The sequence below is a fragment of the Parasteatoda tepidariorum genome, chromosome 3 (assembly GCF_043381705.1).
Source record: "Parasteatoda tepidariorum isolate YZ-2023 chromosome 3, CAS_Ptep_4.0, whole genome shotgun sequence".
Classification (NCBI taxonomy): Eukaryota; Metazoa; Arthropoda; class Arachnida; order Araneae; family Theridiidae; genus Parasteatoda; species Parasteatoda tepidariorum.
In genome coordinates, this window is record NC_092206.1 from 44,230,435 (window position 1) to 44,374,613 (window position 144,179).

Here is a 144,179-nt window from a genome sequence, read left to right on the forward strand (position 1 = left end):
TAGCGAATATAAAATAATTAAATATTTAAATGCACACAATAAACTAGTTTTTGATCAAATAAAGCTACAAGCTAGCAATTATTTAATTATAACTGAATCGTTAAATTTAAAACAATGTCTAGCACTTAACTAATCAGATCCACTCAGATCAGATTAACCAATCAATTCCACTTCATTTTTTGCTCATCCCGCTCGATCGGTTTGTTGTAGAATGTTTTTAAGTCGACAGTGACCTTCCCCGTGCTTTGAACTATATGTATGCCAAATTTCATAGCTTTCGCTCGGATGGTTTAGGAATCTATAAAGATCACACGCACAGACATTCCTTTTAAATCATTAAGTCTATTATTTCGAGAAGCATTTTCCTAATTTGTTTTTCTTAAATGTAAAGAGCATTTAAACTTCAAAGATGATCTCCTAAGACTTTATTACTGAATTTATTCTAAAATCATCTTCATTTTCTTCTTGAAATACTTTCTGTATAAATTATTAAAACATTAAATTTCATAATAAACATAAAGTAATAGATTTAAAGTTTCAGTGTCCTTAGTACTCTGATGGATGGCTAAAACTGTTGCCCCTTCAACCTAACTTTCTAAACGTGACTGGTTCGCCCTCACGAAAACACGTACTTTATCCTTAGTTCTCTATTCTCATTGATTTCTCCCTCATTTGTGATGCAAAAGAACTAATACCATTTGAATTTTATTTCCCTTTGAATTCATAAGTGTTAAAAATTCTTCTAAGAAAGGATTAGTAAAATTTACCTACAATCGATAACTAGACTCTGTGTAGAGTAAAAGTTACTCAATATTATTAGTAAACATCGTATTGATTTTAAAAGCGTGTTAGTAGTAAAAAAACTATTTAAAAAAAACATTAAAAAATGTAAACATTTATAAAAATAGCATATGAAGCATGGTCCTGGTCGCTCAGTCAATGTGATAAATTAAATCCTTATTTTTTTTAAAATTTTTTGTAGAAGATTCATTATAGAAAAATAAACCCAATAATTGAAATAATATGAATTTTCAAAATTTGCACGAATTCACAAAACTAGGATGCATGCTTGACGCATGGCTGTCAGGAAAAAAAATCATTTTTCTAGTATTTATTTTTCTTGTTTTTAATGTTATCTTTTTACATTTGGAAAAGGACCAAGATTGAGAGAAAAAAATTGTTTATATTTCTTATCCCTCTACTTTCTAAATGTTTTCCTTGTTTAGAAAGCAAGAATAAAAAAGCAATATTTTTCTTTCACACATGGGTGTGGTTATCTCATATTCGTAATTGCTGGACACTTATGAAGCGCCAGACGGTGAGTTATCCATAAATCCTGGTCACCATGTTCTTAAAGCCTAATAAGGATGTCTACACATATATTAATAATTCTTGACGACAAATTTCAATTAACATGACGAGTGCACAGAATGTAACATAAATTAAACGACCGACTTTCTTAAAAGGAGCCGCAGTATATTTTTGTAATCTGGGCTGCGTAATTTATTTTCCACTCGTTAAATTAATTTGCCCCTCATTCTGCCTTTTTATTTATGGAATGAAATTTATAACTCTTTATTTTGCGCAATTAGAAAGTCGTTGTAAGCGCTCTGATGCTGGATAGTCTATTAAATTTCCCCCGTGAGTTCATCTTTCGCAGAGTTAAATAATGGGATGTTCATTACGATTCGAAACGTATCTTGTTACGGATGGTTCCCAGAAAATGCGCCATGATTTAAATATGAAAATCCATACCTTGTTAAAAAAATTTTAAATGAAAAGTGTTTATGTGTGTATTTGTAATAACTACAGACGAAAAAAGAGAAAAATATTTTCCTGATTTCAGATTTACATATTTGAACTTTAAAACTCTCATTCATTTCATGAAATAGAGTCAGATTGGACATTTTGTGAATTTTTTTTTTTAATTTACTGTTTTTTTATTTAGTTTAAATTATTATTATTTATTTGCTTCATTTTTTTTTTTCAAATTTATATTTTTATGCTACGAAATTTAATTATGGTTGTAGTGAGTGAAAGGAATGAGTATCATTAAGTGCTTTTGTATTCCTAAAAATGTACATAAAACATTAAAAGAAATATATTTTTGTCCTAAACAAGGAAAATAAATAATATTGATTTGAGAGAATTGGAAAATGCTAAGTAGCCTTCCTTTTCCTCAGATCTATACACAGAAAATTATTAACATACATTTCATGCTAAGTTTGCTTTAATTTATAAATGTTTCACAGGTCTGAAGTGAATTTTTTTTAAATACTTTTTGCACCTCGGGGTTCGTTTATAACTGGTTACAAATATAAAAAAAAAGAAAGAAAAGCTGTCATATGCCTAAAAATATGAGAAACAATATTTTTGAAAAACATTTCATTCTGTTTAAATCAGGCAAAATCAAAAGCATAGGTGGCACCAAGTTTTGAATATTCTCAAACTTTAATATGACGGGCCTTATATAATAGTCTACAAAATACACGCCCAAGCGAAAATTCTATATATTCAAACATCTTAGTAAAAAAGTATTAACAGAGATAAATAAACATGGAAGAAAACCAAATTGTTTTCTTTTCAATTCTATAAAATACGATTAACTAGTCACACATTGCCTCGTAAACGTAACCTAAGCGGAGAAATACAACGGAAGTTTTCTATATTTCTTCCCAGTGGCGTACATAAACTTAAGTGCATACCCTGCAAGATTTTTAAATGCGCCCTATCTTAGACTTCATTCAAATTTTAAAAAAATTATAATATGAAACAGAAACATTAGAAAGATATATTCGGATATTTATAATCATTCATTTTATTTTAATGTATATTAATTTACATATTTCACTTTAAATTATTTTAACATTATTTAATAAGGTTGCGGTGCAAGCGAAGGCGGAATTTAGAAAAGTATTAAATTGGAACATGGTATACATCTACTAACTTACCACATGTAAATAAAATTCATCTTAATAATACAAGAAAATTACTCACAATCTTAAAGTTATTATGTTTAAAGTTTAGTTAAGGGTTATTATTATCTGTAAAGTGAACTAAAAAAATCTTTAGAAAAATATTTTTATTGTAATACATATAGTAGAGGTACGCAACTCATTCTTGAATGAAGGGCCGCATGGCCAAGTACTTAGACATGTTGATGGTAGTTATGATAATTTTAATATAAACGTCAGTGTTTCAGAGAGAAAAAATTTACCAGTCAACTTCGTAATATAGTTGCATAAAATTAAATTCTTTTAATAATAAAAATTCGTTCAAAATTATAAAGTACGAAGCTGATACTTTAAAAAAAATTCCTTCTTATCAAAAAAACAGATTTGTTTAAAAAAAAAATATACAATCTATATAACAATGGGACGTAAGTAATGTTTTTTTTTTATCACATCTCCGTAACACAGAATATTATTTTAAATTAAGTTAACTCTAATGCTCTTGAATAAAAATAATAAATTAAAAATAAATAAATATTTTTTGAGCAACATAAATGCAAATTAAATGCTTTGATTAAAGAAATTGCATTAAGTCCAAAATGATTTAAAATAAAACCAACGTATTATAGCTCAAAAAAAGATTCATCATTCAGTTAGGATTCAGTTTAGTATATTTTAAGCTTTAGGACATTTATATTTACAGGGTGGCTACAAAATACTGTGATAATACAAAAAATAGGAATTAGTTTTAATCATTTAGAAAAACAATTTGTGTATCACTATTTCTGTGAGAGGGGCTTCCTGTAAGTGCAGACGATTTTTGCTTAAAGCAAAACATTTAGAATAAATTTAAAGATGGAATCAAAAAGTTTGATGGTTAAACAGCTTTTCGATTGCGAATTTTCTACAGGTAGAAACTTGAAGTAATTAAGATCTCTTGGGTTTAATAGAACATTTATATATAGAACTATAAATCGATTATTGGATACTAATAGCTGTAACAATCGTCCCAGGTCTGCTCGTCCACGTGCACGTTCAGTTCAAATATAAGAGGGCGTTAAAGGAATTCGTGAAAAGATACACTCCACAATGCTCAGTTAATAAAATGGCTGCTGAAGAGAACGTAAGTCGGAGAGCTATGCAAGAATGCAAGTTATATTAAATGAAGACCTGGGTTTTTACCCTTACCACAAAGGATAAGTTCAAGGTTTGACAGCTGCACAAAAATTAAAAGGTTTCAAAAATGTAAGAAATTGCTAAACCGGCAAGGTATCAAAAATGTTGGCGGAATAATTTTTTTCTGATGAGAAAATATTTTGTACAGAGCAAAGTTATGATGCTAAGAATAATGTTGTATAAGCAGCAACCTTTAATGATGTGCCTGAAAGTGTACGAACTGTGCTACTCTTTCGGAACAAAAATTCTGTAATGGTTTGGGCTACAGTGTCAAATAACGGAATTTATTGTTACCCGCTGACAGATCGTATCCAAATATCGATTGGATATTGCAGCAAGATCTGCACAGTAACACCGAGACAAAACAACACAGGCTTGGCTCCATGTCAATTGTTCGATATTTATTAAGCCATAAGAGTGGCCCCCTTCTTCACTGGATCTGGGGATTCTAGAGTCTATAGTTAATTCTAAGCAGCACTGAAGTTCGGTATGGTACAAATTACCTCTTAAAATGATTCGTGCCAGCATCGGACAGTGCCGTAAGAAATTATCTTTAGTAATCGATGAAGATGGTGGTCGATTCGAATAAAAGTTTTTTAAAGGTAAACTTCTATTTATAGTGTTCATCATAGTTATGTATTTATCATTTTCTGTTTAATATCTGTACAATAAAATGATTCGATATTTGTAACAGTATTTTGTAGCCATCCTGTAGTGAATTATAAGAGATTTGTGAATGTTTATTACAACGGTTTTTTAAGCTACAAAAAATTAGAAACATAGCTCCAAGGACAGTAAACATTTTTTAAAAAAAAACCTAAGTTCGGATTTCGCGTGTTGTAATAATATTATCTTGAAAATATCGAGATTTTCTTTCAAAAATAAATGTGGAAATAAGTAATAGCAACCAGAAAAGAAAAAAAAACTCAGGCTGACGATGAAACCGGCCCAAATAAAGTAAGTGAAAAGGGATGATTAAAATTCCTGATTCAAAAAAATCGCCCCCCCCCCCTGTGAAATAGTGTAGTAATAACTACTAAAAGAACGACAATAATAATAATAATTAAAACTGTTTGATTTGCGATGTAATCTGCGCAAATAAAGCGCACATTTAAATTAACAATTCATGTGTCGTATTAATACATATTAAAAATATCGGGATTTTCAAAACCATGGGGAAATGCGTAGCATTAAGTGACGTAAAAACAATAGGGAAAAAATACGATACTTAGAAAAATGAATAATGTCCGACCTTCACCTTGGTTACGAGTTAAACTTAGATTAACGTATTAGAGAAATGATAGAGAATTAGTACTTAGAGATAGAGATTATTTAGAAAATAGTATGATAATATTAGCTCAAATAAAGCACGTAAAATGTGATTACCATTTGCACAATTTGAAACGTGCTCGTCGCTATATTTTATTAAAAAGATTAATATTTAAAAAAACACGTAATAATCCGATATTAACCTCTGAAAATGAGATCAAAATATCAATTGAATTAATTACGAACTGGACTCAAACAAAGCTTCAAAAGTGATTACTTAAACTCGAAATTCATGCATCATGATTTTGTCAATTTAAAAATATTTGATTTTTAAAGCTTTGAAAATACGTAGAAAAATAATCGGAATAAAAAATTTGATTCGGGACGCCAAAAACTTAAAAGCATAATTCAACATCTCTGATATTTTTTATTTTCAAATATATCGTATATATTTGAAGTATATATATATCGAATATATATATCGTATATATTGAAGTATCGTATATATATATCGTATATATTGAAGTATCGTATATATATATCGTATATATTGTATATATTGATTACAAGTAATAGTTTTATTTTCTTATTATGGTCAGGTGCTGCAGTGGACGACACATAAAAAGCTGGCGAGCCGCAAATTGTACATCCCTTTCACAGTGTATTATTTCTGATTCATGTACCCTCAAACCTAGAGTGCCCACCGTTGTGGAGGCACTCTAGGTTTTTTTACGCCACTGTCCAGTTTTAAAAAGCTTGTTATTATTTACATTCAGTCTCCTATCCATCCTGTGTAACAAAGAGAAATAGAATACGTATTTATCTCTCCAGATTTTTACTTTATATAAGCTCACTCTTCCTAGTTAAAATTGAAAGTGAAATTTTTTTTAATAAAAAATAAAAATAAAAAAAATGAAAAGTTAGCCTTAAAATGGACAAGGCTTACCAAAATTGTTATTTTTCAACTCATTTAATAAAAAAAAATTATTCGGAAGGTATTTACCATACAAATTCTATTGCGAAGCAAAAATAACTTAAATATTTGCTTTCAAAATAATAATATAGAAAACAAAAATTCAAAAATAGCTAAATATTTAAAAATATTTGGCAAAAACCGCATTTTAAGTAGGACATGATTGTTTTAAAAAATATTTATGCTTTTATAGATCAGTGATCAATGGAGGCATAAATTAAAACTTTCGAACAATTCATTGCGATTGCAAAACTAGAGGGGAAAAGCATTCTGTTCATTTCTACCAAAACTGTCAATTAACGAAAATGAGTTGAGTATGTTACAAACATGTTTTTACGAAATAAAATGAAGAAATTTGAACACTAACAAGTACAGTAAGTACGTAGATTATGCACGATACTTAAGATCATAGCAAATCGTTGTAATAAAGAATGCATCTGTACTTTTTTTTAGAGAAGACATTTGCGTTACTAAACATGAAAAATTATTTTGCAGAAAACCACACTGCGTTAAAAGTGATCTTCGGTGATATGGTAGTTAAACACAGAATAAAGTCTTGTTAACGTTGTTTTATAGTTTGCCACTGTACTCCTTGTAAAGGGATGCTGCCTTATTGTTCAAATGTTGTGGAAGAAGATGTGTTTATTTTAAATGTTTGCCATTATAGATGGATTTAAAGTTACATAAAATATATATTGAATATAAAATTTAACTGCATAAAATTATGAATAAAAGTTAAAAGCAGATTAACTTTGATTCATAATCTTAGGTATATAATTTTTTATTAACAATCAGATTCTTAATATTCATCGACGGTGATCGGACGAGCGCTATCCGCATGCAAGAGTATCAAACGAAAAAAGGACTTGAGCTCCATGGAACGTTAACATATGTAAACCTAAGTTTAACTTTCTTGGTAACTAGTTGCAGTTAACAACTCTAAGCGAACATCCCTAAGCATGATCCGAAGACATAATGTCATTACAATTTTGATCCTCAACAGAAGGGATGACTCCCCCACTTTGGTAGTCCGATGACCTACGTGCGACGTCGAGCAGTCGAGGACTTAAGTCTGAAAGGAATTTCATTATAATTTACTCAATGCTCGGTTGTCCCATTCACTACTCTATGTCAATTTTTTAAAGTTAAATGCTATTTTTCGGCATTTCGTACTCTACATTCAACCCTATTTGTGTATTTTTATAATAATTTACTTCCATTTGTTGACAATAAGCAAAAAAGTTGAATAAACTGAAATTTTGTTTTACAAAAATTTTTTAATTTTCTAAAAAAAAAAAGAAAAAAAAAATGTGCATACATGCATGAAGAAATGTTAAATTTAAATAAAGCAGCACCTCATCCATAATGTTCTGGGATGTATTGCAGCTATTGTCGTAAAACCGAGAACATATAAAATATCATTGAGTATGAAATATTTTAAAATAAAATCAAAAAAGTAATTCCATTTCTCAAAAGTGTTAAAAAAGAAGATTCTTTTTTTGAGAGAAATACCAATTCGCGATCAGAACGCTCAAATACGCCATCTAGGCAGAAGACCAGCTCCATGGTTTGGCCCTTTCCTCCTCTCAGTTGTATGGGAATGTCAATATTTTATGACCGTCGCCAATAGCCCATTGTGCAGCTTTAGTGCAACGTAAATGAACAAGCGCAATGTTTTATGATATTTTCACCTTCGGTAGTATTTTTTTTTCGAATTTAAATGTCAAAAATATTTCTCTAAAATTTCTACGAAGCCCTCTTTTAGAACTATGTTTAATTCAGCTTTCAGTACCATACAGTTTCCTAACTTAAAAGTTTTTAATCTATGTGAAAATCCTGACAGAAACTAACGTACTTCTTTTCGTGCTAAGTTTGCCATATAGGTAGAGAATTCTGCTCTGCGCTACCTCTAGTCCATTTCAGTTGCCAATACCTTTCTTGAAACTTCATTTTATCGCCAGAAGAGAGCGGATTGATATCTGTTTTTGTAACTAGTAACCGTCACATTGAATGTTTATTTACATTTTATTGCATAAGCCAAATGTGAAATTTTGAAATATGATAGCGTTTTATATATCTTCTTTCAATTAGTAAGGCATGATCAGTTTATAAATATTAACATAAATAATATACATAATATAATTTACCCTAAAAACATTTATTTTTATGAAAAGTTGATTAATTTGAATGTAAACCAAAGATTGCAAACATGGTGAGTCAACTTTTTCATAACCAAATTTGTTTTGTATGTCTTTACGAAAAGTTTTATATCATCTATATTTTTGGTCAGTTTTATGCCTTTTCTAAATAAACTACTGTGTGTTATTAGATCTGGTTTCTCAGAGAGAGATCTTACCTTATCTTTATCTGTTGGAAAAAAAAAAAAAATGTGGTTTTCCCAGGGGAAGACTGCAAGTTATACCTGATATTTACCCTTTCTGTGCTTTTTTTTTTTTAAATTTCTCACTCGCAACTGCCTTGAAGTCTTTAAAACTGGGCGATTATTTCAGCGTACATACTGGTGCGGAAATCTTCCTGTATCAATCGATATGAAGTCAATTAGATAGATTTATTTTTAAAACAGAACCCTTTGTGGATATCGTGCCTAGCCACTCTTGGGCAAACCTCTAAATGTTTTTTTTATTTTTAAAAATTGCAAGTTTAAAAGCCATTTGGTGGTTGTAGTTGGCGCAATGTACTATCTTCATTTGGAAATATCCCCGACATTAGATTCTGTTATGGGTGTTTTAGTTTCCCTTGTGTCGCTGCCCGTAAGTAATGAAAACTTGGCGATTATTCTACTGCAGATCAAAATGTGAAAAGTTTCCTTGTTAATAAAAAATTATGTGTGTAAAAATTATTGTATTGTGTGTGATGTATGTTTTGTATTAATTGTGGCTATGACAGATTATATTGGATCTAGGACATTGACAGTTTCACATTGGAAAACCTATGTTTATTGTCCTTGTAACATTGTTGACAGTTGCAATAATTAATATTATTTTTAATTAATTATATATTTTGATAATTTAAAGGAATATTTCTGTATAGTGATCTACATTAATGTAATTGTCAAGTCTCGGTCACTTTCAGACAGGGGCCCATAAAAAAAATCATGACAGAAGAGAATCGACTCAAAGGATGTAATGCCTAGCTACCACTGGACTAATGTCTATTTTTTAAAAATACATTTGGCACCTTGGCAATTATAGTTGGCACAACAAATAACAATACAGAAGTAGCTCCTGACTGAACATCCTTCCATTATTATTGTAGCTTTGCATCATGCATAAACTCTTACTTAAAATTTTTTTTTTCTCTCACTTTTTCATTTTGTCAACTTTTCAGTTTATGTTTACTGCCTTAATTTTCTACTGTTCACCTTTTCCGTTCTTTGTGCTGCAACATTTAAGCAACTTTTAATTTATCAGTAGTTGGAAAAATTGATTATTTTTTGTTGTTAGCTACAATTACAACTACCTAATTGCAAATTTAGTAGCAACAAATACAACTATTTTGTTTGTAATATAGTTATAACAAGCTATTTTTGAAATGCAGCCTTTGCTTAACTAGTTTTGGGCCGCAAATTTTAAACGAGGAATCTGTAGTTCAGTGTAACATCAATTTCAATATCAAAATGTTCAATTAATATTTTTCATTTGGTTATTGTATATGATTGACTATATAATTTTACTTGCAATTATTGTTATATGACAACTTTTTTCTATTAATGCTTCTGTTTCTTATCATACAATTGAAATAAAGATGTGTTACTCTTTTTTATGATATTTCTACTTTTTTTATTTTAGTCCTCTGGTGTAATAATTGCTGGAGTTGCTTTAGCAGCTGCTGGTTATACTGGTAATTCTTTTATATAAAATATGTTTTTTAATAAATTATGATTATACAGTTAACTTTTTCCAAATTTGAAGATTATAGTATTATTTAATCAATTTATATAAGTAAAATTTAAGTAAATCCAACCAAATCTATTTCATAGATAAACTTTCAGATTTTAAAGGTTTATTTTTCTGGTTGGTCCCTTTTAATATAAATTCTAAAAAACCGGATGCATATAGTATAAGAAATCAAGTACTATGTAAACCATATCATCAACAGAACATTAATTCATATTTAGTTCAAGTTCTGAGAATTGGAATTATCCTCTAACATTCCTATGAAGTTCAACTCTCTATATTAAATATGAACAATCAATGAAGGCATATTGCTTAGAAATGATCAGGAATGCAATAATGGAAATCTTCAAATGACTTCTTCCATTGTCGATAAACAGTTGTCAGTCATCCAGAGAGCAAATTTCCCACATTCCATAAGAAAAGAAAATACTAATGCGCCTGGAAAGATTTACTGTGAAAAATACAGCAACATTTCAGCTACTTCCCAACATAGTAACCACCTAAATCGTATAAGTTGTCATACTGTTTAATAAGTTTTTTGTAGTCTATCAGCGTGAAGTCTGCCACTTGATAATGCTTGCACAATTTTGTTTATGTGTCAGTGATGCTCGAATTGGAATTTCTTCAGGGGGAAAAAGTAGAAATCACTGAGAACAAGATCAGGACCAAAGGGTGAAAATCAAAATCATCCCAGAGATACTTCTACTGTAGATTTTTGTCAAATTCCTTGCATTGAGCAACACAACACCAGATCTGGCAATCACTGGTTTCTTTTTTTGAGTAGTGTGGCAAAAATTCTTAGTGTTTTGCAGTAAAATTCTGTGTTTACTATGGCTCCCCTTGGCTTGTAAATTGTCTTTTCTGTTCAAGAAGATTATGCACATCAATTTTTGTTTAGATATAATCTTCCTGAATGTGATCTGGAAGAGAGCTTCTCTGTGACTGCAATACATCAACTGTTGCTTACTTCCTGGGGTGGAGCAATTCATACCTCATCACTGTTCAGACAGCTGTGAAATGCTGGCTCCATTCATAAGTGTTATGATTCCCGTGGTTCTTAGGATGGGAAGTAGCATAAATATTGCTGTATGTTTTGCAGTAAAACGTTCTGGGTAATTATGTTTCATTTCTTTTTACTGGCTATAAAATATATAGTTTCCAGATGATCCTCCTCTATTTTGGTTTGTGGGGCGCTTTTTTCATTTAGGAAGTTAAATTATTGGTTAATTATAGAGGAAAAGTTGTTCTATGTGTTTATGAAGGGAGAGGGAGCAGATAAAATCGAGCTTGTTTTAGCTAGTTGAAGTGAGACTTGTTATAACCATACTCAACTGAATTCCTTCTACTAATGAAAATCATTAATACTAGACTAGATAATATATGCTATTTATGCTTGTGATGTCATAATTGTTACCATGCTCTTTTAAGAAAATTGTTCAGATTTATTTTTATTTTGGTTGATGTGAATATGAACCTATCAAAATTTCTCTAACAATAAACACTAGATAAATTTTTTTCTAAATATTTCAGATCATAATGTATTAATCAATTTAATGCAAACTTTTTTTGATGAATTGTCAATACACTTATTCTAGTATTACTAATCTGATTTTATAACAGGTAGATATATTGCCAGGAATTCCAAACTATGGGCTGAAGCTTTAGAAAAACAAATGAAAGCATTTCCAACATCATCTGTAAGTATAAATAAATATATAATTTTGTCTTTGCCATAGTCAATAAGCTTGAATACATAAATTGTGTCTAAAATGATCTTTTAAAATTTTAGTTTTTTCATATTTGAATATTCAGTTTGTTTATTGTTAAGTTGCATTTTCAAGGGTGGGTAGAAGTATTAATAGAAATATTTTATTTTGATTAATTCATTTAAATATTTTTTGTTAAATTATTTAATCAAAATATTTTTAGTGATCTTTCTTTTTGAGGACTTAGGAAATTAAATATTTAGACTATTTAGATTAGAAATAAAGGTAACTTTGGTTAGTTGAAAATTTTATATTTCATTATCTACATCTAATTATCTTTTATCATTATTATCTATCCACATATACGTTATTTCTTTTTATCATTATTTTAGACATTTGCAAATAGTAAATACTATAAAGGAGGATTTGATCCAAAGATGTCGCGCAGGGAAGCAGGTTTAATTTTAGGTGTAAGGTGAGTTAGTCAAATGTTTTAAAATTTATTTTTAAACGGTTGTATCTTGATAAGTATTGTATTTAAACTTTATTCAAATATTTTTTAGAGTTAGTGAGTCTTTATTTTTTTAGTTATTGTATTTATTTTTCAACGGTAGAAATATCGCACCCTGGCAAGAAAAGTGACACAAGTCAAAAAACAGCAATTTTTAGGTTATGTCAAAAAAAATAAAAAAACAATTACATAAAATATGTACGAAGTGCCCCATCAAGCTCAAAAAGTATCTCCTCACTAGATTGTGTTATTTCAGAATAAGTTGATTTTTCTCAAATGCTGTTATTTGACTTGTGTCACTTTTCTTGTCGAGGTGCAATATCTTAGATAAAAAAATTAATTAAATGTGCTACTTTTTCGTGTAAAGTTAAAATTATTTAATGTTGACTTTTAAATACATATTGAAACGGCAAAACAATTTTTAAAAAGATTCTCTGTAATGAAGGATAATTTTAATATTTGACATTATGATTTATAAATTAAATTTTAATTTTCCTTCACCTACATTATAATTTATTTTAGAATCTATTGACTTATAGCTCATGGTTTATGAAATGATGTGTGCAAAAAATATACAAGTAAAAAAAAGTAAAAAAGTATAGGAAACTCTCTGTGAGGTTCAATATAGAAGTAATTTTTGCTTGGCAAACAAGATTAAATACAATCTCTCCTATGCCAGTATAGGATTTAGTTACACTTCATATGGTTTAAAAATACTCTTCTACTGACAAGAATAATAATTAATAAATAATTCTATGTATAATGAAAATCCATTTTTCTTTAAATTAAGCATGCAATCAGCATTTTTATTAAAATAACCTTTATAATAAGTCAAAAATATAAATTATAATTCAAAAAGTATAAAATTTTCAACTTGAACTAAAAATGAACAATAAAAAACCTTCTGTGTGGTATTTCATTTAAGTGCACTCTGTAATGTGTTTATACAATTATTATTTCAGAGGATTACTTTCCCTAGGAATAAAAAAGAGTAGGGTGCTTCCTTACTGAAGGGGCACTCACTTACCACCGTTAACATTTAACAAATTGTCTAATATTAAATAATTTTTAAATTACCCTCTTATACTATTTTATGTGTATGTTTACCATAGAAATTCTCATTCATTATCAAAATAACAGAAAAATTTGAAACTTTTGAAAAATAATTAAAGACAATCTCAGTGTATAAATTTGTTTTCAAAAAATGCAAACTAGAAAAAAAAAGGATTAATTGATGATCAAGTTGAAAGATTTTTTTTATGTTTTAAACTGAAAATTATGAGAAAATAAACATTTAAAGTTGCTGTTAATTAAATGAAAGGTATTTATTAAAAAAAAAAAAATAACGGTAAAATTTAAAATCAATAAAAAACTCATAAGCAACACTCCCCCCCCCCCAAATTAAAATTGTGAATATCTCTGGCGAATTTTAACTATATAGCTGGATAGCATAATAAGAATGCCACTAAAATTAAGGAATGAAAATAAAAATATAATAGAAATGTTACAAAATTAAGGAACGGAAATAAAAATTAAATAATTATCGATAACTAAATAAATCTGAAATGGACTTATGATTAAAATAGGTGGTTAAAAAGACAACCTTTTCATGAAAAAATAAAATAAAAAGGCAGTGTTCTTAAAGGATAGCAACATATTTTTACAAAAAGGGTGCATTTATAGGAATCAAAGGTCAGGCGGTAATTTTAAAAAAAAAATGGTTTCATTTACTTGATAGTATGCATTATTGGTTGCAGATTGTGGCATTATTTTTAATAGTTTATTGTCACTGACATAACATTTATCTTGTATCATACAATCATTTGTTTCATTAACTTTTTACTATACGACAGTCATTACAATAAAAATTTTATTATAGCCCTGCTGCAAGTAAAGTTAAAATAAAAGAAGCTCATAAGAGAATCATGTTATTGAATCATCCTGATAGAGGTATGTTTAGTTTTTTTAATTTATACATTCCCTCTTTTTTTGATAAGAAAATGGGAAACTATATTATCGAACCTGTTTCTAGTTAGCATTCAATTTTTACATATTATAAAAGTTTCGTTATGAATATTTCAATTTCACTACACCAATTTATCAATATTTTTAACTTGGGATTCCACATTTTCCATGTTACTCAAATTAGGAAAGGTGTATAACAGTTAAGATTTAAACAAGTTTTTCATATATCTCTACACATAAATAATTTAATATTACAATTGTTATATAAAGTATTAAGAAGTTTCTTTTTTTAATAATGTGGTTCAAAATTTTTTTGATAAACATATTCTGAAGCTTGATTCTGGTTAAATTTTAAACAATAATAGATGTTTTATTAAAAGCTTTTTTTTATCTTATTAATTCATTGCTCTAATATTCAATGTCAATTGTTGTCCAAATAAAAATATTTGTCTTTTATATTAACAAAAATAAATAATCATGATCTTTTTTGCTTATTAGATAAGAATTTTTTACAGTTAACTTTAATATGCCAGGTATAGCAGCAGCAACAAAAAAAAAAATTTTTTTTTTTTCTTCACCATCATGTCTTCATTCTTTCACATCATTTTATTTTGATCTGAGCATTAATTTTATTTCGTCAAATTTTTTTTCTAATAGGAAGTTAAAAGTGTTTTATAATGTACTTTATTTGTATGAACAATTAAGAATGAAACAAACCTGCAAAATCAGTAGTAAAATTAGAAGAAATTGGAGAGTTCTGAGTATTTTAAACCATCTTGCAGAATTAATATTAACAAAACACGTTATGAAATAAAAATTTTCACACATATTAAACATCACTTAGTGTAATTACTGTAAAAATTTCATGAATTTTAATAAAAAGAACAGTTCTATCAATAAAGATGTATGAATCTCTGTGAATAAAGTTGTGTTAATTGGTGAGCACTTCTTTTTTACTAAAGCTTTTATGAGGCCATACTACTTCGTGTAAGAAAATTAAAAATTTTAATTTAAATATCGTAGTTATACAATCCCACAAAAAATTTAAAAAAATAAATTATTAGTAAAATTTTAATTGTTATTATTTGCAAGGAAATCCCCATTTTAAAAGAACTTACAAAAAATTTTACAACTGCCTTAAGTGGGTCATATGGAAAGATCTCCTATTTTTACAATCTTCTTTTTTTGTAAGAGTATTTATTTTTTAAAAGCTGCAGCCTTTAGAATTTATTTTTTAGCTATGTATTTATAAAAATTATATAATAAGAATTTTGTATTTATGAACATTATAGGACAATAGAGGACAATGAAATTTAATTTAAAATTTGAGCATTTTATTATTATTGTATTATATCCTTCCTATCCTATGCATATTCAGATATTATGTCCTTCCTAAATAATTCTTAAAATCATGCAATTATTTGTATTTGTGGATACAATAAAAGTTGAACTAATGTCTTAGTCTTATTTATTTGAGAATATCTTAAATTTTTATCACCTTGAGTTGATCATAATACAGAATTAAAAATCATTATAAATTTCAAATATAAATAAATGCATGCATTCAATTATTTTAATGAAGGTAAGTAAAATAGTTTATATTTTAATTACAGTTAGGAATATTTATTTTTAACTCTTCATAATTCTATTATTTATTTCTTTGCAGGTGGTTCACCTTATTTAGCTGCTAAAATAAATGAAGCAAAAGATTTATTAGATAAAAACACATAATATTTTATGTGCCCATGTAGTTTTATTCAATTAAATGTTATGTTTTGATTTATTTTCGTGTTTATATTTTAAGTATCAATTACACTTTGTTGGTTTAAATATTTCTATTTTATTTTAGTCTAAATAACCATGATTTACTGATTATGAGCATCAAGTTAATAAAAAAGTAATAAATTCCGTAACAGTTTAATGAAGCAACAGGGTTTTTATGGTGAACATTAATTCTTTACATTTGTCATAATTCATTTAACTCACACACATGAATAAAATAAATTTAAAGTTCTTTTTTTTAAAAGTTTACAAGGTCTGTTTATATACAATCAAGATCATCAAGCTATAGTACCTCAAGTTTTATTAATCTTTCTTTTACCAATTCAATTTAGAACTTGCACTCATAGGTATTCGCTTCGCTTGACTGGGATTCCTCTATGTGTTGAATTTTAACTATGAAATTCAGTATAATGAAATCACTGATTATTCGGTTCTGCCTGAGAAAATCTCCAGCACCATTCTATTTGATTCTTATATAAAATGCCTTCATGATTCCTAACATGATTTTCACTTCTGCCATCACCTACTGTTTTCTGGGGAAGTCAATCCTTTTGTTTTATCATGTTTTGATTACTTTATGGCCATTAATTTGGAAGGAGAAAGGATTATATAAACAGTTAGGAGATGGAGAGATTGAACAGAGCAAAAAGGGAGATTCTAGTGTATCTTCCTTTTTAAATTGTGAAAAAATCATTAAAATAAATCATTTTTGTCCTCGGGATTATTTTGTTCATGTTAACTTATTTCCTATAGATTCTAGCTGCCCTTTTCCTTCCAAAAAAAAAAGAAAAAAACAACTCCTAATTATAAATTTTTTTAGAGACAACATATTCAGATACTAAAATAAGTTTAATATTATCAATCAAACTAACTTTAGTCCCCATGAATCTACAAAGAAAATTTAATAAGAAAAAAGAACTTAACAAGCAAATATGATTTTTATTAAGAAAATATATAATTTTCATAAGTATTTACAAGAAGCTAGATCTATAATTAAATAATGAGACATTCATAAAGATACTTAAACAGGATGATGAAAATCTTTTGTTTGTAATATTCTCTAAAAAAAAAGAGAGAGATTTGAATTTTGAAGATTGAATAATTTTGATTTATCATAGGACCACTAGATATATAAGTCAACAATATTAATATAAAATAGATCTAGGGTTTTATATATTTTTAGATAATTATTAATTGAATTTCTTTTTCAAAACTAAAAAGTATGTGTGAAGCCTAAACTATAGAGCATTTAGGATTTTTTTGTTATAGTAAAAAAATCAGCAAAAATTAGATCTCATTGCAGGACCTAAAAATAAAATGAAAGTTTTTCTTTAGCATACTCAGTGCCATTAATACAAATATATTATCACCCAAATTAAACTATTTTTTATCTCTAATTTGACATAGATAAATACACATCTTACCATATTGACTTAGATGTGGGTTACATACAAAAGTATAATAAATATTATCCCATAAATTAAACGATTAAGTTCTGTAGAATTTAGAATAATGTTAATGATAGTTAATGTGATTCATAAATATTGATTGTTAGACAAGAACTAATTTTTGATTTCATAAAGCTGGAAAAGTTATAAAATCTTTATCTGTTTGCAATGTTTTTTTTAAATTTTTTTATTCAGTGTCTAGTAGTAAATTTTAAAACTAAATTTTTAATATCTTAATGGATTCACATATTCTAAAAAATAAGTTTGTTTATTAATAAAAATCATGAATAAACTTTAATACTAACACACCAATATTATTCTTTCAATATTATTGAAAGGGGATTTAAGAATAAGAAATAAATGAGCAAAATATAGCATAAATAATTATTTTAATAAAATATAAAAGATCAGCTTTACACATCAAACACAATAAAAGTTTAATAAAAGCATCAGCCAAATGTAAAATAAATACTAATTTGAAACTATGTATTTGAATAAGCAATGTATAATAATAAAAATAACTCCATTATCCATAACAATATGTATATATACATAATGCATTATTAACTATACAAAGAGCATGTTAACCTCATTTATATATTAAGCATAAATTTTGTACTTTAACAAATGCACTTAAGTATTGCAACAGATATAATTACATGAGTGAAACATGAACACTTTTTGAGGCAGTGGAAACATTTTCACACTTTAACTATCTTAGGATAATGAAATAACATTTAATAACAAACAGTAGTATATATTTATATGTTGGTATCACATACTGGACAATGAGTTTTTCGAGTTTTGAAGTAAAACTTCAATATCAATCTAAAAAAGAACAATAAAATAAAATTAAATACTAAAATATGTAATAAGAGTATACAGTTCGCATTAAAAAAGTAATTCAGAATCTGATAAACAATGTAATACAGTTTTAAATTTTTTTACATAGTAAAAAGCTATTTTTATAATTTATAAAGATAGGAAAATTAAAGTATTATTCTTCTTAAATTTAGGTGGCAAATTTCACTTGAATTCAGAAGGGGAAAAAAAAACAGACCTTTTTATTTTGCTTTTTAAGCAAAACCTAATGATTTTGTTCAATAAATTTTGAAAAAGCCCACCTTGGAAAGAAGTGAGTTTCTTTAAGTGGGCCAACTCGAAAAAACCCCTCTTGGGTTTGCAAAATTTGCCCGAGCCCACTTTGGCAAACGCTGATAATAAATACAATTATATCAGTACTTGCATTATGATGAAATTATCTTCTTATTATCATATTTATTTATTTGAAAAAGTTAAATAATTGGCACTGTCACTGGGGGTACAAATATACTTGAGGATAAGCAATTATTATAGTACCATTTTTAAAGTCCTTAATTTGCTAAAAAAATTCTTAATTTTTTTCAAAAAAAGTCCGTAAGAGTCCTTAATTTTTGCTTTCTTGAAAGAGTGAGAACCTTGTAGAATGAACTTAGAAGCTTTGTAAGAATTAAAATAAGATAAGACTTTCAAAATAATAAAATTAAAATAAGACTTTCTTTACTGACTTATTTGAAAAGAAATACCACAAAATATTCTTTCGAAAAGTTTTTTTGATACCTTTCTGAATTAAAAAAAGTATATATTTACAATGGATTATTGAAAGAAAAAAATCTCCCAACAAAAACAACTTGCAAAATTATTCATTTTTACCTTAGCAATAGATACCTTTTATTTAAGTAAAAGGTATCAACTGGTAAGATAACATATAGCAACCATACAGTTTTTTTTCCAATTTCAATTTTCAAATAGTATGCAGTAAGTTATTCAACTTATATTTAAAAACAGTTTATAAACTAAACAATTCTGTTTCTAAGCTATGTTAGCTAAATAAAATATTACTTTTATAATTAACAAAGAACCCTTAAAGCAATACTGATAATACAAAATTAGTACCAAAGCTTTACCAGCTTAGCATCAGCGCACCATCACAGTTTTTAAATTTTGGGAGCATTCTGACAACAAATTCGTTGAGCCACTGCAAACCAACACACTTTATATCATTTCAACTTTTCACTGCCAACTTTTTGAACAATTGAGTTCATAATTCCTTATACAGTAGAGCGCCGATTATCCGAACTGCTCGGGACCGAACGTGGTTCGGATAATGAAATGTTCGGATAATTGGAAAGTTGCTTAAAACCTAGTTTAAATGATTATTATTTATGCACCAACTTTCCTTCACACTTTTTCTAGGCTTAGGACTGGCAGTACTATCTAAAATAGCTCTGGCGAGTTTAAGACTTTTTTTTTTCAATTTTTAAATATATTTTTTTAAACTTTTTTTTCCAATTTGAATCATTTTTATCATATTTCGGCTTTTTGTATAATTTTTTTTTGTCAATTACTAATTTTGCCACATTTTTATTTATTTTCCATTGCAAAAGATATCCAGCAAAGACTTTTGTTTCAAAGAACATGTTCTTTTTTGTGCAGCCATATCCTTTGTTCTTTTTATATAAATCAACTGAATTGGATCAACATCATTTTGACGTTCTAGGCAATTCATTGCAATATCTAATGAATTGCATGCTTTTTATGAGAAGGTCCACGATCTTGAACTTGATCACGTACTTCTTCCTCTTAATCTGAGGAGTTCCGATTTTCATGCAAAATTTCAGAAACAATTTCATGATCATTTAAAATTTGAAATCCTGAGTCGTTTTCAGTGTCTCGACACCAGTCTTCTATTTCTTCTGCTGTATAACATGGCATATTTTCACCTGAAAGATCTACCGATTCACAAACTGCAGTTTCGTTTGCTTTTCTGATAAGAATTTTATTCCAAGATTTAAGATTCCAAGCACTGTAATCACTAATCATTAACCATGAGTGACAACTACCCATCCCCCAATTGTAGAATTTCGGCACTTATCTATTCATAAACACATTCTGCTTTCCAACAATTGTAGATTGTCAAAATGAAGCTCGCATTCTTTGATGATAATTTTCAGTTGAAGAGGGCTAAAGGGGTATGTAGGTTTAACTGTATAACAATACATGTATGTATGGCTACTATAAGAAAACTGCTGAAAAAGGTTGTAAATTAAATATGGTCTTCAGATGTAGTGGATATTATCTATTCCTCTAAATTTAGAAAAATTGTCGATAAGTAAAAAAAAAAATTCTAAACTTAAAAAAAGAGAAGAAGAAAAAAAAAGCGAATTCGGACATAGTTCGGATAATTGGACGTTCGGATAACCGGTGCTCTACTGTACTTTTTTTTTTTCATTCATTATTTTCAATAATCTTTTTAAAATAATTGTTATTGAAATTCGAACTTGATCAGTACAAAGCAAAATAATACAAAATATTTATTTCTAAATTGACAAAACTATCTTTGAAAGAAACATGCTTAAAAGCAGCAGAATTTTCAAAAGAAAGAATAAATATAGTAATAAAGAAAACGAAGGAAATAAAAATATGACCACTGAAGCCGATGTCTCCAGGGGGTACCGGCCCCTTTGCATTTAGTTTGCTTGTGAAATCGCTGTTTGACCGGTTTAATGTGAGTTTTTATTTTCTCAAGTTTTTGTTTGAATTTCTTTTTTGAATTGGTTTCATATATTTTATGTATTTTTTCCTGGACTTATACAAAACCTTCAGGGTACTGAGAGAGTTAATTTCGCTTCTCTCTCCATAGAAAAGGTTTTGTTTTATGGCTTCCGAGGCCGGTACCCCCTGAAGACGTCGGCTTTGGTGGTCATATTTTTATTTTCTTCGTTTTCTTTATTGCTATATTAATCAGTACATATTAATATTCATAAATTACAAATAAACATTCACAAATATTCAATTAAACATTTCCAAAAACTTAAGTATAATTTTCGATGCATTGAATTCGAATCATTCACACTAAATGCACAATTTAAATTCTTAGTTCCTTAATGTACATTTGATTTAAATTTTTACTACAATAAATAAAAGCTTTAAAAAAAAGCCACTATTGCTATACAATTTCTGTCACAAAAAAAAATCTATTGAGAAAAAAGATATGTTCAGTTGTAAGTACTCGTTTATAAAAATGAACAGGTAAACGGAACTACTAGCTCCAGTTTTTAGAAAATACCTATAGCAAAACTAGTTGTTTTTTTTCTTTAACGTTTTCTTTTGAAAAAGCTTAACATTACAAATAGAACACATGATATTTTTAAAACCACATTTAAGAAAATCATTCTAAAATTCAGTTGCCATATCTATTTTATTAGATAACTCTAAATCTTTGATCTGTTTTATTATTAAATTCATAAATTAAAAGTTAAATGCTAAGAAAGTTACTGAAAAAAAATTAATGTTATCTTACTTCTCCACTGGAATAATCAGATTCTTCATCATCAGATTCATCACGATAATCTGGAGGAATTTTAAGTATCCGCATAATATCGTCTCTTATATGGATATGATTTCTCTTCCGTAATGCCCATGCCACACAAAAAGCTGTTTTCCCAGCATAATTCTGGACATGAGGATCAGCACGGCACTTCTTAAGTAATAACTCGACTAGTCTGTAATTACCATTTTCAATAGCATAATGAAGTGCTGTTCGTCCAGTTTTTCCGTCCTTTAATAGAAAATTCCATTGAAAATACATTCAAACGAATAACATATATAATAAATATTGCTACATTGAGGCAATATTATGAGGACCTGTATTTAATTAATTATTTAATAGCTATAAAAAATTAATACTCAACCTGATCATCAATGTTGGCATGATGATTATTAAGGCATTCCATAACTTTCAAAAAACCTCCAGCAGCAGCAAGATGGACACATGATTGACCTGTGTAACATATAAATGAATGTAACTAAATTGTAAAAATACTACAGGTAATACAGTCCAGCAGTATAAAGAAGAGCTATAGTATAAGTTTGTTATTATTTTACAAAAGATGTCTTCTTTTAGAAAGTAAATATTGCTCTTTATATAATAAAGTTAGTCAATGCAAAAATTTAATAATTTCTCCAATTAATAAAAAATGTAAGTGAGGAATGAATAAAATATTATCTATCTTAACATAAATATAAATGTTTTGAGCTTAAATTCATATTTCATTACAGTCGGACCTCGATAATTTGACACTCGCTTAATTCGTCACTCTGGTTATTTCTACGCTTTTTTTCAAGTCTCAATTGATTTGCATTGGATTCAGTGTTAAACTCCGTTTAATACGTCATGGGGGAAATTATGAACTCCGGATAAAATGACACTTTAAAGAACGTTTTCACTGGAAAATTGCTTTTCTCCAGTCAACTTTTGCGGAAATTTTCACTTGGCTAATTTTGCTATTCGCACTAGGCAACTGGTTCTTGGAATTCGGACACTGGAAGCGTTTTCCCCTGTCTCTTTGTCTCACCCCTCCTTCCACCACCTCTTGCAGAAAGAGTTGCAATAATGCTTCTTATCTCTGATCTTATGAGGGGGTAACGGCGGGGGGAAGAGGTGGCAGAAAATGAACATCTTGGCGTGCCTTTTCTTCTCTCTCTAGCAAAACTTAGTATGGCGTACCCGTGCGGTGGTGTCTCGAGTCTCTCTAGTCTTTTGTTTAGTGCCATGGTGAGTAAACTTGGATACAAATCTTGGACATAAGAGGAAAAGCTCCAAATGAAAAGAGAATTTGAGCAATCTGGGATGTCTAAGGCTGCTTTTGCAAAACGGAAAGGAGTCCCTCGCGCAACGTTCATTGCCATTTGGTCCTTAATAGATAAAATTTAAAGTTCTTTGCGTGTTCAGGGTGGTGAGAAGAGAATGCGTGTTTCGACCTTCGAAGACGTTGAAAATGCCCTTGTTAAATGGTTTAGAATGGCCCAGGCCGAAAACATTCCAATTTCAGGACTTATCTTGAAAGAGAAAGTTTTGCAACTTGCAAACGAACTGGGTGTTTCGGAGTTCTTGGCGAGCAACAGCTGGTTTGAACAGTTCAAAGAGAGACATGGACTTTCCTTCAAAAAGATGTGCGGAGAAGCAGTGGCCGTTGATATGCGTCCAGTTGAAGAATGGAAAAATGATCTCTTAAAAGATGTTTTCTAGAGTTATAACCCTTGTGATGTATTCAACCTTGATGAGACAGGTCTCTTTTTTCGACTTTGACTTTTCAATCAGAGGACTGCTCAGGTGGGAAGAAAGGCAAACAACGAGTTACCGTTCTATTAGGAGCAAACATGGATGGTTCCGAAAAAAACTTAAGCCTCTGGTCATAGGCAAAAGTGCAAAACCAAGGTGCTTCAAAAATGTGAAGTCTTTGAGTGTATCATATGAAGCAAACTCAAAGTCTTGGATGACCTCCAATGTTAGGGAAAAAACTCTGAAAGAGTTTGACAAAAAATTCCATGCAACAAATCGTAAAGTGGTGTTTGTTGTGGACGATTGTACAGCACATACTGAGGTAAGAAATCTTCAATCAGTGGAGTTAGTTTACATGCCGCCCAATGCCACTTCAGTTTTACAGCCCCTTGATCAAGGAATCATTTCCAGCTTCAAGAGACAGTATCGGAAACATCTTGTAAGAGACTGGATTAAAGCCATTGATGAAGGCAGAGAATGGAAACTAAAACTTAGATGGCATAAATTACTTCCACAGGAGTTGGGCTGATGTGACCGATAAAACCATCGAAAACTGCTTCAGGCATGCTGGATTTGTTGAAAGTCCAAACTCGCCAGAAGATGTTGATGATGACGTCCCTTTGTCTGAATTGTGCAGGCAACTTAAAGAACACAACAAAGATGTGATGGATGAAGAAACATACCTTGGAATTGACCAAAATCTCGTGACATCTCCAGAACTGTCTCGGAAATCGCGAACGAAATTCGTGAAAGACATGTTCCAGCATCTCAAGAGACTGAAAGTGAGGATGAAGTGGAAGTTCCTCCTTCCAAAAATGAAGCTCTGCAGTGCATTGAAGTTCTAAGAAAATATTTTTCTTCAATATCTGGTACCGAGGAAGATTTGAACTCTGTGTACAAACTCGAAAAAAAGAATTATGCTAAGTAATCCCCATACCAAACAAACCCGTATTGATGGTTTTTTCATTCCTAAATAAATAAAAGTAAGTATGTAAACGATACTGTTTGTCTTTCTACTGATGCTATGTTTTAATTGAATTGTTTTAATGCAAATTCTTTAAAAAAATTTTTATTTTAAGAAATTGAAATTTCTCTGCTGTATGTAATAATTGTTAATTTATGGGTATTTTCCAAATTTTTTGAAAAACACTGCAACTCCGGTTTATTTGTCACTACGCTTAATTCATCAGTTTTTCAGAGGTCCCGAGAGTGTCAAATTAATGAGGTTTGACTGTATAATGTAATGTAATCTTAACTAAACGTCATTGTTAAATAAAAATCATAAATATTTCATCAAAAGAGGTTTCAATCATTAGACATATTAAATATTATTTTAATTATATATCTAAAGCTATGGTCTTGCTTTATTCATATATTTTCATGCTTTATTCATAAAAATGTATTTATTAGATTACATGCTTTTAATCTTGAGTATTACTTTAATCAACATAGTTTACTCAAAAATTTAAATAAATCAATCAATAGAATAGTTATAAATTTTTTTTTTTTTTAAACAAAATAACTGATCCAGCAAAAACAATTTATATTATCTAGTGCAAAAATAAAACAAAAATTTTAAAAAATCATTGGTCAATCAAAATACAAATTATTTTTTAAATATTACAATAAATCCTCAGCAAAAAATATTAATTTAATTTTTGAAAACCTAATAAACTTCCTTTTCTATTTATAGTAAAACATTCAAATAACTTACTTAATATCAAAATAATATAAAAAGTTACCATCAAAATTTTTCATGTTAATGAGATATGACAAATCTTGATTTTGCAAAAACATCTGATATGAACATTGTGCAACACTGATTTCAGCTTCTATAACTGGTGTAAGCATTGCTCGGACACAGTCCAAATCCCCACTTCTACAAGCAATGTGCAGTGGAATATTCCCACCATGATCTTGAACATCAAGTGTTGCACCAGCAACTACAAGCCTGCGGACAATGTTTGATTTCCCAGTTAAAACAGCAAGATGTAGCATAGTCTAAAAAATAATTTGAAAATTTTAAATGTTAAAAAGATGTAAAATACTACAGGTAAGATTTTGGAAGAAAAAAGTGTAGACAAAGCATTTTGCAATGAGTATTTGCTGTGATATTAAATGAAGAACAAGAAGTTTTTTTGTTTGTTTTGTTTTCTACAGCATGAGATTTTTTGAACAGATCTCAGATACTTCCGTATCGCTGATTTCTAATATTTCACTCTCCAAGCTACAGTTTTTTAAAATGATACTTTTGGTCTATTTTTGTTGAAATGTACAAGTTTAAAAACTTTATCTAGGGGAGCTAAGGCATATCATTAGGATTAAAATTGCATAAGAAACCATGCTCAGAAATTTTATCGGACGTGGCTAGGTGCACTACCCTATAGTGAAGTGCCCCTAGTCGTGTTAAATGTCACTTTTTAAAAAAACTAACTTTAAAGCAAAATTTATTTCACATTTGAAATCTCCACACTCAAATTAAGATAAAGTTTATTTATATGTAATATATTTTTTTATTTATTTGTAACTATAATAAAAATAGCTACTTTTTTAAAACATAGAGTAATTTTGATTGTAACAGCCAGTATTTGATTTAATTTCTAAAGCTCCTTTAAAACGTATATTTTACGCTTTTTTAAATCAAATCTTGCTATAATCTAGAGATCAATAAAAAGATGGTTGGATGATGTAACAAAAGATTTAACCACAATGGAAATTAGGAGCAGGAAATCCAAGGCTCAGAACAGGAAAGTTTGAAACAACATTGTTTTCTATTCATTAAGTATAAAGATATTATTACAGTTTAGATAAAATATCTATAATAGTCATATACAGGGGTGTAGTTAGGCGATAGTCTTAAACAATAAACCTAGGGAAAACAAGATATCTCAGGGTATCTGCTACATTTTAGATTTTCAAATCCATAACTTTCCATGACTAATTCCAAGAATTTTTCATGACTTAACGAAGTTACTATTTTCTCTAACAAAAACGCAACAATAAATTTAAGCAATATAATAACATTGATTGAAATGATAGGTATAACCAAAACTGTTATACTTTGGATCTTTATATTTGTAGATTTTAAATTTAAAAAAACAGAGTAAAGAAAGATTTGAAGCAATAAAAAAGTTGAAAAAAATACAAAAGCAAATATATTTTTTTCTGCAGAATTATACTCTAAAGATACTTTTCTTGTTCATCCGAAAGGAAAGTATTACTCCAGATTTTTCTGTTCTCATTTCGAGAAAAAAAAAATTGCCAACGACAGGATTGCTTCAGCATTTTTTTGAAAGAGCACCAAAATTTTTTAACTCTATGAAATTTTTTAAATATTATAATTAAATATAACTGTGAGTGGGAGTTTTGTTTTAGAACTCAGATATTCGGAACACTGTGGTACTTGGGGGGGGGGGGTAATTTAATTTTAAAAATTAGATTTTTCGGCGACCAAAATCCATGACTTTCCATGATTTTTTTTAAAAAAAATAGTTAAAATCATGACAAAGTTTGTTCAATATCGAAATCCATGACTTTCCAGATGCGCAGATACCCTGTATTTTTAAATGAGTATGTTAAATGAGCAATTAAAATGTAAATACCTGATATAAATCATTGCTAATGTCCAAGAAATCTGGATGAGGAGCTAAGCGTATTAATGGAAATATAATATCAGAACGAGCTTCAACAATTGCAAGGTGAAGTATGCTGTTAAAAATATAAAACAATGTAATTATTAGAAGAAAGTTCATGGTTTAAAAAAAAAGCATAAAATATTAATTAAAAATATTCCTCATTAACATAAATTATTGATTACATTTAAAGTGTTGGCTAATTGTAATTATAGTACACGTGTTGAACCTTATTGTTGTAGTATGGACAGGACATGTGATTGCCAGAAGAAATTATCTACATTTTTTTCTCAATGTGTAGTTTTTTTTAGTACATAACAGTAACGTTTATAATTTATAAAGAGACAAAAGAAATTTTTTAAATTTAATAAATTTTTTTCTTATCAACACATGGAAGAAAATTGAAAAAATTGCCTATTCCTCCTTTGCTCTTTGCAAGTTGTTGTCCCATGAGTGATTTGAGTTTTTCATATCATAATAACAGGATAAAAAAAAATATATATATAAACAAAACATTAAAATCAATGATTCAAACAAAAATGATCGAGAAGCTGCTTATTTAGTGCTAATCAAACGAGTCAAAAAGTAATTACTCAAAGAAGCAATTCCAATATCTCGTTTCTAAATAATATCGTACGGAAATATTGGGATTTAAAAAACCAGGAGAAAAACAATTGCAGGGGTCTGTTCAGACATTTTGTGAAAGGTCCAGTTTTTGTAAAATTGTGGAAAAATTACTCATAATTTGTGAATATAAAATAAACATTAAGTCACTTTCTTTCAACTAGGGTCCTACTTTTGTGAATCTGTGCAAATAGGGTCCTGTTATTGCAAAAAACATTTTTAAATTGTAAATAGATACAAGCTCAACACTGTAAAACTAACATGTAATACTAAAAAAAATTCAATTTTCAAAAATAAACAGCAATTGCTACTACTAAATTAGAGATGCAACATACAAATATTAGGTATTTAGCCTATACTACTGAATGCAGAATATTAATTTCAGACGAATAAAGGAAGAAGCGTCCGCTGAAGAAAAAACTTAGTTCGTTTACATCTATCTGTCTTTCTCCTCCCCCTGGGAAGGGTTTATTCGGTTAACAAAACAATAATGAAGATAAACAAATATGTGAAGGGTCCGATTAAAAGATAAATTATTTTGTGAAGGATTTGTTAACGGACCCAAATTTTTTCTAAACAGACCCCTGAGTTGCATTTAGTAGTTAAGTCATGAAAATATACTATTCCTGTCAAAACAACACAACCAGATGTGAAAATGTTTGCCAGGTGCCATAAGCGTTGTTACTAAGTTATGTTATTGGTGCTTGTTCGTGAAAACTATAATTTCTTAAGTTTCACAGTAAACTTCTTATTTACAATAAATGTAAAAAAAAAAAATTATATATATACAGACTCTTTACAAGCTAGGCATTATTATGACAAGAATTTATCTCATAAAGCATCATCTATAAAGAATTTTTTTGTTGGACAGATAATTAGTAAATTTTTTTATAATACTTAGTCAATATCGTATTTATGGTTAAATTCAAGATTTAATTCAAAAGAGATATTTAATGATATACTGACATAAAGTATATACATACAGTAAGTTTAAGATACTAAAATTAAATTAAAGGCTGAATTATGATGTGCAAATAATAACTCTTACGTGTCTCCATCTTTATCTTGAGAGAATATATCATGCCAGAGATATTTTTCTTTTATGTTGAGAGGTTTAGGTGGTTGCAGGTTGTCTAGCTTTTCAGACGAATAACTTTCTGATATTATAGATGAAGAACTGTCAGTTACAAGACCACTGTCATAACTAACATTTTGATCACTTTTTGTGAGTTGTGATGAGGAATCTGTCAAGGACAAATTAGAGATCTGTTCACTAGTAGATAATACAGAACTTATTTCACCAGATTTGTAGCCACAATCAGATTCTGAATCAAATGTCAAAGATATAGAACTGTCAGTCTCCTTGTTTTTCTGTTTAGTTCTGGGAGACAGATCTTGGTATTGTTTATGTTGAGATTCCATATCTTGAATTAATTTATCTTCAAATAGAACTGAAAAAGAAACATGTATGATAGAAACTATTTTATGAAGTTTAAGAAAGATACAAATATTGTATATATAGTGATGAAAAATTAAAAAGCATAATCAATTTAGAACAAGATGAATAATTAAAAAGCATAATCGATTTAAAACTAACTAAGTTTACATCAGAACGAATGACATTTAAAATTGTTTGAATACAAATTACATACACATTAATGCATTAAAAACTCATTATTAAGTAAGTTATAATTTCGATATAGTGATCTCATGTCAATTCTCATACATCAAATAACTAAGATTCATTAATAATTATCTCGTTGATTGAATTTCAATTCACCAATAATCACCTTTATAGATTTATTTTAATTCAATGAGGCATAAAAATACCACTCTTTAGGAAATAAATATTAAGATTAATAAAAACAGGGAAAAATAAATTAGATTTTACCTTGAAAAACTAACTTTCATCAGTTCATTTCTAAACTGTTTTTAATAAAAGAAAGACTACTAGGAGAATCGTTAGGTAAAAATCGACTAAATTAGCAAATAAAAAGTACTAAATAAATAATAGAAACGAAAAAAAATATCAGTTAAATTACATTACAAATGAAAAACTGAAACGGAAGATAACGATAACGTTCGCTTGGAAAAACCCAAACATTGGAAATTTCAGAAATTTTTGTTTTAACAGTCATGGTCACGAGTAATTATATTTTTATGACCTTGTAAACTAAGTTTTATATCTTTGATCAACTCAATTAATAAAATCACTAAAATATGTTAATTCATTCACAAATAATAGTTAAGAAATTTGTTTACTGAATTTCTCATTTATGAAATTAAGAAAAGACAATTTAGATAAAACACTGTAGCCGTAGCTCATTTGCTTACGCGCTGAATTTGTTTTGTTTGGATTGGATCGTGAAGTCTGCTATGAAATTATTTTTGGTTTGTTGGTAATTCAATATGAAATTTTGCTATCTAAGGGAATTAAAGTAGCTTTTATTTTATACACGTTTTTGTCATAACATTGTTCTTAAGATAATTTTTTTATCGTCATTTTTTTATTTCAAGAGTTTTTTTCAACTTTGAAAAATTAACATTACGAAATGGATGACTTGTCTATGAGATTTGCTCATTCTAATGGCTTTACAGATGTTTGTTTCGAAGACACTGGAAAGTATGTAGAGCTTCATATTTTTAACTGTGTTTAAATTTGTTTGTACTTACGATAATTTTTTTCCGCAGTTACATTATCTCATGTGGGAATGATGGAGATATACGAGTGTATAATGGTTTTGAAGATGGTGATCCTGAAACCTATGCTTTAGGCAAAAATGTTTCTTCTGTGGCATTTTCAGTTAGTATCATTTGTTAACTCTTCATATCATACCCTTCTTCAGTCTATGAAAAAGCAATTTTTAATATCCTGCAATAAATTTTGCAATTGATTTCTTGTCAAACAAAATCTAAGTACTTAGTCTCTGGAGTTTTTCATATTAAATATTCGCCTATATATTTATTTGTGATTAAGTAAAAGTGTTCCAATTATATAAAATTACTTTAAAAAATTTAATTGGTTCTGAAATATCCAAACATTTCTTGTTATTTTGAAGTTAAAGAATTTTTTTTGAATGGCGCACAATTTAATAAACTTGTAAAATCGTTGACATGCTGGTGAAACCTCTCTGAGTTGATAATAGTTTTAGTTATTTGATAATGAAATTTTATATATATTGTTATAGAAATAAAGAATGCAAAAATAAATTTGTAATTAAGAAATGTGTGACTTATTCTGTTCCACATCAGACTTAGTTTCTTTCACAACAGTCTCAAAACTAAAAAATATGGATATAACTTGTAAGCTTACAAAATAGTTAGTATTCTAGGGGATTTGCAGATGAAAAAATTTTGTTCTTATAAATGTAAAGTTACAATTAATTTTGAAGCTCTTTAATTATTTATTTATTTTTTGTTTTTAAATAAAGTCAATGTTTTTGTAGAATGATGTTCTTTATGCAGCAATCAATGGAAAATTTACAGTATCAGCATATTCTTTTCCTTCCATAGAGTTTGAACAAATCATAGCTCAGTTTAATACTATAGTGTATCATGTGGTGTGCAGCAAGAATGGCAATTTAGTAGCATCTGGTGGAGGGTAAATATTTAAATTGAACTACCTTTTTTCAATTTAATTTGTTTAAAAGTTGATGTTTTAATTTTAAAATTGTGATATGAATTTTTTTTTAAAATTTCGAAGTGTTATTGTGTAACATTATTCTAAAACTATTAATTTTGTTGTTTCTAACTTATGTTTGACTAGTTCAAATCTGTAATACAATCTGTAATACCTTTCATAATGTTAGTGTATATTTATTGTTTATTTTTACAGCATCAAATGTTAAATAGTTTTAAGTATAAAAGTAGGGAAATGTTTCAAGAATGCAAAAATAAACTATAATAAAAATAAACTATAAGTAGATAATTATTAGGCAAATTGATGTACCTTGGACATTGAAATTATTTGCACCATCCAATAAAGCAATTTTGCATTCAAAATATAAAATGGATATCTGTAACAACAGGTACAGTTGTATTGGTGACCATTTCACATTTTTTAGGCATGTACTAGGAAACATTTTTTTGATTTTTTTAGTTGCTCAATATTATTTTTTAATCAGGTTGATCTACTGAAAGTTTATGCACTCCTGTTTTGTCTCATACCTTTAAATTTCGAAATTATAAGAGAGAGACATTGAAAAATTTATAAAAAGAGACAATCAGAAGATTACTGTATAAACAAAATGGTTTAATTTTTTTCATGTTCCTTTTGGAAACTGCAATTATTTTTTCTTCTCTTATATTTCCAGAGATTTTATTGTAAAGGTATATGATACATCTAACAAGACATTAACTGCATTTAGAGATCATACTGGTCCTATTTTGAGTTTAGCTGTTGATCCCAGGGAAACATTTTTGGTATGATTCTTTTTTTCTTATCAAATTATCCAAATGTTTTTATATTTTTACACAATCAAAAACACTTTTAATATTGAATCTTTTGTTTTTTTGTAAAAATGAATAATAAAAAGTTGTATGGTAGTATGGTACCTAATACATCAAAATTTATTTTGACAAAGTTTTGATTGAGTTTCTTTTTTTTTTTTAACAGTGTAAGCTATTTTTGAGATATCAACTTATGTATTTTTACATTCATTTTGTTTTTAAATTTTTTTTTTTCTGTTAATAAACATATAGGCAACAAACAACATTAATTATAGGTTAATATTTAAATTAACTTTTAGTTACCAATATGTAAGCAGTACAGAACATTTAACATATTTATCAGCTTATGAATATATGAAGAATCCATTTTTTTTAACAATATAATCGAATTAACAGTTCAAAACTTATCTTGTTTTTATAAATTTTCTCTTGATAGGAGTAATAATTTTCTGGTTGCCTAATATATATTACTTGTTCCAACGTTATCCTGTTCCTCTTAGTTCTAGTTGTGTGCTGATTTATGGTAAAACTGCACTAAAAATCTTGTAATATAGTGTAAATAATAATAATAACAAAGAATACCTGGCATGCAATTTCTAAAGTATATTTTTTTAAACTTTTTTTGTATAAATTTTTTTAATTGATTTTATTAAAATTAGTGTAAAGGAAATAATTCTAATATACTATTCAGATTCATATAATTTATCTTTAATGAAGTTATTTCGTGTAAATTTTGTTGAGCTTAGTTAGAAAATTAATTTGTGATTCTTTTTGCATTAATTTCATATTTAGGGATCTTCTAGTTGTGACGGCACTGTTAGAATATGGCACGTAGCTGAACAAAAATGCTTAAAAATCTTAAACATACTAAAAAAAAGTAATGATTTGTGGTAAGTTTGTAATTCACTTTCTTATTTTTTAACATCTTATTAAGCAATGAAAAGTTTCAGTTTTGATAATATGTATATAATTGACGTTTATTTTTATTTGCTACTGATGTTTTTGTGGGTTGTAATTTAAATGGGTGGATCTTATTGAAACTTTTTCAGAATATAAATTGTTTAAGATTTCAAGTATTTTCCTGATTGAAATTTTGTATTCAGAAATGTTAATATGATTTTGAAAATTATTTTGTTTATATGTTAGATATATAGATATTTGATGTTTGGTTTTTATATTCTGATTTTTTCAATGTCTAATAAAACATTGCCGCCTTTTCCTATCCTTGTTGTTTCTGAAGTAGAAAGAGAAATAAAAAAAAAATGCAGTTATATTTAGTTTGTTGAATTCTTTTGTTTAATTATTTTATATTCTAATATTTGCACAGTAATATTTGTGATTATTTTACAACTTTCTCATTGAAACTTCTAAATCTTAAATTTAGATTTTTTGAAACTGTTTTGAGTACTCTTTGATTGGTTAGAAGTTTTTTCTATGTTTGGTTATATTTTTTCAAAAAAATGTCAAATAACCTGTCTTAATTTATTGTTATTTGTACTTTATACTATATTGTAACATTTTCTATATTTTTAGCACCACATCTAGTTTATATCGAATGGATTGGAGTCCAGATGGACAGGTAAGAAAATTTTTATAAAATGCTTTAAGGCCTCTTAATTCAGCATGTATAGCATTTTTAAAAGTGCTTCTTTTTAAAAGCCCTTAAAGATGCTTTTTTCATTGGTATTAAATGCTTAATTTTCTTTTTTCCACAATGAGATTTTTTCTTTATTGTGTTGATTTTCGCCACAAATTATGCAAAAAACGTGTTTTTCACATTGTTTCACAATTCCTTCTACCACAATTCATTTCAGTGTACTGTCGGCTCATAACATATTAATGTGCCAATGATTTTACATATTTGATGAAATACATACGGGTCCACATGTGCTTTTACTGAACTGGACTCAGTGGTAAGAATTCTTGTACTCTCATGTGAAACTGCTGCATTTGGCAAGATATTCTCTATTTCAGGCTTCATTTTCCGTGCTTTGAAATCGACCGAAAAATCTTTCGAATTTTTGCTGATAACGTGGACTAACTAAAAATTGCAAATTTTTTTTCCGCATGTTAATTTTATTTTTGGGAAAGCGCCATCTTCTTCGTCAATGGCAAGCTAATGACCTTCTCATGTTATTATATTTATAGATCTGTATCACAATCCTTGAACTTCATTTTGGGATCGTTCACTTAATATGTATTTTTATGTAGGGATCCTCAGAGCAGTCAACAATCACGAAGATTCATCACCTCAAAATTTCCAATTTATTAATTTAATTAAATAAAGATGTATAATTAAGATTAATAGAGATTTTTTCTTACCTAAGGGACCAATTCTACCAATTGCCTATAATTTCCTCAATCTACCTATTGCCTGTAATTTGGTTAAACTTTTAATGTACTTTAATACTTTCTTTTCTTGTGACTTTTTATTGTAAGATTACTTATAAAATTTTTAGTGTTCTTAATTTATTTTGTGAAAAAACTTAATATCTAGAGGCAATATTTTGAAAAAGTACGAAAAAATCTTATGTTATCTAGATTTGTGATTCCAAAAACTTTTATTTCATCTCTTAATTATTTGATTTAGAAAAAAGTGAATTAAAAAAATTTAATTTCCTCAGATTTGTTAAATATTATAAGTATATGAACCATATAAAGATTTACACTTCTGACAAAAATGTTACTCTTCAATACTAATTGTATTTACATTTCAAAATTATTAAATTTTTTTAAATAATTTCATTAAAAAAATACTAAACTAAGTGGCACAAATTTTTAACAAGTGACAAAAAGTTATTAGGGGCCATCCTCTAATTTACTTAAAAACTTTAATAATGTGAATTTACTAAAGTTTTAATTGCTATATTTTTATGTTTGCTATATTTACATATCTTGATAAATTTCTATTAATCTTAATGTTTTATTGAATTTGCTTTTATAAATAACTTTAATTTAAATCTAAAAAATACATTTAATATCTATTTTTTATTATAGTTAAGTTAAATATAATTTTTAATATTTTTTTTTTTTACATAAAGTAATAATTATTATTTTAATAAATAGATTGAGCTACTAAGTATCGAATATATTTAAAATTGTGTATATAAATTGTTTCTTTGGAGGCAAATATAATAAAAAAAAGAGTTCTTTGTCAGAAACTAGTTATTTTATCATAATAATGTTAAGTCTTTAAAAATTATTTGTCATTTTGTTAATGTATATATGAAGAACTTTCAACAATAGGAAGAAATTTTTTTAATTAGTACGCAAATTCTAATTATACTTTTTTAAAGTGCTTAAAAATATTTTTTGAGTACTTAAAAAGTGCTTATTTTCTGTTGAGAAATTTGGCAACAAGCCCTGTAATTGCTTATCATATTTTTTAATGTAGAAGTGACCCTAATGCTTAAGTTGACACTCTTTTATTTTTTTCACTTCAAAAGGATTGATTATAAATAAATTTTGAGCGCAATTCAACCAGTAAGTTAAAATTTGTTAAAAATGAAATTTTAATTTATAATTTATGAAATAGCATAGAATAACTGTTCAACATTTACTTTTGTAAAAAAATATTGTTTTGCCATGTTAATGAATAAATAAAATGAAAATATGAATTCTTCCATTTTTCTTTTTCAAGTAATGATAGATGATTCCCGAATCAGAGAAGGGGAACTCTTAAGATATTGATGTATACAACAATTCGAATTAATTATTAAAATATAATAAATCATTTTTGATAATTGATTATAAAAATAATTTAACGATCTTTTGTTAAAATATTCATGATAGGGATGTCATAAATAAAGCATAGTGAGGAGAAGAAAGAATGAAGTGTGTAAGAAGGAGCAAGTATATCTAATATTAATAAAAAACAATTTTTAAGATTTTAACTTATATTAAAATTTAAAAAAATATATGAAAATTGTCAAAAATGATTTATAAAAGCAAATGTTAATAAAGATTTGAGATTCCTTTTGCTTAAAATGCATCGATTTTTTCTGGTCAGCAGATACTTGATTTTAATACCTGTTTAAGAATATACTCCATGGTTTTCAAATTAAATTGATGATGGACAAACTATGAAATATAACATTTGTTTTCACTACTTCCAAATTATGAATTTTACAAAAATAAAATTCTATTAAAAGAATCTTAAAAGTGTATTAAAATAACATGGAATATAAATAAAATATTTTAGTTTTTGCTGTTCCTTTACCTCAGGACTTGAATAATTATTTAAAAATTATTAGTTTATCTATTAAATTGAAATTTAATTATTATTTATAAATTTGTTAAAATATTTTAGAATTAGTTGTTTTTGATAAATTAATTAATATAGATTAGAAAAATCAGTATAAATATTTTTTGAATAACTTAGATAATTTCACTACATATTTGGCTTTTGTTCAGTGTATTTACTCCCAAAAAATTTTCTTTTAGGAAAACATATTTTTGTTTATAACAAGAATGATGTAAGGGTCGAAACCAGTTGCTGGTTAGTCTGAACATTCTCTAAATTCAAATCAAAGGAGAAAAAAAATGTATAGTAATTTATAAGTATTGAAATTATGATGCATCAAAAATAAATATATTTTTTTTTAAAAGGAGCTTTAAATTTATTATTTATGCATACAGGAAGAAAAAAAAGCTATGAAGTTTCTTAAAATTGCTTCTTCTTTAGCAATTGATCCTTTTCTAATTTATTTATTAAACAGAGAAAAATGATTATCTTTATTACATTGCACTACAAATTTGAATTTTTCTTAGTCACCAGGATCGTTGACAAGGGTCCTACTTTCAATGAAAGCACTTTTCCTTTACCTTTAAGTTTTTATAGGAAAAATGGTTAGGGGAAAATAAAAGAGTAAATTCAAAATTGTTTTCATCCTAAAGTATACACGAAGTACATACTTTTCTCTAATGGATACATGTTATACAGTGTAATTTATCAAATGTCTTCAAAAAATGAATTTTTTGTCCAATTTTTTTCTTTTTTAATAATATCACATTTAAAAAAATTCTGGAAATTTTTTTTAAAGAGTATTCAAAAGTTTTGCTGAATAAAAAGTATCATTACTATAACTGTAAATCAAATGTGTTTAGTAAATCTAAAATATTATGTATCTGAAATTTGTTTTTCTGTACCTTATTTGTTTTTCTGTACCAACAAAAGAAAGATAATTAAAATATAGGCCTCACATAAAGTAGAAAAAAATATATTTTATAATTCCTTTTGTTTATTTTAGTATCTGGCAATACCAGTTGACACCGAAATTAAATTCTATCAACGAGAGTCATGGGATGTAAGTTTTACTTTGACAGACAAGTGCATGCTAAAGGTAAATTTTCAAGATTTTTAAATTTTGTTTTCTGTTTCGATTTATTTCTTTTTATTTTCTGTTTTCATTCATTAAAATTTGTAATTATAGGTAATAATTATTTAGAGGGAAAAAAGATATATTATGTAGTGAAAATAAAGTTCAGAGAAACCTCTCGGGAGCGACCACTCTCTGTTCCACGGTAAAATGGTTAATAGAGGTTGGCTGTTCTTAAAGGTTACCACCATTGATTTCGAAAGGATATCAAAGTACACAATTTTTCCCAAACGATTTTAATTTTTGTCTGAGTAATTGTATTGGTGCGGAAATGCTATTTTTGATGACATGAAAATCGAATCAATGAATAAAATTTAACTTCAATAAAAATTATCCCTACTGATATAATAATGTGTAAAAACAAACTTACCAATTATGAATGCTAGAACTATTTTAAATAAATACAATTGTTTTTCTGTTAAAGTTTGCATTTAAATTTATATCATGAAAATTAGTTAACTTTAAAATATGTGAAGAGGTTTGTTTGTTAGGGATGCTTAGTTTTTTCTAAAGTTACTTTTTTTTCCTTCCTAATTTATCTTTCAACTTTAAAAATATAATCACTAATAGCATTGTCTTTAGTGCACTTTGACTGCAACATGAAATTGTAGATCTTTTTCAGTGATCATCAAAAAGGGCTCTCTAACTAAGAGCCTTGCCCAAATGTTTTGAATTCCATTTTAATTTACTTATTTGTTCTATGAATATTTTTTGTTTTGATATTTTTTGTGTTTCCTTATTTGATATTTTCCGTATTTGGTGCAGAGGTTTGACTGAATGCTTGGAGAGGTTTTAATGGTCTCTCCTAAGGGTTTTCTTCAACACAAAGTCTATGAAAAAAAAATTCTTGCCTCCCAAAAGTGGTCGTAAATAGAGGTGATCACTACATAGATGAAGCCTTTCCCGGAGGTTTCACTGTATTTTTAAGGTTATGTTATTCATAAGGTTAAGGAACTGTTAAATTTTTTTTAACTGTATATTACATCAAACTTATAGATTTATGGTGACAAATAGGTTTTCTTTCACTCTGAATATAATGTTTTATCCCCTGTATTTGCAGGGGTCATTATACCCCCAATTTCCCCATTAACGAGACGTTTGTCCTTTCCTTAACAATTATTTCCTCTTTTTTCTTCGCTGAGCTTTCATTCATGTGCTTTAACGAGTTTTTGTTTCACCCATTAGTAGGAAAGCAATTCTGAAAGAGTGACATGGAGTTTTTTCTGAAGGAGTAACATGACTATTGTATAACTTATTGTGTTTGACATCGTTTCTGAAATTATTGTTTTTCATAGTCAAGTTTACTGTGCTTGCTTGTTTATTTCTATCATGATGTAATTTCCTATGAAATTATAATCTCTTTATCTTTGCGAGATGTTTATATTTTGGTTCGTTCACTTAAATCCTGTAACTCTTAATAATGACAATGAATTTTGATGATATAAATATTTTAATTTAAAAATCTGGATTATATAAACACATTACACATCAAAAAGTTCAACATCATAGATATTATCTCAATAACTACGGAGCTCTACTGTTCCCTACTCTTTCACTACGACCAGTCTATCTGATTGCTGCATTCCATCTCCTCTTAAAACAAACTTTTTCTCAAAAAAAATGACCTTCCCTTCTCCTTAGTCCACCACCACTCTAGGGGACGACACTTCCTGTGTCCCTCACCCTCTGACCCTCAGGTCAGGGGTCAATAAAATGCGTGGGAGAGAAATCAGGATCCTGACAAACTTGTTCAAATAAAAAATTTTGACCTCCGAATAGGTCCTCTTACTGCTTTTTATAACATTGTGCCTTAAAAACTCTGCATTTAAGCATTTTTTTGACATTTATTGCTTTTGATTTTGAAATTGTCTTTAATTTCCTGATATTATGAGATGCAAATTCAAATTGTGCATCTGAGCAGCCATTTTTTAACACTTGATCTGAGCCAATTACACAATAAATACATGCAATGTTTCAATTATTTATCCGATATTTATTGCTATGTATTTTTACATGTTTTTAAGTTACAATATTTATCATACCATAAAAAATTTTACCATATCATTTTGTTGAATTCAAAAAAGGTAATTCAACTCACTCATTTGTTTACTCATTTTTTGACACATCGATTTCATGGTTTCTTCTATCAATTTTTCATCATTTATTGCAATAGAATCTTATTTGGTTTTATATTTCCTAATCAATTTTATATGGCGTTATTTATCATAGCACTCAATTCTCAAATCACACATTAGAGTGATCATTTTTTGCTGTATCTGACTCACATGGAACGTGTGGTTTTGACGTCAATTTGATTTTAGCCATTTATCGCCACAATCTACGCTATGTGCAGAATAAACCCTTTATAAAAAAAATAATAATTTACAATTACAAATTACCAGATTCGAAAAAGGGAGTAATTTACATTTTTTTTCTTCAAATGTGAGAACATCTCCCATCATATTTTATCAGGTTTATGTAAGGTCTTTAAAATGTTTTTCAGTTTGTCAGATTTGTGTATTAGGAGTAAATATCATGAACTTTCAATTATAGGAAAGGATTTATTGATATACCTTGCTTGAATATGATATTTTTATAATTTATAAAAGTTTTTTTATTTTAAAAGTATAACTGTAAATTATTTGTGTCATTTGCAGAAAACTCTTTTTAATCTTGTTGTAGATTCTTGTAAGAAGTATTAATTTTAATTTTTTCTTAAATCAGTTAGTATAAAAATGTGATATATTTATCATTGGTAGTTATGATTTAAAGGAAAAATATATCAACCATGTAGCTTATAGAATTATAGAAAGGAAAAATATATTAAACATGTAGTTTATGGAGTTACAGAACGGAAAAATATATTAAGCATATAGTTTATATAATTATAGAAAGGAAAAATATATTATACATGTAGTTTATAGAATTATAGAAAAGAAAAATATATTAAACACATAGTTTATAGAATTATATAAAAGAAAAACATATCAAACATGTAGTGTATTATTTTTGGTGCATAAATTGATATCTGGATATCAAGCTTTTGCAGATTAAAATTTTCAGGGATTTTTATTTTGTGCCACAATTACCCTTGTTTTTTACATTAGTTGGGAACTGTAAACTTTCGTGTTTCGTAACTGTTGTCTTCTGAACTAGTAGTGGAACCGGAATTTTATTTGGTGGAAACTAGAAATTTTATATCTACAAAGGTGGGAAAAGAATTATGAATAAGAAAACATGTGAAACTTTTATTTTTGAGAATTTTTTTTTTTGTTATGAGTTAAAATGTAATTGATATTTTACTAGTTATGGACATATTTTGTTAATATTATCAGTGTATATTTTTACCCAATGAATTTTTTTTTCTAGATTTATAGTTTAAGCATGAAAATAAAAAAAAAATCAAACTCTCTTAATAGCAAGAATCATTCCTTTGATTTTTTTCTTTTAAAATTCTTATGATTATAATACTTCTTATTCTTTTTTATTTCATGTGAGTTAATATTAAATTAAAATGATTTTTTGTGTATATTTTTATTCATTTTTGATATTAGGATATATCGATTGTTACATTTTCTCCATTTGGAAACTACATTGCTGCTGCTGCAATTAATGGTCAATTGGCTGTGTGGGATACAAAGAGTAAAAAATGTGTTTCCAGGTCTGTCTTTTTTTGCATTTTATTTTGAAATATAACTTTTTTCTTGCTAGCGAATTGGTGAATATGAATACAGTAGAGTCTCGATTATCAGCAATTTTCGTGAAGGGATTGAAAATTATATTTAGTTAAAAATTGCACTTTTATGAAATATATATGTACTATTATTTTTATTGTTTCTGGGTTTTAGACAAAGAATAAATATTTCTGTTACAAATATATATGCATGTATGAATACATTTAAAATTATTTTTTGTATTTCGACTCTACCTTTTTTTAGTTTTTTTTTAAAGTTAGTTATCTGTGGTGCCCTTGCAACCTAATTGCACAGATAATTATGGCAGTATTTTTATTTGCAAAGTATAATGCTCAACTAAGTTGCATCCTCTTTGTTTATTTGAGTTTTTAGGGCAATAATTGATACTTTGGTCAAGCCTTACAGGTAGAATTGCACAAGATTTTATGTCTAAACATAGCACTGTATTAAATGAATTTTTAATTTATTATTAAAAGAGGAGAGATTGTTGCTAATCATATTTTATTGAAATCAATATATTATTACGTAACCAAGTTTTGAACAAATGTGATATCTAGTGCCAGAAAATTATAGCGTCAGTTAAATATTTTTTTAATAATAAATTAAATTTATCTGGAATATAAATTTTTAGAAGTAGTTTGCATATGTTTGATTAAATTTTAACATGCTTGATGGAAAAAAGTAATGAACCATTTTTTGTATTCTTTAAATTTTAGGATAATAGTTCACCAATAATTTAAGAAACCATAAAGCATAAGTTAGAATTTTAAATGCTAACTAATTTAAACTAACTGATTTAAAACTTTTCTATGGTAACCAATGTTTAAAGGTTCAAATAGCATTGAAATCCTAAACTAGTATGTTATGACGCTTATTAATTATAATTAGTGCTGGGTATCTCCCTTCAAAAAATGATTTAAGTTGTCTGTTATTCAAAATGATAGATCTGGATAAATAGTAGATCGGTTGATGGATAAATAATAGAAGAAAAAATTATGTTTTAATTTATATTAAAGAGATCATTCTTTAAGGAAAATGTCTTATTCAGCATTTATTTCTAAATTCGTTGCAATTATTTTTAAATTTTAAAATTATTTTATATATTTATATAATGTATTTAACACATTGTGTTAAAATAATGTAGATGTACTTGTGAAACTCAAGCATTGTTGTAAAAGCTGAAGTGGGAAGACTGAATTCTTTTAGATGTAATCCAAATTTGTCTCTTTGTGGCTAATTTATATATTTTAAAATTTTTATTTATTTATTTAAATCTGAAGACACTTTATCTAAAGCAAAATGTAAAAGCAAAATTTGACGAATTGAAACTAGATTACTCAATACAGAACCATGAGTTTTGTATTGATTTTTAAAAAATTTTTTTATTCAAGCAAATCAATTTCGCTGTCTTTTTAGCACTTTGTTTTAAAAATTGAGAATTTTCTGTGTTAACTGTTGTGCATTATTTTAACAGAGCATTTCTGATAGACTTTATTCTTTTGTTGTCATTTTTTTCCCTGTACAGTATGGCAGATAACTAGCAACATAGTAAACTGAGATTCTGAACGTTATAATTATATTTCAGAACTAAGAAAATTTTTTCCCCATTTCCCTTAAGTTTTTTTATTAACTTTTCTTTTTATCAGCGTTTTTATTATGACTTATCTAATGAACGTTATTCTTTTATGGTCACTTTGTTTTTTAAGTAGTCTGGTTAATATGACTAACTGGTAACTGGTTAAAAGAGATTTTTAACGTTAAATTTTTCATGTAAAAATTAAGAACGGCTTTTGTTTCGGTTTCTATCTATCTTTTTCGTTTTAAAAAAACGTTTGTTTTTATAGACATTTTTATTATAACGCACCAATTAAGAAAGTTTCTATTAGACTTTCAATATTACTTTTTCTTGAAACTACGGTAATTGGAAAGCTGAGTTGTTTAGCTGTGAAATTTTTGTTCAAAAATTAAGATAAATTTTTATTTATTTTTTGCTTTGCTTTTTTATGTAATATTTTTTATAAGCGTTTCTATTATAGCGCTGCATTTTTAAGAATGCTTCTGGTAGATATTATCTCTTTTAACGTCCTCTGGATAATTTTTTTTAAAGGAAAATATTATTTTTACCACTAAAGTTTTATTTTAAGAATTAAGACAATATTTTTTTGCTATTTCTCTTTTTTTCTGCTTTACTATAGTTTTCTTTTTTAATGGTTATTAGTCAGTTTTTTATTTATCTTAAATATTTCTAATTATCTTATACATTTTCATTAAATTTTTTTCTCTTTACACCATATCAGTAATACAGCTAAATTTTTATTATGTTTTAGTAATGTTTAAACTTATTTATATATAAAAAATATATATTGATATTTTTATTATTTTTTTTTGAAAAATATGTTGCTATTCGGCCGAATCATTATTCGGTACATCCCTAATTTTTATAACATAATCCATAGAACAGAAATAAAGTTGTTATTTTCAAACATGGTGAAACACAAGACATCCGTATACACTTTGCACTATTCCTAATTTTTATGCATATTAAAATAAAATTGTATGTTATAGCATCAAATAAAATGTTCTTGAAAAATTTCTAAATTTAAATTTTCTTAAACATAAGTTTTTCAATGCAGTATTATTTCTAGAAAAAAAATGCAGATGACTTTTTTTAATGTAAGAAAATTAGTTATAATCTAATAAAAATTAGTGTTTTGTATAATCACGAAAACATGAATAAGCAATGCAATTTTAAGATGTTAATTATAATTTTCTTGAATTAAAAATATTTCTTATTTAATGTTTTTTACTATGTGTATATGTGTATCTATACTTATATATGTGTATTTCAATTTCAAATTAACTTCAGAGTGTATCATATTTTAGAATTTTTTTTTAATATTTTTTTTTATATATATCAAAAGCCTATCTTTGATGTAATAAATTATTGTGCTTTTTCTATTTAATTTTTCATATTGTTGATAAAAATCCAAGGGTTTCTTCATTTCTAATGTTATTTTCTGTATTATTTTTTTTATAGAAAACCTCATGAGAATGAAGTAGCTGTTACTGCTCTTAAGTGGAATCCCTCTGGTCAAGACCTAGTGTTTTGTGATGTCGAAGTAAATGACTTTCTTTACACTATTAATTAAGTGTGACCATTAAATAATTAGTCTTTTATGTTTTCTTTTGATATTTTTTAGGGACAGATGGGTATTTACACTTGTCCATTGACATCTAGCCAGGTATGTACTGAAAACTTTACTCAATATTAAGCAAATGAAAGCTAAAGCAGTAATTATTTTTTTAAATTTACAGCTATTAATTTCAAACTTTTTACTTATTGTTTCATCACCTATTATCATATTCTGTCAAAAATGTTGATGCTAAAAATATTTATACATATCTTACCATTATTTTTCTTTATTTTTATAAATTTATTAGTTAACTATATTATAAATAGATTTAATATGCTATTTTATCAATAAATTTGAGAAATATTGTTTAAGCCTTTGCAAATTCTCTGAAAATGAAATTATTTTCTAGAACATTTGGTGCGGTCTTTTTATCCAATTATAAAATCAAATACTATATCTATAGTCCATTGTAAAAATTTAATATAATGGTTTTCACTTTTGAATATTTTTTTAATAAGATTCATGGAATAGCATAAACCTAACCAACATGTTTCACCAAGATAAATAGATAAATTCTAAAATATGAAAATATGTCCGAAAATACAATAATTGTTTTATTAAATAAAAACAAGATTTTAAAAGGCTTTTATAAAGAATTAATGGCATCGAACTATAGCAACTTAATCGCATATTTATGTAGCGTAATTTTGTAGTCCTAAATGGTAGTCTTACAATTGTTTGCATTGGTGTGTTGTACTAATATGAAATTTTTTTACTGAAAGAAGTATTTATACGTTTGATTATATTTCATTTAAAATTGTTTCTTTATTCATTATGTAATTTAAAAATTATTGATTTATTGTTTTGAAATTTTTTTAAATTGCTTAAATGTTTTGATTTCCTTATGTATTCCAGAAATTATAAATCCTTTTCTAAGCTGTCCTCTTTTTTTATAGCCTTTTAAAAAAAAACAGTAAATATTAATGAAAAGTAAAAATTAGTAACACTTACTTAATGAAAAAAAAATTTTTTTTTTTTAAATTATCCATAAATACAGATTAAAATCCCCTATTAGTTGGTAATTTTTTCAATGTCTGACATTTTTAATCTGTCATTTCTTTTATTTATTTTCTTATTTATCAACCTTTTTAACAATTTTATTAAAAAAGCTTTCCTTATTATATTATTTCTTTGAATTTTAGAAATATATAATTATTCACATATTTTATGATCATCCATGTTAGTATTATATTACACTTTTGAGCATAATAATGACAATGACATGCTTTCCTTTTAGTCATTAACGATCAGTGCAATGAGTGTTTTTTATTTCTAAGCAAACACAATTTTTATTAAAATGCATTTTTTTTTTTTTTGAATTTCTTTGCATGCATTTTTATAAACTCTTTTGAAATAATTTAAATATAAATCCTAGGAAATTACAGATGATGTTTCTCATGCATCTCATAGTATGCTGGATTCATTTGCTGCTGAAGACAATGACATTGAAGATGATAACAGTGAAAATGGTAAATCAAAATCAATTATACCTGCGCATAAATCTTTTTGCTATCTTTCATAGTATTTTCAATTGATAGTATTTTTTTTCTTCCGAATTCATGGTTAATTATTCAAAAGATGATTACAAATGTAAAGTTTTTTTTAGTCCAATATGTTTATTTGGTTTTTCTGTTTTTTATTTTAGCTTTTGATATTGGTGCAATCAAAGCTTCTTTAGATTCAAAAATCTTTAATGAAGAATCAGCAATGGAGACAGCGTCAGTTAAAAGTGAAATCATTGAGCCTAAAATACAAGTTGTAGAAGCTCCTAAAGCTCCTGTCCAAGCAGCTTTTCAGCCTAGTTCAACACCAATTAATTTAGAACATAGATTTATGGTACTATTGTTTAGAAAATGTTTTTTTCTTTCCTTACCTAGTTGCATATTGCTTTTTTGTAACATTTTTATTTTCTAAATATGTATCTTAAAACATTACTCCAGCTTTAATAATTTTTTCCCAAATTAAGAAATTGTATCAGAAAAATAGGTTATAAAAATATTTTTCCCCAGCAATTAGACATTTATAATGAAATACAAGTTAAAATCAGTTTGTTAAGATACTCTGAATTTATTGCTGTCTTCTATTTTCTCTTGGTAGAATATTATAAAGACACTTAATACTTATTATAAAGACAGTTAACACTAATTCTAATTTTTTTTTTTTTATTCTGAAAATTCTTGCAGATATTAAACTTATGAATTCCGGCACTAATGAAATTATACATGTTGTAATGTAATTATACATCATTTATAATCCATATACATAATGTAATTATACATCATTTAATTTTATGATTACACAGTACTTACTTGATTTTAGAAGTGTGATATTGTAATTTATATTGTGATATTGCAAGTTATCTTTCAATTAATTATCATATTTAGCTGCAAAAAACCAGCTCATTTAGATTCAGAGTCTTCTAATCTTGTTCCAGGAAGTGTTGATGGACTAGCTATATGCAGTTGTAAATGTGCTACAATGTTTATCAAAATTCGATAATCATCCATTTGCTAGCCCCTTATTGTTAAAACTAATATGAACAAGGGTATAGTGGGGCTGTAATGCTGTTTTTGAACTATAATTCAAATAAGCCCAATTTCCTTTATAAATCTTTATTTTTTTGCCTTCCCAAAAACCCGATTTCCCCCCAACCCTGAAACAAGTTTTTTCCCACTTATTACAAACTAAAGCCAATTGTGAGCATGACTTCAGTCACGTGAACTCTATAATCTTTAAGTCGAGGTCCAATCTCATTATTTCCCAACTGGAAAGCCTTATGTTCTCAAAGATTAATGGTCCACCATTAGAACACCTGGAACCAGATGATTAGTTAATTAGGGTACTATACTGGTTGACAACAGATAAACGCGACTGCCTAATAAATTGCACCGCATTGAACAATCTAATAGCTTGTAAATATCACATACACAGATGTAGACAGATATATTTATATATATATTTACAGGACTTTCTGTAATCACTGCCCTTAATATATACTACATAATAAAGTTATTTCAATCAAGCAAATCACTATTAAGAAAGGCTAGATTCAAAACATCAAAATAAATCTGATTAAATGATGAAACTTCAAAATGTTTCTTATAATCTTATTTCATCATTTCCCAATTTTATCAGACAAGTTTTGATCCTTTTAATTCATTTTACTTAATAGTGATACATTTTAAAAGCGTTTTTTTTTTTTTTTTTTCATTCTGAAGCATTAATTTGTGTGCACAAAAAAATTATAAATAGCAAATAAAAGAAACCAAGAAACGAAAAAAGAGAAAAACAATAGAATTGTGATGTGAATTTATGTTTAGAAGCATTCCAAAAATATTAGGAATTTTCTGAATTTGTATTACAATAATATGCATAGCCTATAAGATATTATCCTTTAACAGTGCACCGTTCTTACATTGATTTAAGAACATTGTATTTCAGCGATGGTAAAATTTTTAAGTTTTTCCTTCAACTCCTCCCCTTTTCTGAAGGCTTATGTACCAGGAAAAACATTTTTAAAACTACAACACTGGATACGAATAAAAAATGTCTCTTCAAGGTCATGTTATCGAACTGCTTTTTGTTAGGTTGTAGATATTTTTCAAGCATTTTGAAGTAATTTTCAAGAAATTAAAAAAAAAAAAAAAGATGGAAGGATTACTTCTGAGTTATGTTTGTGAAATAATTTAAAAAAGGGTGATGTAAATTGCATGATTATAAAATTTTATTTAATATGAAATTTTTTTTTTCAGTTTTTTTTTTTCCTTTGCAGTTTTTGTATCTTTTTGTATAACAATAAAGCCTGTTGAATTGTTCTTACCTAATTTACTAACATTTACTCATTCTTGTTATTTAAATATCATTTATCTTCTGGAACTATGTGTATTATTTCGAATTATTGATCATGAGACATTTGTTTTTAATATAGTTGTGGAACAATGTTGGTATTGTTCGTTGTTATAACACTGAGGAAGAAAATTCAATTGATGTGGAATTCCATGATGCAAGTGTGTATCATCCTCTACATTTAACCAATACTCGAAACCACACCTTAGCTGCTCTTTCATCTGAGGCCTTATTGTTAGGATGTCCTAAGCAAGATGAAAACACAAGGTGAATATCAACAAGTTTTAGTTCTGTCTAAAAGTTTGTCTTCTCTAATTAAATAATTTAAATTTATTTTGTATTCTCTTCTTATTATTTGGGAGAAGTTAAAAGGAATATAATTTAGTGATTTATATTTTTTTACAAGATTACTGTTAGTAATTTATGAAATAATTTACAAACTATTATAGCTTTTGTAACTAAACATAATTTACTCATCCATAAGAACTTGAAAGAAAAATGGAAGGAATCTTTTTTATATTTTTTATCTTCATCAATCAATTTAGAATAAAATTTTTTCTCTTTGTCAATTTATAATACCTGCATTTAACTTTTCCTTTCTCTTTTAAAGAATATTTTTAAAAATTTATGTTTAAAATATTTATGAAAACAACTTATTTTTAAATACATAAATTTTTAAATCTCTTAAAATAAAATATTGTCTGTATATTAAATTTCTATAAAAATATTTATACAGTGATGTTATCAACAGAACAAAGGAACAAAACAAATTCATTAACTTTCTGCAAGATAGTTACTTTTTCCCAATATTATTCTAAACAGTCTTAACTGTTAAAATTATTTCTTTTTTAAGCTATTCCAAGTTAAATCTAACTTGTTCTAAACTGGGCTTTTTTCATAGTTCTACTTAACTTACAAAAAGTAAATAGATAATTAAAATAAATTAATAATCAAAATAAATTAATAAATGTCTGCTGCAAAAGTCTGAAATTTATAATTTTGGTTAAGTTTACTTCATTGTTAAAGTAGCTGGGAAATATTTAGTTTCTAATTACAAGTATTATTAAAGCCATGTTCAAAATAGTTACATTTTAAGGTCAAAATAATGTCCATATTGTGATACAACAATTCCATATTGTGATTATTTATATATATATATTTCAGACTAAGTTAGTGTAGGAATAAGTTTATATTATTTAAAGGTATTTTATTATATATTTATTAACAATAATATCTACATTTTATGGTTGATTTTCAGTTCTTTTAATCTTTATTTTCATTTTTATTTTTAATCTTTTCAGTAGCAAATTGGAATGTCTGCATTTCAGTACTTGGGATTCTAATAAAGAATGGATAGTGGAAATGCCAGAGACTGAAGAAATAGAGGTTATAAAACTTTTTAATTTTTTTTATTTCCTTATTTTATATTTTACGGATAAAACGGAAGGCATGGAAAGTATATTTTCCTTTATCTTTACCCTATTTTGTTTTTTTAATTGAAAGAAAAATATAGTTTATTATGTCTTCACCGAGGATATCATTTAAGTTGTGACGACAATCAGTATAAATTTAAGAAAATAAAATTCTTTTGTTATTATACTTGGTAATATTCTTCTGGAACAAATCAAGTATGATTTTATTTTAACAAAAATTTATTTTTCTAATTTTGTTTAAGTGTTAGTAACTTGTACATTTATTTAGTAATCCTAGATGTTATTAATGTGTTTAACTCAGCATAAATTAATCTTCCTACCTTACTATTCATTTTATAATTGCGATTTTGAAAAAATTGAGATGTAATATGGTACCACATATTGCAATTGAAGGACATCTTGTGAAACACTGTTAATCCACAAGAAATTAGATAAATTATCTTTAAAGATCTCAAAACAATTTGTAATATTTAGTGTTATATTTTATTACTTTTTGGATTCTTTTGAAAACGGATTATAATCAACAGAAATGTTTTTTTTTAATAAAAAAATAACTTGTATAATGTTATTTTCTTTAAAAAAATAAGAAAAAAAAAGCTTGTTACGTTATTGATGGGAAAATTTTACAGTTTGCCATTTTTTCTCCAGATGAGCCTTACAACAGAGTAAATCTAAGTAATTAGGTCATGTGCTATGTTTTTAAATTGAAATTGCTTAGTGTAAAATAAAAATGAAATAATTTGATTTTTAAAAATAAACTTGACTTTCCAATTTTCTAATATCAAAATAAAAGTCAGAATGAAATATATTAATTATGCAAAATGAGACCTTACCAGTTGATGCCATTATTGGTCCTATTGCTGGTTTCTTACTAGTATGATACAAAATTACCATATAATTAATGACACTTTGAATGCTGTATATTGTAACTGATATGCATCCAAGTATGAAGTTTTTCTATAGCCATCCTATTTTATGGAAGCAAAGCATAAACATTAAAATTATAGATAGGATATGGAAATGAAACTGAGCGTGTTTGAAAAATGATGATACTTTTCATTTATTATTATTTTTTTTTTTACCAGTCTAAATGTATTCTACAAATTTATTTTAGTTCTGTTATCTATACTTAAATAAGCAAATTTTAGTTGTAGATTGCTAAAGCATTTGTATTTATGAAATTATGATATTTCACAGGCAATAACTCTAGGTGAAGGCTTTGCTGCTTGTGTTACTGATAAAAGATTTGTGCGCTTATTTTCAATCAGTGGAGTTCAATGTGAAGTATTTTCAATACCTGGTCCTGTTGTTTGTTGTGCTGCAAAAAGTAATCAACTTCTTATAGTTTATCACAAGGGAACTGGTAAATATTGTTTTTTAATTATTTAATCATTTAATTTTAATGAATTTTTTCAGTTTACCACTAAACACAGAACTTACTGCCATTCATCGAAAGAGGCTAAAAAAATGTAGATCAATATTCTCAAATTATGTAACTGTGTGAGCAGTCAGGAAACTTTTCACAGTGCTCTGCAATAATGTAAGGCGAAACATTTTAATTATATCATTGAGGAAAGATAAATTATAAAAAATGTAGAAAATAGTGTTTTACTTGGTAAGTAAGAAGAGAAAATTGTGAATCAAAAATCTCTGAGCTCTATTTTGCAAGACATATTTCTTTGCTAGTTAGTTATTATTTTTATTGAAAAGTTTATTTTAGGCCCATAAATTTTTTTAAATACAAATGAGGCAATTTTTTTCAGGTATTTCTGGAGATCAAAACTTAGGCATCATGATTGTGAAGGTTAATCTAGGAATTCAGTGCTCAATGAAAGAATGTTTCATTCCACTTAATTCTAAAGCATTTTTAAGTTGGCTTGGGTAATATGTCATAAATATCTTTGCACACCTTCTTACTATTTTCATTTTTAACTGAAAATTTTATTCGGAAATGTAATGCTTAGTTTTGAAATTAAATTCTATATTTTCTAAATTAATGTGCTTATTGGTTTTTCTAGTTTTTCAGATGAAGGTCATCCTTGTATTGTGGATACATCAGGTGTTATACAACTTTTAAATGTATCATGTGGGTCTAAATGGATTCCCATTGCTAACACAACTTTAAATGTAAGTAAACATAGTACACAAAATGTAAAATTATGAAATCTCAATAACTTTTGAACTAATAATCATAATGTGTTATACTAAGATGCTATCTTAATGGTTAATAATCTTAATGCTAAATTATTTTCTGGCTCCCCCCCCCCCCGACACACACATTATGAGAACCAAAAATCCAAATCTCAAAAAAAGATAGGTATATTGAGACTAAGCATGTTTTTCTGTCCTGGTCTCTCAAACCATGGAGATTGTATCATAGAATGAGAAATTTTATAATTATATCAAAATTTATTTAGCTTTTATTTTTTCCAGTGAAGTATTTGTTGTGTTTAAAAGTTTTTCCAAAGGCAAACTCAATATAATTTTTCTTTTTATTGATAATTTGTTTGATTGTATTGAGTTTCTAGTTTTATATTTAGCTTTCGATTTAATTTCATGATTCGCTTCCGGATTGTTTAAAAAAAATTTTAATCAACGAAATACTCATTTGTATAATGAACTAAGACCATGAAAGTATTACAAAAGAATATGTCTGTCTTTTGTTATTAAGTTGATATTTAATCACTTTGTACTTAATTAGTAGTATGTATTTAAGTAGACTGAAGCTATTGTTTCAATCTACTTGCTATGCTTATTGTTACATTTCTATTAAAAATGCTTTGTTCATTGTCTATTTTAAATAATAAACAAATTAGCAGGCTTCATTTTTTATTTTTAGATTAAGAACAAGTCTGATACATGTTTTGTGGTAGGATTATCAGAAATAAAACAAGAAGTAAGGTAATAGTTATCTTGATACTAAATTTTTTATCCATATTTGCTTGTGCAACTGCTATATCAAATTAGTCATCTGATTATTGATTAAGTCATATAGATGTTTACTATCTTTGCAAAATTTTAGATTCGTATTTGTAAATTTTTAACAAACTTCTAAGGATATATTAAATTTTTTAAAATGAATGAATGCAATTTTTGTTATAAATGGATACATAACAACACTATTAGCTACTATTTTAATTAATACTAATAACTGTATATCAATAATCTAAATTTTATTTCTTCTGTATATCAATTATATGAATTTCATTTTTTAATCTCTTTTTGTAATATGTTATACAAGTTTATAATTAATATTCTAGATATATTCTGTGTAAAGGATCTCGGTATCCTGCTCTTTTACCTAGACCTACCATTTCTGTATTATCGTTCATTTTGCCTTTTTGTGAAATGTCTTCAGATAAAGGGAAACTTGAAGTAAGTTTTACATACTTTTGAAGGCTATTATTTTTATTTTAATATTATAATACATTGCCATATTTTTTGTTGCATTGGTCGACATTATCAATCCCTGAAATTTATAATAAGAAGTCTACTTGTTCTCTTATCAGTAAAATAGGAAATCAACTTTAAAATTCAAATAGGATGTTGACATGTGCTCCTATTCACTGCATTAATCCAGAGTTTGTAATTAACTGCAGCTGAATGAAAAAGAGGTTTTGTAATTCAAAATCAAACATTTAAGAAAAAAAACAGGGTGCATAGTGTTTTTAAAAAGTGCTTTAAGGTGCTTATTTTCGTTTTTTGAAAGCCCTTAAAGTTGCCTTTTTCTTTTGGTGTTTTTAAAAAGTGCTTAATTTTCCCTTTTCTAAAATGATATTTTTCCTTTACCATGTTAATTTTCGCTACGAATTGTGCGGAAAGACATTGTTCAATTCAACGTTTTCACAATTAATTCAACTTCAATCTATTTCGGCGCATCGTCAGTCTGTAGCGTAGGAAAACGCCATTCAATTTACATGATTCAAAAATTTTGATATTGTCAAAAACAATGCCAAAGGGTTTTATTTATTAAAATTTTTTTTGACATGACGATTAAAACTAGATGAAACCGTCAATTGTCAAAAACTTTCCAACCCTATCTAATTAAATATTTTTTTAAGTGTTTAAAAATATTATTTGAGTGCTTGAAAAGTGCTTAAAAGGTGCTTACTTTTTGGTGAATAATTTGGCTACGCACCCTGAAAAAAACTTTGAATTGAGCATTTAGATCAACTTCTCCCAATTTTTTTATTAATCTTCTTTCAACGGATTCTTAGGTTCATAGGTTAAGATTGAGCATTTGCCTATAAAAGATTTTAAAAACACTTTATAGAAGGAATGAATTTTTTTTGTTATTAATAATCTTAACTTATTTTTTTATGTGTGATAATTAAATTCAAGGTCATGGAGCTGTATCTAGTCTAGTTATAAATGTGTTTTTGTTGTAATGTATGTTTGTAGCTAAAATTTATAAAATAAGCAGAATTATGGCTTTTTTTAAAAATTAGAAACTCAAACTTTTGTGTAAGTTGAAATTTGTTATTACAGAGACATATTTCTTTATTAACAAATTTGGTAATTTTATTTTCATTTGCAAAGTGCGATGGGAAATAATAAGAGTTTCATAAATGCATATTTTCATAATTTATTCAATAAAATTGTTATTCGAAAAATTATATTTATTAAAATTATAATTATTATCTATTCCTTTTGCTATTGTATTTTACTTTAAATAATTTCATATGGGCAATCGAAACAATAAATAAATAATGGATTGTTAATTGGATCTAACTATAATTAAGCATTTCAAAGGTTACTGGAAAACAAATGTCCTAACTCTCAGAATCTCTTTACTCTTAACAACATTTCAAAATCACTGATTTAGATTACCTTTCCAGATTTCTTTGAAATTGACCTTTTTTCATACTAAATAGTGTCAGTTTTGTCATGAATTTCAAACATGTTGTTTAAGAGTAGAAAAAAAAAGTGCATATAAATTAAAATTCCAAATATTAATACAGTTTTTAAAATTTTAGTCTAACTTCTAACTAGTGAAGAAAATTTTAAATTAATATTTCTTAGTTAAGTATTGAAACAATAATTCTAGAGTATCCTGAACAATAATCCTGAAGCTATTCCAGTTTTATGATGGAAGAATAATTATTGTAGTAGTGGTAATATTCTATTGTACGTATGCGATTTGTGAAGCGACATTATTCCATAGATAAATCGGATTGTTTTGTTTATTTTGAATTAAAAGGTGGCTGAATTGTTCCTGAGGTACAGTTTAGGAGCATGGGATTAGATCCATAAGTGGTGATCTATGGAGCATAAAACAGCCAAAAACAAAGCTGAACTCTTGTTGTCATTATTAAATTTTAAATAATTTGGCTATAACTTAATCACTAAAAAGACCTTGATAATTAATATAACCCTGCAACTGAAACATTTTTGTGGTAAGAGAAATAAAGTAACTTAAGGAATAGAGTTAAAAATAGATTTGTATGTTCGATTTAGTCGCTGCAGTGAATTAAAATTGTTATGCATTTGTATTGAATTAGAAAGATAGTGGTTACATTGATTGCTAAGTAGATATTTTTATTTGCTTTTTATATAATGTAATAAAATTTAATAATTGGTTTAATTCAATTAGAATTAGATGAAGAATGATTAAAAAAAATTAAATTGAAGAAATTAACGAAATTTTAAAACCTAGTAAATGTGTAATACCTATTATAGGACTTTGTATGCTTTATCTGTTAAATTGTAACTGCAATATAAAATGGTTGTATTTATAAACCTAATCTCTGTTTGGAGATTCCTTCATCCATTTAAAATTTTACTCTTCAAAAATTAATAGAAAAGTGACGCAACGACGGTTAAGCACCTACTTTCATTTCAGGTCTCTTATCCTTCAATACCTTTTAATTTTGACTAGAGTTAGATATAGCTGATAGTACCTGCGTTAATTCCTTTTTCAAACTAACTTCTTCACCATGAGAAGGCTTTCATCCACAACAAATTTCATATAAATGTTGCTGTGTGTAGTTGGCTGTAACTCATGATTCTCAGCTCTATTATTATTTTAATATTTTTTTTTAAGTAGGAAAGTTTTATAATATACTAATTAGTGTATTATGCAAATTTTGAGATTGCTTACTGATTCTAAGTAGTTGTTACAAAAATACATAATATGGAATAAATGTATTAAATTGAAATGTATTAAATAATCTTTTTCTGTATCTAGTGATTTGTTTTATCCTTATAATTCAATTCATAGTAGCATTCATTTAACAAATCATCAACTTTTTGTTATTATTCTGTTAGTGAAAATGCCATCTTTGGAACAAAATGTTGCAATATTTGTCTATTTTTGATTTTAGGAAGAAAATCAAAGATATGCTTTAGCTCATAGGTGTCTAGATTCCTTATTAAAAGAAGGTTATGAGGTTGATTCTGAATTCCAAAGTGTTGAGAAGAAGTGGATGGATGCTTTATTAAAATTGTTTGCCGTGAGTATCGTTTGTTTATTTTAAATCAATTCACAAACTTAAAATCTCCCCTTTTGTGAAAATCATGTCAGTGCCTATTAAAAATTACTTCATTCTCATGCATAGATATTTGTAAGTTATTCATTTCAAATGTACAAATTTTTTTTAAATCAAAACTGGCCAGGTAAAACATATATGAATACCATAATATTGAGGCATAATATTTAAAAGAAAAATTTTGACTGCGTTTGTGTAATCTTTTATATTTTCACATAATACTATAATTTTTGCACATATTATTGATATATATATTATTGATTATTATGATGAATTATTGATATATATATTATTGATAAATATGCATATTGATATATATGAAGGAATATGATCATGACACTAACCTGCTACATGTTTATAGTTAGCCACAAGATCTGATCGTGAATACAGAGCACTGGATGTTGCCGAGTTGATGCCTAATCCTGCTGTGATCCAAGGAGCTATTCGATATGCCACTCAAAGACACCGTATTGCTCTTGCTGAGAGGTTGGGTGAAGTAATGAATAAAAAGTTAAATCAAGAGGATGAAACTATTGAGGAGGAATTAGATTTATTACCTTCCGAAGAATTTTCAGAATCACTTATTGCTGATAAGTCTGCGATGGAAAAGTAAATATGAGATCTTTTTGTTGCATTTTCACCTTTTTTGCTAATATTTGTTGTTTCACTATGCTCTTTTGTATTAATAGCATTTTTCATACGTTTAACCTGTATAAAAAATGATACTAATAGCATCTTGTGTTTATTAATAAACTGAGAAGTGTTTTACGTATAGTTCTAGTTGTAATTAAATTCTAGTCTTATTATTTATTTTGTTGCAAAGTAAATACATTTCCTAGTCCCTATGGAATTAGGACAACTTGGAATTGTCAAGAGATTTGATTTTGAGAGAAAATTTCAGTGAGTTAGCTGTTTACCAAATCTTGCAGCCAACTGCAAAAATAATCTTAAAATTTGTGGTAACAATGAATAGTTTATGCTGTTTAAAGTAAGAATGTCTTAATATCTATTACTGTTACTCAATGTAAAAATTCCAGTGCAACATTGTTAAATTTCTTCGATTTATTAAAAATTGAACATTAATTTTAACAGAACACCTTTTATTATACTATTTCCTTTTTAACTATTTCCTAGTTTTAATTTTTTTCTTCTTAAATATACACTATTTCCCGTTCATTTATACTTCTTTATTTGTTGGTAATAATTGTTTTTAAAAATTTAGCTTTCTATTTAAATTTGTTTAAATACTTTATCACAAGCAAGTTATATAATAGCTTTATTGATCATTCAAATATTATGTCAGCATATTTTTAGCTATTTTTGACTCCCTCTCCTCCCTTATCAGCAAAAATTAACAAAAGACAAATATCATCATACTTAAGAAAATCTCGATTGTTTCTCACTTTGACTTTTATTGTATTACTCTAATTTTAGGATTAAATTCAAATAAACTTTGCATAAAGCAAAATTCATGTTTTTATTCATTTTGTAAAATTTTTATGTCGAATATTTCTTAGAAATCTTCTGTGTTTTCCTTCAAAAAATGGTCATAACTCTATTATGGTCAAAACTCTTTTGACATAAATTCTTCAAAATAATTTTTTCCACTTTTTTTTTATCTGAATTTATTTCCAAATTTGAAACTCTTCCAATTGTGATTTTTTGCTACATTTTTTCTTTGAATTTGATGGAAAATTTTGTAAATAAGGAGGCCTATTGCTTTATGAAGGATTGCTCATACTAGAAGGGTCTGTCATTAAGAAGGATCTGTCATTGTCAGCAAAAATGAATAAATTGCAAAACCCAGTTAGGTCCTTACATAATTGATTGAATGATTATGATTGAATTGACTCTATTAATAAACTGTATTATATTAAGTTTTTCCCCTTTTCTTTTGTATTTGCTATCAACATGTTAATTATTCATCTAATTATGTTTGTTTCTTCCAAATTGTAGGTTTTATTGCTTCTTGAGTTAAGAAAAAGTTATGTTTTTGATAAAATATTGTTGTACATAGCAAAAATGTCAGAAATTTTGTTGATATTTTTCTGAAAAAGTTAAAGTATTTTATTTCTGAAATCGAATGTAAATCCTGTTTATAGTTTTCCAAGCAGTAACTTTTAGGTTTAAGTTTACAAAATTTTATTTAAGTTACTAAGTTTTTTTTAGATTGGGAGATGTTCTGTGATCACAAATCTGTAATTCTCAAAGAGTTTATTTTCAGATTTATTATCCTGGGATAACCTTGGAACCATTCTTCAATTTTTTGTTTTGTTCTCTTGCTCTTTACCCTTTTGTTTTTGTACTGAGCTATTTCAACACCATTTGATTTGGTTATGATTTCTTGAGTATATCCATAAGTGTAGAAAAGAAAAAAATGTCAAAATTATTGTTCATTCCGAATAATTAAACCTAAAGTTATCTTTGCTTCTCAGTAGATTTATCTTATTGAAGAAAACACTTAATTCCATGTTCCCAAGATGCATTTAGGATTTTTCTTCTATTTTGTTAGCTTTATTTTTTTGCTTTTGGATCAAATGCAGTTTCTTACATTGTTTCTTTTTATTACTGTTTTATTCTTTTTTACATAATGTTATAGATTTTTAATTTTTAATTTGGTGCAGTAAAACCCTTGTCTGTTTAAAATGCCATTAAACTCCATATTCAATTCTGATATTAAATTTGCTCTGATATAATATGCTAATATTGTTCTGATGTCAAAATTGTTTTTCTGAGGACAAGACTAAATCGAAATTTTACTTTTGGGTATTCTGGTTAAATACTGGAAATTTGAAAGCGGGTTTTCTTATACATCACTGAAACTTACTGTTGTGACAGGAAATAGTTAATCAAAATTATAAAGTTTATTAAAATGAAAAAAAGAAGAAAAAAAGGATTCAGTGAGATATCAAATATAGAGAGTAGAAGAAACTAAGGTGTGTAAAAATTGTAAAGTAAAATAAAAGTTGATTTAAAGGGAAAATAATTCATTGTATATTATATTAAAAATTCGAGTGTTAATGCTAAGTTATGTACAGAAATTATAGATATTAAATGATTAAAATGCTGCATTTTGGTATTAAGTGTGAAACAGACTTTCACGAGACAAAAATATTCCATGATTTAGATGTATATTTTCAGTCTTTTCTCTCTTTATTTTTGTTATGCTTTTGTCAAGTTTAAAATTTATTTTTTTGAACCATTTGGTAAAACAATTTAAAATTGAAAGGAAACACACAGCATGGTCAACTCAATAAATTTTTTTAAAATTTTTAATACTTTCCAAAGTTATAATAGGTAATTAATCTTAACTCAAATTTTTTAATTTACATTTATTTATTTATTTGAATATGAAAAGGCATGAGCAATTCCCTCCCCCCCCTATAATATGTAATTGTTTAAAATGCCCTTTTGCAATATTGATTTATAGTCCAGTCAAGTGTTACATAAATTTAAAGTAACTTATTTTAAAATCATTAAGAAGCTATTTTTCAGAAAGTTCTACTTGCCTGTTATTAGTTTGCAGTTTTTAATGTTTGTATTATTTATTTGAATTTTTTAATCCAACTGAAATTTTATCAACCAACATTAATTATGTAACTAAGTTCAAACAATTAAATTAGTGCATTTATTTCTGTATTATTATACTAATCCTGCCATTTAATAAAAGTTATTCAGTTTTTAAAAATTCTAACAATAAACCTTTCAGCTATGTTTAGTTTTCGTAGGCAATAGCTAAATGCATTTTGTTTTTAAATTGAAATTTTTCATATATTTTCAGTTTTAATAACTCTATTGCTAAAGAGGATTCAGTTTTGAAACCAAAATCATTGTCCCGAATAAAAAATCAAATTGAAAAAAATAGTGAAAGTTTCGAAGACACTGTTGGTAAGATTTAAAAATTTATAACCTAATACTTTACTGCTGCCATGAAACCGAATAAATTCATAAAAAGGTATTTAAATATATATATTTTACAGATATTACTGCTAATGCATCAATACCCAGCAACAACCTGTTTATTGCCTCTAAGTCTTCTCCTTCATCTAATCCCTTTAAGGTTAGTTAATACTTGTTTTACCTTTTATAGTGATTGAGTAAGATATAGAGTGATGATTGCAAAACTCTTAAAAATAGTTGCTTTGTTTTTAGTTCAAGTGTAAATTAAATGTTAAAACTTCTTTGAATGCTTTCATCGCGCCAATGACTCGCTTTTGTTCCAATCTGCTCTTAGAGTTCTCCTGCAGCACTAAAATTGAAACAAAACTCAAAGTCCTTTATAACTTGTTTATTTTACTTTAAATAATGATAATCAATTGCAATCAATAACCACATTCACTAATGCACATTCACAATGCGATTATTCGTGGAAAACCAAGTTATTTCGTTCGTAATGATGAGAGAATTAATTTGGCCACTGTGCTTTGTTTGAAGTTTTTTTTAAAGAAAAGTTAAATTCGAATTTACTTTTTTCTTTTTCGTTAAAATCTTTCTTATTATTTATTTTCTTTATTCTAATGGAAGTCTGAAATATGATTATTTAAAATCAAAAAATTAATGTTACTTCTCTTTAGTTATTGATGTTTAAAGGATTTTATTGGTTAGTTAGGTAATATAAATTTCCAAAGCAAGTTTTTTTAAATTTTAACCACTTGTACTTTGAAAGTTTATTGTAGTGCTGCAGAATGGAAGTTATAAATTATTTACAAACTAAATAGTTATGTTTTATTCTTATTATTATTAAAGAATGATAATTTTAATAATTAGTTTTTTTTATTCTTTTAATGATTTTTTTAAAAATCTCAATGGAAGCACAATATCTTGTAAAAGCCTTCCAGTTATAAGAGGCTTCATCCTAGGCTGAACTTTTACTCCTCGAAAAGCATTGTTTCTGAAAGTATGCTAATGGCAATTGTAATATGTTTCGTCTACATTAAAATTTTTACAGAAGGAAAAATAAAAAAAATCTTTTTTAGTTAGGTTTATCATTTTTCATGTTGGTATATTTATTTGTTTACTTTTATGTTTCTGTAACTTAGTTTATTTATAACAATAATGGTAAGAGTTTTAAAAATTCTGAATATTTTATTTGCAGAGTAACTCTAAATCACAAGCGAAAAAAGAAGAGAACAGTAATTTGAATGGTATTGATGATCTTCTAAATAATAGTATGAAAAGTGTCACTTCAAAGTCTTCTAACTCGACCCTTGAGGAAAAGGTAATTCGTATTCACCTTTAAAAATATTGTGAAAAAATCTTCATTCATCAGACATTTTTTCCATAAATTTATTTAAATTAGATTTCTAAGGACCAAACTGAGAAAATAGCTTGCTATAGTGATGTACTGTGGAACCCTGTTTTTATGTTGTCCGTTTGTATGTTATCCCGCTTCCTACATCATTTTCTGCTGATCTGTTAAAATCTCCTATGCCAGAATTTTTTAGAATTGTCCACGACAAAACTCTTGAGCAATAATATCTTTCTGCAAGATACTTTTATAAATAAGAAGCATATATGTTACTAATTCAAAATAATAAAAGAGCTGTGTTTGCAAAACAAAACTATATAATTTTTTGTAATTAAACATGTAATAATTTTTCATTCTAATATTATGGTTGATATTCTTGCATTTTGTTGGGGGAGGGGGATGGAGAATGCACTAGTTATTTTCTTCCTCTCATTTTGTAAATAATCATCACAATAAAAAAATAAAAATCAAGATATCCGTAGTATTAATTGCTGGGAAAAAAAAATTGATGACGAAATCACCCGAATCGGACTCCTCAACAAGGAATTACTTAATTGGGTGTTTCGTTTCAAGATTGAGCTGTTGTTTTAAACGAACAATAAAATAACGGATTTAAAATATATGGAGAAATCAATAGCAGTAACAGTCAAAAAATCGATATAATCATGGCTTTAAAAAGTAAATACTCAAATGCATTATTCAAATTTCCCATATTGTTTGAAATATATCAGAATATTTAAAAATTATGTGAAAATCAGAATCAATAATTGCCAAAAATACAATCAAAACATATCGATGTACGATACTATCAGCGTGAATTGAGCGCTCAAAAAAGTTATTATCTTAAAGTATGACTCAAATTTTATGTGTAAATTTCTGTAGAAAAGAAATCTTTCTGCAAGAACTCTGTAACGTTCTGTGACATGTCGTTGTGTCGCTGTGATTCTGCCACGAGGCCTATGCCAATAATGTTACATTATTCCAAGTTTTATGTTACCCTTTTTAAGAAAATGCATTTTTAATGCTTGTCTGGCGAAGAGCATAAAATCAGGGTTTCACTGTACATAATTTTCTAATGCATTTTAATAAAAACATATATATTAAACATTTCAAGCAGTTGTTAAGATCAAGTCATAAAATGATACTCTTACGTTTTTTTTCCCATTTCAATTTCAATTTTTTATTCTTTTTCATGCACGGAGATACAGTTAAACTTATTTAATTAAAATGAGCATGAGTAGAAGTATTTCTTTAATAAATAACAAACTTTTTCTTATGAATTTTAATATTTTGAAATTTAATATTTATCTAATTTGAAGAATATAGAATTGTTTAAGACTTAAGTATGGTTGAATTAATTAAAGTAAATGTTTCATATTTATTTTTGTAATATTGTTGTCTTGTTTTACTAAATACTTGCTAATAATTCTTATAAATGTTTCTCCAAATATAAAATGACCTTATTAATTTTCCCCAAAATATATTTCTTTATGAAGAGTAATAACAAATAATACTTTAAAAATAAATTTGAAATTATTTAAACAATTTTAAATTTTTTTTGAATAAATGTTTAGTTTAAGTATTTATTTATTTTGCCCAACATATATGTAATTAATGAAAACAAAATTAAGAGTTGTTAACTATAATGCTTGTTAACTATATTTCTTCAATTAGTACTAATTCCTTCTTTCAATATTAATTAAATTAGAGTAATTTCAAATTCTATTTTTATTTTGTGCAGTTGAATTTAGAAGCTCTTATTACTAGTGATATAAAGAACAGTCTTTATGTTTCTGAAGGATCTAAAATATCACCAGAGAAATAAAGAACAATCTTTATAAAAAATCATATAAATTCAAAGAAAAAAAATTAAAACTTTTTATGACTGTAATATTAGTTAACTGTAATTAAAATTGTTAAGAGACTACATCACTTTAATGGAATTTTTATTCTTTTCGACAGTATTGAGTTAGAGTAATTTTAAATTATGTTTTCACTGAATGCATTTAATTTTTTTAAATTTCATTCCATCATTTATTTATTCTCTGTTTACACAGCCCAAAAAATCAAGATTTGACATCACTAAAAAAGCATCACCAAATAATGCAGAAAAAAAGAAAACTGGTTTTAATCTATATTTTGAAGAAAATGTTGATGAAATTAAAGCTTCTGAAGCTCCAGATATAAGTGAAAAAGAAATTGTTCAAATTGCTATGAAGCTTTATAGAGCATTGCCTCAGTCTGAGAAGCAGGTAAAAAAAAAAAAATTATTATCGAAAATTTTAAGAAATCGAACTTTTATCATGTACAATATTTATTTTTTAAGATAATATTCAACCTTATCATGTCTACTCTTTTATTTATTATATAGCTTTTTAAAACTAATAGAACAGAAATAACATGTTCTTTAATCAAATATACAAGCATTTGATTAGTTTTTCCATCATTGATTTACTAAGAATTAATTACTTTAGTGGTTCAAAGTACTAGCGAACCATTTCTAACTAATTTAAGTTTTGTTGAAACAGGATCTTTAAACTGATCTGAATAAATTCAGTTTTATTTAAAAGTGAACCACCTGTTCTTAGAAAAATCATTTTCTCTGCAACATGTTTTTAAGTTAAAATAAATGTGCTGGAAGCTCCGAATTTGATTTCTACAACGTTGCACTAAAACACATTGTAATTGAGTTTAATCGAGCTGACTTCTTGGTATTCCACAAAGCATTTGTCCTTCAAAATGAAATTGCCGGACTGTAGATCTTACAGAAATCACTGAGGCATATATTGACTGCGACACACATATTGACATTTACTAAATACTTTAATATCTGATTTAATGCATACTACTGTTGATAGTGTTGAAGAGGATGATGATGTTTAAGAAATATGGGAGGGTATACCCCACAGCTGATCAAGAGCTTTAAAGCATAAGAACTTGGAATTAATATTTATTTGCGAAAGCGAATTTGCAAAATTTGTCAGCATTAAGTATTTTTTTTTTTGAAATTTTATTTTTAATAAAAAAAAGAAAAGTGTAGATAACATATTTTTTTAATAATTCATCTCATATCTGTTGTGTGTGTATATATATATATATATTNTATATATATATATATATTTGTACTCAAAATGTTTTGCATTAATTTCCCCATCACCAACAATGATTTTATTTTTTGTTGAAGTTAATGATGTATGTTATCGCACTTCAAAGTCGAAACATTTCAAAAGTTGATTTTTTTTCCTAATTTCTTTTCGAAATGATTTTTTGGAAAATTAGTATACAAGCACCAATTAAATACAAGATTTAAAAAATCAAGATTACACTTTCTTGGTATTAGTGTGAAATATTTATATAGCTATGAAGCTGCTATAAAAATTGATTTTGCATCCTTCATTCTATATTGGGAAGACTTTGCTGTACTGTTGTTATAAAAAGCTGTATGTTGTTATAATTCCTCTGCAATTATAAAAAGTTACCAGTTTGAAATTATTTACCAGTAATTTCAACCTTTAGCTATGTTTCTTATATAAACTCTCAAGCTCTTATAACATCTGGCTTTAGAAGGAGAATAAAGCTCTAAGGAAGATGATAGTAGAGCATTATTATTATATATATATTTTTTATTTTGCTAGTTCAAATTTAAAAAAATACATAACTTTTCTTTCTACATATATTGGTATATTTTTCATTTCCTCCATTTATCTAAAAATAAATAGGAAATCGCTATTGCTAAATTAAATTAATATCAATCTTAAGTACACATTCTTTTTTTAAAAATCTTTCGATTTAAAATATTATTTGTTAAAATTATAATAATTATTTTACTATTTTAACTTAGGTTTGTATTATTTTTTAGAATAATTTTACAATATTGGTTTAATATTTGCCCAATTGTCTTAAATTTTAGAAATACATGAAGCCTTCTACAGCAAGTAAATCTACTAGTGAACAAAGTAATATTAGTGCTGAAACTAAAGAAAATTTTTCCAAGATTCAAAACGTTGATAAAGACTCTGCACCAAAAAGGAAAGAATCCTCTCTAGAATCTGAAGATACACCAAAATCTAAAAAGGTTAAAACTAATTCATCCAAACCTGCAGATTCAACATTGAGAAAATTAACACAATATGCCTTTACAAAAACTCAAAAATGACTTATGGGTCTTTAATTATATTTAGCTATTTATTTTTATATTCATGAATATTTATTGTTCTCTGCCGAAAATGATTTAATGAATCTAAGATTTTGAAATTTTTTAAATATTAATGTGGTTGCAAGGAATTAAGTATGTAAATAAACAATAAGTATGTTAGAAATTGTAATTTTTTTTAACATTTATTTCTGAACTATGATGTCTATTTGTATATTTTTCTGTTTTTGTTAAATAAATGTAGAATCATTATCATAATTTTATCATGCGTGTGTGTGTGTTTATTTTATGATAAAATTTTAAAAAAGTCTTTCAGTTTTCTCTTATTTACATCTCACTTAAAATGGAGAAAATAGTTTTTTTTCTTCAACTTCAATTTGTTTGAAACAATTGGATTAGTAATAAATGCTTTTGCCTCCTTTTTCAATGACACTGATTGATTTAATTCTCTTGTTTATCCTTAAATCTGCTTAGAGTACTTGTAATGAAGTTTTAAATCTGTGTGTTATAATAGGTCAAGAAGTATTAAACTTCTATTAATAAGAAATTTGATTCTTCAATTGTATTCAAGTAGAAAAATAATACACAAGTTGCTGTTTTCAAAACACTAAATTAGTTTTAATTGTTAAAATTTCCTTTGATATCCTTATATTATTAAAGCATAAATATTTTTGAATCTAAATTTTGTTTAAGAGAAATTCAGGTTTGTTTATAGATCTGTTACAAATTATTTTATTGTAAAAATGGATCCCTCACTATATTTTTCATTTTAAAAATTGACTGTTTGTCAAAAAGTTTCCTTTGATTCAATAATGGAGCTGATCATTTTATTTTTCAGCACTCTGCATGTTTTAGGGGAAGGGGATGATTTGTTAAGTAACATTTAACTTATTTAAATCAAAAAAGAGAAACCTTTCTACTGCTCTGTTTATTCTTTATTTATTATTAAAAAGCTGTTGAGGGAAAAGTTCAAAATAAATAAAATAAAATTATATTAATTTAGTAGTGTTAGACAAAATCCAACAGTGTTTCTGATATTCGTTTAGAAATATTTTGGCGAACTATGCTCAACAGTTACTTTGGTTGTAACTAAATACAAAAAAAGTGAATCTAAATTTTAAATTACATTTTTCTTACACAAGTACAAAAAAAGTAGCAATATTTCACTGTATTAAGACTGTTTTTGTTTCAGAAAAGAACAATCAAGATTTTTTTAGAAGAATTTTTTATCTGACATAACAAATTACATTTTTTTAACGGGTGATAATGAATTTGCAGTAAGATGTAGTATAATAGGTGAGGTATAGCTGTATAGTACAGTCTTATATTAGACTACAATATCAGAAAACAGATCTAAATAAAGCAGGTCAACTTTATAGCCCAAAACTATACATGAGTAAAACTTAAACAATGAAAGTGTCACAGAAACAGACACTTGCCATATAATAAAGCACCTTCTTCAGTTTTAAAACGAAAAAGGAAAGAGATTAACACAGAAATATACAAGCGCTATTACGAATCAGTTACAAGGAAAAAAGGGGAACATAGGGTAAGTAAATAAGAGAGTCAATAAAGGGTGGGAGATATTAACAGGGTTCTTCTGATCAATTTAAAAAAAAAAATTAATCAAATTTTGAAATCATCTATGATATTTTAAATTTTTGTTCTTTGAGAAATTTTAAATATTTTCTTAGTTCTTCATTCCTCCTTAAAACAGATATTAAAAGCCAAAAACGATTTTTTGATTTGTTTTATGCATGAAAACACTTAATGTTTTTTTTTTTTTTTTTGCTGAAGCATGAGTAATCTATTCTAAAAATATTGATATTTAGGTAATTCAGTTGAGAATTAATTTTATGTAACTGTATATTTTTTTTCTGAGAGAATAGTTTCTTAGTTTACATAAAAATAAAATATGTTAGAACTTCTGTTTATCTAATTAATACGAAATGAAAAATTCCATTTAAATTAACCTCATTGGTAACCATGTGATCATGGCTCAGAATGTTAATTAATTGTTTAATATTTTTTGCAATATCAGGAGTTTTTTTTTCCTTTTGACTTAAAAAGTCGATGTGTAATATTTTACATGTGTTTATAATTGGGTATACTATAGCCTACTTCACAGGTTGTGTTATTCCTACTAAATTTATTCATTTTCTGCAAGCCTAACTTCAAGCCACAAATAAACAAACGAAGTGTTTGATCGTTTAAATAGCTGCTCGCCAGATTTTATTGCATTATAAAGAAAAGTAATTGATATTCGATTTTTGATTAATAATTGATTTATGTGGATAGTGGCATAGAATTTAGCATTGCGTCATGGTAAATGTTATTCCTACTAAGTGGAAGTAGTTGTGTTTTTTTTATATTATACCCAATTGTATGATTAATTTAAATTTAAAAAATTTCCATCTTAAATTGCTCTGAAGCTAACATTGTTACATGGAAGACAAATATTTTATCAGTGGGTAGTTAATAGTTTTTTATGATAGTCAAAAGTTAAACAGATTTTTTTTTTAGACAGATTTATCTACAGATCATTAAGCCAATTTTATAAATATATAAATTCTTAGCTAATTGTGTTAATTTAAAAAAAAAAAAACGTTTTTTTTTTATAGTTCTGCACCATGACAATTTCTGGAACTAGTATCTTATGAAAAGTAAGTGTCTAACATCCTAAGTACAATTCAACTAATTCATTGAATATTGAGAATTAGAAATATTTCAAAAATTATTCATTGGTTGGATACAATTTATCATATTTAAGACATAACTCATCCGGTGGACGGTTTAATAACATGTTAATTACTTAGCCTCATCGAATTTTTTTATTGATTTATTATTATTATTTTCGCATTCGTTTTTAACTGAAAAGCGCTGCACAACATTTTAAAGATGTTATTGCTCAGCTAATCATGTAAAAATGGAAAACTTGAAAAGATTCAACTTAAAAATGTTCCGACTAATTTCAAGTTGATTTTAAACCAATAGGGAGTTTAACTGTTTAAAAATTATTTTGAATCACCAAATCCATCCTAAGACTAGTTTAAGCAATTGAGTCAAAATTTAGAAATAGAAAATTGCATCTTAATTTGCTCCATTCGTGATCTATTCCTATAACACCAATTAAAAAAATTATTCAGTGGGTGACCTTGCCGTATATCAAGGTCTGACTCTTCTAGCTAGTTACTACTTTTGCCACTAGTTGACTATTTTTCTAACATCAGGCATGGTAAGTTAAAGTTGAAGTTTAATTTAATTATCTACTACGTTTCATTCAAAAAGAAAAAGTTTACATTTTTAAATATGGCAATATCTCTTTATTGAAAAATTATGCGCCTTGTTTGTTTGTTTTGCTTTCACTGCTTGATTTGACTTATGAATGACGTGTAAAGAAATAAAAAATGGGAAAACCTACTAGGAATATATTTAAATTATTTATTATAATATTTTTCAAATTCTTACATGTTTCTTCTCAGGACTTCAAATTTGGGTGGTGCGCTGATCCTGAATGTTCAGGTATACTTAATAAAACAAAATATTGTAGTGAAAATCTTATTTAAGCCGCCAAATTTTGTGCTTCAATTAGTTTTGTTATAAATGTTAGTTGTTTACAGCTGACTTGTCGTTTATGTTAGTTTTGTTATTTAGTCAAAAAAATTTTTGTTTCAATGTTTTGTTTGCAAAAATTTAGAAATTGTATTTTACGTATGGCAAGAAATTAAATAGCTCATTCGAGTATTTAGTATAATCATGCCTAAATATCGTTTTAAAGTGCTTTATATTACAATCTAATATGTTATAAAGCCTAATGTTCGAATTATTTCATACCAGTATTAATGTATTTTTAAAATTTCCCCCCGTTTTACTTGTGAGATATTTTGTAGCAGAAACATATTGATATGGACGAAAGACAATGGTATAGTGTATTCTTATGAAGTATTTTCTTTCAAAGTATTAATGCAAAGTAACCATATCATCGAGTACTTAAGTTAAATGTTATGGTATTTTTGGTTATGTAGTAAATTTTTTTATAGTTTATTTAATCAAATGATCAGGAAATTGGCTGAGAGAAAAAATTAATCTGAAGTACAGACTTCATTTCGTTGCTACTTTGTAATTGGTAACAATAATAGTTTACAACTGAAAACCTCCTTACATTTGGCGATATTAGAATAAACCTAGAATAAACCTATAGGTATATATGGAAATAAACTAAGAACCAGTTACCTAATGGTAACCCAAAGTTGGGGGAACCTGGAGGAGGAAAGCACTGACTGTCATGGTAACCAAAAATAGAATTTTAGCTAAACTGAATGAATGAATTTTAGCTAAACTGAATATTATTGCGAAACTAAGGTATTCCAGATTCTATACCTAAACCTTGTTATTTTACAAGTATATTGAGTTTCATTGCAGAAATATAAGCTTTTATAATAAAAAAAGTAAAAGAATTCTCACAATAGCTTGTTATTGGCTGGAGGAAATTATAGAGTTAAGGGTTCCACAATTTTGGGACTAAGTGTGTGATTGGGGCAAGGTCATCATTCCGCATTATGCCATTATTGCAACTCTCATAATCTGATGTCCATCACTGTGAAACGGGGGTTCTGTGGCAGAATTTGTATGAGATATATGTGACAAAACTCTCTATCACTAATATCTTTCTGAAAAATACTTTTAATAATAACAAATGTTGCAAATTTAATATATCAAAAGCGCTGTGTTTACAGAAAAAAACCTATATAATTGTTTTCAATAAAACATGTAATAATTTTTTATTTTAATATTATTGGGAAAATTCTCAAATTTTGTGTGTGTGTGTGGGGGGGGGTGGCTAGCAAGTTATTTCCTTCTTCGCATTTTGTAAATAATTATCGCAATAAAAAATCTAATTAAAACTCATGAAATCCTTGTTAGTAATTGCTTATAAAAAGATTAACGACAAAGACACACAAATCAGGCTCCTCAAATACGTCTTTCGTTTCAAGATTACGTTGTTGTTGTTGTAATAAATAATATTACATAAAAATATCAGATTTAAAAAAGCTATGGAGAAATCAATAGCATTAAATGCCAAAAATTCGAGAAAATTATTGCCTTAAAAAGTAAATACTCCAATGCACAATTCGAATTTTCCATATTGTTTGAAATATATCGAGATATTTAAAATCCACGAGAAAACCAATATCAATAACTGCTGACAATACAATTGAAACATGTCATCGATTTACAATACTATCGTTGTATACAATTTGCAATACTATTGTCATGCATTAAGATGATTATCTAAATGCATGATTCAAATATTACGTGTTTATCTTTATTTGAATTGATTGATTGAACTCTTAATCATAGATCTGTCTAATTTAACCTCTGAGCTATCACGATTCATTAAAATAAATTTTCTCTTATTAATTACTGTATATAAATTATATCCTTGTTATTTTTGATAATAATTATTTCAAATATCTTGTGCAAAGTTATCCTTGTGTAACCATCTGAACATTAGTCTCAACTTTTTCTAGAATTTAAAGTGGTAGCCTTTATGTTAGAAAATATACTGGTATCTTTCTCCCAATTAAATCTATGAGAAAGTAGTAATGTGTAACAGGCAGGGTTGGCAAGATTTTGCCGCTGGTGGAAAAAACCGTCCTGGCAAAAACAGGTTTTTGCCAAGCAAAATGGCAAAAACCTATATTTTCCAAGATGAGAGGACAAAAACACATTTTTGATACAAAATTATTCCTAAAATTGAAATATGTACTATAAATATATATAATTAAAAAAAATTAACAAAATTATTATTCCATAATTTAATCATAATGTATTAATATATAATTTTAGTAGTTTAAAACATTGATCGAAAAATTAGTGATTATTCTCTTTTTTCCAATGAAATGAACTTATTTCAAATTAATATAACTATAATTTAAAGCATAAAATATCTATCAACATGTGTAGTTAATTAAAATATACAAGTATCAATGCAATTTTTTAAGTTCCCTCAAATTCAATGCTTTATTCATCATCACAATACAATTTGTGTTGTCTCAATATAGTGTAACAGAACACTAGTTTTGAAACATTATTTACAGTCAACCGATTCCGAATTTTTGAGTGTATGAAGGAAAAATTCGAAAACACTCTCAATGGCAGCACTACTAGAAGGACATGAGTGTAAATGAGACATTAATTCCCAAAATTCTCTTTAATTGTGTGGTTTTGTTTGCATTTTGAAGTAATATTGAGAAATGAGGTGATTATCAAAATCTATCTAATAAAACATCCATCTTAGCTTTCTTATGTCTCTCTTTAAATATAGTGTAAGAGTGATATAATGTAAAATAATACATACTACCAAAAGTAATTATGAAGAAGTAGAAAAAATGCAATTTATAAAAAAGCATTTATTTAAGGATTCTAAAATGAAAAGAAATCAAAAACTTTCAATCTTTAAAAAATTATTACCCTTATATTAATTATTAATATTTTAAAAATAATTTTCTCATGTAATGTATCAAAATTTTACCAGGATTTTGCCACTGTCCTGGCAAAAACCCCTTTTTGCCGGCAAAAACTCCAACCCTGGTAACAAGGAATATTCTGCATAATTTTGCCTTCCATTCTTTTCTTTTATTGTATCCACTATGTGTTAAAGTTGGCAATTTTTAAATAAACTGGGATAAAGCATTCAATTCTCCCCAAGTATATTATGAAATAATTTGTTAATTATAAAGATGTCATCTTTCTCTTATTGTAGTACCTGTGGCTGTAGGCATTACTACAATTAATTATCATCCTCCAGATCGAAGCAGGCTTGGTTTTCAGCCAAATCAAGAAGTAATAGTTTATGTAAGAGAGTACGGAGAAAAAAGAGACTTACTAGGTATTGAGGTAATGCAGATTTAAATTTTATTTTTCATGTGATTTTGAAGTTTTTAGGATGTTTTGATTTTTATTCTCAATAAATAATATCAGCAATTATTCTCAACAGAGCTAGTTATGTATTTAATAATAATATTTTTATTAATTTAGAAATTGACTATTATTGTGTATTGTAATTGTTAGCTATTGTTTTATTGCAAAACTAAGACAAACAAAGTTAAAGAGCACAAAAATATTTATAAAATACAGACAGCTGTTTCAGATGCTCAAAGGGCAACTTTCATCAGTGCAACAGAAAGAAAAGAGAGAAAACAAGGTAAATATATAGAGAGAAGGGTGAAAGGATGACGACCTGTCCCTCCTATTGGCCGTTGCTCTAAACCCTCTTGTGACGTCACCTTTCTCTCTATATATTTACCTTGTTTTCTCTCTTTTCTTTCTGTTGCACTGATGAAGGTTGCCCTTTGAGCATCCAAAAGAGTTGTCTGTATTTTATAAATATTTTCGTGCTCTTTAACGTTGTTTGCTTTAGTTTTGTATTTTAGCACAAATGTCGCCCACTTGTGTATTTATTGTTTTATTATTATCAATTATCATTTAATGTCAGTAAAAGAAAGTACATTTTCTTGTTGCCTTTTTAAGCAGTTATAAAAGTAGGTAGGCACTTTATTTACGTCCAACTTCAGCTGCACAATGGGCTATTGGCGACAATCTGGGAAACATCCCCGTGGATGATCCAATGACTCGCCATCACAGTTTTGTTCTTCTGCAGAGGGGATGGCTCCCTTGCTTTGGCCAACGACCTGCGTGTGGAGTTGGGCACTTTACTGTAGAACAGTTTAGCGAGCACTGATATCGCACATCCTCGGGGCCCTATGTATGCCATTCAAATTGTTTATCCAATCGCTTGCTGACTGTAGCCAGTGATTTCTGACTTCAGAGTTAGATTGTGATCAGTCCGTAAAATTGGCTGCATCATTACCATAAAATAAGCTGCAAATTTTGTCAAAACTTAGTTCATTTCCTTTAATTTTTTATTGGTTTTTGTTAATTTTTTGATAAAGGCATTGAATTGGATTAAGAGCATTGGATAGAGAGCGAGCTCAAAGTAAATTTTCCCTCTAAACTCGATTAATCAACATTTTTACGGAAAACTTTGTAACTGTTAAAATGCTCTCATTAATACCAAAATATTTTTGTAACATTTTTTAAATATCTCTGTTAATGTGAATTAAGTTAATAATGAGATGAATTTTTTCTTATTGTCTTTGGAAAAAGTTAATGCTTTAAGAAAATCACACAGTAAACGTTCATATAGTTTATAATTTTTCGATTTATATTTCAATGAGAAGATTGTTTGGGGAAAATTTTCTAAACTGCAATATTAGAGCCGACAGTAAATTTTTCTTTCTTTCTTTTTTTTTAATTCAAAGAGGTACAAGTTGAAAGTAGTCAATAATGCATAAATCATGTAAAATATCCAGTATTATAAATGCTTTTTCTTTTCTTTTTTTTAGCAGTTTTGTTAAAAACTACTTGAAGTTATATTTTTTTATGCACATTTTATTGATGTAATCAATAAGATAAAAAAAACTTCAAATTAATTTAAGTTCGTAGCAATGTAAACTTTTTTTAAAATCTTGATATTTTTTACTTTGTCTTATTCATTACGTATATATATATATATATTTATAGATAAATGGTAGAAAAGGTTATGCTCCAAAGAATTTCATTAGAGAAACAAAGTCTCTGGCAAAAGCTGTAGTTCCTGCTAATGTAGAAGTGAGTAGATTTTTATTTCAATTCCTTCAAATTTATTATAAAATTAGCAGCTTTACATTGCATGTAATTTAAATTCCTATTTCATAATCATTCCATATTTTGCCTGTTTTTTTATTCTTAAGTTAACACAATTAATACAAATTGTTATATTGCAACCACCTTTTTATTATAAGTTTTGTTTCATTTCTATAATTTTTTTTAAAAATTTAGATTAAAATATATCTAAATTATAAACACAATATTAACTATTTTATTCAGTGTTCTTTTTTTAAAGCTAAGAATCAATAAATTGAAAAGTTTACGTATAAGGAAGGCATGATTGTCAAAATATGAGTCAAGTTTGGCTCGGTTTATTACTTTATGTATGCAGGGGTCTGTCTAGGTTTTTTTAAAAGGTACCTATTTTGTGAAAATTTAGAAATAATTTGTGAAAATTAAAAAATCAACACATGTACACAATATCATTTTAATTAGTATTTAACCAAGTACTCAGCACACTTAGCATACTGAGTTGTATACTGAGATAAAAGAACAGATTTTTAATATTAACATACTGAGACAAGTTTTGACATTGTACTCGGTTAATACTGAGTAGTTGTAAAAATTAAATATTTATAAGTATAAATAAAGACGAAGATTTTTAGCAATGAAAAAAAGAAATATGGATTCAAACATAAATTTATAGCATGCAATCATTTACTACTGCTAACTAATATAAAAAGAGAATTGTACCAAAGTTTTAAAAGGCATGGAGGAAAATTTAAAAAAAAGTATTTTGTGAAACTACCGTTTTTCTTAAAGTTGAATTTGTGAAAGTGCCGTTTGATCGAACGGAGAATTTGTGAAGGTACCGCTAAACGGTAGTAAATTTACGCTGGACAGACCCCTGGTATGTAAGATTTTGAAAGTTATACCAAATAGTTTTATTGATAAATTTAAATTCTAAGTAGATATTTTTTGCAGTTTCTTAACTTTTTTCTATGTGGGTAATTATGATTGTTTGAATTGAGCTTCAAGAAATTCAATTGTTGATTCAATAGTTTAATTTTCTAAAAATTGTTAATTTCAGTGGAAGGAACTCCAAATCTTTTTTAAATTTCATTTAAGCTGTCAACGTTAGCTTTTGTGTTGATTTGCCAAAATTTACTCTCGTTTTACAGCAATTTGTTTAGAGGTGTAATCTGTTTTATTTATAAGAAATGTTTATTATATTTTTTTTAAGTAGTATTTGTATTGATTTTTTGACTATGAGAAATGTGTTTGGTTAGAATAGAGCCCTGTGGCAGAATTTTTTTTTTGGCTTTTTGCGACAAACCTCTCTAACACTAATATCTTTCTACAATATGCTTTTAATAATAACAAAATATACATGTTACTAATTGAATTTAAAGTAACAAAAACGTGTTTACAAATAAAAATTCCCATATTGTTAGAAATATGTCAGGATATTTAAAAGCCTTGTGGAATTCAGTAATGAATAAATGAGCATGCACTAGCATTACAAATTTGAAAAAACGATGAAATCGTCACATTAAAAGTAAATAATTGATTTGAGTTTCACGTATAATTAAATTGTATAAAAAACATCGGGATTTTTAAATTATTTTTTTTAAATGCGAAAATTTGTAACAATAGCTGTCAAAAGAGCGATTGAAATACCACATGGATTAATGAGAAAATGAGCTCGGCAAAAGAATGATTTCTGGAGGAAAAAAAAGTCTTTCAATATTTCTGCAGAAAAGAAATTTTTTCTTCATTATTCTAGGCTTTTTATTCTTCTCAAATACGAATAGAAATCTCACAGACATTTCTTTCCCCTCCAATGTGTGAAAAAGGAATCTTTCACATATAATTTTTGAGAAAAAAATTTCATCAGAAGAGAAAACCAAAATTCTTCACTTCCTAAAAGAAAATTCTTCCTGCAAGAAATCTGTAACATTCTGCCTCGATATTGCCGCAATTCTGCCACGGGGGAATGCAGAATCTGAATTTCTGCCTTTATTTTATGTTTCATTTATAAAATTTTTTTTTAGTTTTATTAATATTTTTATAGTGAAATGAATTTTTTTATTATTTCAGTTTTTGCATACACCTTCTAGAAGTTTTGTTCATCATGAGACTAGTCATTTACACATGTCATCCAATATTCCTTCTGTTGAAACACCAAACTTCATCCATACCACAGTGCCTAACACTTTAAATCCCCAACAAAGTATGCAAGGTGTTCAGCATTCTGAAGTGCATTTGGAAAGTTCCCGTAAGTAGTTCATGGCAGATTTTTTCCCCTCATATTTAATTTACATTCTTTTAGCTTGTAAGTCATATAATATGTTTTCTGTTTTCTTATAGCTCATCATCGATGTGAGTACAATTTGTTTCTTAGAAATTTTTATTTAAACTGAATGAAAAAAAAAATAAAGCTGTAACTTCATTTTACATTGAAAATTTTTTTAGATTTTTTTTGCAAATATAACAAATAATAAAGCATATTTTTGTGTATGTTTATAGCTCATCAACAATGTAAGTAAAAGTTTTTGTTTCTTTGGGAATTTTTTTTCTGTATTAAATGTAAATAACACAATTATGTTATTCAATACAGATCCCTTGTTTTCCTGATAAATTGTATAAACTCACTCAAAGAACTTGTTCAAATTCTTCCTTATTTTTGTATGTTTTTTTTTTTAAAAAATTTAATTACTTACTCTGAATAAATGTCTATCTTTTTATGATAATAAATTTTTGGAATTGAAATGATTGTGGTAAACAAGTGGATTATATATTTATATTTCTTACTTTGAGATTAAAATAGTTTTAGATTTTCTATTAAGAGACATTTTTGACTGTGAGTATATGACCTGTAAGGAATTGTAGAGGAATTTCTGATGTTTAATGATTTAAAAAATTTGTCTTTTATTAGACATGTTAAAGTTATGGTATTGCAGATCATTGCTGTTGTTATTGTAGCATGAATTTCAATTCACGCTTTTCCATGTGATATTTAAATCTAGGTCGTACCTCTAAAGTTTTAACTTTAAAATGTTTTCGTAACTTTGTTTATTGTGGTAATTTTGGCATGAGGCTTTAATTTATGGGAATACAATATATTAATTTATATCACTGTAACCTGTCTATATCTAAGTTAAATTAAAAATTGATGATCAAATAAAAATGTGCAATGCAATATTATAATTATCAGTGACCCAGTTATTTTTACTAGAATTTATTTTAAATTAACGTTGCCTATGAAGTATTTCGGCAAGTAGTAATCAAGGGAGTTATGATAAGCAAAATAAAATTTTTTTAGTGCTTTTATTTATGCAAAAATTTTCTGCTATCATCAAAAAATTCATTCATTATTTATTCTTTAAAAAAACTGTAAAAGACTATCAATGCTAAGAATTATAGTAACTTTTATAGCTAATATTCTTAATTTTTTCTTAAAACTAAACAAATTTTATGTTATATTGTTCAGATTTAATTTAAGCTTTAATTTTATCAAACATATTTTGCTATACTGACTAGTGTTCAGTGTAAATAAATGACGAATGATTTCATTTCATATATAAATTATAAGAAGTAATCTGATGAATTTCATGAATTTATATTTTAAGATTGATGACAGGATGACATTGGTTTTTATTTTTATAGACTTTATTTTTATAATCTATTTCAAATTTAGCTGCATATTTATTTCAAATAATTTTTTTTAATTCCTCAGCAGTCCATGTTAAAATAATGTAATACAAAGTTTCATTTTTATTTGAAAAAAGTACTGAGTTGATATGAATTAAAATAATTTTATGAACATGGCCATAGGTTTAAATTGATTTTATAATTTTGCTAACGGACTGTAAAGTTAAAGTACTTCTATAACAAAATTATAGCAATATTGACAAAAGTAAAGCAACATAGATTATAAAGAGGTGACAATAATGTGAACTTTGCTTAATATAAGATAATCTGCTTATATAATATAAAATAATGATAAGTATATTCAAAATATATTATAAAATATATTTTTTTCTTTTTAATTTCAGGGCATGATGATAACAGTCATTTTCATGCTTCATCTGACTTATATATTGCCAAAAATGCTGATTCTAGAAATCATTTTTCTCAAAGTGGAAGCATTAATTACCAAACTTCTCATGTTGATTTTTCTAGTCATTCCCATTTCGGATCTGAAAATACCATGGCATCAAACTTTGTACCAAATGCTGAAATCTTGAGCAATTCTCACGGCAGTGTTCAATCTTATCAAACAACGCAATCCACTGAACCTCATTGGCAAAATCCTTCTTCACAGTATTATTCTCAACCAAACTTAGCTCATGAAACAATTAATAGCAACATGAGGCAAAATTTTGATTCCCAAAGTAATAATTTGTTTCATTCTCAAGGTTTTGACCCACAAAGTAATGTTTTACATCATTCTCAATCTCCTCACACAACTCCTCAACAAACGACTCATAACCAAATGTTTACACAGAGTCATACTCAATCTAATATTCCTCATATGACTCAAAATCAAATGGTTACACAGAGTCATACTCAATCTAATATTCCTCCTATGACTCAAAATCAAATGGTTACACAGAGTAATACTCGATCTAATGTTCCTCCTATGACTCAAAATCAAATGGTTACACAGAGTAATACTCAATCTAATGTTCCTCCTATGACTCAAAATCAAATGTCTACTCAAAGTCATATTCAATCTAATGTTCCTCCTATGAATAATTTTGATGAAGGATATGATGAGACGATGGCTTTGCTTCAAAATCAGGGATATAACACTGCTGGAGAATTTACGAATCAGTTTGCCAGTCAACATCATTCAGAGAAGCAAACTACTTCCTTTCAAAGTGTACCTTCTGAAAATTTAGGTTGGAATCAAGATTTTCATAATAAACAACCTTTTATGCAGTCAGAACATACTCCTGAACTGGTAAGCAGTGATCATAATAACCTGAATAATCCCTCTTCTGTTTTAAACATGGACCACCTTCAGCAAATGGTAGATTCTCTTTTTACCGAGGATATTCCAATTACTCCTTCACAACCTATTGCTACTCAGGAAACTTCAACATTTCCATTTGAAGAGAGAATGGCTGCTAAGGTTGATAGAATCAGGAAACTAGCCAAGACGTTTGAGAGTACATTTGAGGAACATAGTAAAGTTGAGGATGTAAATGAGATGGAAGATGAAGATGATGAAGAAGACTATGTTGATTATGAAGCTATATATTCATCAAAATCTATGAAAATGTCTTTGTTGGATAAAACTGAGAAAGATTTGGATTTAGCTATGAAGACTGAGCAATCTAATACCGTAAGTGAACACTTAGTCACAAAAAGTGATATAAGTCATACAGTGGAAAGTGCGTTATCAGAGAGAGAGTCCAATGTTCAAGAAACTTCTACAAGTAGTACAGCTAATGTGCCAAAAGAGAGTGGAAATCAGGATTTATTTGAGGATTCTGTTTCAAAATCTGATCTACATGAAAAGAAAATTGAATCCAATGAAAATGTCTTTGAAAAGAAAGTTGGAGCTATTTTGGAAACTACTAAAGAGTTAAATAATATTAGTTCCAATAAAGATGAACATTCAAATGATGATTCTTCAAATAGTTCCATATCAGAAGAATCAGATGATACAGAAGTCTTATCTGAAGACAAAGAAATTGATTCTGATATTGATGCTGAAATATCAGATGATAAGGATTTAGTTTTTAATGAGAATGAAAATGTACTTGATATAAATAGAGATACTGCTGAAAATGTTAATGGTTCTGAATCTTTTGATTTATCTAGTGATAGTTCTAAGTTAGATAATTTGTTAAATGTTTCAGAATTTAAAGAAACTGAAAGTAATCTTTTAAATGCATATCAAACTCGACATTTAAAAGATGTTGAAAGTGATGCTGATAGTTTTTCATCAACTGAAGAAACGGAGCAATCTGGAAGTAATTTTGAATTTGATATATACATAGCTGTAGAAAATACTTTTGTTGCTATCAGGACATTTATTGATGCCCTACTACCTTGGGTGAGTTCAGTTAAACAGTTTTTTTTTTGTTATAAGAAAATTGTAAACTTAAACAAAAGTAAATGATCCTTGTTATTTCTTAGAACCCTTTGGAATGTATATCTCAACATTCTCTTATATTCTCAAACATTCATTATTCATGCACCTCTTATTGTTAGTGCTAGCTTTTTTTCTGATTTTCGTGAAATTTAACTTCGTGTGCTGGCTTTGCTGGAAGAAAACTGGACAAAATGAGGGGGGGGGGAAATTGACCATTAAAATTGTCTAACAATCAATAGATGAATAATTTAAATTTAAGGCAAACAAAATATTGCATAGTACAAAAAAGTGCCAAGGTTAATAAAAAGTAATAAAATACAAAAAGGTTTTTTTTTAAACCTATATTACTTATTTATATTATAATAATTTATTTTGATTTACGTTTTTCTCATTTTCCTGAATTAATAAGTACTTTTATATCTATATCAATTGTGTGTACTTATATTATTTCCAGGTTACTGAAAATTCAAATTTTTATTAGTAATTTTCATTATTTTTGTTTATAATTAATTTTTTGTTTAAAAAACTGATTTATGTAAAAATGTTGGGAGTACAAATTAATATGGTCCGTTTTCAAAAGATGGCTCTGGCTGTTATGAATGTTTCATAGTGGCAGCTGGTTTTGGTGGTTTCAGAGAGGTTAGACATCTGTCAATAATATACACAGTGTTTTCTCTACAGCGCGAGAATCTCGCCTATATTTTTCTTTTCTCGCAATAAAAAATTATAAACGCGAGAAGTTCGCGCACTCTATTGACCAATTTCAAAATGCTTGAATTTTGGAAAAAATTTCGTCTTTTGCCATTTTGAATAAAATCCGTTTCACTTTCTTCCTTGATCTTTCATTATTTTGAACATCGATCCTTGTTATCTAGTTTCCCTATTTACCAGTATGGTTCAAAATCGGTGCGAACTGCAGAACACCCCCCCCCCCGAACTACGGAACCCCTTTCAGAACACATTTCTCTGCAACCACGTGTTCACCGTAGGTAAGGTTTCTTCTTGTAAGACGTTTAAATTTTTTGTGCATGAATGTAAGATGGACAAATACCTTGTTAAGGCGACATCTTCTACTCCGTAGTGGACAAATGAAAATGAAACAAATGTCGGTAGAAATGGTCAAAACGAAACAAATACGGATATTTTTCAGTCAAATAAATATAATAGCTGATGAAAAAGAAGATATATAACATTTTCCATATGATGATGCAGCAAAAATATTCAATTAGAAGATGTTAAAAATGTATTATAATTGAAGAAATAATATTTTTCCAGGTCTATTCGTGTTTTTTTAATTTTTAGAAATCTCACTTAACTTTTTCAAATCTCCCCCTGTTTTTGAGAAAGGGTGAGAAATTCTCTCCCATTTTTTTCTGTAATGAAAACACTGATACAAATTATATGGCTTTGAGTTTCATACAAAAACCCTGTTTTTTACTTTGTTGAATATGTCAAATTTTGTGGAGGATTTATGATTCTCTGCTTTAATTGGAAGAAAAGTACAACTGAAGCGCATGGAATGCTTGTAGAAATTTATGGTGACAATGCTCCAACTGATAAATCCTGTAAGGAATGGTTCGACGTTTCAAGAATGATGATTTCAGCCTTGAAGAGAAGCCTCGTTCTGGACAGCCAAAAAAATTCTAAGACTAAGAATTGGAGGAGTTCCGCGATGAAGATCTGAGACAAACACAAGAGGAGCTTGCAGAATCATTGGGAGTTACGCAACCAGCCGTTTCCGTATGATTGAAATCCATGTGTATGATTCACAAGCAAGACAATTGGGCTCAACACCAAAGCCGAATATTCATGGGTCGAAGCTCATGCTCTGTATCTGGTGGGACCAAAAGTGTGTTGTATACTATGAGCTGCTACAACCTGGCGATTCCATTATGGGCGATCGGTATAGGTTACAATTGATTCATTTGAGCCGTGAATTACGAGAAAAACAACCGGAATTTGAGCAAAGATGCTCCATCCATCGTATTCGCCGGACATTGCTTCTTCTGATTACTGGTTGATCTGACGGATGCAGCACGATTTGGCAGGTCACCGGTTCACTTCTTTCGCAGAAATCGAAAATTTGCTCCTAACTTGGATCGCCTCAAAAGACGAGAAATTTTTTCGAGGTGGAATTTGAAAATTGCCTGAGAGGTGGGAAATAGTAGAAGCCAGCGATGGACAATACTTTGATTAATCTGCTCATTCATTTTATTCTGAAATAAATGCATTTTTCACCACAAAAAACGGACCGAACTAATTTGTACACCCGATAAATTAGGAATAAGTTTTTCTCCTTAAATTTATGTTATTAGTAAATCCTTAACAAAATACAGTGAAGCTGTCAAAATGTGAAAAAAATAGGAATAACATTTATTTTTAAAAATTACAAATATTATTTTTTAAAATAAAACTTTTATGTTTCAATACAATTTTCAGCTCAAATATTAAAAAGCTTTAAAAGTGTTAGCCCCTTAATGAAATTAATACAAATTTATAAAACCTTTAATCGATTTAAAAATGAGAACTTAGTAATTTGTGTATTTACTTTACGGTTAAATATTTTTTGTTTACTTTATAAATTATAATTAACGTATAATTTCATGATTAAGTATACATTTTGTTTTAAATATATTTATTGAAAAATACCTTTTAACATTCTATGAAGGAACTGTTTCCAGTAGTCATACTTAATAGCACTTGGTTATGAAAATTAGTATGCTATTTACAATTATGAATATAATGTGTGATTTGTAGTATACAATAATATATAATTTGAATTTCAATTCTGATTTTTTCAGAGTTCTTTATATAATTATAAATCGAAGTTCTATTAGTCAATCATTGTTAACATGTCAATCATTGCTTCTTTCTTAAAAAATTGTCCAAAAAAAATAACTGCTGTTCATTAATTTATTTTTCTTTTAAATGTTTTGCTATATTTACAGATTCCAGAACCACTTTATACCATATTAATGGATCTTGAAAAAGAAGGAATTTCTCCAAAAGTGACAGTGTTTACAGCTCTAAGTGCTATTCCATGCATAATTTTAATAGTTTCACTTGTTTTTATAAAGGTATGTCATTTTAAACTTCAAGTTTTATTTTTAATCTACTTTTTTATTTTCTTTTAAGTTTTTGAATTTTTATTCATTTATCATGACTTTTACATTTATTAACTGGCTTTGACTAGCTGATAGAATACAATTGCTGTCTTAGATAAGGTATTTCTTAGGTAAGGTATTCGTAAGGTACAGTAGAGCTCCGATTATCCGAACTGCTCGGGACTGAACGTGGTTTGTATAATGATAAGTTCGGATAATTGGAAAGTTGTTTAAAATCTAGTTCAAATGATTATTATTTATGCACGAACTTTCCTTCTAACTTTTTCCAGGCTTTGGACTGGAAGTACTATCTAAAATAGCTCTGGCATGTTTAAAAGTATTTTTTTAAAAATATTTTTTATTGATTTATTTTTTTTAACGTTTTTTTTTTCATTTTGAATTTTTTTATCATATTTCAGCTTTTTATATTTTTTTTTGTCAATTACTGATTTTGTCACATTTTTCTTAATTTCCCATTGCAAAAGAAATCCAGCAAAGACTTTTGTTTCAAACAAGATGCTCTTTTTAGAGCAGCCATATCCCTTATTCTTTTTAAATAAATCAACTGAACTGGATCAACATCATTTTGACTCTCTAGACTGTCAAAATGAAGTTCACATTCTTGGAAGATAATTTTCAGTGGAAGAGGGCTAAAGGGGTATGTAGGTTTAACTGTATAACAATACATATATGTATGGCTACTATAAGAAAACTGCTGAAAAAGGTTGTAAATTAAATATGGTCATCAAATGTAGTGGATATTATTTATTCTTCTAAATTTAGAAAAATTGTCAATAAGTTAAAAAGCATTCTAAACTTAAAAAAAAAAGAAAAATGAATTCGGACATAGTGCGGATAATTGGACGTTCGAATAATAAGGGTTCGGATAATCGTGCTCTACTGTTTTAGGTTTTACTAAAATTGATGAGCTTTAGATTTTAAGAATTCTTTTTGTAATGGTGATTTATTGTTTGATAATTAAAATAGCTGACTGAATAATATTGCTTCAAACATTGTAATAGTGTATGAAGCTTATGCAATAATTTTTTAGTGTATTAGGATTTGATTATGAGATTATTAATAAACAAGAAATTACTTTACTGTAGTGTTTTTTTAAGTCTAAATACCTACAATCATTGGTTTATTCTTTTATCAATTTGTAATTATGTTCACTCTTTGTGAATAAGTTTATGAAATCAAAATTATATAAAACCAATTACATAGTGATTCTTGTTGTTTTGCTATAGGCAGCAAATAGGGAAATCTAAAGCTTTTTATTGTTTTTCCAAATCTTCCGACGGCAATAAATATTTATTTCTGTATAAGTAATTGAACTGTTTTTAATGCATAGTTAAATTAATTTTCATAAAATGGTATACTAATCTCTGTACAAAAAAATAAAATAAGGTATAGTAACTTGATTTTAAAACTATTTATGATTATTAATGATTTATTTTGAATACATTTATGATTATGAAAATATTTAGGATTATATGATTTGAAAATATTTATGATTATAAATATTAATGATTCTTTCTTCAGATGAAGTAATTTACTAGTAAATTATTAATCATAGCTACATTATTTTGTTCTTTCTGAAATTATGTTCTATGATATTCATATGTTTTAAAACTATTCTTAGATAATAACCATTGGATTATAAAATTATTTTTCATGCAACTTATTATACCTTTATTAAAGATATGTATTTTACCAAACTCAAATGATTTAGTCAAATAGCATTATTCTGTTGCATTTTTATAATGTTTATGCTTATAGAGAAATTCCCAAACTAATTTCTGTAAAAGGTTTCCAGGAGTTCCATCATAAATCTTTTAAAAGATATGCACAAAATTTTTTTATTGCTGAATATTTAAATCAACTTAATAATTTTAAATTTCCCATTATTTGTAGCAAATCTACAAATTAATTTTATTCTCTGTTTAACTTGTTAAACTTGTTTTTATCTAAATTTATTTTGCTTACATAAATGAAGGAGATGAACTTGAAGGAAATTGCTATTTTACTAAAATAAAACAAATTAAAGATAACTGAACATGCTCGCGTGTATAGAATATGTAAGAAAATGATTATCAATTCATAAAATTTTTTGCTACCTTTTTACAAAACATTTTGATTTGACTAACTATTATTTATTTTGAAGGAAAAGCTTTTTTAAAGACATGTTTTTTAACTATTCTAATATTTTATCCATTCTATTTCGGAATTATGTTTTGATATAAATAATGTGAAATGAAATTTCTTTACATACGTTTTGTGGTAAATGAAAAAGTACACATTATAAAATTATTTTCGTTACGATGCTACAGGTCGTCAATTTGCTTAAAATTTTTTTTTTAACAATCTGGGGGTTGTGCAGGAAATATCTATGATAAGGAGTTCCTGGAACTAAAAAGTTTCGAAACTGTTGAAATTTAGTACCTAATTGGAACACTTAAGAATGTGAAAAAAAAAACCCCAAATGAAAACCTAATTTTTCTAATATTTTTACTTAATTAGCATTGGTATTGTTCGTTAACATCTGTAAATGGATGATTTTTCTGCAATAATACTGCTTACAGAAAAGCAAGGAATGTTCATATTTGATTTCACGAGCTATGTTCTTTAGTTTGACCTTAAAAGTGTGAGTAGCTTTATCAAAATCAGAAATTATTTTATGATTTCAACAAGCATGAGAAATGAAAACAAGAAAATTTCATATTTTAAGATCTTATGTTATGTGAAGTGAATATATTTAATTTTGAGCTCTATTAAAAATTATATTTACAAGACTTTGTGCCCTTACAATATTTTTTGTCCTGTTAAGTTGTTAAAATTTAATTTTTTACTAAAAAACTTTTTTCATGTAAATTTTTCTAATTGTGTATATTAGAAGTTTCTATATGAAATTTAGTGTGATTTAATTTAAATTCATTTGTATCGAAGAATATGATGATGATAGTCATTATGATTTCAAAAGTGTTAGCTGTTTTGCCTTATCCCAATTATCTTTACATATTTTGTATTGTAACTACTTTAGATAAAAATAAAACCCTAAGATTATATTTTATGTTTTGATTTTAAATTATTTTTCTTTTCTTTACTGAGTAGAATGTTTAAAATATTGAAATTGGCAATGTTTCATGCTAAGTTTTTTTAATACGTAATTAACATATTGAGTTACTCATAACTGAAAATTTCACCTATATTTATTATGACTGAAATTAAAGCTTTTTAAATTTCTGTTTTTTATTTTGTAGGGGAAATCGAAGGAAAATAAATTAATTGGTATGTTTTTTAATTTGATTAATTTGTTCCCTTTAATTTGCTTTTTTCTAATTCTAGTTATGTATCAGTTCTATTTCTGTAACAAGTTCCAGTTATGTGTCAGTTTTATTTAATTTTTTTTTAAACTGGTTTTATGTTATTAAATTTAAACTTCTCAAATTATTTATATTAAACACTTATGGATGTTTTCAAACTGTAAAAAAGCTAATTACTTTTTGTCCATGAATCTCTTATAGAATAAAGTATAAATTTGAATACCTTAAAAAGTATAAATTTATCTTTTAATTTATTTCTGAGGTATATTTTATTAATAGTAAATATTTTTTTGTAACTATTGTAAAATTTTTTTCCATAAAATATTTACAAATTTCTATATAATGATTTAAAACTTTCACTAATAATTTTTTTTTTTGCGTTTCATCAATTAGATTATGACTCACTAGTGTTTCTAAAGAGAATAAATTCAAAAATAAATTTTAACATATTTGCTGCATAAGTTATAACAAATTTCAAAGTAACAAAATTGCATTAAGATACTCAATAACTAAATTTCTGATAATTCAATTGGTTCACTCATCACAATCAATACTTTTTTGATTTATAAATTTTTTCAATTACCTTAATTTCCTGCATATAATCTGCTGATTACCCGTTAAAAAAATATGCAAAAATTTACCGGAGATGTGAACAAAAACCATATTGGTAATATATAATTACCCGGGAAACACTTACAAAATCGGGTTCTTGTTTGAGTTTCCAAACTCAAATATGTAATTTTTCGAATCCAATGTGAATTATCCTTAAAAATTATGTGTCTGCTCGCCCATTGCCTATTGGCTTATATGTGACTTAGATTTTACTGGCAGGAGGGGGAATTGGGATTCATTTTTATTTCTCATGTGCTAAATGAAATGCTGTATACAGGGTGCAGGTTATATCCTGAAATTTTTGTTATGTTGTTGAAATTAACATCTGCAGGTTATACAGAGCTACAGATAATACACAGGGAATTAGGGTAAGAGTAATCAAACCAAGTAATATTTCAATGAAGTGTTAATAATATCTGATTTCTGGAAAAATATCAGTTTATATCCTAAACCGGATTTGAAAGGAGCTGTTACAGAATTGAAGGAGCAAAATTTTTATGCTTTTGTTTTAAAGCAAGTATGATAAGAAATTGATTGCTAACTTTAAGTAGTATGTTTTTTTTTTCCGATTTTAATGAGAAAGCTTCAATGTGCAACTTTTTTCGAACTTTTTATCTTGCCTAAAATTTAACTTACAGTTTTGAATTGGTTTACAGGAATTAAACATAAACACAGTCATTATTTAACTGTAAAAGTTTTTGTGAAGCAATGCTTAAAATGTTTAATATTTAATTTTCTTTTGAGCTAAAATTTGAAGGAAAAAAATACTAAAACATCTGGTGTGCGAGATAAGTCATAAAATTACTTGATATAACTTTTAATAGGCAGTCGAATGTGTACTTTTTGAAATTATATTAGTTTAAGAGAATTGAAGTGTAAAATATTCTTTCAATAAAAATTTTACTTTTATTTTTTGGATCTTTATAAAAGTAATAATTTTGACTAAAAAAATTATTTTATGTTTATCAATATTCATGTGCTACTTTTAATTTAAGCAGCATGCTATTATAGCACAGTTACCAAGTTTTAACTTAATATATTTATTAATAAGTCAAATAAACTTCCACAAAATTGAGAAAACTGATTTAAAGACAAAACTTTCTGTAAATAATTTTTTATAAAATACTTGAGTCTGCAACGAATGCAGCTTAGAAAGTGAGTGAGCCATTTTGTGTGAGAGGGTTTCAATATTTTTGTAGAAACTAAAAATTTTTTTTGATTATAATACTTGGAATAAAATTGCTCAAAATAAAACTGGTTACTTTAATTTTAAGAAAAAAAATTGAAAATTTTGTTTGAAAAAACCCTTTTGATTCTTTTAAAGTTGTGGTTGTCACTAATTCTTAGTGTAAACTAGCACTGCAATTGTTTGAGCCTTTTTTTCTTGCAGATAACTAATAAGTCACATAATGGATTTATAAAATTTAAAGCAAATTTGTTTACTAACTTTTGGAAAAATGAGTTGAAATTTGCAAATTTATTTTGTAAAGTATATTCTGTACTTACAGTGGTACCTATATAAATTTTTATATTTGCAGCTAGACTTACAGTTTTGGAAAGAAATTTTTATAATTTAACTGCCGAGAAGATAATTCTAGAAGAAAAATTAGAAAAAGCTGAATTAGAGGTGAATGAGTAAATTTTTCTATTTTTGTGAAAGTTCAATAAGTAAATAAAAAAAAAATGTACACAAGCGTGCAAAAGTTTTTGGTCAACGTATGAAAGGCATTTTAACCTTTCTATGCGTTTTTTTCTTTTTTGTAGAAATGATTTCGACTTTGTTTAGTCAGGCCAACATATATATTACACTTTATTTCAGAATTTTTGCTATTTAATGGAAAATGTAATCTTTGGATTAAATTTAAATTTTTGCACTCAGTTCAGTTGAATATTTCTTTTTTTTTTATATAATTCGAGTCTTGTAAGAACTAATTCTTCAAAAATAAATGTCAATAATAAATTAAAGTTAAAATCACGAAATAAATCCGTCAATAAATATGCAAAACTTATGCTTATTTGTTAAAATTGTATCTTTCAATTGTATTTTCATCCAATTCTTAGATGTAAAAAAAATTGCTTCACGAAAAACAAATACCCAACTGATATGAAAATTGCATTTGATTTAAAGTGACTTTCAAAGCGCTAACTTTGCTTTCTGATTGATAAGCATATAATGTTTAAGAATTAAATTATACATTATTTATTACATTTCCAATCAACCGTTTATAATATTGAGTTTGACCAAAGACGCGAGTGTAAATGTTTAAATTGGATAACTAATTTTTTTTAGTGTAAATAAATTTTATGGTTGGTCAATATGATTTCATACAACTTTTCAGTTTAATCTAATTTTTACTTTTTGTAACAAACTTTTTATTACATAAAAATATTTATCTAACATTTTTATTGTGAAATGGATTGATGTCCGTAACTTTGTAAAAAAACATGAAATTTTTTGACAAAATGTGCAAAAATCTCTACACACATCCTTAGATCGCTTGCTGTAGCTAAAAGAGTTTATTACAAGAAATATATTTTTAAAAAGCATGCCATATGATGTCAAATTTTTTTTTGAGATAAAAGGATGTAATACATCTGAGAATTGATAGGATTAAATTTTTTTTATAAGAAAAAATTTAAGGGTCAGCAATACAAATTTTAAATGTTACTCTTGTACACTGAAAACAAATTGCACAGAAAAAATTGTGTGGCATAGTGCCTCATTTATGTACAGGTGAGAGTGTTATGGATATTGCTAGTAGTACTGGGGTTATGGTAAAGACAGAAGTTGTAACATAAATTTAAAAATTCTACTTTTTTCTTAATTCCAGCAAAATGTGTTCTATTTTTAAAAAGTATTTAATTCTTTTGGTAATATAACAAAGAAAGGCAATGGTTGGAAAGCCATAAACTATTCTATTCGGCAGTGATAGATTATCAACCACGTATCTCCAATTTATTTTAATTATTTTTAATTTTGTTTTTGCATTTGCTTGTAATCTATGATTTTTATTTTATTGATGTTTATTATTGCTATTATAACAATCTTTAAAAACCCATTACATTTCTTTAGCTCCAAATTTCAAGAGGTGTTATTGAAGAAGAAAAAATATTATCATTTAAATTAAAGACAGAAATTGAGAGTCTGAAACAGCAGCTTGAGGTAATTTATTATAATTTCAAACAAAAAAATTGAGTTGAAAAATATAATTGTCATGTATTTAACTTTATACATTTTATTTGGTGTTGAATTTTAAACATTAGGAAACTACTTTGGAATTGGAAAAAAATGTTGATGAAGTAGAAACTGTGAGAAAAAGGGAGCATGAATATGTTGAGCTGATTCATGATCATGAAAAAGAACATTTAAAGTTATTAGAACAGGTAAAAAAATTGTTATGTAGAGAAATCATTAAAAAATGACATATTTTAGATGAGATGTTTTAATTTATGCTTTGTTATTGATCATAATTTTGAGCAAATTTTAATTTTTGTTTTCCTTAGAAAGGGGAAGTTGAAAATAGAGCACTGGAATTTGAAGAAACATTAGTTATGCTCAGAGAGTCATTGCAAGAAGTTAGTAAGAAAGAAATCTGTTTAATTCTTAAACAATATACCATATTTTTTCGATGTAAAAATATTACAAAATAGAATTTTGATTTGGTTTAACTATTTAGGGTTTTATCTCTCATGCATTCTTAAGTTATGTAAATCAAATGTTTAACATTTATCTTTTGTGTATTTTATAATGAAGCCTTTATATTAGTAGACTATTCAATTAGTATCTTAGTAATCACATTTTATTAGCAGAAAATTTAGCACAATTTAATGTTGCTTTTTCAAAAATTAAAAAAAAAAAAAAATATATGTCACAACATGACTAAAAATTAAAGACACTTTTTATCTTTTTCATTTTTTTTTCATTATTGTCAATCCTTACATTATGTTTTAATGTATAGCAAATCATTAGAACTGTATTATTTAAAAATATGTTTGTGATGTGCATTATTTCTTCATAGTTTTTTCGCTTTTCTCTTGATTAGTACTCTTTTAATGTTGATTTTAGATGCTCTTAACTTTAATTGTATTATTTTCTTATTTGTTCATTTGAATTTATTCAATCAAAGAAATATGTTAGAAAAGGTTTTATTTAATTTATATTTATATATTAGTTATTTTTAATTGATATTTAGTTTAGTCTCACATATCTAAAGTTTTTTTCATATCTTTTTATGACTTTTGTTTTTTAAATTTTTTAGAAAGAAGTGGAATTACAAAATTTGCTTGCAGAAAAATCAGAATATCGTCAAGCCAACGAAATTTATGAAGAGAAAGTTAGCCTGCTCCAAAAAAATTGCAACCAGCTTTTACAAGAAGCTGAAGTCTGGAATTTAAGGTTTAAATTTTATTATAATGTAATGTAGTTTCTGAAAATTATATTAATCTATGTTCTTTGAAATTGTCTGTGAGTTATTGAAAATATGCATGGTATTAATTGTTACCTGTAAACTTAGGTAATCAAAAAAAAAAGTTAGTGCAATGTCTTTCAATGAGAAATAATGCTATAACATTTCATGCGAATGCATTTTATTTAACAAAATAATTTCCATTACCTTATCAATATATAAGCTTTTAACTCTCACATTTGTAAAAGTTTTTGTTTCTAAGGCCAAAACATTCTAATTGTGGCTAGTATGACTTCGTCAAAATAGTTACATTTGAAAAATAATTATTTACCGCCCCAAAACCGGTAATGGCCTGATTGTAAAGAGGATGTAGTAAATGATATTTGTTGTACAAAAAATTTTGATTTAATATTTTTTTTGGTTTATGTAAAAGTCAAAATATCACTAATTTGATTGTCTTTAACAAATTTTTTTTTTGGTTGTCTGTTTAATTTATCAAAAATAGATACATTATATCTTTATCATTCATCAGTATTATATCTTTATCATTCATGGACTGATTGTAAAGAAGATGTTGTAAATGATATTTGTTGTACAACAAATTTTGGTTTAATATTTTTTTGGTTCATGTAAAAGTCAAAATATCACAAAATAAGTAAATATCATTCATTTGGTTGTCTGCTTATTTTAATAAAAATATATACATTATATCTTTATCATTCATGTTGTTTATTTCTATCCCAAATAGAGTAAATGAGTTAAATGAAAAGCTAAGTCTGGAAACACAAAAAAATGAAGAGGCAGAGAAATCACTGCAAGAGAAAATCACTGAAATTGAAGTAAGCGTATTATATCAATACTCTTGCTTTAGAATTAAATGAACAAATAAAAATATCAAGAAATACAGTAATTTATACGAAAACTGTTTTTTTTTTCGTTAAAAAAATTTGAAGTATGTTTATCTGATTAAATAACAGTTGCTTGTGCAAAAATGAAAACATTAAAAGTAATTTCTAACAACATGTGAAAAACTAAAAAGTTTCAAATTGTTAAATTATTTCCTAAGTTCCATTTTATAATCATAAAATACCCTTTTCTTTGTATTTGTTTGAAAAATTTGCTATTTGCAGCAAAAGTCAGAATTGGGCTAGAAATGATTGAGTTTTAAAACTTTTTTTAGATTGGTTTTCTGTTTAAGATATAGCTGAAACTTCTTATGTGTTATTTAATGTGTTCAATTGTCGTCACTGGATGTAATACTAAAATTGTCCTTACTAATTAGTTGATATATTCATATTAGTTACATAATGGGAAAAAAATCAAAACTGAAACTTATTGTGTTTTTTAAATTTTTTGATAATCCACTGTAACATCTAAATTGGTTTACCTTATTTTTGTTATAGTCTTTATCTGAAGCAGTTCAGCTTTTCAAAACTTTTGAAGAAATAGGTGGGGATAGTGAAGAATGCAAAAGTGAGTCACTAATTTTATTTTATTTCACATTTTCCATTTCTATTTTTTGTTGTAGGAAACAAAAATGTGATGTATATGGTAAATAACTGAATGTTAGTTACATAATTTTTCTCTTTTAGCTAGCGAAGAGAAACTGAAATACTTAAAAAATTCTACTCATGTAAGTTGAATCCTTTCTTGCTTAATTTGTTATATTTGTTGCCTCTTTCTATTATGTTTAACTACTATATTTGTTTCCTGAAGTTATGAAACTAAAGTACATTTCAAAATCAAGAGTTATATTTGTTATAACTATAGATACTGTTTTTTGACAAATTTTCCCATTGTTTTTAATGAAGATGTTTTGTATAAATATTGATTTCATTGTGTCTACAAATATTTTTCTTTGCATCCTTCCATTAAACTATCTTATTAAATTCCTTTAAAATTGCAATTTTATAATTTAATAATAAATTTTGTTTCTTTTAAAGCTTATATAACTATTTTAAAAGATCTTAAAAATTGTTTAGTTAACTAAAATTTTAAATTTTTTTTTTTACTTAATAAAATAATTATTTATTTATATTTTGTATTTTTTTCTTATATTAATATAAGAAGGTTTAGTAATATGTATTTATTTTCATAATGTGAATTTTTATTTAAATCTATAAATTATGTTTTTAATGTTATCAATTTGTTTGTTTTTGAGTACTTCTCTTTAAATCATGATTTGGTTGGGACAGCTCATGAGTATGCAAATGATAAAAAGTAAACTTTTTTCGATTGTTAAAATCTTTAAATTAATTATATTGTTTCAATTTTCGTTGAGATCAAGAACTCGAGATAGTTTTTCTAATATATTAGAACTTTTTTAGATAAAAAAAACATTTTTCTGCTATAATCCTCTTAACTGTTCTAGAATTCTTAAATTTGGGAGTGTTTTGAAGAATTTTAATACCAATTGTTAATTTATTTGAAATTAATATATTTTTTTAGTCAAAAAATCAGGACTCAGCATGAGTCACTTTTATCACTTAATGTCACAATCTTAAAAAAAGTTTACTTTTATTTACTATTTTAAAGGCTTATCTTACTTTTTTTATTTCCATTTTGCTATTTTTTTTTTTTTTTTAGTTGGGAAAAATGAATGAATGTTTAGTATGTATTTTTTTAATGGCAGTTAATTAAGATGTGATTTAGTTATATTTTATTTCTATAGCAAAAAATGTTTCTTAATCAATTTTTCTTTAATTTGTATATTTTTAAGGTTATTAAGATATTAACACTTACTGTTTCTAATTTAGTCACTATTTATCACTTTTTAACTTCACCACTTTATCTACAATGACCTGTGCTGAGCCCTGAGAAATTAACTTTAAACTAAAAAAAAAATAAGCTGCTAAAGTTTTATTTATTTTTTATTTTTATAATAAATAAAAATTGATCAAATGTGTGTTATGACAAATGTACAAAAAGTGGAAAGAAAAATGTTTGAAGATTCTTGAAGTAATTCTAAAGTAAATGACCTTTTATGGGGAAAGGAAACTAATTTTAAGTTTTGAAATGATAAATTTAACTCATTTAAAGTTTTGCTAAGATATGCAGTATGCAACTTAATAAATGTTTAAAACTTTAAAGCTTAAATTTTATAAATATGTATGTTTACTAAAAGTTGAATATTGGGTTACTTATTGATTTCATCTATTTTTATTTGCATCTGTCATCTTGATAAAGCTGGAGCTGCATATTTATTTAACACATGGCTCTTAAAAATTGACTAATAGTTATTTGAATCGCTGAGTTTAAAATTAAAAAATCATGATCTTTTATCTTCTCGTAGTTAATAAAAGTTTTTTTTTAGTTAAACCCTACTTTCTTTGTATAATATAATTGATAGAAAGTAAGTCATTAAGTTTGATTGCTAATCTCGTGATTACGGTATGTCTTTACGTTATCTTGTTGTCTCACATTCAATCATTTTTTTAATTTCTGTTCAGTAGTCGCCACAAATTTGTTTTCTCTCACCTTCTATCACTTTATGCTTTTATTCTTTCTTAATTTAGACTGCTCAACTAACAAGGAAGTGTAATTTACAAAATTTGTGGCTAAAATGTATCTATATGTACAAAATTCTAAAATGATGCAAACTTTAAATATGTAAGGTATGTAAATATGTAAGATAGACCAAAAAGAAAAAAAAAAACAATTTTACAGTCAAACCTGATATCATGAACTCTTAAGAATGAGACCCAAATTTCGTAATATCAAAAATTCAGGTTACAGTAAAATTGTTTTAAGTTTTGAAAATTGTATAAAATATATTTACTTCTAAAAACAGTTACTTCAAACAATGTCAGTATCTTTGCTTCCTAATTTGATGTTACAATTTGTTAAAATCTCTTTCATAATTTTTCGCTTCTAATATATTTCTTTATGCTATAAACTATTTTATTATTTCTGATTTTTCCTAATTCAGAAACTGCAAAATTATTGCTTTCAGTAACTAAGCATCAATTTCTTTCAGATTTATTAAATTAGCAAGTTCTTTCTAATCTTATGGTCTAATATTCTCATCTGTACACAAATCTTCTCTAGAAATGGATGATTCAGACAATTTTTTTTTCAATCTGTTGTGCGATTTCTTTTTTATTAGGACTTCATGAAGAGTCAAGAATTATAGTTCAAGAAAGCATTTTAAATTCTTTAAAAATGAGGAAAAAATTATCTGAATAATTATAAATATTTCGTGAAATCAAGAGATAACAAGAAATGTATTTGATTAAAGGAAGTTTCTTCTTTTATCAGCATAGCAAATACAGGAGGAATTCAGTATTTTTCGTATCAGGGAAAAAGTTTGGCTATCGAAATTTGTGCTATTAAAAATTTGTGTCGTCAAAGTTTGTGATATTAAGGTACAACTGTATTTGTAGATTTTTTTTGATTTTTCTAATTTTATTACATGTAATTTTTTTATATCTTGCATTGTATATTTCGTAAACAATTGTTTAACCGCAAACAAAATATTTTTAGAATTTAATGAAATTACAAAAACAAGAGGAAGAAAACAGACTATTATCTGAGAGATTAACTGAAGCCAAAAATAGACTACTTGATATAGAAGGTAATTATTATTATTATTTTTTAAGTTTATGCCATAAGTATTATAGTTCTGAAATAATAATGCATAAATAAGTAACATTTTTAGTTAAAAATTAAAGTGTTGTAAATTTAATCAACATTTTAAAGTTCAAGAAATGATTGGTTCTACAGAAAGAAAAAGGTTAACTTTCAGTAAGAAATGTTAGTTGGTGTGAATTTTATTTTTTCATGATGATACTTATCCCTTTCACCTGAATGGGATCAGATCCATGAGTTTGTTCACCTTAAATACTTCCAAAATAGGGTCTCATTTAAAGGTTTACAGAAGGAGACGCTTCGAAGGAAACATATTACAAAGTGGCTTCCACTTTACAACGCTTGGGGCAAACTGGGAATGTCTTAGCATGATAGGAAAATCTGAGGGTTTCTAAATGTGCAGTAGACAGTTGAGTTAAAATGGTTCAGTGTAGTGTATCATTAACATGGTCACTATTATTTTCTGAAAAAAAGTGCACAGTTCATTCAATTAAAATATTTATATATATATTATTATTGTTAATGTAGTATGGCACCTAATTTTTCCTGTAATAGTTTATTTCTTTACTTGCGACCTTGTTGCTGTAGCACATAGAGAGTTACATATGTATGCGTCAATGTTTCATTCTGTAAATATGTTATATATGTTTGACACTAATTATTTGATTTTTAATTGTGTTTATAAGGAAATATAAATGTATCAGTATTCTTGTTTTAACAAATTTAATTTAAATAAATTTTGACAAGCTTCACATTTCAATAGTTTAACACATTTATAGCAGACCTGCAATTTATCTTAATGCATTTACAAGTGTTGGCTAAAAGTGAATTGAATGTCTGCTTACATCACTTCAATTGATATTTCCATATTGCTTGGGAAACACTTCTTTAAAGACGGTAAAAGTTGGATGGTATGATGTGTATTGATTAAATTAGGTGTAGTTTAGGAGATTATACATTAACTCTTGTGTTATTAAACTTCACATTTAACTCAATCCAATCTTACTTTTTAGTTAATAACTATCATCTTAATATCATTATTTTCTTTATTGATATGCCCAAAGTTATTAAAAATTTAAATGGAAATTTTTCCATTTATTAATGTTATACAAAGATGCATGTGGTTGCTGTAAAAAAAGTTTTGATAGTATTACATGTTTCATTTTACTGCTACCACAAAATTATGGTTTAATTGTATTTGGTACAATTAGTGTTTAATTTGAAATTATTTTAAAGTAAAACTGTGAACAAAGCAATTATACAATCCTTATTTTTAAAGAATTTTTATTATATTTATATAAATTTATAACAAGTTGTGTTTCCCATTTTGATAAATTTTTGCATGAAGTACATATGGAATATTATTTTGCAGTTTCTATATTGGATGTCAAATCTGAAAACGATAAATTGAAGGTTAATTATAATCAAGCACTTCAAGATAAAGCTGAAGCACAAACAAAGCTGGAAGTTTTGACTAATTATTTTAAAGATAAAGAGATTCAATTGCAGAAGTAACTATAATTTATAAAGTTTTATAATTATGTAAATATTTGTGTTATTAGTTAGTACACTACACAAGTTTTTAAAATGTTCATTTTATTACTTCCAAGCTTAGATAACTCTAATTTGGATAATGTCTGAAATTTTTTGTTCAGTTTTCCATAAAATAAGGTAAATAAATTGTTTCTGAAACAGTAAAAATGCAAAGGTATATTCTTTCTGCATTTATTGAAAAGTCATCCAAAGCCTGTCTATAAGCTTGTAATTTAATCACCCTTGAAAAAGGACCTGGACAGACCATTTCAGCTGGAGAATTAATTTCACTGAGGGTTGAAAGGCCAGTTTTCCTGAAAGTGCGGCTTTTCTTTGCGGCTATTTTATATTTTAGTGTCACGTGTGCTTCTTGTGAATTAATTAATGCAGTTGTAGCATTTTTTTGGCTTGCGATTTAAGTGTTGTTTCATGCCCTCTCTGCTGTGTGAAAAGTCATTAATGTTAGATAAAAAAGTTTTGGTTATAAAGATTGTTTAAAAATAAAACTTAAGTAAGATAATGATAAAATTCCATGAAATTTGGAATGCTATTTAAAATATTTAAATAACAAATACAAAATGTTCAACTACTAAAATGGCACTGATAAAATAGAAAGAGAATGAAACACATGCTGTGACTTTAAGATTTCATACAAAAAGCAAACAAAAATATTAGCCCTTTTTTAAGTGATGGATTTAGATAAACAATGTTTGACGCAATTAGAAAAAGGTAGCAATAATATAATATTTTGTTGAGAATATATATCATCTGCTTTTGAAAAGCAATATCCATTCTTGTTAATAAATACTTTAAAAATTAACAGTTCATTCAGTGGTTGTTTTCTATTTATGTATGAAAAGTACAATATTCTTAATTTCTATCAAAGTATCTTTTCTTCTACAAATTCGAATTTCAATTCTTCAAATGCAATAACTCAAAAATTATAAAGAGTTTAGTATATAAAGAAATTTTTTTTTGACTATGGCTTTTTTATTTTTTAAATTCATGATATTTTAATGTTAACTCATGAGTTCACCTCCATTAGGATACTGCCTGGATTTTTCCACGCTCCGAAAACATGTTTTCCCTTTTTCTATAAAGAAACTGTGTTTGACTTGCTTTTATATGTTTTGAATATTTATATGTTTTAGTTTATATGAATTTATATGTTTTAGTTTATATGAATTTATATGTTGCTAGTTTCCAAACTTAAACTATCGAACTATTTTTTTTTCCTGTTTATCAGTTGTTTTAGTTTTGTTTTTAACTGTTTTCCCCATATAATTTATTATTGATTAAAACCAGTTTTGTTTTTCTTTCTTGCCAATCTATTTGCTAAAATTTGTTATAACATACAAAATAGAATAACTATGTTACCTTGGGTTATATTTTATTCGAAATTAAGCTTATAAAATTAATAACTTTACTTGCACAGAAAAGTATCAAAATATATTTTTTCGAATGATTAATTGCAGTTAAATGAAAAACATACAATATTAATTTTTAGCTTGAGTAATGTTAGTGTAGCATTCATGGTTTAAAAAAGCTGTACATGCTGTAGACAATTTAATGCAGATTATCAAATGAAACATTTATAATTAATGCTTCTAGAAAGATGCAATTTACTATACTCTTATTCATCAATAGACAGACAAAATGATGCTTCATGTAAATCTTTCTTTAGGCAACTTGGAGTACAGGAAGCTGTTCGGCAAAGAACTGAGGAAGATGCTACTTCAGCTGAACGAAGGATATGTTTGATTGAACAAGAAAATGCAAGTTATAAGTATGTTTACATTTGTATATCTTTCACTTCCATGTTGTTTGATTTTTATGAAAGAATTAAAACTTAAATTTTGTGTTATAAATAAGGTACCAAGTTGCTAGTATGAAACAAGAAATTGAAGAGACTGAACGAAATCTAAAGAGTCAAGTAAGCATGTTTATTTATTAATCATTCTCTCTATAATAAATTTTAGTCTTTGACTTCTAGATTTTATTATGCCAACTATTATGATTTATCCATAATTATTAAATTTCAATATTAAGATTGCGATCGTATTAGTGAGTAATAAAAATTATGGTTCTTTAGAATTTCCATGGTATGTTTAAAAAGAAATTCCCCCCTTAACTGTCAAGGCTTATGAAATTTTATTGTTACAACTAATCTACAATAATTTTTACTGCTTCTTAAACAATTCTAAAAACAATATATGACAAACAAAAACAATATAAAAAAAAGCAAAGAACTCTTATCTTTTCCCTTTCCAACAAGCTATTCTGAAACTTAATGTTCTCTCCTATAAAAAGTCTTACTTTTTTTAAAAAAATTAATTGTAAATTCATGCATAATTTTGTTATCATATACTTAAATAGAATTAAATTGTAAATATACCATTAAATTGCACTAATTTAAATTTTGTAATTGCTAACTGTATATATTTCTGTGTTATTCTAAGTTCTGATTCGTGAATGTTGATAGCTAGTTTGGAAAGCACCTCTGTTATTATCATATTATTTTTATGAAGCATCTAAAACATTATGTAATTGTAAATATTGCAGCTTTGTTAGGTTGACCAAGCTGCATTTACATTAGGTTTCAGATGCTTAATGAAATTAATTATTGTATCCTGATCAAACGTTTTGTATTCCTGATCAAACTATAGCAAGTAATACATGATGAACACCAGTTCCTGTTTCCTTTCAGCCATTTCAGTAAACTACTGTCTTAAGTTCAAATAAAATCAAGCCTTGACTCCTAATGAATGATCCTTTCTAGTGTTGTTGATGCTTAATTAAATTAAAATAACACCTGAACTGTGGCATAAATGTGTAGGAGAAAATATTTTTTGACAACACCATATATTTACAAAAAAAAGAGAAAAAATCATACATTTTAAAACTTTTCATGTAAAAAATGACAGTCAATAAAAGAACTTAATTTTGCCACTGTTCCATTGATTTAACAGATCTCTTCATTTCAATCATGGTTACAAGGAAATAGTTCATGTGCATGAATAAAAATGGTGCGCTTGTCAGTTTTCCAATATCACCGATTACTGTTAAGTGATATAAAATTTTTCCACTTATTTATAATTAATGTCAATATATTTTCTTACAGATTTCTTTGCATGAAAAGAAAGCTCATGAAAATTGGGTAAGAAATTTTGTATGTGATTTGTAAAATTAAAATTATATCATGAATGCTTCAATTTTTATATCTAAGTGGTCTTAAAGAATTTTCTTAACTTATTTATTAAGAATTTATTTGTAATTTAAAACATAAAGCACTATTTTTTATCTGTTACATTTAGTTTTAAAATTAGCTGATGATTATTTGAGATTAAAAAACATTTTAAAATTTTTTAACACAGTTAGCAGCAAGAACAGCAGAAAGAAAATTGGAAGACACAAAACAGGAAGTAACACAGTTAAGACAAAGGTATATACTTAGTATAAATTTCTGGTTATATTTTCATGTTAGCCAGTTTACTATCATTCTATGGAATAGGTTTAATGTGACCCCACTAATTATAAACTTTTAAATATTTTTTATAGATTAACCTTGCTTGAACGAGAACAAGAGAATTGGTCCAATTCTACCAGAGATGAAATAATAAGACCTGTACCAAAAAGTAAGGTTTTGTTTTAAATTTATTTTATTCTGTTTTTAATTCTGTCTCTATTTTGTAAATTTAAATATTTTGAAAATCTTTTTTTTCTTGTCTTCAAGTATTTATAGTTATATACTTGAAGGAATATATATAGTTTAAATGTCATATTCTAGAAAATATTCTTTATCTACTGAAATTGCAAGAGTAAGATAACTGTCAAATGCTTTCCTGATTATCCCAAATTATCTTTTATACATTGCAATCAATTATTATCCTGCAAAAACGTTGACATGATTTGTTTGATTTTGTTTTTTATTTGGTGAAGGAAAATATTTTGCTTTGTCTAGCATTTTGTTAAGTTTATGTTTGATAGCTGTCAAAGTTGTATGAAAATTGAGGAAGAGAAGTGAAGTTACTTATCAATGATTAGAGTAGATGGTATTACAGAAATAATTGAGTTTATCCAACTGTTCGTTAACCCAATCACTGGGGATACATTGACATTTTATTATATGCATGCATATTGGGTCTTCTACAATTTGACTCTTGTACAGTATGTTCAGAGAGCTAGAAGAAAAAAATGCTAGCTTTTTGGTTTTAAACCTACAATGAAGCAGAGCAGTGTATGCTACTAGTTAAAAACAAACTGTCCTTTTTTTTCCTTCTTATTTGCGGCTGGTTTTATAATGGGATAAATGCTTGAGCAGTTGTGGTTCATACGTTTGACTTGCAATTTAAGAAATTATATGAAGTGGCCTCTTATTCATTATTTAGTGATAAAAAATTAATTTGGTCATCAATGAGGATTATTTTATGTTGGATGAGTTATTAATATTTTTATAAATATTTTTGCAGGAATTAGCAACATGAATGACGATTCTGTGAATACGCAAGACTCAAACAGTTCGTTAGAACTCAGATCAAATCTATTTCCACCACCACCACCTATGATGCTACCCCCTGATAGGCCACTGCCACCTTTACCTCCATTACCACCCTTTTTACGACCATTTGATCCACCACCTCCATTTGAGTCATTACCTCCATTTCAACCTCAACCTTGGAATATGCCACCTCCTGATGCTGTCTCAAATTCGGACTTTAGAATGACTCCTTCAGATTATGGTAGAGGTCGTGAATCCACGCCGCCGAGAGGACGAAATTCTGCTGTTGTGGATGGAGACTTAGGACCGAGGCAATCTAGTCCTATTACAGATTTGAAGAACTCTAGAAATTCAACTCCACCACATTTGTTACCCGATTTTCACGATATTCCTCCTCACCCATCTAGACCTTTCTATCCTCCTCCAATGGGGCCACGCACAAGATATCCTATGCCCCCTAGATTTCCACCAACAAATTTTAGAAGAGAATATCCTGGTCAAAGAAGGATAGGTTAGTAACATTCTTCAAAATAATGATTTTTCACTTAACCATTTTTATTTTTTTCTTACATTTATTTTCATCATTTTTGTCATATTTTTATAGATGTATAGAAATAATCACACACCTCAGATAAGTTTTTAAATGTAAATGTGTTGTAAAACTTTTTATTTCATAAATTGATATAGTTTAAGATCAGATGATAGCAATTTTAATATTTCAGTGTAGCTTATTAGGGGATTATTCCCTAATGATTTTTTTAAAGTTTTAGCAGTAAAACTGAGGTTTTTAGTTTTACTTTTTATTTTCAGTTTTTTACTTATATTACTTTTATTTAAATTTTATGTTACTAACATTCAATACTTTCAAGATAACTTGGAACATTTAGTAAAGCTATGTTTTTGAATTGTTAATCTATTACTGTTATGATATATCAATCCTCTTGTTAAAAGTTTAAAAATCTTTCTATATAGTTATTATTATGTAGTATTAAATTTGATACTTCCTCTTTACAGAGCAGTATAAAGAAAAAAACATTATTAGTTAATAAATTTGCTTAAAGCTTAAAGACAAATTTGTCAAAAGATCGTCTTCTGTCTTATTGCATGGCATTGATGGACAGCACTTTGCACAAATATGTGTGTCAAAACTTCAGACATTGGAACTTCTTCATTATTCTCTATATTTACTAGACCCAGCACACACTGTCTACTACTTCTTTCTTTAGACAACTTTTTATTCCAAAAATGATGCAAAACTGGCCTTCCAAGATTTTATTGATTTGCGACCGGCACAGTTTTATCCCACTGGTGACTTACATATTGCAGAGAAAATATGGGTACATACTTTGATAAATGAAATTATTCATTATATCCATAAGCTACTAACCAACTTAATATTTTTTTTTTTCAAATTTCATATTTGAAGACTTAATAAAACTTTTGTTTAAAAAAAAAACTTTCAATTTAAATTTACTTTTTGGTTTAGAAGAATAAATAGCAATTCAATCAAAAATTGTTTTTCTGTTAACTAGTTTTATGATTGTGTTTATTGTTACATTTTTCTGCAGCAATCATTTATAAAATTAATTTGTGATATTCTTAGAAATATTTATAAATACACCACAGGCTATTGAAATTGCTACACTTATAAGTGCAGCAATTTTAATGACTATTAGTGAAGACTTTATTTCTTCTGTAATCCGGAGATAATTTCAAATGGTTACAATTAACAATAAGTTAAGAAATAATTAATTAATGTAATGTTTGAGTGCAGGTTAGATATTTTTTAAAGGCATAACAACATTTTGAAAGTTATGCCTATAAAAATTTTGTTCAAAATATTGAGAAGAGAAAGATCTCTAAGTTTTTTTTTTTAATGTTTCAACTATCGGTTTAAAGCTTTAAACTGCTTTGTAATCTACAGCTTTTGCTTCTGGGTGCGTGCAATGTACACTACTTGGGTTACACTGCTACCATTGATTTAAAATCTGCATGCCACAATACAAAATGTGCTTTTTGTTACAAATCCACATCCTTTGTTGACATACACTTTTTGATTCTAAAATGGCGGTTAGAGAAAAAAAATTATACTTCTTCACATTTCAATGGAAGAATATTTTTGTACAATTAAAAATGAATTTGCTTGAAGTTTCAAAATTTATTTTTTTGGATGATGTAACTTATTTATTTAATTTCATTTTAGGTTTTTGTTAATTTAAATTTTATTTTGCACACCTGTTAAAACTTTCAAATCTCATTGAATATTTAAGTAGTAATTTATTTTCAGATAATCAAGAAGAAAATAGTTCAACCTATGGATCGCAAAATGCACCCGTGCCTCCAGATGATTGGCATAATTCAAACACTAGAGTTTAATATGAAGCGAAATCTGTGATTTAGTATTTATTTAAGATGTAAATAAAATTAGATATGAATTTTAAGAAGCAGGACATTTTAAATTAAGATTATTTGAATCAATGGTCATATGTCAATCTAGAAGATTAGTTTCCTGCTTTAAAGTTTTTGAAAAAAAGAATTAAGTTTGCATCTTGGGATTGTATGTACTTAATTATTTTAATAACTGTTTTGGTGAAGTTTTGAATTAAATGAGACAATTTGATATGAATTTTATGTTTTGAAAAACATATATATTGTATAATACTGAACTTGTCGTGTTAATGTTGTATTCATGAAGAAAAAGAATAATTGGAATAGTATTTAATAGTTCTTTTCCTTCATATTATTTTATAATCAGTGATTATGTATTGTATATATAGAAGATTGCAAAATCGAAACTGATGTTACTTTGATTTGAAATAAATCTTTTTCAATTCCTTTTAGTCTTATATTGATATATATATATTCTAAAGCAGGGGTCTCCTACTTTTTGTGCCTTACAACACATTCTAGAATACCAGTTGGACTCACTGTAACTAATGTTACATGTTTTAGATATCATGAAGATTTTTCTATTTGATTTCGCATCAACCTAGTCTTCATGAAATGTCAACTTCTCTAGTTAATCATTAAATCTTAAGGAAAGCAAGAGGCATTTTTCACAGGTATGTCTTATTATATCCATATTTGATATGATTTAAATACTTCCTTGGGTTATAATTATCTATTTTAAACATAAATTTTTTTACTTTGCTTATTAGAACTATCATGAGGAGGTAGATAGAATTGAATAAAAGTAATTTTTTACAAACTAACTCTCTTTCGAGTAATGAAATCAGTGATAAATTTCCTCAACAATATGTTCTAAAAATTATAAAATAACTTACATGAACACTTAAAATTTACTAAAATATGAGGAGAGGATTTATAAAATCTTTTGCAGTTAAATGAGTTTTTAAAGATCAGCAGAATCTAACTAGATGTCACACATCAATACAAATGTAATAAATTACATCTGACAATAATAAAGATCATTAGGGCACTTCAGATAAATATTAAACTGAAAGGTGAGCCAAGTATTATTAAATAAATATCAAACTTTTTTGTTATGAACGGGTTCATTTAGTAGTGATGAAATTTTGCTAACCTCAACACAATATTCCAAATAAAATATATATAGTGCAAGTAGAAATTCTGTGACAAAACAGTTAATCCCTAGGCAACAAGGATATACAGGGGTTGGACAAAATAATGGGAACTTATATACTAACTCACATTTTTCATATCTCTAAAGAAATACTTGGATAATTATTTAAAACTTGATATATTTTCAAGGCATTCAAATCTGACTTTAAAAAAAATGTTTTCTGCGCAGTACGGAAGGATAATTTCAAAGTTTTAACAAACATTTCTGCTGCTATAGTAAGAAAACGCAAAGCTAGGAATTTATTATTTTTCTTTCACACATATCTATGATTATTTAAACTAGTTTAACAAAATTTTGTGCAGTCATATCCTATAAGTTACAAGCTTATCACCATATTTCTTGGTATAGAGTGTTCAAAAACATTTTTCATTACTAGCTATAAAATAATTTAAGTATTTCTTAAGAAAAATGAATTGGTTTAGAAGTGTTTCCATAAATTATTTTGTTCATTATTGTAAGTAAAATATGCATACATACTTTCACTCGCATAAAGAAAAATGCAGTAAAGGTGGTGAGAAGTAAGATTTATTTGTAGTATTTACAAGCTAGCTGAATAATCTCTTTATTTTATGATTTTAATGCACTGATAACAGCTGAAAATAGAATCTATTCTATAAGTTGTACTTTTATTCGACATCTTCCACTTGCAGTTGTCTGCTTTCTAGAGTAGTCATTAATCTCTGTAAAATAAAAGTTGAACATTTATAGTTATGAGGTGGCTAATTCAGTACATTAAAAACAAAATTAAGCTCAATGAATAATTAAATAGCAGAAGCTACCCATAACACACTTTAAACTTGATTGTTTTATTGAAAATTTTCATTATTTTGAGTTTAAACATGCTTCAATGGTGTGATAATTGCATTCCTCATATAGATTTAACAATGTTCCGAGATATGATTGTTGCAACAGCAACAATTACCCTTTAGCTTTTTTTCCCCTAGGAAATTAAAATTTGGTGCAGATTCTACATTCTGCTAATAATAATGAATACATTTGAATTTGAAAAAGTTGTTAACTATTTTGAATGAAAAGTTCTTAATCTAGAAAATAAAATGCAAGCCTTCCACTACATTTTTATATTATTAATACAGATACAATAAATTATGTATACCATTGTATAAGAAATACTAAGAACTTCATTGCCCCATCTATTGTTTTAGCATATCTACTTGCTATTACATACAATTAATTATTTGGATACTATGTGAGGAATAAAGAGCATATTTGTTAAAAATATTTCAAAAGGTTATAAAACCTATCTAGTCTTCAATATTGATTTAATTGTTTACTAATTAAATTAGCCGACTCTTTTTGGTGAATGGTCTCCCACCTCCTCTTTCTAACATCAGACCCAATTAGAATAATTCATCATTGAAATTAAATAAGCTTTAAACTACTGAAAGTAAAACACCCATTTTATTAACACATTACTTATAATAGAGGGGAAGGAGAAAGTGGCTACACCCATTATTATCCTAAACCAGAAATAAGTTACCTAGTTTTAATTTCAATTATTTCAAGGCAACAGTCAGCCAATTAACACAATACATATGAACAAATAAAATTTTAGAACCTTTGATCAAGCTGATATGAATAGCACAAGATCAAAAGAATGATATGCTGCATCATTTCCCATGATTAATAAACTAAAACAAAAATTCTATTACACTATCCATCCATCACAAACCTGAATTGAATTCATTAAATTTTACCCTCAATTTGTAATAAAATAATTTTTGTAAACATTTATATTTTTAGGGGAAAAAATTACGAAAACTAGTGTAAATATTTCAAAATTCATCTATAAATAGACCAAGTGAAAAATTAAATTTTATAGGATTTTTCGCTCCTGGAAATTCATTTACTTTGTATTATAACTGGCAACACTATGGCATACAGCATTAAGTAGCGTGGCATAAGAAAAACCACTAAAAATTATGTATATAATGATAGTTGACTTGATACAGCAATAATTTTTAAAAGTAAGATAAAAACAAATATTCATTAAGTAGAAAGAAAGTTTTCTACATGGGAAATTAAATTAACATTGGGTTGATATGTAATGCCAAGGTCATAACAAGGTTATCGAGATTATACTATATATAAGACAGCACTTGTAATAAAATCAATGTGTTTAACAAACCTTGCTGACTACTGGAAGCCTCTCCATCAGCATATTGAAAATTTGCGGGGGTAGTTGTGTTTGTAACACTTCAATCAGATGGGTTGGTTCTCCACAAACAGCCAGAGCTGTGCTAAGATGTTCAATACCATTTTCAATATCTCCTAAATAAATAATTAAACAATTATGATATTTAGATCAGAATCTTACAGAAGGCAGACTGAGAAGAAAATAAAAACATTAGTACCAAAAACAAATTTCTATTTGTTAATATTCAAAGTTGAGTTTTCACTCATCCTTTTATATGCTAGAACTCTGAAGTTATTTGTTTACTACCCTATTAATATTTATTTTCTTTTATTGTGTTGCATGCAACTTAAAATTAATGAATGATACGTAACACAAATCTTGCATTCCTAAAACCACCTAAATTGGTGATTTTATGAAAAAATAAGTTTACCAAATTAAGACGCAACATCGATTTCTGTACTTTAAATGCTGAGACATGCCACTGCAGTTTCGTAAAAAAAAAAGAAGCTGATATTGAACTTAAATCTCTGAAATGATTATTATGGAATTTTTTTTAGTTACCATTACGTGCCTCTTGCAGCAAAGCGGTTCCAATCTCTCTAAATCAGACGCCATTAAAAAAACAAACACTGCCACCATCTTTTAAAGCATGCAATTCCCCCCCTACACATAACTAAAAATATTATTAAGGTATTCGACTGCAAATGGATCAATCATTCTCCGGTCACTTTCCTTAACCTTTGCAAAGAAAAGAGAGAACATGATATTGTTAATTTAAAATACTTAGGACAGTAGCTTTTTTCTTTAGATCTTTTCGTGTGGACAACACAGGTATGAGACACCACAAATTAAAATGATGCACCTGTAATTCCCCAACCTCACTGAATTTTTTTTTCTAATCAATTTTTCCTCTGTACTTAACACAGTTGGGTTAAATAAAGCGAATAGAAATCTTATCTATGAGGTGAGGTGTTCATATAAATCGATTGTGAATGTAACAACTTAATAGAGCCTGCCACCATACAGCCAAGTTCTTTTTCTATGTAGGTTTACTTTCAAGGCATTATTGCTATGTTTTTTATCAGGTGATAAAGAGGTGTAAGTGGTTGCAAGCCTATTGATTGAAGTATTGACAAGAATATTGAATGTCATTCAAAAGAAAGATTGAAAAATTGACTAAATTATTGAAATGGTTGCAAATAATAATGTTTATAGTGAAGAAATTGATACTAAATTGTTTCTTTCTGAAAAAGTTAGTTTTTTCAAAAAGTTAAAACTTTATGTGATGCTCAAACTTGTGTTGAGAAACTGAGACATATTTATGTATCTAAAGATAAGAAAATGAAAATGCATGCAAAAAAAAAAAAAATTGGCGAGTCCCAGATGCGTGCCTAAAATAAAAACATGTATATATATTAAAGAAATATCAATGCAAATAGTTATTATAGTATTAAGCATTTCCATATCACAATCATTCAAAAAAACAATTTATGGTGTTAAACTTTGCCATCAGTGTACCCTTAATATAAATGGATATCTTTTCAGTCCTAAAAGTGTCTGTTCAACCAAGGTTCCACTGTTTAATAAAAATTACCATTCAAATAAAATATAAATTAAAAAATACATTTCTTTTATAAATGCATATTCATTTAAGCATCGACCAACTTATATGGTGATCAAAGCGCTGATCTTATGCCAGAGAAGTTTCGAGTTCCGGGCATGGGTGTAATATTTTTTTTTTTACACACTTATATGGTGTCCAGGGAAAGAAAAAAAGATAAATAGTACATGACTTTTTTGTTGTCATTTTTTAAGCTTTCAACTGGAGTAATTTCTTAGGAGAATCTGAAGATATAATATTGTTTTTATAAAATTATAATTTGATTAACATATTTAATCAGAACTAAATATTTATAATTGTAATATAACTAATTTTAAATGCAACTAAATATTTAAAACTAATTACCAAACGTCTCCCTGTTACTAATTTGTTCAAATATTCTGCTGCAGTGAATTGTTATTTGAATTAAAATCAGTTTAAATAAAATTTTTAGAACAAATAATCTATTATTAGGCTTGTAACGAACATTCGGTCGGTCGAATGCGGGGCAAAGTATTTTACAAGTTTTTTTTAAAAAAAATAGATTTCATAAAGAATAATCTATAATCGTAATATTTACTATTAAGGGCAATAGTTTTTACACATATTTGTTAACTTTAATTACTACGCACACATTTGGCAAATTACCTTATACTGAACTAGCTTTGTACTGCTGATTTTTAAAAAAAACATTTTGTTCAGACAAGTCAATTTCATCAATTTGTCTATACTATTTTCCTATAGTGCAACATTTTAACTAAGAGTTTCTGATAATTTATTATTTTTTTGTTGCTAATTTTCTTCCTATATGGCAAGACATAACCAGTAACATAGACAATTGATATCCAATGTTAAAGTTATATTTAATGCTAGAACTAAGAATTTTTTTTTGTTTCTCTTTTGCCTTTTTATTAACTTTTCTTTCTTTTAATCAGCGTTTTTATCATGATAGCATTTTTCATTTATCTTTAATATTTCTTATATATAACTATTAGATATTTCCCTTTACCCCATACCAATAATATAAGCAAAGTTTTGATTGATTTTCAGTAAGGACTCAATTTATTTATACATAAAAAATAATGCTATTTGGCTGAATATTGGATATTCAGCCAAATCAACCCTATCTATAATATAAAATTTAATTTCCTCTCTAATAACAGTAAACTAGTTAGTAGATGACATCTAATTCTTCCAGAATTAAATTTTAAGATAGGAAAATTCATCTGAGCTTTTTTCTTCTTATTTACAATATCATTTATGAGTTCTAAAAATTCTGAAATTAAAATGTGAGATACTCTGATCCTTTTTGTATAATATGTGAGTCCCCCATATTATGAAATCTAGTTCTCTATTATTAAACTCTGCTTAAAAAAGCTGAATTCCAGATTTGCAGGATATTTATCACCTGTATACCTTAAATCGGAGCAGTATTTAATTATAGTTGATTACGCTGCACATTCTAATTTAACAAGATTCTGGTTAATTTTATTAACGATAGTGGGTAAATCTTCAAATGATTTATAATTGAAAAATATAATGCTTGCATTTATAAAAAGCCTATGTTTAACTCTCCTGTTTTCTGCATTAATTTTTCCTATTACAAAGAATTGTCCATATGCAGTAACTAGAACTTCTTTTACAAAAACATCCAAATGTTATTGATTTTAGTGATGCTTGTGATTAATTGTGGTACACAAGTTTTAATATGGCCCTCAAAATGGATTAGTACCAAAACAGGACATATTTTGTAGAAAGTGACATATGTACTTTTTTGACTACAAGTCAATAACTTTTGAAGGAAAGAAAATAAACTATTTCTGCTTACCTTGTGCTAAGAGTTCTTCACCCAGTTGCACTTCTTGGATGAAAAATTTCTGAACTTGTTCGAAATCTCTTAATTCTGGGATCTACGAAAATAAATAAGGGGAAATATATAACATCGATACAAGCGGGACTCCTAGTGGACATTTTTTAAACATTTTGAGTAAATGCTACAACACATACTATACTACAATAATGGAAGAAACATTTTCAGTTTGAAAGTTTTTTTTTGTAAAAAAATTCTCAATACTTAGAGAATTAATTTATAACTTTAGGGGTGTTTACGTCATGCGATTTCTCACGCTTATCAATGAAGTTTAAAAATTCATTAATTTGAGGGACTAATAAATTAGGAATGAAAAAGAATACTTTTGAACAATTTATGTCAGAAAATCAATAAATTTACATCTATTACTTTTATTATATGCATAAAATTTTGCAAATTAACTTGACAAAAAGTTTGAAACAATCCTGAGCCATAAACTATTGAAGGATGGATCCATGGACACGGATCAGTTTGAACTATCGAATTTTACATCTACCGCAAGAGTCTCTGATAAAAATAAAATTACATTTGTGGGATCGAAAATATAACTTTTGAACAGCAAATTGGTCATTTTAAAATCTGCAATTATATTCCTAGAAAATTGATTGTTCTGAACATACACAAATTAGGAATATTAAGACCAGGGTTCGTGATTTTTTTAAAAAAAAAATAAAAAAAAAATCGGATTTTTTTGATTTAAATCCGATTTTTTTGATTTAAATCAGATTTTTTTGATTTTCATTTAAATACACTATAAGAGCTTTAATTTATGATCAACAAAACTTTATAAATGTTTAATCAAAATTAAATTAATATTAAAACTATATTATAACAATATTTTAGAAGCTCTAACTTACTAAAATAATTTTTCATTATAATGCATAGCGACCATTTTGATACAAAGGCATGATTAAAATTAAAAGACAAGATAAAATAAATAATTTAAAGAATACTACTTTAACTAATAACACAAAGTTTCAATTAGCACAGCATAATTTTAATTTGAAATTGTGATCTCTTTTTTTTCTCATGATTTATAAAATGGCAAAATAAATGCACCAGATTGTGTTTATAAATGTTGTTATTCATCAAAAAATAAATATTCAATCTATATATTTTTATGTTAAAATATTCATTTTTAATCCTTTATCAAAATACATAAGTTAAGCTAAAAAACATTTTTAAAAAAATCTATGTACTCATTGGAATTTTTTTTCACAAAAGAAAATCTGATAATTTCAAAGATACCGTAAACATATTATAAGAAGAAAAATAAAAACCAGTTAATAACCCTACTGCTTCAAATAGACTTTGATAGGGAAGAATGACACTATATCAGGAAAAAAATATTTCAACTCAGCTTTTTTTTTTTTCCTTCTATTTTTGGCATATTAAGGTAATTTCTTTTTAATATAACCTCAAGCTTTAGAAATATAGAAATTTCCATCAATAAACTATAATGTAGATTTGAATTTCATGCTTTTTTAATCAAAAGGTAGAATTTTAATTAACATTTGCTTTTTGAAAAAAAGGCATGTTTATTTACTTTCTACAGCTATGCAAGTCTATATTAAGACAGCATTAAATATTTACTTTAATCTGTACTTTCAATGTTAAGAATCAAAAGATTTTTAAACATGTAATTTTAAATGTGTTTAACACACTCCAAGAAAGAAAGTAATTTCGTTAACTAAAATTAATTAATGCAGCAATTTATTTAAAATAAATTTTAAAACTAAGAAGAGAAAATAATAAAAGTATCAATAATTTAAAGCACTGTTTTTTAACTTTTAAAATCAATATAATATATATATAAAAATCAGAAGATTTAAATCAATGATTTTTTTAAAAAAATCATTTGATTTTAATCATGATTTAAATCGTGATTTAAATCAACGGACCCTGATTAAGACAAAATTGTTTATGTAAGGACAACTATGAACCTTGTATAAGTGAATCAAGAAAAATGTAAATGTAAGCGGTGTCCTATGAATAATAAAAAAAAGTTGCACTATCTTAAGTAAATTTGATAAATTACCTATAATACTAAAAATTTACAAGGTTAAATTAAAACAAGGGGGATTGAACATCTAATTCCTTTGAGTAGTATATAGTCACCATACTTCTGAAATTTAAATGAAATGTTATGTTTATTCAGAAAAAATGCTCTAACTTTGACTAAAAAAATGCTTATTGCTCTAACTTTGTTTTTTATTAATTAAGTTGCACAAGTCACAAAATTAACTTTATTATAAAATTTTGATCATTAAAACAAAACTCATCCAGGTTTTACAGAAGAGAAAGATATGAAAATACAAATAACGTAGCTAACATAGTGACATTTTTTTAAAGAAATTTTCTGACACCATTGTTTGATATAGCTGGGATTTTTCTTTTCTTTTGAAGAGGACAAATTACTTTAGAGGAGTGAAAAACAATTAAATTTTAAATTACAAAAGTAGATTTTTTTTAAAGATATTTTTAACTATTCACTAGTCAATTTCTTTTATAATTTTTATCCTGCTTAGGTTAAAAACCCTTTTCCTTTTTTACATTCAGTTGTTTACAAGGATTTGTTATAATAGAGTTTTCATCTAATGAGAAACAGAAAAAAAAAACTTAGTTTCGAAAAGGCACAATATATATTTAAAAAAAATTAAATGTGAAAACAAGTGATAGTAACAAAAGATAAACAAGTGTGAAATATGCTTCTACAGACGCTAAAAATATCTCTGTACAATACAACAAAACATGCACACTTATGTTTTTGTAAAACACCTTTTTAAAAATTATTTGGGTGTTTTTTTTTATTTTGTGAACATTACACTCAAGAATTATTGATTTAATTATGCGGTGGACATTCACTTTCTGAAATGCTTCTTCTGCTATTCTAGACTGAAAGAAAGTTTTAAATATGCATAACAAAAATAAAATCCCATATATAGGAATAAATGAAAAAAACAGTCTTGTACACTAAAATTGTAATGCATATAAAGAACGAAATTCCAGATTCATAACTTCAAGGACATTTTGATATGGTTAAGGAAAGGATATTTTGGACCCCAATTTTTGCACATATTCTGGAAGAATTAAGACAAAATATTTGTATCATAACACAATATTGTAAAGACTTTCATGTTTTTAAATGAAATTAGACAGGAGGGCTAACAATAAAAACAAAGTATCCACATTATGCCAATTATTAACTCTTTAACTGAACAATTATCTCACTCTGAGTTATCTTGGTCTCTTAAAATTTCAATCATAAAGAGAAAAAAAAACAAAAAACACTAGTAAGAAAATTGCATCTAAACAAATTAAGATAATTTAATTTGTAAGCAAGTTTACATAAGCATAATTACCTGTGATTTGTTTCTTTTAGATTGTTCCTTCATCAAAAGAGCTTTAGCACGTCCTGAAATGATAAAAACTAACTTAAACATGAATTTATTTATGAAGCAATAAAATGGAAAAGTCTAAAAACAGCCTCAATTATTAAGTAAAATAATTTAGTAAATGATTGAAATTACATCCCAGATAAACAAAGTTTTAAAAATAGAAAATATACAATCACTTCCAATATTGTTGTCTCAGGGTGTGTTGCCAAATCTTTCAACAAAAAATATTTTTAAGCACTATATACATTAACAAAATGCAAAATAATTTTTGCAGACTTTAGATGATCATGAGAAAATAACTAGTTTCTGACAAAGAACTCTTTTCTTGATTATATTAGACGTTATAAAATGACCGAGAGATTCAGTTCGATATCAGAAGGTGGAAAATGAAGTCTGAAATTGAGAATGTCTTTCAAAATGCAGCAGAGTTTCACATAAATAGGCAATAATCTCACCGAACCCAGCTCAGTAGACGAACGTGCAGACTCATAAGTATTTTATATGCTATGGACCAACGGTGTACGCGGAAATGAATTGCGAAAACGTTGAATGAACAATGTGAAAAGCACACTTTCGCATAATACACGGTGAAAATCGACATGGGAAGGAAAACTCTCATTTTTGAAAAAGGGAAAATGAAGCACTTTTTAAAAACACTCAATGAAAAAAGTACCTTTAAGGGCTTTTAAATAATGAAAATCAAAAATAAGCCCTTTTTAAAAACGCTACGCACCATGTGTCTTACTTAAATAAACCATTCTGGCTCACTTTTTGTTCTGCAGGTCTTACTAAATTTTAAAGGTCACACCGTAAGGTTAAAGCAGGTATTTAGCGATCATGGGTACATGTGCACTAAACCACACTTTTCTGTTTCGACAAACAATGTATAACATAAAAATTCAGAGCATGAAGCAAGATTTGATAAAAATTACCTACCAAATTTGATAAAAAAAAAAAAACAAGTTTTCAGTTAAAAACAACAATTGAAAGATATAGGGAGCTAAGTAGCAATTATACAAATGTAAAAGAAAAAATTAAATGAATATGTTTATCTCATAAGTTTTTATCAAGACTTAGAATTGTTTCAGATATAATAAAGAACAGAATACATTTTCATAAGCCGTAAAATAACAGTAACAGCTTTTTAAGTCAACATATTCTAAAATATAAATGTTGAGAAAGTTTAAAATATAACTGCCTCATAAATAAATTTTGAGAAATAATTATGATATATACCTAGTAGTACTAATTATACAGTTCAGAGACATGTTATATCATTCAATTAACAAAAATGTAGATAGTAGTGAAATCTTGTAAACCTGTAGGCAAATTAAGACAAAGTTAACATCATAGGTTTTATTTTACTAAGTGATATAGACATGCCTACTATTTTATGAAAAGTCGCTCCAATGTTTATCAAGCAAGGCCTTAATATTTGTTAAAATTTTTTCGATTACGTACTTAATAACAAAGATCTAAAACAATGTTTGGAATATTTAGATGCATACATTTTAAAAACTAATTTTCTTCATTAAAAAAGTGATTTATTTTAACACTACAAAATTCACGTTTTACTAATGATTTCAAGAATAGTATAAAAAAGGGAAGAATGGTTCATACTACATTAAATTATAGCATAATACTAACTCCTCCTAATTTGCATAATACTTAACATGGATTTCAACAAAATAAATTTATCTTACTATCTCTTAAATTTCTTTTGAAGTTGGGATCATTCCTCCTTTTCCGATCAAAATATAAACAGTATCCAATGAAAAGAGTGCCGCAAACACCAGCAGCGACAAAAGCAGTTTTTGAGAGCATTGTTATTGTAAATATTTAAAAAAAATGGATTAACTAGCAATAGGTAATTACAAATTATTTAAGAAATAGACGATAAAAAAACATAACATAACACCAGGACCAGGGAGATAGAAAAGAGAGTTGAAGTTTAAGTAAATTAAATATTTATCGAAATATAATTGTTGCCAATTTTTTAAATAATATCTAATTGCATACTTTCACTAGTCAAGTTTAAGGAGCGTTCTCACTGTAAAAAATTCTCTGCGCGCGTGAATTATTCTTTTATTTTTAACTTCGTACTTTTATTTTTAACATTCACACTGCATGAAAATGTTTAGAAACTACGTGTAAGACGAACCGTTTGGATTACGTGAATCGTATGGATGGTCAATGAGAAAGCTCTATAAGGTACAATTCACATTGCATATAATTATCCTGCTAGGCATAATTCTCATCGAATGCGGTTGCCGCATCTCCGATATCGCTGAATGCAGTTGAAAATCTGATTGGTGAAATATATTTTCCCAGGAAAAGTTCCCTAATCTATAGATGACAATTGGAGGTTTGGTAAATGCATTCGGCGAGAATGCTCCTCTAGATGTGCGCGTCTTGCATGCATGTGTAATCGCATGCAATGAGAATGCTAGATTAACTTCTCCTCTCCTGCATGAGCGAATTTCACCAACGTGCAATAACACATATGAACAGAGCCTAACAAAGGCATGGGCATGCGGGGCAGTTGCCCCTGGCCCCACATAAGAGGGGGCCCCAAATCGAATAGAAAGTTTATTTTAGGTTTCCTTCATTAACGAACTTTTTTTTGAACAAAATATCAGTACAGTGTAAAATCCGCCAGTTTTATGCTAGTTTCTTCATTAATTTATTGTATGAACACAAAAAATTCATTTTTCGTAAATCCATGACTTTCTAGCTCGGAATATAGGTAAATTTCGCAATTACGGGGGACAAATTTGGCCAATTTAGACTGTATTTTTACGTGTCGCAAAATAGAATATGCTTACAAAAATATAGGCTTCTGATTGACTTAATTGAGCCATCGTAATTGCAAAAATTTAGCTGAATTTCACCCTAATGTAAGCAAGGATATAATTTTTTTGCAGCTGGATGACAAAGTTAACAAATAAAAAATTGCATTCGGCATGACGGACATAAAATTGTCAGAAAATTAGTAAAATGGACAGAACGATATTTCGTCTGACTATTGGAGGATGGGGGACTTAATAGCTTTTTAAAGATTTTTATCAATTTCCTTGCTATATCTGTATAATGAGGTGAAAATTTAAATACCTCCATAAAGTTCGGTTCCTCATTACAGAAGTAGTGAAGCAGAGGGGTTCTCCCAAAGAAGTTTTTGCCTCATGCCCCAATTAGGCATAGTCGGGTACTGCATATGAAACGAAACCTGAGTACGCCTTCTAGGGGCAAAGTTAACCCTCTGCATTTTCATTGCATGCGATTCGCATAGACGATCGTACTTCAAAGCAATGGGGTTGGGATACTAGCAACTAGAAAGTGATGTAGAGTGGGTATATCGATAATGATTTCTTGTTGAAGTGTGGCATTTGTTTACGTTAGCAACTGTTCTTTCCATTCTATTTCGAGTAAGCGAAGCCCATCAAGTATCAATTCTCTTTAAGTGTAACAATCTATATTCTTCCGCAAAAATTATTTAACAAATATTCCATTTCGTTCACTTTATATTTCTTACTTAACGCAAAGACAGGTACGAAGTCATGTAGAACATAAATAAACTAATTAGGCATCAAAATTGCGAAGTGCTAAAAAAAAAAAAAAAAAAAAAAAAAAAAAAAAAAAAAAAAAAAAACACGGGTTACAATAAATACATAATCAAATAATTAATCTAAGTTAAGTTAAAGATTTAGACGAGAAAGAAAATATACTTCAACAAATTCGATGTGTAATACGTCACTGTATTAATTAACTTCACGTTAATTAACATTCTTACTTTTGTGGAGAAACTTAGCTCAACGGCGATGACGTCATAGGTCACATGTGTGGATATCCGTGATCTTCCTCTTGAAGTGCAAGTACCCAATTCACGCCTGCGCGATTAGTTCGTCTTGCATTAGAGAGATTTTGTAGTAGGTTTGACTTACGTTAACTGCAACTCTAACCTTATTTACGACACTTTAGCAACAGTGTGATTTGAGGGGAAATTTTTGCGCATTCGCTGTGAAGTTCAAATAGCGTTATCGTTTGCTTTAAGGGAAACCGTAATGCTTTACAAAACTTCTCTATTATTAAAATTTTTTTTCTGAAATATGTCTGTTTCTAAATTGTGAACTTAAAGGCAATTATTTTGCTACAAATACTATTTTATTTTACTTTTGGATGAAAAAGAGAACAAATAAACTACTTACCCACTTAATATGAAAATTGTTCGGTTCTTAATTTTTATTCATTTAGTTTAACAATAGCCTTATATTTGGAGGTTTAATGCCTATTTTCTCAGATAAAACTGGTTTTTAAAAACATTTACTGATGCAAAATAATTGAAAACTTCTTTAAAGCATTCAGTGGATGAAACTTGTCTTTAATATGACAAGGTCACCAATTATGCGATTAAAAATCGAATTTCTTTAATTTTTGAATTTGATATAACTTGATAAATAATGCATTAAGAATTTTTGTAGCCTACTTTTTTAGGTAAAGTAGTATCAGAAAAAGCTGGTTAGTGGTTATCTGGTTCTGGGTATCTGGAAAATTATGAAAATATCCACATGATGAATTATGTCTTATATGAAAAGCTAAATTTCTAGATTCCAATTTTTAAATTAATATAAAAGTTCCAGAAAAATAGAACTTTAAATATACGACTCTTTTAAAATTCAATTTCTTAGGATCTACTCAACTGATTTCGCACAAATTTTGCGTTTTGCCTTATAAATTTTCCGCCTTTAAAACAACGTTAAAAAACTAATACCTTGTAATTCAATTTTTTTTTTTGCTCTTATTAAATAAAATAATAAATAATAATTAAAAATTATTTTTTGCATGAAATTATCTTTGGATAAAAGAATTTTTATAATTATGTGCAAAATGTTTTCAATTCACTTAAAAAGTTCACGAGGTACGTGAAAAGTAAAAATTAACATTAAGGGTCCAAACTTTGAACCGCTCTCTTGACCAAACTATTTGGACCATATTCCTCAGATCGCGGCTACCCCCTATATTTTGGGAATCAGAAATCCAAATCCATCAAAAAATTGTATGCTTATTCAGAGAAAGTACAGTTTTGCGTCTGACTTCGTAACCTAAAAATATCACATGTACTTATTAACTAGCATATTTGAGGTCATAATTTCAAGCCATTAAGATTGAGTCCTAGAACGTGAATTTCCAATCATTAGATCAAAAGTTATTCAGGGTGATTCGTTTTTTTTGGCGTACTGTGCATGCATAAATTATTAGCTTGAAACAAGAGTTTTTTTTCGAGTTAATTTTGATTACTGTACGAAATAAAATAAAAAAAGAAAAAAAAAACACTATTTTAAATAATGATGTTTTAATGATGTGAGATCTACATATGCAAAGATTTTCATCAATAATTTTCCCTTTTTCATCAGCCGGTAATCTAAAATATTGCCAAATTTTATTTTTAGAACATTTTGTTGCCAACTGGTGATACAGAGGGGCTTTTTTCGATAATTCGTTATCAAATATTCATGTTGAAACAAGAATTTTCCTTGCTTTGGTCTAAATATTTTGGAAGATACATCTATCCATACACCTATTTTACCTCACACCCCAAGTGAAATGGCGTCAAAGCAATGCAGAGCTCAACACAGCTTAGTTGCCAATCGTCGCTTAGTCGTACAATTTTGCCACATCTCTTTAACTAGTTTCTAAAATACCAATGATACAGAATCAGAACAATGTTACCGAAATAGCTGGAACAATATGGAGCCGCAAAGCGATGACTTCATGAAAACGGAAGACAATGTGGAACGACGAGGCGGTGAGTTCGTGTGAGGTTATCAGCTGGTTGTCTCAGACGGCTATTTCTAAATAAAATATACACTTCGCGTGCAGGTCGTCGGGCTACCGAAGCGGGGGTGCCATCCCCTCTGCAGAGGATCAAAATGGTGATGGCATGTCTTCGGATCATCCTCAGGGATGTTTCCCAGACCGTCGCCAATAGCCCATTGTGCAGCTCTAGTGCGACGTAAATGAACAAATCAATCAATCAATCTAAATAAAATATTTAAAAATAATAAATTATTATTAAAAATTATTTTTCATATGAGATTATCTTTAGATAAATGGATTTTATAATTCTGTTCAAAATACTTTGAATTAGCCTAAATTTTTTTTCTTAGTTATGGCGACATGCGTAGAAAGTGAAATAAAGATTAAGCGGCCCAAACTTTCGACCGCTCTTCTTTTTAAACTATTCGGTTCATGTTTTTATTATTACGGCTGTTGAGGGTTAAAATTCAAATTCATATTTTGAAGGACAGAAATCTAAATTCATCGAAAAAAAGGCATGTTTATTCAATGAAAATATATTTTATTGCAACTTAAAAAAAATCGCTGCATTAATTAATAAGCTTATTTAAGTTTAGGACTTCGAACAATTGCGATTGAGTCCTAGTACGTAAATTTTCGATAATAAGGTGCTCCTTTTTTAATTTATTACACTGCACAAAATATATGTTGCCATCTACACACTCTTGGTTTAAGAAAATATAGCGCGAGTTCAAAGGTGATGATTTTTTTCCAGGTAAGTAGAAAACTAATTTCTTGCTTAAAATTTAAGTAAAATTACGTATTTTTGTCTCTCCCGAATTTCGAGCATGACAAAAAAATTAAAGCTTTACAGACATAATACTTCAAATAAATTAAAGATTTATTTTATACTTAGTAATTTAGGTTAATTTATACTTAGTACTATATTGATGTGAAATATAAATTATTTCATATTTTCAAGTAAAATTTTACGCATTCTAAATAATCCGACATCAATAGAGAACATTTATAACTAATAGGTTAGGTTGTGCAGAGTTTAAATGTGTTTTTGAGAGTTTACTTTTTTTTAATATTTTGTTCTGCTACTCTTAAACAGTAAAACTTAAACAGGTATGCAGAGAAATGTATACATAACGTATGATGGAATGAAAAAAAAATGAAATCAAAAAAAGTTTTTATATTTTTTCTAAATGTTTTCATATAAAGTTTTTATATTTTTTCTAAATCTAATTTTTCTGTATTAATAAATTTCAACAAGTAAAATTATGTATAAGTTCTTGGAGTACAAATTCTTCCACTTTTCAAATGGCATTTCAAAAATATTATGAATGACGCTTTTAAATTATTTCGAATCCAACTAAAAAACAAAGTGAAAAATGATTGCATTTTTTCTTATATACTTATATAGCTGAAACAAATAGTTATTAAATATGTCCCCCCCCCAAAAAAAATAGGGTGATGAAAATTCTTCAAAACCACGTTAAACTTTATAATTGCAGTATATTTCTGAATCTTTTAATTTATACAAAAGTAAAAAGTAAAAGCTGTGCGAAAAAGGGATTCAAAAAAGTGGAAACGGCTTACTTTGCGTTACACAGACTAAAGTTAAAAACAATGTGAAACACAAATAAATTATAGAAATAAATAAATTTATTAAGCATAAATATAATGCAGAAATGGACATACTATAGTTGCAGTACCTAAGAAAGGTTCCTGTTTAGGGAATCGAAACTATAGTACGTCCATTTCTGTATTTTATTCACGTTATTTTTTACTTTAATCTAAGATGAGATTTATTTAAAGTGGTTTATTTTGAAAAACTGGGAAATTTATTTATATAAAATTATTTGTGCAACTACAATTCAGGTAAGTGCTAGTTTATGAATCAATAAGATCAATATGAATCAATATGAATCAATGTGAATCAATACGATTAACAGGTTGGAGGGAAGGTAAAGCATTTCGTACGAATTGAGATTGCCAACCAACCCGTGAATGAGACGCCATCGTAAGCCTCCTTATTTAATGCTATTAAAATAGGCACAGAAGAGCTTTTTTTCTTCTTTTATGTTGAAATTTAATGAATTGGTCGTTATCGTGGCGAGCTTTTCAAGTTTTCTCCAAATTACAAAATTACGATAAAATAACTAATTCCGAGCCAATTTGAATGGAATCTTTACAATAATTACTGGAAAATGAAAAATTAACGTACTTGTGATAATATAAATAAATAAGTAAAAAAAAACATTTCAAATGCGCACGAGAAGCCAGTCCATAACGGAGAAGCACCCTTAGCGGAGTATGATGACGTTTCCTTTTGTACTGAATCTTCCTGTATAAGGCAACACACTTTGTTTTATTCATTTTGTCATTTTAAATGCTTTAAAAAATATTTCAACACATCTAAATTAAATTTGTCATTTGTTTATTTTATTCTGTTTTTTTGGGGGATAATTAATAATCCATTTTTATTAAATTTAAATCACGATTCATGTAGTGTTATAAAATAGTTTTTGTTCTGTATAAATAGAGTTTCAAAAATTTCAACTGTCATGCTTTCAGTAAAAGCTTTTTGTAGTCGTGAATAATTGATTGAGCATTAGCTCCTAAACGTCTCCTGCCTGTTTTGAAATTAGTTTATAATACGTTTGATTCGTAAAGTGTTAACACGTTGCGCTTCGTTATTTCGCGGACAGCCGTTTCACATTCAATCCATTGATAATAGCTTTATTTTAAGACCCGTTTGAGTAAAATAATATTTTATAGATACCGTACATCAAAAATTGTCCTTAATTTTGGGATTGTGAATATTTTAAAAATATAACTACACATGTTCTTTCCCTAAGTTCTCCATTCGTCACCTACACGCATTAATATATAAAATTACTATCTTTTAATTGTGGTACAACTGTTTTCTTATGCTATTGAGAAGCAGTACATATTTAATCGTTTCTTAATATTACTTAACTTTTAAATTTATTTTTGTTTTCTAATTCTATTTTCAATAATTTTAAAGATATTAATAGAATCTTTTTCTCAGGAAAACAGTGGTAACTATATATTTGTATTTCATAACCGTCGTTGAACAGCCAACCATACTTAGGTTTATGACTACGATTGTTCAACGCCGTGTCCTTGTAATTTTGAACCCAATCCAGAAGACAAAGGAACTCCTGTATCAAGCATTGGAAGAAATTTGCCTTCATGGAGAACCCGCATTTACGTTACATGGAGAGGGAAACCACGAGTTCCTCCCACGATTAGTCTGCCGTCGAAGGGACTCCAACCCATGATCCGTCTACGAGTAAGGATATTTCATGTCAGCACTGTCGTCGGTGCAAGCTTGATGTGGATTCGTATCGACCAGCCCTAGCTGGGATTCGAACCCGGTTCACCTCTTAATAAAATGCACAGTGCACCAGAAAAAAAAAAAAACGGGCCACCAGGAATAACTTTTGTTCTAATGATCGAATCGTCATTTTTATGACTCATTCTTAATGATTAAAGGGGGTTATGACAAATATGTTAATTAATTTGTGCAGACGATATCTGTGTGACTAAAATCAGACACATAAACGTACTTTAAATAAATATATCTTTTTTTCAACGAATTCGAATTTTCGACTCCCAAAATATAGAGGGTAGCCGCAATCTGGGAAATATGATCCTTATAGTTTGGTCAGGAGAGCGATCCAAAGTTTGGAGTACTTTTTGCATATTTCGCTATGGCTCAAAAACGTCTTTGGCGAGTTGAAAATTTTTTACACATAATTATAAAATTCGTTTTTCCAAGGATAATTCCATGCAAAAAATAATTCTCAGTATATATTTATTATTTTTTATTACTTTATTTAAAAATGGCAGAAAATATTTTGAATTGTAAAGTACACAATTTTTTTGCATCATTTAAAGAATGTAATTTTTCATGGCAAAATATAAAATTTGAGCGAAATCGGTCGAATAGTTCCTGAGAAATTGAATTTCGAAAAAGTCATATACTTAAAATTTGACTTATCAGGAACTATTTGACCGATTTTGCTGAAATTATGTATTTTGCCATGTAAAATTATTTTCTTAAAAATGATGCAAAATTTTGTATACTTCACAATTCAAAAATGTTTTGATGAATATCATATATCATAATAAAAATATTATTTTATAAGATTATTAAAAGTTTTTTTTTGCATGGATTTATCTTTGCATAAATGAATTTTATAACTGTGTACAAAAAAATTTCAATTCGCTTAAAAATTTTTTGAGTTATGGCAAATACGCTAAAAGTAAAACTAATATTAAGGGGTACAAACTTTGGATCACTCTTCTGATCAAACTATGGCGACCATATTTCCCATATTGCGTCCCATATTGCGTATATTTTGAGAATCAGAAATCTGAATCCATCGAAAAAAAAAAGATATGTTTATTCAGAGAAAGTATGTTTTTGTGTCGTTTTTCGTAATTTAAAATATCGTCTGCGCTAAATAATTATCATATTTGAGGTCACCTCCTCGAACCCATTAAGTTCTAGAACGTAAAGATCTTTTCATTAGATCAAAAGTTATTCAGGGTGGTCCGTTTTTTTCAGCACACTGTTCGTAGTTTCAATAACTGGACCGTTGATGGCTAAGTTTACTATAATATGTTGGCGTTAAAAACTGTTTGTCAAGCTTTAACTCGCGCAGAAATTATTTAAATATCCTATTTTATTGCGAACTCAATTTTTGATAAACTCCGAACTAATGGATTTCTACTTGTGATGAGAAGAAGCTATCTTTCTCTTGCTTTCAATTCCAATTTCAAAGAAAGATGCCAAGGAAGGGTCTTATGACCATCCTCCTTTTTATTCAACGTTTTTGTTCGAATAAAAATTTAAACTTCTAAATTGATATTATTTGTTATACTTTTCTTAAATCCGTAGAGCCTTAAGGTGGACCCACCAGGAAACGTCTTTTGAAAATCGAAATCGGAAAATAAATAAAAAAACAATTACATCAATAAGGTGTTTAATATAGTTTTTCTTTATAATCCGAACATTACAAGACCTGAATCAAATTACGTCCAAAGAATATATTCTTGTAATTAACAGAGAAGAATATTCTCCACCGCTCTGTAACACTAAAGAATTTTACCCAAATGTTAGTCAGGTTTTTTGTGAAAAGCTATTAGCAGTTATGAAAAATTGATTGAACATTATTCCCCAAATGACTCTTTCTTAGTTAGAAACATGTTCATCATTTTTATTTTGGATCCATGATGAATGATCTAGCTTTCCAAGATGTTTAAAGGGCAAAAAAAGTTATTATATACTCTTCTTTGTAAATTAATGACCGATTGCTTTATTAAGTCAGCACACTCGATAAAAATTGCATTCTTACACTTTTATTTTCTCTTCCTTATCGGAAGTTTCTTACTGAAGACTCCGTTTTCCGCTAAATTTGCTTGGGTCCATGTTGACTCGGCTTTCGTACAGCTGTTGCCAGTTGCTCTTACCGTAGCTTTCGCTCTATACTAGTTCCTTATTCAGATCTAAAGGCATTTCGCAACATCTTGTACTAATTATCTGGTTGACGAGACTGTTTGCGTCAATATTATAGAGAGCACTCTCTCCCCCGTATCAATTCCCTCCCTCTTGTCATTGTTTATTTAAGCATCTTGAAAGTATTTATTCGCTCAATTTGTTTATGTTATTAAAATAATCGACATTAATTTCTTATTAAGGGATTGGGGAATTCAGACATTTGATTGCGTTAAAGGGGGCTGAGAGTTGTTACCATCTGTAATATTTTAGTCAAGTTATTTAAGCAAATTATTAAAAAAAAAAATTTATTTACAGTTATCACACACATTTGGGACAGAAAAATCATTGTTTATTTTAGTTGTTCATGCTTAAAATCATGAGAAAATATTGTATAAGTGTGTTTTTTAACACGTTGAGCACCTCACTAAAGTCAATTCAAAGAGCCACAGAAAATTTGCTCTGGTTGAAAGTAGTTAACAAAATTTAAAAAGAAAAAAAATTCAATACAAAGGCATTATATATTGCAGTTTTTAAACAAAAATTTCTAATCTGAAAAAGTAGAATAATATATATTTCATTTTATGTCAATAAAAGTGTTTCTTCTAATATAAAATAATTTATGAGTTCTATATTCTCATAATTACAGTTACAAAGTAATTAATACAATTGATAACTTTGATAGTTATGAAGATAATTAATTTATAAGAAACAGAAAATAATATTAGTTTGGATAAAATTATAAAGTGTGTAAAAATAAGTTCGTGGTTCATTTTGTAAATAAATATATAATTAACAATTAAAAAAACAAATGAAAGTGAAAATAAAAACTAGAATAAAAATAAAAAGGAAAATAAAAATGAAGATGAAAATAAAAGTAAAAATGAAAATAAAAGTAAAAATGAAAATAAAAATGTAGATGAAAATAAAAATGAAAAGAAACAGAAAATTAAAATAAAAATGAAAAGAAATCGAAACTAAAATTAAAAAAAATCAGATAAGTAAATAAATAAATGAAACAAATAAAAAATGAAGTAAAAAATGTATAGAAATTGTAGTCTTCACCAACAGAAATGTGTGAGAGAGGAAAAACTAACCTCCACTCATATTGAACAATAGATATGGATTCTTTTTTTGTTTAAAAAACACGCTTCTTTACATTCACATGAATTTTCTTTTTTAACACTGGTAAGGCTAGTGAAAGCTTTCTATTCATATAAAAGTATTTTTTAATCTTACTTCAGTGCTTATTTTGTTGCCTACTTTAGAAATGAAATTATTGGCTCCATCATGCTTCCCTCCTCACACTTCGTTTTAACTCATTTAACTTTCCCATTTGACAACTTTGATGCGGAAATAACAAACATCATATTAAAGCATATCGAGTATTTTTCGCTTACATAGAATTGTGAAAGAATAGAATTTACACAGAAATTCACTTTCTCTTGCATAGAATTGAGGGAATCATCAGAGTTCCTTACGTGTCATAGTGAAAATACATTTTCTATTCACGTTAGAAGCAAAATTTTCTCAAGAAAAATGAAATCCGAGTTTACCTTAAAAAATATTTCATGTTAATAATCGTGCATGGGTTCACGTTACAAGTCCAGCGTGTCCAGCGGATGACTGACTAATTTCAAAATTTAAAACTTTGGAAATAGAGAGCTATAGAGGAATGAAACAAATGGTTTGTTTAGGGTGAAAAATATAAAAATTTCATACAGATGTTTTGGAAGTTAGTTATAAAAGTTGACGGCAGATGGCGCTGCAATCAACGTCACAGTTTGTAACTAAATTAGAATTTTCGGCAACTTTTATAACTAAATTCCAAAATTTTTGCATAAAATTTTTACAGTTTTGAAAAATAGTTCATGTTAAAAGAAATTCACTTTAATGAGATTCGACTGCATTAAAGTATGACTCAATGTAGAAAGCTTTATTTTAATAGTTTAAACCAATTGTCATGAAGTAATGCTTGGCCCAAAAAAAATAAATAAATAATGTAAATTATCCTATTGTAATGTAATTAAGCTACTTCCGGCAGCCATATTGCGAACTCAATATACATTTCAAAACAAAGTTATGAGAATGTATGAAATGAAATATCATCAAAATATGAAAACATTAAAAGAATATTTCTATTAATCTGAAAAATTTAAAAACAAATGTTCCATTTTCATTAAGTCATTCAGTAACAAAAGTTTGAAAATTTTAGAAATAATAATTAAATGATACTTTTACAATTAATTTTTTCAATTAATTTTTTTTTTGTGCTGCGTAGAAACATCTGTTATTTCTGTTTCAAAATTATTAAAATAAAATAAGATTATTATATCAATAAAATATTTTAAACTAATTTTACCAAATACAAAAATCAAATAAAAAAAAATAAAAAATGTATTGGTAAAAATGTCTATGGGTAAATGATGCATTAGAGATATCTAAGCTGACGTCACCTCATTTTCGTGTCTACTGAAAATTTATCAGCGATCAATTAGTTACTAATATCAACCAATTGGAATACGTTTCGTTTCAAAATAAAGTAGAGTAAATAACAGGTTGCCATTAATAATCATAATATTACAATAGACGATTGAATGATGATAGCTAAGCGATATATATTTCAGTGTTTGGCTTGGGCACCTCTACAATGGCACAAAACCAGGAGGAATATCAACACATTATTAGCGGATATGTGCAAAAATTTTATGAAAAGTTCGTATATCCCAATATTTTTGATCTCCGCAATTGGTTCTTTAGAATTTTTTTTTAAAAATTGAAATCAAGAAGTATAATTATTAGGAGTTGAAAAATAAATATTTAAGATAGAAAAAAACAAAAATATTTACGAGATGTGATGAAAGGCGGAATTAAAGCATCAAAACAAATACGATTGCCAATTGATTTTTGAAGGTGTTTCAATAATAATAATCGTCTTTCAACTCTCTGTTTCCCTGGCAATCAAACAGGTTTTGTTGTTTTTAATTTAGCCTTCTTCTGTTAGGATTCTTTTAATTTTAATGTTCTCCTTTTTTCTCGCATAAATATAACTTTAAGACATATTGAGTTAACTGATACATTTTATGTTACACAAGATTTTTAAAAATGTGTTTGTTATAGAACATTAAAATATGCAATTGTGAAAATTACTGTAATTATTTTAAATTTTATGGTTGTCATTTACTTTTCATTAAATAGTAAAAATGATTTTATTAAATATAGTTCTATGTAATATTATTTCTTAAATAAAAACAAACATCAGTTTTAAGTTAATGTATCCAAGTTCAATTTTACTTTTTTTTAAAAAGAAAATTCACTTAAATTGAATATTTGGTTGATAATTTTATATTTCTTATTACTGCATGGAATACTATTTTTATAGTATGTAATTTAAATTATTACTTCTTTTATGTTCATTTTATCAAGTGTTCTACATTTAATTTAAGTTTCTTTTCGAATACTCACTTTAATCCAGTATTTAAGTAGATAATTTTATATTTCGTGTTAATTCATGAAATCTTATTTTTCTAATAAACAATTCAAATCGTTAGCTCTTTCGTGTTTATTTCATCAAGTATTTTACATTTAATTTACACTTTTTTAGGAAATTCACTTTAGAGGAATATTTAAGTAATTTCATATTTCGTATTAATTCATGAAATCTTATTTTTTATAATGAGCAACTTAAATTATTAACACTTTCGTGTTTATTTCATCATATATTCTAAATTTAATTTCAGTTTTTATAGAAAACTCAATTTAATCGAATATTTTCGTAGATAATTTTGCATTTTTTACCAATTCATAGAATTTTATTTTTATATCGTACAATTTAAATTATTAGTTCTTTCCTAATCCTTCCCTAAAGTATCGCACATATTTATATATTTGAAGCGAAAAAAATCGGTAAACATTGTTTATCTCTCTCTTTTTATTTTGAATTATATTTTATTAAAAGGAGATACATTTCAATTATAAGCTATCCTATTATTTTAAGTTGATATTTATCGAAAATTCTTCGCATTTTTTTTGTTTGGAACAATGTTTAATAAAAAATTATTGAAGTTACCATTTTTTATTGTCCTCCATTTATTATCTTTTCTTCACTAGGGAAGGAAGAATATACAAAGTATAATTTTTTCCGCCATAAATAAAAGGAAGGAAAAAAAATGCTAAAATTTTTAAACTCATTTTAAGTAATCTATGTGAAAAACAAATTTATCCTATTTTTTTACTCTTATCTCCTTTGTTAATTTAGGTATACTTTTTTTAAAAGTTTATTTCAGAAGATATTGTAAAACACTTTAAGGAATTAAATTCAACCACTCAGTTCAATATCTGTCTTTTAACATAAAATTTTATCAGAAAACGTGGGTTTTTGTAATTTTTTTCAAATAATTTTTTCTTTATATTGAAAATGTTTTAAAGACAACTCATTTTTATAATATTTAAATGAATAAATAATAAGCTAATCTCTAAAGTGCTAAGCAAACACACTCTTTTCTAAAGCAAAAATGATGCAAAAACGCCATTTTAGTTCAATCTTATTATAAACATAAAAACTCCATATTATTTTTTTAAAAAAGGTAGCTATAAATTCCGTTTGCATTTTTTATTGTATTGAATTATTTTTTATCAACATGGTTCTATTATTTCAGGAATAATGTCAGAAAATATAACTCCCTACGATAGTAACATATTTGACTGAAGGTAACAAATTAAAAATAGAAAAAAAGTGCTTAAAATTTTTATGTTTAATTTTATATTCTTGTTTTTGAATAAATTGTGACATATCAAGACAGGTTACCACAGATAAGTGCCACGATGGCTCAGTGACTAAAGTTCTAAGAATCATCGGAAACAACAGATTCTGAACTCTTAATATGAATATAGTCCCGCAGTGGACTGATCGTTAAGACACGGTTCCCAGCAGATCACCGAAGTCAAGCATCACTGGCTGCGGTCAGTGTGCGGGTGGGTGACCACTTGGATCAGTCTGCGTAGGGACCAAGGGTGTGCGGTATTGGTTCTCGTTAAACTGTGCTACCGTAATTCGCGCGCAGGTCGTCGGGCTACCGAAGCGGAGGTGCCATCCCCTCCGCAGAGGATCAAAATTGTGATGGCATGTCTTCGGATCATCCTCCGGGATGTTTCCCAGACCGTCGCCAATAGCCCATTGTGCAGCTCTAGTGCGACGTAAATTAACAACAACAAACAATATGAATATAAGTGTAGTGCAGTGATAGTCACAAGAAACTAAATTGGAAGATTTTTGTAGTATCAAATTATTTTTATCTACACATAGTTCTATTATGTCAGGAAATATATCAAGAATATCAGGAAATTTAACTCTCTGTGGTAGTAACATTTTTGACTAAAGGTAAAACTTAAAAGAAAAAAGCTCTTCAAATTTTTGTATTAAATTTTATGCTCTTGTTTTTGTATAAATAGTGACATATCCAGACAGGTTACCACAGATAAGAGCTACGATGGCTCAGTGACTAAAGTTCTAAGAATCATCGGAAACAACAGATTCTGAACTCTTAATATGAATATAAGTGTAGTGCAGTGATAGTCACAAGAAACTAGATTGGAAGATTTTTGTAGTATCAAATTATTTTTATCTACACATAGTTCTATTATGTCAGGAAATATATCAAGAATATCAGGAAATTTAACTCGCTGTGGTAGTAACATTTTTGACTTAAGGTAAAACTTAAAAAAAAGTGCTTCAAATTTTTGTATTTAATTTCATGCTTTTGTTTTTGAATAAATTGTGACATATCATGACAGGTTACCACAGATAAGAGCCGCGATGGCTCAGTGACTGAAGTTCTAAAAATCATCGGAAACAACAGATTCTAAACTCTTGATATAAATATAAGTGTATCGCAGTGATAGTCACGAGAAAATTAGATCGGTGTTTTTTAGAACTATTTCAGAGTTGGCTTTCGAAAGTTGAGTGAATGAAAAATGTTGTAGTGATCCCTTTTAAAAAAAAAATTTCATACTTCGTCTGTTGTGAAGTGGAGTTTACTGAGACGGATTCTCCGTTACGGAGACAAATTGAAGATATCAGAAAGAAACCAAGTCAATATTTTTTATGGTTTTCCGTTGATGGACCAACATAATCTTGATGGCAACTATCAATAATTCCAACTTGAACCGTATTTCTGATGGTAACCAACATAAATAACTAGTTCCCCAACGTAGGAATTCAGACTGATTTATGACGGTCCAACATAAGAATAACAACTTGTTTTGATGGTTTGTTCATGTTGCACCATCAGAAATTTCAATCATAAGTTCTCAGAAATGAAATGTTGGAACGATCATGAACCTCCATCACCCCAATGTAGGAATTCGGACTATTTTATGATGGGCCAACATAAAAGCAGCCAAATTGTTTTGATGGTATATTCCATAGCATCACGACCTTCCTGATGAATTTACAAGAATTATTATTAAACCACCATGGACATGCATTGTTGTACCATTATGCATCATCACGAATTTCCATCATAGTATCTAAGAAATCAAATTCTGGAATGATCATGAACAACCATCTTCCCAATGTTGGAATTCAGATTGATATATGATGGACCAACATAAGAAAACCAAACTGTTTTGATGGTATATTTCTGTCAATAAACTAGAATTCCCGTTAAAAAATCATGAAAATGTATAGTTAGAACCATCATGGATTGTTGGTTCATGAGAATCAAACTTCTCTTGATGGTTGACCATCATAGTATTAGAGTAGCTTTTTCCATCATGGAATGATGGAAGTTTGTTGGCATGCAAAAAACCATGAAAGCATGATGGAAAACGTTGGATGATGGTGAGCATCAAATGATGCTAGACAATCGTGAATCACACTGAAACCAACATAAATCATCAAAATTTTTTGATGGGATCATCAAAAATTTTGACTCGGGAATGCTCATGCATGCAAGTCATCAGTTAAAGAATTGGCGGTTGGTTCGAATCCCAGTCGTGGGTGCTTGTATAAACTCTGTTCATCGCTGACATAAAACATCGTCAGTGATAGACGGATTATGGATTAGAATCCCATAGCCGTCGGGTTCTATGGTCCGGGAGTTTCATTGTCGTCTGGGTAGAGTTCAAAATTACAAGGCTACGGAGTTGAACATTGATAGTCGTAAACTCAGTATTGGATCGGTTGTTCAACGCCGATTATAAAATAAAACATACTAAGTAGACTTGAACTACTATTCTAAGAAGACCTGCTGTTATTTAAAAGCAACATTTTCTGAGTTTAGTAAGAATTTGACAACTAATTTCAGCCTGTTTTTTTCTGAAAGTATGAGGGTTGTGTATTAATTTAAATATAGGGAATACAACTAAAACGAACAAATTTGTCGTTTATTTTAAAATATTGTTTGCTTTAAAGTTGAATACTGACAAAAAAAAGTATTAAATTCTCCAACTCAATTTTCTTACACAAGGGATTTGAAATACCATTTTTGCTCTTGCGCACCCTCTGCAGAAACAACTCATCTTGAGTGCCAGGGTTGAGTGGATAAAGGATATTATAGAAGTCATACAACATAGATACTCTTTCTTAAATCCAGCGTATTATTTGTAAGTGAATGCTATCGCTGGTCGGCAGGCGGCACTAAGAAAATCAAAGCGGCTTATGGATACAGATGTTATTGAAAGGAATCGGAGAGTGTAAGGGAAAAATTCATCGTCTCGTCACTTTTTCCCTTGTCTTTTTTTTCCCTGTTGGACTGTCATATCTTTGATCCTTTTGCGTAAAAGTCGAGTAGGGATTTTTCTATTCTTTTCTTTCAGTTCTAAGAGTGAGACAAAATGATTTTATTTTCAGTTTTGGTTCATTTTTATAAATGGAATTTGAAAAGTGCACCAGTCAAAGGTAATATCTGGATGAAAGACGAAGAAAAGGACAAAAGTAAGGAAGAAAGGAAATTTAAAACGGAATGGGGAAAATAGCTTGGTTAAAAACTGTAATAACGAGCAATATATATTTTCTGTGGAAAAAGTTAATTGTTTATCAACTTCCTTTAATTCATACTGTAAAATAATAATTTGGGGGAAAAAATATGCTTAAGAACATGAAATATAATAATTTTAATCCCAATCTCTGTATTCTAATTTTTTAATTGCCCAAATTCTCAATCTCTAAAGTGCCGGTGACTGAAATCACTGTCATATTTAAGATATATTCTTTTTATCATATTTTCCTTAATCTCTACTTTTTTCTAGAGTTTATTACAGAATTGGGCCATGATGGCTCCGGGGATAGAGCATTCGCCTTCCAATTTGGTGAACCAGGTTCAAATCCCAGCCATGGTTGGTCGATACGAATTCCACATCCGGCTTGCACCGACCACAGTGCTGACGTAAAATATCCTTAGTGGTAAGCGGATTATGGATTAGAGTCCCCTTGTCGTCAGTCTAACCGTGGGAGTTTTTTGTGGTTTTCCTCTCCATGTAACGCAAATGCGGGTTAGTTGAATCAAAAAGTGTCCTCCACGAAGGCAAATTTCTCTCAATCCTTGTTCCTAATTTAAATAATTTCGTATTACCTCTCAAACTATTGAATCATTGAACTGAATTGAAACTGTTTTGATTAATTTAAGTGAAGTGACTGATTGATATTGAATCACTTTGATACCTGCTATGATAACTTTATTCCTTCCACAATTTTTCAAATTCCCAAGGAGAACAAAGTTCGTTTGGTTCATGTAAGAGGGCGGTTTGTTTTTTCTAACTCTATGCCTGTTCCTACAGTTTGCCTAAAGTAAGAACTCCCCTGGCCATTCGTCTGGACCTGTGGCGGTAACTATGGAAACGAGGTATAACTATTTCGAGTAGGGGTGTGGGGTCACTATTTAGGACAGGTTTTGGTTCGAGTCGGCGAGAGAAAGAGAATATTTCTCTTCTGTCTATCGTGGTAGCCCTAGAGTGAGGAGAAGCTACCCTCCATGAAATGCGCTATTCTTGTTTCCATAGCATCAGACGGCCTCAGATTTTGTGGCGGGGGGAGTTCTTACCGTAGACACATATTTATTATCCTTATTCCAAAATATTATATTTATCTGAAGTTATTTCTGCTATTTTGAAGCTGTGGTGACTAATAGAATATTTAAGCAACTGTTTGAGGATTGTTCAAAATGTGTTTACCAACAGTAATAATAATTAAAAAAAAAGCATGCTACTCTGGAAAATTGATAAATTTTATTCATTTTATTCACAGGTAAGATTATGTGCAGACATTTCATTTTTGACTACACTTATTGAAAATTGCATAAAATTTTTAATCTGTATTGATGTTTTTTTAACATACATTTCTTATTAATATTTCATACAAGTTTGAAAAAAATTCTTTTGCTTAAGATCAGCTATTTAGTTTAAACGGTTAATATCAACAAATATTTACAAAATTCGTTGTAAATAGTTAAATAAGTAAGTTGTGTACGAAACATGAAATTTGGATTATAGTTTATTGGTTAAAGGCTTAGCTGTTATTTAAACTTTAGATATTGCTTTTTTGAAACCTGAGTAGAGTAATGCAGAAAAAAAAACATTAATTTGATTTTACGCACTAAGCTAAGTTTGAACAGGGGGAAAAAAGAAAAGAAATTTTTTTTTCCTTATTAAAAGCATAATATCACAGTCTTTAATTTTCTATTTTTCTTGGAAACTGAGAATGCCTTTCTAAACTTTTTTTTAATTAAAAACTTACTTTGTATAAGTAGATAGAAATGCATTGTAGGTTATTATAGCAGTGAAGGTTACAATTCTTATAAAAAAGTATATTTTTTGACAGTAAATATTTACAGTAGGATAATAATTCTGTAAATTTCTTTCTAGAGAGTTACATTTAGGATTCTCTATGAAATTAGCCTTTATTCACATTGTTTAATCTAGCTATGTCTTGAATTTTTTTTATTGTGGAGTTTTAGCTATCCATTTTCATGTTATCAAAAGATCAAGTTATAAAAGAGTAAGTTGTTAAATTTTTATATAAATTTAACTTCAAAAAAATTATATCTCTAAAGTGAAAATAAAATTGATGAAAAGAAAAGAAGAAAAATTAAATAATTATTTCATTAAAATCAATATTTTTACTAATTTTAAAGTACTAGCAAAAGGGATGTGCTTAAATTTTTTTTTGTTATTTACTTTGCCACTAGATTTTTGTTCAAAGTATAACATCTTTAAAAGATTATTTGCTTATAGATAAGATACCGTAGATCTAACTAATCCTATTTAACTTAGTAGAAATATTAGTGTGTCAAACTTGTTTCATTAAAGATTGAATAAAGGCATGCAAGAAACGTTAGAAAAACATATCTCATTTTTTAACTTTTACTGTAAACCTTCCTTATTCCTTTTTTCAATCTAACTTTGTCCAGGTTTTCAAATGCAACATTTTGCCTGTGTTGAAAACAATGATCAGGTTGACTTTCACCTTTAAAGTGTTAAAGAAAGTCTATAAAAGCCTGTGCACCTAAACCTTGTTTCAGCGATGGTCATACACTTTAAAATAAACCTTGAAAAGGTGAATTTCTCCTCAGTTTGAGAGCACTTTCTACTTTTGATATGTCAATTCTGATTTATAATTGATTTTAGAAAGTTTTTATAACCTTGTTTTGCAAAGGCAGATTCAATCTTGATATTAAAGGGTTATCTTTGCGAGCTTAATGCGAACCTCACAGCGCGCAAGCTAGCATAGTTAAATTTAACATAGTTCCAAGCTTGCATGGCTTATTTGCTAATCATTTATAAACCTTATTGGACTTTGTGATAAAGGCTGTTACTGGCATTAAAGTTAATGTTACGCTGCTATTTGGGATATTAATGTAGTGTATTTTTCAATTTCTTAAACCTGAAAAAAAATTATTGTTACTACCACAACTTTTTTTTAAAAGTTAAGTCTCTTATCATATGATCTATGGCTTTGCTAGCATATTGATAGCTTTAAAAAATAAAGAGGAAATTGGGGCTATGAAATAGTACGACGGGGATGGGGCTATATAGGAGCTTATTGTTATAAGGTGTATTTCTAGTTCCATAAGAGCTATCTTAACTCAAAAAGTTTACAGTAGACAGCTGTTAATGATGTGATTTTTTTTATTTGGATTTATTGAATAAATATTCTTTAACTGCTTGAACAAATAATATTATTTCACTTGGCCTATTAAAGAATATTAAATTTTTTTAAAAATTTTTGTTTAAATTTTTGTTTTAATACTTATGATAATTGTATAATCCCATTATGAGATTTTTATGCGTAAAAATGTGTTTTAATGTCGGTTGTTTTGATAGATTTAGTCTTAAACTTTACCCAACTAATTGAAAAACAGAAGACGTAATTATTTCATTACTATTATTTGAGAAATATAGATAAAGGAAAAGTAAGCGAAAATTGGATAAAGCAGTATTCTTAACTGTTCTATTTTTTTTAAAGAAGCTACGTTAAAAAATTATTCACATTTTTATTTGAATGAGTAATTGACCCTTTAATTCTAAGCATTGATAAAATTTAATGTGTTATATTTGAATGAGTAATTGACCCTTTATTTCCTAGCATTGATAAAATTTAATATGTTATAAACTATAGTTTGGGGGGTGCAATTTTTTTATGGAATTGTTTCAGCTCCCCGTTTTAACTAATCTGATAGAATAGAACAAGGTGTAGATAAAATATTGTTTTATTCCCATTAAAATATTTATTTACAGTGTTAAATTAATACAATATCAATTCTATTCAAATAAATCCTTCATATGCTACTCAAACTCTTGTAGAAAGTTAAACTCTGATGATTCTTTAATACAAATAAATTCCGCAAAAAGCTTTCGAAGTAATTTTGTTAAACCACTCTTCAAAATTACTTAACCCATCAAAACAAACCATTAATTACATTGATTTTCTCCATCCATTAGAAAAATTCAATGAAGAAGTACTCATACAATAGAAGACATCTCAGATGTTATCCTTTTCGAATCTTTTCTGGCACAACAATACAGACAAAGAAAAAGACTTGTTTTCGATTTATCGGGATGCAAATAAACTTTTCTGAAACTAATACTGCCTTCTTATTGTAAGAAGCAAGAAATAAAAAATAATAAACGTCAATAAGAAGGGGAAAAGAAAGATTTTCTATTTCCTTCCAATCCCATCCAAGTTGCAATCGGCCGAGCGCGACTAATACGTCACACAGCCAAATCTCCAATTCCTATTGGACTATCAGCTAGTGCCATTCGTTGCAAGTCATAGATGCTTTTCCTTCTACTCAACAACGACGAATTCTTTTTCATCTGGATTAAACCATACACTATTCTCTTCCTTCTTCTTCCATAGATGGAATGATACGAGCTAACTTTTGAACCAGAAGACAATGATTCTTGTAACTGGTGTGGATTGAAGTTGGGGAAAAACAAAAATACATTTTATAGGCTTCTCCTAAGAATGTTGAAGTCTCAATCGAATAAAGAAGTAAGACGACGCAGTGCTTGGTTATAAATCATTCACTAGATTTTCTGTCAATTTTAAAATAATTTTTTGAATGGAGAGTTTTATGCAAATGGTGTAATCTGATTACGGTTTAAAAATGACCAACAATTTAAGAAACAAAGTAAAAGAAAAGTTAGCAATGTACGGATCACTGCGTCTTGCTTAGGAAACAAGTAATTTTTTCTTACCAAGTTTGCTAGTCCTTTACCAAGTTTGTCTTCAGATAGACTACTGACTAGGAAAGGAAATAAAAACAAACTTTTTCTCAATTTGCACCATTCACATAAACAGTAGGTCACAGCCCAGAAGCAAAAGTACGAAACTAACAAGAAATATTTTCACTCGATATGATCAGATACCTAAGCTAGATATGATAAGCTAGATAAGATAAGCTTTGAGAGCCACCATTTTTAATTTACCGAGGGAGAAAGGGAGCAAAATTAAACATTAATATCTAGACCAGTAAGGTGTTATTTTTTATGCCTATTGAAGGTGTTAGTATTATTATTATTTTTATGCTCCATTTAATAAAGAAGTATAAACATGCCAAATGTATTGTCTTCTATTTACATTAAATTAAACTTTTAAACTTTACAATAAATTTAATTCAATCACCTTTTGACTAACTACTAATAATAACTTTGAATAACCGACAAAAACAGTAAATTGTTTTATAAATTTAGTGTTTTTCAATTATATTATTAATCAGATCATTAATCATATTATTAATAAGATCATTAATCATATTATTAATCATATTATTAATTATATTAGCAATCCAATCAACTTTTGATGATAGTTATTGTCATAAAAGATGTTGAGATATCTTAATTAAATGCAAAGTTAGCCCCTATCACTTCACATTGATATCGCATGATCATGAAACGCATAATTTTAAATTTTATTACACCAGGCTATGCTTTAAATTGAATTAGTTTACAGTTTTTCTTTGAAGTTATAGCAAAGTTGATCAATTTATTTGTCCAAAGTACCTATATAATGATTCACAATTTAATTAATTTTTATGATAGCCTTAAAAATATTGATTCACAAAATGTACCAAATTATTTACCAAAATAACAATTACATTTAGAAGTGTATATAGCTACTCTACAAAACCATATCAGCTTATATGCATTCAATTATAATAAGAATATAATAAAAAGAAGAGTACATGTATGTGTTTGTGTGTGTGTCTATCTTTTCTAATACCAGATTTATTTGCGCCAGAGTGCTGAAATTTAGATAGTAGATTCAAGGGGATATTTCAGATCATGATCCTTTAAATTGTTATAAAAAATTAATTTATTCGTTCTGATGGGATGAGTAAAAAACGAATTTCCCTCGTACGATTTAACATTCAGCATTGCTCCAATTTGAACTGGTACTGCTTTCAATTCTTTTACGAAACATCAGTGGAGTTGCTAGTTTGCGACTCTGTATAATTAGAAACGAGTTTCAGTAGGAGATTATTGTACTTTTTTTAATAATTATTTATCTACGATTCATTTTGTCATGTAGGCACAAGTAAAACAAACGTAAATAGTATGTAGTGGTGAAGTCATCGAATTAGTACTTTTAAAACTGATTGAAATTACGTGTTTATTTTATTTATAACTAGCTGCTTATCTATTTTCCTTCGTACGGTATCATCGCTACGAAATCATGCACAAAACTGGAAGACGCATACCAACGCAATTGATTAAGTTAAAACAATATAAATTTTTACTTATTTATTATTATTTGTTTCCCTTCCCGCCGGATTTACGTTATCAGATTAAGAGAAACATGTCTTAGAAGTTAATTACTATTAAAAGGAATATCAATAGAAGTTTATTAATATTAATCAAAATAAAGATGAATTATATTCACTATGATTTGGCATAATGTGGTTGCTTCACGCCAATTGATGATAGTTAAAATTTACCACAATCAACTGACTTTCTCCAGTACTTATTCCTTTAGAGGGGCCATAAAAATCTTTTTACCCCAGTATCTATTCAAAGCTTTCAAGTATTGACGTAGTTTTAATAGGTGTCAAATTTACTAACATTATACATTGTATCTTTATTAGTATATTTGGTACCTATTCTAACTGCACCAATTACCATGTTGCCATTAGTGCCTTTTACCAAAATGCAATAATATCATGGCGATTTTTTACGGTTCCCCATAACAAATAAGCATCTTTTCTCCATTAATTTAGCTATTTACACAAAACTAATTATTTTCGGCGAAGTGATATCGGAACTTATTTTGAGACTGCAAAATGTCAAAAATTACGCTATAATTTAAAATGTGTTACTCAGAATTTACTATAAATTTCACATGACTTTATTGACAACTTGAAATTTATTTTAGTTCTTGCGAAGTTTACATTATTTAAGTCTATAGAAATAAGTTTTCAAAGTGAAAGTATGGATATAAGAGACACGGGGCTTCCTATACCTTTTAAAACAAGATTTAAAACATGTAATTTCTTATACCATTTAAAATAATTTTAGTGACATCATAAAAATTGGGTATTTTCAACTCTAGAAGAAGTGAAATCATTGTGCCGTACCATCGATACCATCGATTTAAATGGTTACCTATAAGAGACATCACATGCGTGTGTGTCAATTGAATTGAATTGACTTTTTGAAACAAATGCCACGATTTACCTACAATACGCAACTTGTAGGTATCCAATACGTTGCGAAATTTATATTTTGATTTTATTTGTGATAATCTAACATAATAAACCAAAGATAAATCATAAAAACGTGCTATAAAACTTATTTTTGATTCATTGGAGTTCAAGTGATCAAATCACTCATATTTTAAAATACTCAACAAATCCTACGGAAAAATCTTTCCTTGAGAGGTAGGACGAAATTTTAAAATAGACAGATCAGTCTAACGTATTTACACCTAGTTTGGCGTGGATTGGTTCAGAAGTGCAGGCTCGTATAAGTGTCATACTTGCACAATACATATAAATAATTTACTTTAACTGTATAAATTAAGATTTTGAAACTTGTTTCTATAAATCTGAATAATTTTAAGTCAACGGTAATTGAAATAAAAAGGCTATCTAATAAATTGCGTATTTATCGGGAAAATCGGTTGATTGTGGTAAAACTTAACAATCGTGTGCTGGCCATGGCCAATAATCTGCAGCACTATTTTCGGTACTCAATACTACTGAGTATGCTGATATAGGGCGATTCCACGAAAAGTGGTCCTGAGTGACTAAATTTTCAAAATTATCGTAAAATCAAAAATGACACAATTTCGGAATCTAGAAGATGTACATTTTTTAATAGTTAAGATAGTTTTTTGAATTACAAAAAATATTTATGTGAATTCTAACAAAAGGTGGAACACTATGAATTTTAACAGGAGTTCTCTTCTTTGTTATGTTATATTCCAATGGAGTTCTTAAAATATTAAAGAGCAATAAAATAGTTTTTAGTAATAAATATAACTATTTTACTCTTTTATCATTGTTTAATGTATTTTTTTAATTTGGCCTAAATTTTTTTGCTTGTTTGAAAGTCGATTAATCAAGATAGTCTAATTTCCCAGTAACACACGTAACATAATTTTGCATTTTTTTCTGTAAAAACTTTAGTAAAAAAGAAAATTTAAAAATTTTTTGTTTTATAAATTAAGAAGGCAAGATATGCAACGGAAAAAATTCTCGAATTAAAACTGCCAATAGTTAAAATTTTATAATTAATTTTATTCAAGGTAACACACGTAACGAAAAGTTACGCGCGTTACTGTTATGTGTGTTAGAGGTACTTATACACTTTAATTATTTATTTATTTTCAATAAAAGATTTAAATCATGTTCGGACATTTTTTATAACCGCCGCGCAACTTCAATGCCACAAATACGGAATTGTAAGATTGTGGTTTTTTGTAAAATCAGGTCGGTATAAGCATTAATAAAAAAACAGCATAATAAGACGATAATTTTGAAACTTTTGGAAATTGTTTTCCCAAACTTCTATTTGTTATACGTTTATGTTTAAGTAGAATATTTCGACTGCATTTGCTAGATTATTATAAAATGGATAAGCTTAAAATAGTGTCCTTATCTGGATTTAAAAGAATAAGAAGATGAAGAAAAAAAGAAAAGAGCATAAGATTCTGCACTTCAAAGGAAAGAAAATAAGGAAATAATGAAAGTTAGACTTGAACTTTCAAAACAGATTGATAATGATGTAAAAGGTTCACCACTAAGTATTTCAGATGAACTTAATTATTAATAAATGGATTTTCTTCAAAAGTTAGATTGTTTATACTATGCTTGTATTGAAACAAGAGCTGGTTCTCTGGATTATTACGGGGAAAAACGGGCAATAAAACGAAAGAACTATCTAACAATGTTTCTAAGAGAGGCTTATACTGATTTTTGTCAGTTGCATCCTAAACATTGTTTAATTTTCCATATTTAGTGCTTTATGACTAAAAAATTTATTGCTACTGTAAAACTTAGAATCAAAACAAATATCATGAAATTTTTATTCTTTAACTGGAAGGCTAAAATTAAGTTTATGACAATACATGGTGATGGTAGAAGTATTTATGTATATAAAGTAAAAGAAATTTTGGATCTAATTGTTGGAAGGGTGCTTCTGATACTTACAAAAATTTCTCATTGCTTGTTATAGGTTTCTAACCATCATTTATTGTAGTTTGGTAACGATGAGAAAAAGATGACAATAGCTCACAATAAAAAATATATAATGGCAAATGTGCAAGAAGAATGTTTTGAAATAACTCTTGAAAATTGGACTAACTTTCAATAATACGTAAGAGTTAAAAGAATCCGAGGTGATACTTTCCAAACAAACATATCTAGCATTAAAACCAGGGAAATTCAAGTTGACTTTGCAATGGCATATTCTTTTGAATATCAAAACGAATTTCAATCAGCATTATGCTATCCAGCCACAG

General features: G+C 27.4%; 5 protein-coding genes across 7 annotated transcripts; 3 read left to right on the forward strand and 2 right to left on the reverse strand.

The window, feature by feature from the left end:
* Positions 1-8,359: 8,359 nt before the first annotated feature.
* Positions 8,360-16,251, forward strand: LOC107445251 (mitochondrial import inner membrane translocase subunit TIM14). Its single transcript, XM_043050871.2, has 6 exons — positions 8,360-8,581; positions 10,179-10,230; positions 11,907-11,983; positions 12,385-12,467; positions 14,383-14,453; positions 16,135-16,251. The coding sequence occupies exons 1-6, from the start codon at positions 8,579-8,581 to the stop codon at positions 16,197-16,199; spliced, it is 351 nt and encodes a 116-aa protein (XP_042906805.1). The 5' UTR covers positions 8,360-8,578; the 3' UTR covers positions 16,200-16,251.
* Positions 16,252-18,070: 1,819 nt separating this feature from the next.
* On the reverse strand, positions 18,071-30,190 carry LOC107445253 (NF-kappa-B inhibitor cactus). The gene is made up of 7 exons (XM_016059606.3): positions 29,949-30,190; positions 29,106-29,508; positions 27,404-27,509; positions 25,544-25,802; positions 22,432-22,520; positions 22,041-22,298; positions 18,071-18,526 (listed from the first exon to the last, which is right to left on the reverse strand). The coding sequence occupies exons 2-7, from the start codon at positions 29,477-29,479 to the stop codon at positions 18,473-18,475; spliced, it is 1,140 nt and encodes a 379-aa protein (XP_015915092.2). The 5' UTR covers positions 29,480-29,508; positions 29,949-30,190; the 3' UTR covers positions 18,071-18,472.
* A 188-nt stretch (positions 30,191-30,378) lies between these two features.
* Positions 30,379-66,204, forward strand: LOC107445252 (Chromosome transmission fidelity 4). 3 transcript variants are annotated; one of them, XM_016059604.3, is made up of 26 exons: positions 30,379-30,680; positions 30,749-30,860; positions 31,504-31,658; positions 32,371-32,479; positions 33,299-33,396; positions 34,040-34,085; positions 37,756-37,848; positions 41,439-41,545; positions 44,617-44,698; positions 44,780-44,821; positions 46,149-46,242; positions 46,419-46,609; positions 48,702-48,886; positions 49,921-50,005; positions 51,250-51,415; positions 51,816-51,933; positions 52,071-52,179; positions 52,892-52,953; positions 53,313-53,427; positions 56,376-56,504; positions 56,902-57,149; positions 60,322-60,428; positions 60,521-60,600; positions 61,636-61,758; positions 63,846-64,040; positions 65,699-66,204. In XM_016059604.3, the coding sequence occupies exons 1-26, from the start codon at positions 30,610-30,612 to the stop codon at positions 65,942-65,944; spliced, it is 3,168 nt and encodes a 1,055-aa protein (XP_015915090.2). In that variant the 5' UTR covers positions 30,379-30,609; the 3' UTR covers positions 65,945-66,204. The 3 variants fall into 3 exon arrangements, with proteins under 3 accessions (XP_015915090.2, XP_015915091.2, XP_071034642.1); XM_016059605.3 differs by having other exon boundaries at positions 30,390-30,680; positions 49,924-50,005; XM_071178541.1 differs by having other exon boundaries at positions 30,424-30,680; positions 31,571-31,658.
* Positions 66,205-69,282: 3,078 nt separating this feature from the next.
* On the forward strand, positions 69,283-105,600 carry LOC107445254 (transport and Golgi organization protein 1). The gene is made up of 24 exons (XM_016059607.3): positions 69,283-69,463; positions 72,708-72,841; positions 74,528-74,614; positions 76,694-76,871; positions 78,652-80,663; positions 83,651-83,779; positions 87,067-87,094; positions 89,280-89,368; positions 90,815-90,904; positions 91,006-91,125; positions 91,246-91,317; positions 92,001-92,137; positions 92,896-92,986; positions 93,551-93,620; positions 93,740-93,780; positions 96,630-96,720; positions 98,107-98,245; positions 99,952-100,053; positions 100,140-100,200; positions 101,389-101,424; positions 101,642-101,709; positions 101,826-101,902; positions 102,737-103,276; positions 105,053-105,600. The coding sequence occupies exons 1-24, from the start codon at positions 69,349-69,351 to the stop codon at positions 105,139-105,141; spliced, it is 4,596 nt and encodes a 1,531-aa protein (XP_015915093.1). The 5' UTR covers positions 69,283-69,348; the 3' UTR covers positions 105,142-105,600.
* Positions 105,601-106,876: 1,276 nt separating this feature from the next.
* LOC107445257 (mitochondrial import receptor subunit TOM20 homolog) lies at positions 106,877-117,363 on the reverse strand. Its single transcript, XM_016059612.3, has 5 exons — positions 117,096-117,363; positions 115,357-115,409; positions 111,953-112,034; positions 108,516-108,658; positions 106,877-107,049 (listed from the first exon to the last, which is right to left on the reverse strand). Exons 1-5 carry the CDS (start codon positions 117,214-117,216, stop codon positions 106,996-106,998), a joined length of 453 nt encoding a protein of 150 aa, XP_015915098.1. The 5' UTR covers positions 117,217-117,363; the 3' UTR covers positions 106,877-106,995.
* Positions 117,364-144,179: the final 26,816 nt, after the last annotated feature.

Excerpts from the sequence above, each read along its gene's own strand:
- LOC107445251 (XM_043050871.2), top strand. Across the intron at positions 11,984-12,384 it reads AAGCATTTCCAACATCATCT|ACATTTGCAAATAGTAAATA; the intron begins GTAAGTATAAAT and ends TCATTATTTTAG. Across the intron at positions 12,468-14,382 it reads GGTTTAATTTTAGGTGTAAG|CCCTGCTGCAAGTAAAGTTA; the intron begins GTGAGTTAGTCA and ends ATTTTATTATAG.
- LOC107445253 (XM_016059606.3), bottom strand. The coding sequence starts at position 29,479 with ATGGAATCTCAACATAAACAATACCAAGATCTGTCTCCCAGAACTAAA. Across the intron at positions 25,803-27,403 it reads TTAGCAATGATTTATATCAG|ACTATGCTACATCTTGCTGT; the intron begins GTATTTACATTT and ends ATTATTTTTTAG. Across the intron at positions 22,299-22,431 it reads ATGCCAACATTGATGATCAG|GACGGAAAAACTGGACGAAC; the intron begins GTTGAGTATTAA and ends TTTCTATTAAAG.
- LOC107445252 (XM_016059604.3), top strand. The coding sequence starts at position 30,610 with ATGGATGACTTGTCTATGAGATTTGCTCATTCTAATGGCTTTACAGAT. Across the intron at positions 37,849-41,438 it reads CAGACAAGTGCATGCTAAAG|GATATATCGATTGTTACATT; the intron begins GTAAATTTTCAA and ends TTTTGATATTAG. Across the intron at positions 60,601-61,635 it reads CTTCATCTAATCCCTTTAAG|AGTAACTCTAAATCACAAGC; the intron begins GTTAGTTAATAC and ends TTTTATTTGCAG.
- LOC107445254 (XM_016059607.3), top strand. The coding sequence starts at position 69,349 with ATGGGAAAACCTACTAGGAATATATTTAAATTATTTATTATAATATTT. Across the intron at positions 98,246-99,951 it reads AAAGAGATTCAATTGCAGAA|GCAACTTGGAGTACAGGAAG; the intron begins GTAACTATAATT and ends ATCTTTCTTTAG. Across the intron at positions 103,277-105,052 it reads TCCTGGTCAAAGAAGGATAG|ATAATCAAGAAGAAAATAGT; the intron begins GTTAGTAACATT and ends ATTTATTTTCAG.
- LOC107445257 (XM_016059612.3), bottom strand. The coding sequence starts at position 117,216 with ATGCTCTCAAAAACTGCTTTTGTCGCTGCTGGTGTTTGCGGCACTCTT. Across the intron at positions 108,659-111,952 it reads TGAAGAACTCTTAGCACAAG|GAGATATTGAAAATGGTATT; the intron begins GTAAGCAGAAAT and ends TTATTTATTTAG. Across the intron at positions 107,050-108,515 it reads GGCTTCCAGTAGTCAGCAAG|AGATTAATGACTACTCTAGA; the intron begins GTTTGTTAAACA and ends TTTATTTTACAG.